The 144,179-nt window shown below is 35.6% G+C and overlaps 1 protein-coding gene across 4 annotated transcripts; it reads right to left on the reverse strand.

The window, feature by feature from the left end:
- Window positions 1-10,735: 10,735 nt before the first annotated feature.
- On the reverse strand, window positions 10,736-112,365 carry LOC131035498 (MADS-box transcription factor 23). 4 transcript variants are annotated; one of them, XM_057967205.2, is made up of 8 exons: window positions 111,731-112,365; window positions 109,712-109,790; window positions 91,951-92,012; window positions 91,765-91,864; window positions 91,605-91,646; window positions 11,503-11,544; window positions 11,221-11,405; window positions 10,736-11,104 (listed from the first exon to the last, which is right to left on the reverse strand). In XM_057967205.2, exons 1-8 carry the CDS (start codon window positions 111,910-111,912, stop codon window positions 11,092-11,094), a joined length of 705 nt encoding a protein of 234 aa, XP_057823188.2. In that variant the 5' UTR covers window positions 111,913-112,365; the 3' UTR covers window positions 10,736-11,091. The 4 variants fall into 4 exon arrangements, with proteins under 4 accessions (XP_057823188.2, XP_057823189.2, XP_057823187.2 ...); XM_057967206.2 differs by having other exon boundaries at window positions 11,221-11,390; window positions 91,951-92,021; window positions 111,731-112,352; XM_057967204.2 differs by having other exon boundaries at window positions 91,951-92,021; window positions 111,731-112,349.
- Between the last annotated feature and the right edge of the window lie 31,814 nt (window positions 112,366-144,179).

The following is a 144,179-nucleotide window of genomic DNA, read 5'->3' on the forward strand; positions in this document are numbered from 1 at the left end:
GGTATATCTCTAACTATCTTAGTAGAACTGATCTTTACAATGCAATCAGAATTCACATGACACAACCTCTTATGCCATAGAAAACTCTCATCAATTTGCGCAATCAAACATGTCTTCTCACCGAAGTTCAAATGAAAGATGTTACCTTTAGTCTAAGTACCGGTTGCAATCTCCAATCCAGATCTGTTGATAATCTTGCATTTTTCATCCTTGAACTATAACTGAAATCCCTTATCCACCAACTGTCCTACACTCAAAAGATTATGCCTTAAACCTTCAACATAATAAACATTATTAGTCCTTGTGAACATCCACTATCTATCACCCATTCATCCTTTTTTCCAACTTTCGCAGCAAGGGCCTTTTCTTCAGGTATCATATCATCTTCCTTGATAGCCAAGAATACCCATTCATTTCCATTGTCGGATCCACTAGTTGAATCTTGTGTCAGTTCATCATCAGAATCAGTCACACCTTCCTCATCTGCATAGTAGCATGATTTGTCTGTGTTCCTCCTGTACTTATGCATGTTCTGATAATCATGGTTAGGCCTAAAATATCTTCTAGCTCTTTCCTCAAATCTTGAATTCCTTTCAGGACATCTAGAAGCAAAATGACCTTTCTTATTACATGCGAAACATTTAAAAGGTGTTTTTCCTTCATACTTACTTCTTGTCGGACCTTTAGGTACTCTTCTATCAAATAAGGCTTCAATTTTATCAAACTCCTCATCTTCTTTATTCATTTCCTCCAGTTCCTTAGCATATAAGGCTTTCAAATCACTCTTTCCAGTAGATGATGTAGATGCATGAAAAGCAGGTTCAGATTTTACAACTCCAGAAGAACCAAATTCCTCAAGCTCAAAAGCAGATAACTTCCCAACCAAGGTATCCCTATTAACAGAGGTGTTTGCCATTGATCTCAACTCATTAATTGCAGTAGCATTCATCTTATAAGTTGGTGGTAAAGCTCTTAAAACTTTAGAAACTATTTCATCTTCACTCAAAGATCCACCACAACACTGAATTCCCAAAACAATTTCATTAACTCTCTCCATAAAAGTAGTAATCCTTTCATCTTCTTCCATCGTCAGGCTCTCATATCTCGCCCGTAACCATCAAGTTTAGCAATTTTAACAGTAGGGTCACCTTCATTCAAATTCTCCAATTTATCCCATATAGCCTTTGCAGTTCATTTGTCGATTAGTCTCATAACTTGTTGATCAGAAAGTGCACACAAAAGGGCTTCTCTAGCTCTACAATCATTTTTAATGCCCTTATCCAAGCCTGCCAGAGGAGGATTTCCAGATGTTGGATTATGAGGTATATATCCTTTCTCAGTGATCTCCCAAATATCCTTACCAAGATATCTCGAATGAGTCTCCATCCAAATCTTCCATACTCTGTAATTTGTTCCATCAAGCCTACGAATTTCTCTTCAGAAAATAGTTGCAGATGAACTTGATGAACTTGAACTATTAGATGACATAGGATCTTCCTCAAGCAATTAAGCTTCTACATAGAGGACTAGGCTCTTATACCAATTGCTAGACAGCTCAGATAACCGGTGAACAACTGAGAGGGAGGGGGGGGGATGAATCAGTTGTTAATGGATTATAGAACTTTAAGCATTAAAAAATTATTACCGGAATACATAAACCAAATACCGGAATAGCAGATATAAGAGTTAATCACAAATATAATACACAGAACATATACCAACCATCCACAAAAGATACACCAATATTTGTATGTGGAAAACCCAGTAAAGGGAAAAACCATGGTGGCAAGTCTACCCACAGTCAAATAATACTTTTGTAGTAAGTATGTGATTACAATAAGAGGGGCATGCACATGCAGGAAGGCCAACAGCCTAGAGTGCACTGCTCATCACAAAAGAAGCTTCACTAACTACAAAATTAATCCAAACTACAATCCGGAAAGAAGAGTGAACTATAAGAATAACATCTCCTATGCTTGAATACAGTTACAGTTCAGCTCAGTACCAGAGGTCTTAAACCTCTTTCACCAACCCAATTCGATCAGTATGATCAACCAAAACCTCTGCATATGATTACAACCTTATTCGCACATAGATAATCAATGATTACAACCAAAACAGTCGGTGTTCCATCAATGACAAAACATCAATACAACACATAATCAATTCCTCCAATTTGCCAATAGGACCAAGGCACCACGCCCTCATCCCCTCTCAGCACCATGGTGTCAGGCCCTAGTCCTCCCAATTAGGGCCCAAAATTGGGCCCCTTAACAGTCTTAAAATAAGAGCGGGAAACCCATCTTTGTGTGGGCTCATTTCAAAAAATTAGTTTGTTTTTCAACAGACAAGTACAAAAAGAGGTCTACCCCTCTCATTTCATCATCCACACACATGAAATTCAATTCAACATCAAGCATTCAATTTCAAGCAAGCAAGCAATCAATTTTCCTCCAAGCATTAGAGCAGTGATAGAAGCAAGATTCAAGCATTAGAGTTGACATTCATGTTCTATTCTATTGAAGACTTCATAAAACCCTAATTCCATGTGGAGACAAACAAAACTTCACAAGGAGGTATATCATTTATGTTTTCAGTCATCATTAGATATCTCCCTCAAAAGGAGAACATTTATATTACTAAAATTCAATTATCTTTCATTTCTACTTCATCGTTAATTCTAAAACCAAGGTTTAACCTAGGTAAACCCCTACTCCCAACCTATTTCTTTTTCTTCCTATGAGTAGGAAACAAGCACGAAGCTATGATCTTCAAAATAAGCATTATTTATAGTGACGAATTTATCCCCCATTGCAGTGCAAAAGGTTTGGAGGACCAGGGTGACGACCACCATGGTCTTGACATTTTAGGGGCTCTTTCGGGGGACATGTCCAAACCTGCTTACATTTCTCATATCTAGGTTCGTGGCTCAATCTTGCAACTGTAGCTTACGATTTATGCATTTCCACTTCAATTTCTAGCACTTTTACCCTAATTTAAGCAATTCAATTTACAAAAGAGGTTTCATTAATTCATATCATCAAAACCTCAATCCAATTACAATTCTTAGTACTAATCCTTGTCGGTTTGTGACTAGATCTATTGGATTACAACCCTCTTTTGAATGTAATGGTCCCTAAGTCATAAAATTAGTGGTTTCCATCCTTCTTCTTCACTATTACATTTTGGTGAACTTGACTCCTTACACTTGCAATTTTGATTTTTATTTTCAAATCTAAGTGTTTCTACAATTTCAAATTCAAATTTACATTTGCAAGTTTAAATTTTCATGGAATTTTCAAAATTTAGAAATTAAATTCACGCAAATTCTAATTTTTAATTCTAAAATTGAGCTTGTGGGTTGTCTAATTTGGATTTATCATTTTAATTATGATTATTCATTTGATTCAAAATTTAAATTTTCCCTCCTAGATCTCATTTTCAAATTGAATTTTATAAATTTAGTGGTTGAATTTACAAAAACCCTAATTTATAATTCTAAAATTTTCCATGTGGGATGCATAAATTTTCAATTTAATTTTCAGATTTGATGTTTATATGTTACACTATGATCTAGATTCATTTCTCTTTCAAATTCACAAATCAAATTTCTTAATTAATAGGTTAATCAATCATTTTCACAAAACTTTGGTATTGTTTAATCATGATTTTCAAATTCAAATTCAAATTTATTTCCTTTGTACATGAGTTTTACTACTATTAGTCCTACCTATAATATTCTCGTGAGAATAAGTTGGAGAATTAAGGCTTCTCAAGGTTTAATTACTAAGGATATGGAACCTAATTTGGATAACTTGTTTCATGAGAATGTGGGTGGTTCTTCTATTCCAACAATTGATGTCATTTATCCTCATTCTTTGCATAATGCTCATGATGCTCAGGTGAATCACTAAATAGGGTGTCCATTGACCAAATGGAGAATATTGGCAATGAATTTGAAAATCTTCAACAATGGATGAGTCAACAATACCCGAAAATTAAAGTTATCGCATTGATTGAAGGATTAAAATGAATGGTTCAAAGTAATAAAATTGGCGTTGATTTGTTGCATGACCTTTCTCATATTGTTGATACTAAAAACATGCCTTTAAATTTTTTGTTGAAGTCCTTGGTTATACTCAACCTCCTAGTCAAGTTAATCATCCTATTCCTATGACTACTTTTATCATTAATGTCCCTAATTTCACATCCAACATCATGTCTACTTCCACACAAAATATTATTCCTACGCATGTTAGTCAAGGGGGTAACATTGCTAATCAAAATACTTTCATCCCTCATTTTGTGGGTCTTCTATTTGTTACCCAATCACCTCCCATACCTACCTATCATACTGTCCCACCTCCTTATTCTCAACCCCCTCCTTCATTTAACAATGTTACTCCATCCCAATCAAACATGTCCAATTTCAACCCATCTACCGAACCAACCATTACTAGCCTAGCTCAAACTGTGTCATCCTTACAACAACAAATAGATTAAATGAACCAATCAACTTATAATGTACCCACATTTGATGTAGAAATCCCATTATCTAATGATATTGTTTGCCCTGTCCCCTGTAAACATGTGGAAGTCCCTCAATTGGAGCTTTATAATGGAAAAGGTGATCTTACGACAAGTGAAAACATTTCAAACTTTGTGTAGTGATTTTGCCTATGATCAAAGACTTATGGCTAAATTGTTTACTAGAACTTTTAGAGATAAATCTTTGCAATGGTATTATTCTTTACCTCCTTATTATATTACATCATTTCAACAATTAGCTAATGCTTTCATTCAACAATTTCACAATAATATTGGTCCTAAGATTACTTTGACTGATTTAATGCATTATAACTAAGATGTTAAAGACAAAGTGATTGATTTTATTGGTAGATACAAGCATTTGAATACAAATTTTTTATTCTATGTTAGATCAAGATGTTCAAAGAATTTGTATTTCTAATTTGCAAAAAAATATTAAGAATAAGCTTCTATTTTCTAAGTTTACTTCCTTTATGCAGTTGTGTGCAGTACTTCATAATTATCAGCTTCAAGTGACTCAATTTGAATCATCTCCTTCAATGGCTCCAATTGACAAGAATGAAATTTCTCAACATCCTTTTGTGAAGTTTAAACCAAGCAAAGGATACATCAAGTTCAATGACAACAATACCCAAGCAGCAACCGCAACAACAAGTGCGCCTCTTTTATCCAAGTATTTTAGAAAAGAATTTACTCCTCTTAAAGAATATTTGCAAAGCATTATGACACAATTGTTGAAAAAAAATGTGTTGAAACTTCCTCCCATTAAGCCAATTGACGCAACCAAATCTCTACCACCTCATTATAATGTCAAAGCCTTTTGCCAATATCATCGTCAACCCAATTATGATACTGAAAAAGTGTTATTCCCTAAAAAGTAAGATCCAAGACCTTATTGATAACAATAAAATATCTGTAGTTGATGTGAATTACAAAGGAAATAAATCTATAGATCCTCCTAATCAAAATCTCCAAATCTTTACCAATCCTTTGTCTTCTAATTCTACTAATGTTATTGAGTCTGAGCATCTTGACTTTTCTCCTAATGATCTTGGTCTTGAGTCTAATAATGTGGTGAATCTTATTGATAAACCTACACCTCCTAAGGACCTATGCATTACCTTTGATCCTAGTGAGACTATTGAAGCACCTGATGGCCCATTATACATCACCATGAGGATCAAAAACATGCTCTCATGAGGTGTGCTCATTCATCCTGTGTGCATGGTGAATGTACTAACTAAAGAATATATTTATACCTTACAATTGCATCAAGTGACATATGATAAATTTGATGTGATAATTAAGATATTTGATGGTTTCTATTGTCCTACTATTGGCTCTATCACCCTTCCCATTGACGTGGGTACTATATCTTTAGATGTTAATTTTTCTATTATTTCTACATCGAAACAATTTCGTATAAAGTTGGGACACCCTTGGCTCTCTTCCTTGAAAACGATCCCTTCTACTATTCATAAGTGCTTTAAATTCACTCTTGATCTTAAAATTGTAACAATAAATCATAGTATGTACCAACCCACAATAAGACAAGGAGATGTTCATCTTGATTACTTTTGGTCTAAACAATTTGAACCTCTTAAGCCTCGAAATGATGTTCTTTTTCAATCTTACCAAATGTGGAAGAATGAGATGATCCTATCCTTCAGAAAGCCTAGAGATCCTAATCCCAATCCTCTTCTTCATAATAGACCTATTCCTGCTCCTCATGATGGACTCGTTATTTTTCCTACACCTTCTGCTCCTCCTTTATATGTTATGGTTCTGCCTCCTACATCTTACAAAGGAAAGCGCCCGAAATATCCCATCTTTCAGCCTAAAAAACCTTCTCCTTGGCATCCTTCTTTTAAGGAAGATAAGCATATACCTGTTGATCCCAAACTTTCACGACCTTAAGCTAAAACTAAAAGAAACCATTGTGAGAAAGAATATTGACGAAGACGTCGTGCTAGAGCTCGTGAACATTCTTCTCAACCTGTTTCCTCCCTGAAGACTCCAAATGTTGATATGATCCCATTTGTCCAGCCTTCGCCAACCCTAGGGAGGAAGTTAAACTTGAATCTCCAAGCCATAAAATGCTCATAAAAATGATGGTTCATGTTTTATTCCAATTAAAGATCCTACTTTTATTAATCTTGATGAAGAGATGAATAAAAATTATGTTCGTGCTCAACGTTTCTCTCTTTTTCACATCTTGATACTCAAGTTACTTAGTGGAGTCTGTCTTTTGCTTTGTAATTTTCGTATTTTTCTTTTCATGACTCATAGTAAGTGAACCTTGTTGTGCTTGCAGTCGTGGTCCTCTTTCTATTTCTTATTATGTCCCTTTTATCTTGATCTTGAAGTCGTAAGATACCTAAAGTCCACTGGGGGCTTGGCGTGTCTTGCCTCCATAGAATCTTGATGGAAGCCTTTCAATGAGAATCTGTGTACTTTACCAAGAGTGTGCTTAGTCTCATACTCCCGCTAAAGTGGGGGCTAAATGTAGCATCCTTAATTGTACCCCCTTACAATTTTGACCTCATTTGAGCCCTCATCTTGGCATCCACACTCTGAGGCCTAAATATGACCTAAGTATGCTTCTGCTTTGCATATTTATCATCGTTTTCATTAAATACATCATCTCGCCATTAAAATTTGGAGCCTGATTAGGCAGGACAAAGGCGCGATGCCCTAGTCCCCTCTCAAGACCATGGCACCCTGCCCTACTCCTCCCAATTAAAGCCCAAAATTGTACCCCTTAACGGTCTTAAATAAGAGCAGGAAACCCATCTTTGTGTTGGCTCATGTTGAAAAATTAGTTTGTTTTTTTACGGATAAGTATAAAATGTGGTCTACCCCTCTCATTTGATCATTCACACACATGAAATTCAATTCGACATCAAGCAATCAAGCAATCAAGCATTCAAGTTAAAACAAGCAAGCAATCAGTCTTCCTTCAAGGATTAGGGCAACAATAGTCAAGATTCAAGCATTGGAGTTGACATTCATATTCTATGTTATTGGAGACTTCATAAAACCCTAATTCTATGTAGAGACAAAGAAAACTTCACAAAAAGGGATATCATTTATGTTTTCAGTCATCATTCGGCATCTCCCTCAAAAGGAGAATATTTATATTACTGTAATTCAATTATCTTCAATTATCCCTCATTTTTATTTCATGGTTAATTCCAAAATTAAGGTTTGACCTAGGCGAACCCCTATTCCGAACCTATTTCTTTTTCATTATGTGTGCAGGAAATAGGTACAGAGCTACAATCTTCAAAATAAGCATTATTTACAGTGACGAATTGATCCCCCGTTGGAGTGTGAAAAATTTGGAGGACTAGGGCGACCACCACCACGATCCTGACATTTTAGGGGCTCTTTCGGGGAATGGGGCCAAATCTGCTTGCATTGCCCAGATCCAGGTTCATGGCTCAATCTTGCAACTATAGCTTACCATTTATGCCTTTCTACTTCAATTTTCAACACTTTTACCCTAATTTCAGCAATTCAATTTACAAAAGAGGTTTTATTAATTCACATCATCAAAACCCCAGTCGAATCAAAATTCTTAGTCCTAATCCTTCCTGGTTTGTGACTAGATCTATTGGATTACAACCCTCTTTTGAATTCATAAAATTAGTGGTTTTCATCCTTCTTATGGTAGAAACCCTAATTGTTCACCATTACACTTCAATATTATGCAATGAATTCTAAGGAGGAGGATCTTTTCGGGCAGAGTATGGATCTCATCTTAAAAAGAAAAGTTCAGAGGACCAGGGCAACCACCACCACGATTATGACAATTTACGGGCTCTTTCGGGGAATAGGGTCAAATCTGCTTACATTGCCCAGATCCAGGTTTGTGGCTCAATCCTGCAACTGTAGCTTACTGTTTATGCCTTTCTACTTCAATTGCTAGCACTTTTACCCCAATTTCAGTAATTCAATTTACAAAAGAGGTTTTATTAATTCTCATTATCAAAACTCCAATCAAATCATAATTCTTAGTCCTAATCCTTGTTGGTTTGTGACTAGATATATTGGATTACAACCCTCTTTTGAATGTTATGGTCCCTAAGTCATAAAATTAGCATTTTGTGTCATCGTGGAAACCCTAATTGTTCACCATTACACTTCCAATATCATGCAATGAGTTCTAAGAAGGATCTTTTTGGGTCAAGTATGGATCTCATCTTTAAAATCATGGCGTGGTTAGAAAAATGCCCAACTTTATGACAAAGAGACCAAAACAATGAAGAAGACTCAAAGAGGATGATTTCTCCCAAACACCCAGCTTGGAGTAGAGCTTGATAGAATTTGGAAGAGTGTTTCCAATCTCAACAGAAGCACATCTTTGTCATAAACCAACAATTTAATGTTCTCAATGACCCTATATAATCAATTTCTTAACTATGATATTCTATAGTTTTTTATTTATTTTTTTGTGTTACTTATTTCTTTTCGAGAGTTAAATGAATGTTGTTGCATGTTTTCCAATTCTTGAAATTTTTGCTCTGTAAAACTTATATCTTCACTATTTAGAAGGCATCATTGTAGATCTTTTCACTAATTGTATAGGATAGAGGGCCCTTTCAAAATCCTCTCATTTATCAGTATCAAAAATAACAATAATCTAATATAAACAAAGTATTGCCATTAAAATTTAAATCAAAACAAGTAGCATATGCTAAACCAATACATTAACTTTTTAATAGATGGTGATATGCACAAACGTTCTATTAGATGTCCTATAAACCAATAAGAAATCAAAAGTGCCTAAACAAAGCTGCACAATTGAATCCTAAAATTTTGAAAGGAAAAGGATTGGACTTGGCTCGTTTGTGCAAAACCTGCCCTCATATATTCATAAACATAAATATTCACTTAATATATAGAGGTTGTGAACAATGAGAATAGTGAAAACTAAAATATATGCTCCTAACAATTCAAATTCAAATAGTTGTACAAGTATGAAACTCAATATAATTTCATCTGATATAAATAGTTTTATGTACATTCATAATTAAATGAATGTAATGGTCCCTAAGTCATAAAATTAGCAATTTTCATCCTTCTTGTGGTTGAAACCCTAATTGTTCACCATTACACTTCGAATATCATGCAATGAGTTCTAAGAAGGATCTTTTTTCGCCACGTATGGATCTCATCTTTAAAATCATGGCATGGATAGAAAAATGCCCAACTTTATGACAAAGAGACCAAAGCAATGAGGAAGACTCAAAGAGGATAATTTTCTCCCAAACACCCAGCTTGGAGTAGAGCTTGATAGAATTTGGAAGAGTGTTTCCCATCTCAAGAAAAGCACATCTTTGTCATAAACCAACAATTTAGTGTTCTCGATGACCCTATATGATCAATTTTCTTAACTATGATATTCTATAATTTTTTATTTTATTTTTTTGTGTTACTTATTTCTTTTCTAGAGTTATATGAATGTTTCTGCATGTTTTTCAATTCTTGAAATTTTTGCTCAATAAAACTTATTTCTTCACTATTTAGTAGGCATCATTATAGATCTTTTATCTCATTGTATAGGATAGAGGCCCTTTCAAAATCCTCTCATTTATCATTATCAAAAATAACAATAATCTAATATAAACAAAGCTTTTCCATTAAAATTTAAATCATAACGAGTAGTTTTAAAAGGAAAAGGATTGGACTTGGCTAGTTTGTTCAAAACCAGCCCTCATATATTCATGAACATAAATATTCACTTAATATATAGAGGTTGTGAACAATGAGAACAATGAAAAACTAAAATATATGCTAGACTAACAATTCAAATTCAAATAGTTGTACGAGTGTAAAATTCAATGTAATTTTATCTAATATAAATAGTTTTATGTTCATTTATAATTTAATATAAATTAAAAATTAGAATTTTAACTGTGATACATAAAAAGATTAAAATTATGCAATATTATTAATAAAGTGATACATAATTACACATGTTTCTTCTTCTCTAACATTTCTTTCTTAAATTTATACAAAACTATTTCATAAAATTATCTTATAAAAATCAAGTAGAAGTTAAACAAAACATATAATTATAAAATAAAAAAGTACTAATATAAATGAAAAAAAAATAACAATTCTAATTATTTAGAAATAACAAATTATGTGCACAAAATTTCAAAATATGAAACATAGGACCTCATATGAAAGATGGCTAATAGTATTTCTCTACATCCAAGTTAAGGGTTACATATAAATCCTTGAAGGAACTGGCCACTTTGTGTACTTATTCCAATCATTGCTTGAGAGTGCATAAAATTATTACAATGACTTCAAAGAAAACCCAGACACTTCGCACCACGGTCTTAAATATTCAGTTGGAAATTAGAGAGAATGAACTTAGCAGCGGCATTAAAGGGAAACCTAGCAGTGAGTTTTCTTTCAGTGCATCTGATAAATACACATATATTGAGTTCAAGAAAAAGGAATAGAAAATCTGACCAAGAATAAAGTTTACACTTCAATTGCTTAGATTATTAAGTAGCTCACAAAACATCAAATAGACAACCTGAAGATAAACAAACAGAAGGTTAATATATCATTTCATTCATCAATCAACCATTCCCAATAAGTTCAAACAAGCATAACAGAAAGTTCAATATGAAAGATGAATGGCTATCTTACCCTAGTTGCAGGGATGTATCTGAAGCCTCATTGTCTATAATGCTTGCTTTGTGTAGCCTGCTATTGTAAGGATTGCCTATAGTAGATTCAGATGATTGAGGATGATCATGAGTTTCCAAATGCTCAATGAACAAGAGTTCCTCTGCGTTATTATCCTCCACATGACAGGACTGCATTTCATTTAACTGGTCAACATTAAGTATGCTTTAACATTAACGCTTTATATGAAGTGGAGTTCAATAAAGAAAACTGAAATGCCCATTGAAAAATGGCGCTACCTACCTGTAGGTGGAGTCTAGCATTTTCCTCCAAATATTGGATTCCCTGCTTACAAAATGTGTTGGAGAAATTAAGATTTATATATATTAATTTAATTTTTTTTTTAAATTTAATAGATTATTGATTGGAACTCATGTTTTAATTATAGTTTTAGAAGGTTTGGGAATGCAGTGTTTTATAAACATTTTTCTAATATATTGTAAAATCGAAAAAAAATTTAATATTCAATTTATGTTTAGTGTTCACTGTACAAAACATCAACTTTTTTTTATTTCATGAAAACATGCAAAACACCAACATTTTAAATTCATGAGAACACCGACTTTGAGTTACTCCTAAGACTATCAACTGTAACATAAGACTCAACCTAAAAACACTATTTCATTTTGAAATTTGAAAGCGTTATAAACACATGCTTGCTCTACAACAAAGCACAACTACCGTTGTGATTGTGAATTTAGATGTCTATTGAAAATGTGGAAGCAATGCATGTCTACAGCGAGAATGGTGTGAACACTCTTTGAACTAGTGAAGAACTTCAAAATATTGCCCGACCATGCAAGTTTTCTTTGTACTTTTTCAAAAAAAATGAGGAGACTATTCAAGTAAATACTTGAATGGCATAAGGCATTCGTATTGTGGAAAATGCCTGTAACTAATCATTACATGTGCATCCTGCTGAGTACCTTGGAGAACCTCCTAAGTCTTTTTAACCATAGCAGAGCTGCATCCCATGGCATAAGAAATTGTTCTCACAAAATCGATTGTTGTTGTATGGCTAATACACACCGCCTCTAATTTGAGATTCATATAAGCGAGTGTAAAGAGCCGTCGCAACACCCACATGTGACCATTTCTGGTCTTCCAGAATGATTACATGGACTAAGAGAGGTGTGTAAGGCATACTCCTAAGTTATGGATGAAAATTTTATTCTATTTTTAATTTCTTAAAAGTCATACTTAAATAGAATGAATAAATTAAAATCTAAAATATTATATATAGTCATTAACTCGACCTTATAAATTAGATGATAAAAACATAATTCACACCATTCATCTTCTCACAATTGAAAAAAAACTAACAAATCAAAATAGCATGTTCTCTTCTTTCAATCAAACCAAACAAAAAAAAAAAAGATTTTCAAAACTTAATAAAATATATTGATAGTTCTTAAAAACAGGGCATCTGGATTCTCATTCAAACTAGAACATGAGCAGCAGACATCCTTATCTATCAGAACCTGCCAACAGTAGTAATTTTTTTTTTAACTAAAAGAAGGATAAAAATTTATTCAATCACAAAAGAGATACAAACAGAAAGACGAAAAGAAAGAACTAGAGAGCCCTATCATTGTCCACTAGCTGATCTAACCTAAGAACCATATCAGAAAGCAATTGCCCCCTATCCACTATATTCATCTGATCCAAGGCCCATTTGACCAAACCAAAGAAACAAAGATCGCGAAAAAATCGCGATTATTGAGGAATAATCGCCGATCGGGATGTTTGACGATATTTTTCCCTGTTAAAATCGCGATTTTTTAAAATAAATGCTTGACTCACGATTTTGACTGGTTTTTTACTCGATTTGCTTACGATTAAACACGATTTCAACTTGTTTCTTCTTAAGGTTAAAATCTACCCATGATTTTAATGTTTTTAACAGATTTCATTGGCATATTTTATGAATTTGGAGGGTTCTTTTTAGCGCCGCGAAGTAAGGTTTACGCCTCTGTATAAAAACACGACTTCAACCCATAAGAAAAGTCAATAGAATAGTGATATACGTCATGAAGTAGGCTTTTGACAGGGCAAATGTAATTAACAGAATGGTCCAAGATTGATTTTCACGAAAAAACCTATTTTCTAAAGTTAAATGGTATATTAGGGGAAAATTTATAAATTGGTTCTTAAAGTATTTTTGATTTGTTTTAAAAGCTATTATTAATATTTATTTACTGGTAATAGTAATTGATGTTTGTTTTATATATAAAATATATATTAATAAATTTTAAATAAGATAAAAAAAATTAATTGATATTAATTATTGATTTAAAAAATTATTTTATTTTATTTTGTTAGGAGTTATTTATCAAGAGTTATTTTATTTTTATTGTAGAATTGTTTTATTATTTCTAGATGTTTTTTTAATTAACCTATTCAGACAATTACACTTCAAGCTTGTCATTAAAGAAAACATCTAGAAATAATAAAACAATTCTACAACAAAAATAAAATAACTCTTGATAAATAACTCCTAACTAAATAAAATCATAAAATTAACATTTTATAATAAATAAAAATATATTAATTTGAAATTTTTATTTTTTTTGGTTCTATAAAAAGAATATAGAGTATGTAAAGAGTAAATAACTCCTAACTAAATAAAATCATAAAATTAACATTTTATAATAAATAAAAATATATTAATTTGAAATTTTTATTTTTTTCGGTTCTATAAAAAGAATATAGAGTATGTAAAAATATTTTGTTTTGTTTATCATAATGATTTTACAAGTGTAGTTTTATGAAATAAATTAGTTCTAAAATAAAATAAAATAGCTTTGTATTTTTCTAAACTATTTAATTACCTATTTATTTTTATAGATATGATATAAGCTTTGTATCTTTTTAAAATGACTCCAAAAAAACTAAAATTTAAAATATTTATTAATATTTACAAAATTAAGATACATTATATTTTTAGTTAAAATTAATTTTTCATATTTTTTAAAAATTCAAAATATTACAACATTATAAATAAATAAATAATATACATAAAATAAAATAAGAATCAAATATTTCTAAGTAAAATAAAAAATTTAGAAACTTACATACATCTATGTAAAATATGAATTGTTTTATTTTATTTTAAAATTATTTAAATAGTTAATTATATTATTTATTTTAGTTTTATTCAAAACTATTTTATGAGAATTTAATTTATTTCAAAATTAATTATATACATACATGTTCACAAATAAATAAAATAAATAATATACATAAAATAAAATAAGATTAAAATATTTCTAAGTAAAATAAAACTTTTAGAAACTTATATACATCTATGCAAAATATGAATTGTTTTATTTTACTATAAAAAAAATTTTATTGGTAATGGGCCGAAACGGATAAGATGTACATACCCTACCCCCTTGTTGGATTTGAACTTGTGACCTCTATTTCAAGAGCATAAGTTTTCCACCACTAGGACAACTCAAGCTATAATTTATTCTATTCAAAACTATTTTATGGGAATTTAATTTATTTCAAAAGTATATATATATATATATATATATATATACACACACACACACACACACACATATATGTATATACATACCTATAGAGACACACACTTATATACCAGTCTTATCCATATTAGAGAGTCTTGAAACGGATACTCTTGTACACATATTCTTGACCATGTAATTTTGCAATCCATGTGTTGAAGTCTATTTTTTGTTTGCTTACAATATCTCTATGCTATGGAAATGTCCTTAAATATTACAAAAAATACTTTTCAATTATTTTCCTCTAATTCTTAACGGCTTTTTGTAAATCCAATTTTTTCCCCATTTTTTCACGACTTTTTCCTGAATTTTTCAAAAAATCTTATACTTTTGATTTGCCGATTAATTCCCCAAATGATTAATGCTACTATGGGCCAAACAGTCAACAATTTTGATCTTGAAATATTTTGAGAGATTTTAACAAAGTTTAGGGTCCAAATATTTGGATAGAATAGCTCTAGCTTCTCCCAAATTTGTGAGCCCCTGACAACTTCAACGCTTCCATTTTTATTTCTTCCATACCTCAACATGGTTCATGCAAGTTTAGATCAGTAATTCCAGTCGAGTTCGTCCTTCCTTTCATCATTGGGGAGTTCTATAAATTGAAGCAAGCATAGTTGGCAGATTGGAGCTCAGTAAAAACTCAAACAAAAATTAAGCAGATTCAAAATTTGTGACTCGTCAAAAATTTGACAAAAACTCAACAAAATTCAATGACAAAATGTATTCAATGAGTATAAAAAATGTTTCTATTAGATTTGAATCATTTGAATACAAATTGAGTACAAAATCATATCATCATGTGGAATCCTGATACAATAGTTTGGTAGATGCTTTATGAATTGACAATGATTGCCTCTAAAAATTATCATCATAATTCATAAATTGCATATCACAACATTTTACATCTTTCTTTTCCCTAGTCTAGTGAAAACTCAAGGAGAGGTTCTAATCCTTGCACTCTCATTGCAACACCTCACTTGGCATTTAAGGTTGTGTTTGTGGCTCCAACTTGACCTCCATCCCGCTACTAGAAAGCAATGGCTCCACTGCCTTTGCATTTTGGTCTCCACTCCCAAACCCTCTCATTTTAATCAAATTTATTATAATGATGAGGGATCCCAATAACATGTTCCAGTTTAGTAGTGAAGACTCAAATGGGTCTGAGCAATAGTGCCACCCATGGAGGTCTAGGAGAAGCACCCTAACAAGGTTGAGGGGTAATGCCCCTCATGGGGGTCTAGGGGCAACACCCTTATAGCATTATAAAGTGTTACCACTTAGAATTTCACACTTGGTTTAGCATTAGTAAACTTGGTCACATCCTCTTGTACTTGGCCCTTTGAACCACCAAAAAGGACAGGACTCTAGTGCCCGACACTAGTGTCCCACTAATTTGGATGCAAATTCCAAGGTTCAAATGTCGACTTCAAGCCCTTGACAAATATGACCTTGTTGTTAGCCTAAACTCAAAAGATTATTTTTGGAAAGGTGTTGGTTGTATATAAATGTGAGTGCCTTCCCCATTACAAAGCCTAACTATCTAGAAGAACATTAGCATGATCATTCATCATATCAAGCTATCAAGAGAGTCATTGTTAAGCATATTGCGATCTACAATCTCATTTCAGCTAACTAATTATTTCTTATCTATTTTTATTATCATGCTCAATACTAACGACTGGAGGACTTAATCACCACCTTGGGATCCAAGCAAAGGCTTCACAACTAAGGTGTAACTATCATATCAATATTCATATTACTGCATGCGATTGTTATCATCATCATTGTTGTTGTTGAGGTGGGAACACCAACATGTGGTTTGACTAAGGAAAGCCCCAACCTTTTCCCCTCTTTTGTGTGTGCAAATGCAGATCCAAAGGATTCTAATCACGACAATGACATAGACGAACAGAGCAGCTTACGATAGACAATTCTGAACTTTGAACAGTGCAAAACCTTAGGACTATAGTGCCCAGTGCTAATATTCTCTTTTTTACTTTATATATTAAGGAAAGTTGCTTACATCTCTTATTAGACTGCTCCAACTCAACTCCCATTTATACAACTTGAAGACACTAGCACCGACCGGTAGAGTAATCCCCAATCAGCATCTGCTTTTAGCACCAAGTTCCTCTCTACATCTCATTTCTAGATATGTCTTCTAATATTGTACTTTTGTTTTGTATCTTTTGTATTAAGTCAAACTTATTCAATTTAGCCTTCTTTATCCTAGTTCATTGCACAAACTCAACCAACCCCTATCACATACAATAGCAACAGGGGTGGGATTCATGACAACTTGGCTCTTCCTTGTGGACAGCAAGCCAAGTCCACTCACATCTCCAATGTTGTATGGGGGAAGGATTGACCTAGGTTAATACAAATCTTAGTCTAGAATCTCTTTTCTCATACATCAACCCTCGACAAGGTCAACGGGCAACACCCCTACCACCAAGCCTAAATTAAGGCCTTTGAAACCACATAAAAACTTCCATGTCACACACCATTTTCCCAAATTTATCACTTAGTAGAGATATTAGGCCTTTGACACATTTTTGTGAAGAATATTTACTCTTCAAGTGCTATGTGAAGTGTGAGCGGCATTCATGCATTTATAAAGCAAAAATTTAACTTTTTTTACTTATTTTTACTTATTTTTCACTTTTTTTGTTGGGTTGTTGGGGAGGAGGTTGTTGTACATGTAGGCTTGGTAAAGGATTTTGAGGTGGATCCCTTTCTTGAAAATGGTGATTTTGAAGCTTCAAGTTCTCTAGACCCGCTTTATGGTATGAATTTATATATTCTTGATGTATACCTACAATTCGATCATTCTAATTTGGTTGTTGAGGAGAATGTTGGGAGGTTTGTTGCTCCTAATGTTGTTTCATGTAGGGTTTCTTTCACTGTGTAGTTGGAGGGTGGGTCCTCTCTTAAGTTTACAAGTTTCTAACCTAGTCCTAGATATAGATTCTATCACCTTGGTCAATCCTAGCTCTCTTCTAATGATTTAGGATGTTGTTGACAAAGTTGTTCCTAGCATGGAGTTTACCATTATTAGAAGATTCTCATTATCTCATCCAAAAATTGATGTTGTTCAAAATTAAGCTCTAAAAGAATGGTGTGAAACTATTCAGGTGGTTGTCAAGGCCAATGGTTTTCTCTTATTAACTTTCTACTCCCTTGAGGATAACACTAGAATTCTTCAAGGAGGTCCCCGATTCCTTTGTAAAATTATTTTTTCCTTGAAAAAATGAACTACTGATTTTGATGGAGCCATGGAAAGATTTAATTGTGTCTCAATTTGGGTTAGGCTTCAAGAACCTCCTCTGGAATATTGAGCCAAAGAGATCATACAAGGAATTCCCAATCTCTTGGTCAACTTTTATTAATTGATAAAGTCACCAAACCTAACAAACATTTTGTTTTTGCTATATTTCATGAGTGTTATATTAACACTACACAACTAAATGTCATAAAAAATAGGACACACTCCATTAATGCATGCATGCAACCTCTAACAAAATGATGCTTTTAGATGCTCTAAGATACGAAACATTCTAAAGATATCTTATAAGAGAACCTTCTGACTATAGTTGGTGCTCTCACATATGCACAAGAAACTTGATATATACATTTAAGCCCTCCTTAAGAGGTCCAAAATGTTTATAAGGAGGTTGCCATCAAAAAGAACCTCGACCTTATAATAAGAAGGATATGTTATTATATGCCTATTGGTGGCTAGTTGGACTTCAAATTTAAAGAAGCAACAGACTTCCTTAATATGTATAACTTCATAGTCAACTCCACAAATCATCTTGTTCCTATCTTGATACCTATGCCCCACTCATTCTTAATATGGTTCCGCCATTGCTCTTCTATTCTCATGGTTTTATTTGGTTGTACAACTACACTTCACAACTTTCATACCCTAGTGGTTTTGTTCCACTCACATTGCTAGATTTAGCTCCAAACATACTCTGTTTTTCCTTATGGTCTCTTTTGGCTCTATACCCACACATAACCATGTTACTACTTTGATTACTTTGCTCCATTCATTGTCATAGTTATGTCTCCTAACATACCCCTTTCCACCTCTGGTTTCCTATTTTGATCAATACCCACATTTATCAATGAGTTTTTATGTCCTCAAAAAACTTATAGTTATTCTTTAATGATTATAATTTAGAACTAGATATATAGAATAAAATACTTCCTAAATTTGAGACAAACTTCTCAATCACATACTTACAAAGAATATCCCACACTCTCAATTTATTTGAACATCAATACTGCAATAATCACTTCTATGATATTCTTTCATGTATTATCAAAAATAGAGTTTAAATGGTCAAATATTTGAAAACCTAACCTTCAACATCTTTTTACAAAATTAATATTAAAAAAATGAAATTATCACAATTTAAGATTAAAATGCATTACAAACTAACAACTTCATAATAAATAGTTTAAATTATATAAAAGGATCAAAACATTATCTAACACTCGCCTTTAAAATGTCATAAAGCCAAAATAAACCAAAAAAAATACAAAAGAAATTTTCATTTAAACAAATATTGAAACCTATGGAAATCAAATATCTCTTGACTAAAATGCACACTCCTAATGATTCTTGAGATCAACTATACCTAAACATGTAGAAGGGCCATGTGAAAAAATTGTCACCAAAACCCCCAAATATGAATGTCATGCTTATGCTTACAACTCCGAGCCTTTCACCTTAGAGCATATTAACTTGGCTACTTTTTATCTCTTAAAATTTAACATCAAAATAGATACAATTGCCTTCCACTTTAGGGTCACCAACCAATGATGGTACTTAACTAAATTTATAATTTATTTTTTTAATTGATCTAGTTAGATTCAACACTTGTAGGTATAAGTTATCTTTGAGCAATAAGTTTCATAGACAAAGCAAATGCTCAAAAAAGAAATATTTTATACCCCTTTAAAAATCACTTCTATGTGGCCATGCTCCTCAACTTCTATTATGGTCATTTTTTCAACCATGGATTCTATTCCATCATAAATTTCATGTAAAGATAGACGATTTGTATCAACATACATAATTATGCTAATAATGGGTTAAGTAAAACTCAAAACATATTCAACACAAGCCCATCACTTGTCATCTATAATCAATACTTTTCTTTTTGAAGTTCTCTATGTAATTGACTACCTCCATACATTCCAAAGAGTATTATGGCCATAGCACTCAATGCATCTCACAACTTCACAAGTTACCTTAAGATGATTGTGTGATGCAAATCAAGTCTTGATAACCTAAATTGACATTAAAAAATAAATTAATTAATTAATTATTAAAAGGTATATGTTAAAGAATAACACTTGATATTTTAAAAAAATAACTAAAAAATAAATTTTAAATTATCTTCAAGATGTCTTATAACATATGATGATTAGTCACCACCTCCCCCCCTGACATTGGTAGGTTGACATTGAATTTCGACGACTCTTCTATAGGTAACCTGGGTTAGGCAGGTGGAGGTGGGGTCATACTTGACCCAAGGGGCAACATGGTCCTAGCCTATGTGGCTACACTTGGGATGCAAACCCCAAGCATTGTGAATGTGGCAATTGTTTATTATGGCATAGTTGCAAGAGATAGAGGGTATGAATGAATCATTATTGAAGGTGATTCAAAGAACACTATTTTAATTCTCAAAAGTGACGCCAAACCTGATTGGAAATGTGAACACCTCATCGCCAAGTGTCTTGACCTCCTCCCTAGGCTTGGCCATGTAAGACTCACTCATACATGAAGAGAGGGAAATAAAGTAGTGGCCAGGATGGCTTTTGTGGGCCCGTTTTCCAATCATATGAAAATATGGATGGATTTGCACTAACTTTCTAATGTGGTTCATACCACTATCCATGCTGACATAAGGCCTAATGATGTAGATTAATCCTAAGATTGCCCTTTATTTCTTGCCATAGCCACCCTTTCCGCCAATCATTTAATATTTAGGTGGAAAACATTTAATTTTGGCTTTAGTTGCACCTTCCCCAATTTCAACCCATGTTGTCCCTTTTATACTACTGGTATTCGAATTCCCTCTCTAGTTTTCATGTTTGGTCTCACTATGTTAGCTATAGGGGTTTACCTCATTCAAAATAAGCAAAATAATTGCAATGATTTCAAAAATAATACTAAGTTGTGGCCAAAAGTGTTAAAGGGCAACCTTGCGAACTATGTGGAAGGGATGTAGGGTTTTTACCCAACCCTCTCTAAAAAATTGCCAAAATGTGGGAGAAGCGTGAGGTGAAAATTGGGGGAGTGGCCTTTACGGTCTTTGTAAAAACTATTGTTGTTATTCCTGGGTTACCTCTAGAGGGAGTGACTTTTCCAAAAAACGGAAGGGGTCCTACAAAGAAGAATTCAAGAGATTCTTTAAGCCAGGAGAAGGGTCTCAAGACTACAAGGTGGGTTACCTCTAGAGGGAGTGACTTTTCCAAAAAACGGAAGGGGTCCTACAAAGATGAATTCAAGAGATTCTTTAAGCTAGGAGAAGGGTATCAAGACTACAAGGTGGGTATAACAAAGAAGACCTTCATGGGGTTTGGAAGGATGTGGTATTCATTCTTATAAGTACTTCATGATGGATGGTAGATTCAAAAGATTCCACACGCAACTCTTTCCCATTCTGAATCATTTAAGGTATGGTATCGAAATGAATTTCCCATTCTAGGTTTTTTCCTCTTTATCACAATCGGTTACTAGGGTTGAACTTAAGAATTCCCTCCCCCTCCACCAAGACGTAATCCTGACGCTCTAAAATTTTCACTTTGCTTTGACCTCGTCTAGTGGGACCCCTTTGATTTCCCCCGGTCCCCAACCGGATTCTAAATTGGTTGTGGAGCTTTTTGGTGCTCCTATTTTGAAACTAGACCCCTATTTGACTTCCTCATCCAAGACCAAACTTGTCCAGGTACCTAATTCAACCCTATTCGTGGTGCTAAACAGAAAAATACTCATGCCCCCCTTCTAAGGATGTTGAGTTGGTGGATTCTGAAGAGGATGTGGATTCAGAGGATTTTGATTCCTCCTCGACCATGTGTTCTAACTGGTCTCCTGTTGGTTTTGAGGAGAAATCCCCATTTACCCCCCCCCCCCCCCCCCGTTGAGTCCTCTTCATCGATCCATGGTGTTTCTACCCCCAATCCCACCTCCTCTGCTTTGGCTAAGAAAGTGTCTAGGTTGGCTGAAGCGGTTGAACAATATGATGTGATCACATGTTGACTCCTCTCACAGTTGAGTGTGACCAAAAAGAAGATAAACAGGTTTGAAGCAGTGGTTGAAGTTGAGACTCGTGGAAACAGTTGGGCATCGGATGATAAGGACGAGAGGGTTTGAAAGGTCGCCAATGATATGGCTAGGAAATTGGAAAAATAGGAGATTGTTGAGGAAAAGCTCAAGCACCTTAATGAAAAAAATTTCACTGAGGGATGAGAGGAGAGATGTGGTTGAGCTAAAGGAAAATCATGAGACTATGAAAAGAAAGGTCAAGGAAATGACTGCTCTAAGTCAAGAAATGGCAATGAAGAATACAACCTCTCTACATGCTATACAGGAGGAGATAGAATGAAGAAAGGTGAAAAGGAAGAGACACTGGAGTCTCCTTATGCGGCAAGGGATCCCCTCACCTCTATTGTCAAGGCTACTCCTGATTCAGTCACTTTGGCCTTTGGGAAAGATTCTAACAAAAAACTATCTTTTTCTAATAAAGTCAAAGTTATGTGTCATGAATGGCAAGATGATAATGACCCTGCTTAGTAGACCATTCCTTTGTGTCTTTGGTGAGTGGTTGGATGTTGTTTACTTTTTATTTCTATGTTTAGTGGTTCTATCTTGGTGATCTGTTGGGTTTTAGCATGTTTTATTCTTTAATGTTTTTGGTTTGGCGTGCACTCCTCATGCACCCCAGGTAGTTGCGCTTTAGCTGATATGCAAAGGTTTGGGCCTATCCTACTTGAATTAATTAGAACATATGATGATTAGTCACAAACATATAAATATTCTTAGCTTTCTTGTATAAGTCTTTGATCCACTTGATAATTATGTCAATCTTTACAATATCAAGTTGAGTGAGTCGACATCACATGGTATCCACAATTATGTTCATACGCACCCTACACTATAGAGCTATCTACCCTACAATTTTAGTGTTTTCCATTATGACTTGGACACTATTTATATATAAGGCCTACCATTTCAATAGATTGTATTAAAATATTGGCAATAGAAGTTGCATTATCTATTGCCTTCAAAATTATCAACCCTTTAGGGTACACTAATGGCATTGATCAGTTGTCTGTTTTTATAATCATTCCATCCTTAAAAAAAGGATACACATGTTTTCCGTCATGTATCCTTGATTTTTCTCAATGATGCCTCTATGAAAGCTTTCTCCTAAGCTGACAAGGTGTTGCAAACCTTTTCATACCTAAAACTAATATAATATGAGCATCACTATATTTTACCATTATGGGGATCTAACAACGTTAAAAGAAAAACCATTGTCATAAATGCAACAATAAATACTCATCTAAACACTCCCTTTCTTCATTCTTGAATGCCTTTTCTAAAGATCCACTTTTACATGAAAGAAAGAAGATGTTCTTTTCTCAAAAAAATGCTAGCAATACCATGAAAGGATGTGGATTAGCCGGTTGTGATAAGCCACTATTAGGTTTTTACAATCCTATCTTTGTAAAAGGGTGTGCCCTTTCCTTTGATCTATTACTTACCATGTTAGCATCCTATTGTTCTATAATTTGTTGCTTTGGAAACCCTTTCTTATTCAGTTCATGAAAATTTATATTCTAGAGCCAAAAATAACACACAAATGAGCTTTCCCTCGACTATATGAGCTCTTATACTCATTCCGACATTGGCTACGAAACCATCGATGACTCCCACCACCAAGAAGTTGTTCAATCATTGTCATGTATTAAATAGAGGTGACATGCATCAAATTTAAATGACCTCTACAATATGGTCAACTAAACTAGAACTATTAGTCATTCTTAGAATAGTAGGGGCTCTCCCAACTGGGGGGCTAGTCTCTCTTTCTCGTTGCAGCCCCACCCAATTGTATGAACATAACAAACAAACGAACAAAAAAATTAATAAACAAGTGTTTTTTAAAAAATCAGAACTCTAAAAAAAACTTGTTAAAAACTGAAAAAAAAATTCCTCGATACTTGAAAAAAGATTAAAAGATGCAGTCATCTTTGATAGATAAATCTTTCCCTTGTACTTCTTTCTCGCTCTTGGTGTAAATTTCTCTCTTGTAGCCCTAACCATTGAAGGAAAATGCAACAACTTTGAAAAACCAACAATGGCAACTTGGAGCAAGAGATATTTTTTTGGTCCATTATGTTTGTGAAATGAAATAAAATAACCCATATACCCCCACTTTAAGAAAAAAATTAGGTTTTTGAGGCTCTTTGATCTTAAAAATTATCAAAAAGTGTTCTTTTTGTTTTTGGGGCCATCAGGTTATGGGCCCCCTTTTGTTCACTTGGTTTCGGCCCAAGATTGCCCAAGGTGCCTATGACAAACCTTGGGCAAGCCGAGAGTTGTTCCAACCCTGAGAAGACCAATACAAGTACCAGGGAGTTTTGAGAGATCCTTCCAACATAGGAGTTAGATTATTATTATCTAGTATTAAGGTGACATTTTTCACACCTCCATGGTAGTTTATATTAAAGTAAACTAAAATCAAAATATTCTCTGTATTTTATTTTTAAATACAAGGGAGGTATCATTCTAGGGTTTTGTTAATTATATATTTATATTTTTTCAATATCTACTCCTTAAGTAGTTATATTTTACTTTGTAAATATATTTATTTGAGAAAAAGCCTTATAAATTGATTTTAGAGTTAGGATAATAGGTTTCGTATCTCCTTTTAACATGCTAAAACTATTGGAGAGTCTGATTTGGATAATAAGGACAACTCTCTTCTTTACGACTACTAGCAACAATATTCTAAAACATCATTCATTGTTTGTACCTATAAGGATTTATCAATCCTTGTGTTTGTGTGAAAGGTGTTATAACTTAAACTCTTCTTAATTCTAACAGCAATCAAACTTTAATAATTATCACCAGGAAAATTATATGCATGTTCAAATATTTAGTTTTCTTTCTAACTCAAAAAATGTGTTGATCTTATATATGAGGTTTAAATATTAGAAGTAACATCATACTTCCTACTATCCAATTCAATCCCCTTAACTCCAGCTGCCCTTTTAAAAAGTTTATTGTATGTGTTAGCCTTTTGACATAATTGTCAATGAAGCTCAATATCTTTTGAGTGACAATAATGGTCTTCATCCATAGCACTTGTTCCTTTATCATCTTCTTCAACTCCTTATTTTTCACTTCAATTTGTTGTGGCCTGTACAAGAAACCCAATTTCTTCATGAACTAGAGAAACCCCATTTTCATGTTCAAACATTTGCTTTATTTTTTATTCTAATTCTACCCTATTGCCTTTGTAAATACCCAAGTCTATGTCAATAACAAATCTAAGGGTACTTATGTTAACTTTAAACCTTTTCCTACAACTTTCTAGATGAATCAATTGTTTGTGTTTATTCCCTAGTAGCTTCTTTGTGCTTGAATTGTGTCCCTCATGTTTTATTTACCGAGGATCTTTTCCTTAGGCCATGCACTTTTCATTCTAATCATGTGTTGACTTGTAATGACCAATTGTAAAATGCTTAACTCATACCCTCACAAGATAATTAGCTCATGGAATATCTTCCACATAAAAGATGTTGAAGGTTTGTGTGTTCAATCTATGCATGGAATATGGTACTTTTCAACACTCATCTTCATAAATGATTTCTCCTTCGAAGGTTGCACGATATTGTGTTCCTAGTTGTGCGAAAGACTCAAGGTTTGATTTTAAATTGGATCCATCTACTTTAAAAATCAAATTTATTGATAAAGTAATAGCATTCTTAAACTTTCTATTTTTACTTGTTCTTTTGCATTTTTTTTAAAATATGTTAGAATTTGGATTAGAATTTCAATTCATTCAAGCTTGTGCGCAAACATGATGAATAAGATCATGGGTTAGACTATTTAAACTTGTGAATATCATTTACTAATTACAAAATATTAGCTAGCCTAAATTTATGTTCTCAATATTTTCTTTAGTTCTAACAAATCCCCTTGAACAAAACAATTATTATCAATCTCTAAGTTACCAAAGCATGTCGAGACCTAGTGATATAACCTTAAAAGAAGTAAATTCTCTTTTAAATTGAGTTATTAGTTCAACTACTATTGGTGTGTTAAAACATGCACTAATATGGTCTAACCAAAATGTGACCTCTTAAATTTATATATTCTTGAATATCTATTTTTCTTGAGTTTTCCAAAAATCCTTTGAACTCTTCCTAATTCTAACATTCCAACATTTTGAATAGTCACCACAAAAATCTTATATAATTTAAAATATTGATTTTATTTCTAATTCAAGAAATTCATTGACCTCATATATTGAGATTAAATCTTTGATGGTAATATCACACTTCCCACTACCTAACCCAAGACACTATTCTATAAAGTTTCTCATTTATTGCTCACTCATCAAAGTAATTTACAATGAAGCTCATCATTCTAAGTGAAAATAATGTTGCTTGTGCATAGTACTTGTTCCTTGCTGTCCTCTTCAACTTATCTCTCTGAAGATTTGCCCACAATGTAACAACTCTTTCATTTGTAAATAACTAATTCAAATTAGATAACCCAAGGCACTCTTCTATAAAATTCAACCCCCTTAACCCAAGGCACTCTTGTATAAGATTTAATCCCCTTAACCCAAGGCACTCTTCTACAATGTTTTCCATTTATTGAATTAACCCTTCGAAGTAATTTACAACGAAGCTCATTGTTCCAAGAAATGATAATATTCTTCATGCATAATACTTTGTTCCTTGCTGTCTTCTTCAACTCCTTATTTTTCTCTCAAGGATTTGCCCACAATCTCACAACTCTTTCCGTTGTACATAAAAACATGAGTAGGTTATAATTGCATTAAATTTTAAATTAATAAATGTGAAACAAAAGTGAATTGTAAGACATTACATGCTTGAAAAGCTTCATAGTGGGGGAAAATGCCAAAGACCTTCCTTATTTTCTAAACGTAGAAACAAATTTAAGTGATTATTTGATTTTCTTTAAATTAGAAATTAGATTTTAGAACACCCAATCAAGAATGTTCAGTTGTGATTTTGCACCCTTCTATAACAATGCCTGTATGCAAGCAGTCCAAAAAGATTTGGTAAACACTTTGTTTTTATTCTCAAATTTTCTTCCTCTATGTTCTTATGACCTGTTGTTCTGTTTTTCAATATCATCTGTGAATAGCCATGTATTTTATTATTTTGAACGGTGAAATGTATTCCAGACAACTAATCTTGCTCTGCCCATACAGCTCAGAACCGGTAGCTTGCATATTGGAGGAACAAATAGTAATGGAGGCAAGGTGCTTGGTTATCTCTTCCGATTGGGCAATTTGTTCTTGAATATTGTTTGAGATGTTTAGTTAGCTGGTTTGATTTCAACGCGTCTTCTTTGAGATTGGAAAGCAAGGCAAATGATGTTAGTGTTAACCACTTAAATAACAATTTGTAGAGGAAAGCATAACTTACTAAAACTGCGCAGAATTTTTCTTTCCATAAATGATTTATAATAACGTACCTAATAGATTGTATTTTACTTTCAATATATAATTTATAATACGTCTATTAGATTCTAAAATAACACTATCAAAAGTGCCAGTGTGCTTCAATTAAGTGGTTGATCAAACACAACCAAATATTTCTTAAGATTTATTTTCGTGTATTTCTGAAGATACATTTTAATGAAGGCACGAAAATAAGACAACATTTATCCAACACTCTGAATGCACATTTAATCATATTCAGAATAAATAAGATCAAATGTGCATCCAGGGTGCTGGATGGATGATACAAGAAAATTGGTCATTCATGTCTTCTTTTCCTTATGCTGGATGGAGCTTAACAAACTTATCACATAATTCTTATAATTTTAGTGGTACGGTACATCATTTTGAGCCACCTCTGGGATTCCAACTAATCGAGAGCTGACCTTGTACATTGACCCAAAAGGCATATGCTACATATGCAGATGGATCGCTCATACAATTAGAGGTGATGAACCCTGGAAGGTAAATAATCGGTACAACATCTCCAATGCGTTAGTGAAAGAAAAATGGTGCAGTCTCCATTTCTTGTAGACTATCACTCCCAACCCTCTACATCGAAATTGAAGACTATGGAAACAGGTTGCCAAATTTCTGAACTTGAAAGATACTTAACTTCAATATAGCCTAAGATTTCCAACCTCCTCCATTTGGTGGAATAGATTAATCTAGATGGACAACAAACCATAAGCTCATACTTTCAGAAGCAAGCTTACCAACCTTTTAATTGCTAATTATAAAATATAAAAAGTGTGCAAGATTTTACTTTGCTGTGTAAATCTGTCATCATCATTATCTTGGTTTGTTTAAAAATCTTCATTAATAAAGTAACATGCCTTTGTGATTACTCAAATTTAAACCGGTATCCTTGGAATATACTTCTGCTCACTCCAATTTTGTTATCAGGGATAAACACTTGGTCGACTGACCATCTCTCATAGTTCCTTCCAAATTATCCATCAAGCTCTCTAGCTTCACTAGATGCGACTTTCTTATGGACTATCTTCCCTCCAATTTCTTCCCGCTGCAGATCTATCTCCATCCGCTTCCCACCACCTCTCTTGTTGTGCCATGTCCTAACATTAAGGGTCACTGTAATCTCAGTCAGATGGAAGGACATGGCGATACAGGTAAATCGGAGCAGAAATAACAAGGTTTTTCGGTCAGCTTCAAAATACTTTCAAGGCTTCTTTGGGAACAGACAAAGTGTGGCATAGAGGCAAAATAACAATGGAAGGAGATTCACTCAAGGGCGTTTTAATAATGGTGCGAATCAAGAGAATTCTGAGAAGCAATTCAAAGGCTTTTCAAGGAAATGGTCTTTGGATCTAGGCAATCAGCAAATTTTTGCTAGGGTTGTTGGCTTGGCAAATAAGGAGACTACGGCTAGGGTTTCTGTTTCTTCACAGCAGGTGGGAAATAAGGTAAATTTGAACCTCAAGGAAGCTAGTCAGGAAAAGGTAAGTAAGATACCTTCTAATCCTATTCTGCCGGAGGTTTCTTCATCACAGGTTTGGGCTCCTATCCCTTGTATTGATCTTTTGGGTTCCTGTTTCGATAAGAAAGCGAATTGTTTGCATACGAATGATATTTCTGGGGAAATTTGGGGTGATCAAATTAGTTTGTTAAAGTTTTATCATAAATTGCAGAAAAGATGGGGGGATATGCATTATTTTCAATTATTGTCTGTGAATGCTTTTATTATTGTCTTTGGTTCTCCTTCTTTCAGAGATGAGGTATTAAGAACTTCGCATCATTGGTTTGGAAAAACATTTAATTTCAATTGCAGCTTGGAAACCTTTTTTTGTTCCTTCTTGGTCTAGTTCGAAACTTATTCCTTTCTAGTTTGGTTTACCTAAAATTCCTTTTGAATTTATGGATCCAGATGTTCTTGAGAAAATTGGAAATACTATTGGAACTTTTTTAACATCTAAAATGGACTTTGTGGATGGGGAGGTTCTGGTAAAAATTTGTGTTCTTATTAACCCTAACAATGTTTGCCCCCGTACTTGTAATATCAAGTCTCATGATGGTATTTGGCACCAGTCAATTGAGAAATTAGATACGGAGCTTCTTAAGTCTCCTTTACTTTTGGATGCTCCGTTACTTATGGATTTTAAGAAAAAACAGCAGGTTGTTGGCTCTGTCCCTAAATCCCTAATAAAGATAGTTTGTCGGCGGGACCTTCGGTTGAAGGATGTGGAAATGTCTCTTCGCATATATTGGTAGAAACAAGTCACATTAATCTTGAAAATAATTCATTGTGTTGTAGTTCCAGGAAACCCAATGTTCACACTTCGGGTTCGGTCTCACTTTCATATTTACTGAAGACATTTTCTAATAACGGGGGTATAGTGGATGGTAATCCCCCGGTGAATGGAGTGGATCATCCATTGATGATAGATTGCCCTAAGATGCCAAATAATCACACAAAGGGTAAGGGCGACAATTTGTCTTCATGCACTCAAAAGGAGGTTTTCGATTCTTCAAAGAATGTGAATTTAGATAAAAATGCAGTGGTTGATAGGAAAACTATTAAACAGGTACCTGCCACAAGTTTTCCTAATGATGCTTCTTTAGTTCAGGAAATTAAGAATTTGGTGTCTAATAATTCCCCTCAGAATGTTGAAATTAATATGGCTAATGAATCTTCCTTAGGGAATAGTAATCCATCAGAGGTTGTCCCTGTTATTATGCCAGATGAGAATCTGGTTCAGCAAGTAAATGATATTTTTAACAATCATGCACATCAAATGGATGAGGGTATTACTGATAGAGTTGTTTGTTCAATTGAGAATGATTTGGGGGGTATAAGCTCGACCCTTCCAATTTCTGCATCTACTAATCCTTTTGCAGTTTTGGCTACAACAGAGTTGGGTTTTGAAGATAATCCATTTATCCTGGCTTCTCCAAAGTCATGCAAGAGTTTACCAATTGTCCAAACAACTCCGGTTTTTTCACCATCGGTGGTTTCTCCTAGGAGAGGTAGGCCTCCAAATAATCTTAAGACTCAAATGGAAATTGATGATGGAATTCAAAAGACTTTGTCCCTTTCTCCTGCTGGTGGGCAAGGAAGGCATTCGGTCTCTCTTGGTAGGCCTAAGAAAACATGCCTAACTCCAGTAAGTGTAAAAAGAAAGAGGAGTAAAAGATTTGTGACTAGTCCTCCTGTGACAAGATCAGGGGCTGTGAAACGTAATTTGCAAAGTTGCTTTGGGGAAAGAAAAAATTCTCCAATTAATGGGAAGAGGGGAGCTTCGGCCTCCCCTTGAGGACAATGAGAATTATTTCTTGGAATGTTAGGGGCTTAAATGCCCCTAACAAGAGACGCTTAATTAATTCTCAGATGGACTTAATTAAGTGTGATATTTTTATGTTGCAAGAAACAAAGTTGTCAAAAGAGTCTGCTGATTTGGTTTTTTCATCTTGGAGAAGGTGGAATTTTCTTTCTTCTCCAGCTCGTAGTGCTTCAGGAGGTTTGGCACTGCTTTGGAATAATTATAATATTGAGGCACAGTTAGTGGCATCTACAACAAATTGGATGTTGGCTTTAGTTATAAGCAAGATTTCGAAGGTTAAATTCTGGCTTTTTAACATTTATGCTTCGTCAAAGTATTCAAGGGAAGAGTAAGTTATGTGGTGAATTAAAGAGGATTTCTTCTCCCTTAAAACATGGTTCCTTTATTATCTTCGAGGGCGATTTTAATGCTATCATTGATTTAGATGAGAAAAGAGGAGATGTTTTCCCTTAAAAAAGGATTATGGATGACTTTTGGGATTTCATTTCTGATATGAGCCTTTTTTATTGTAAGTCTTAGAATGGAGTTTTCACATGGACAAACATGAGAAGGGATTTTTCTCAGATTGCTGAAAGACTAGATCGGTTTTTGTTATCTGAGAATTGGATTGATTCAGATTTTGAATTCTTTTCCTCTATTCTACCGGTCTCGGGTTTTGATCATTTTCTAATTTCCCTTTCAGTTATTGAGGATAAGACTTCTTGTAAGTCTCCATTTAAATTTGAGCCCATGTGGTTTAGGGATTCTTCCTTTTTACCTCTGCTTATGAAATGGTGGAATTCTGCTCCTTTTTGTTCTGGGTCTCATATGTTTCAGATTGCTAAGAAGTTAATTTATTTGAAATTGAATATTAGGGAATGGAATATCTCGCATTTTAAGAACATTTTTCAAGAGAAACAAAGGATTCAAGATATGATTGAGTGTCTTAATACTCATGTGCTTCAACATGGTATGGTGCCACAAGTTTTTGATGAATTGAAGTCACTAAAATTACAGCTTGAGGAGGTGTTAGCTAGAGAGGAAATCTATTGGAGACAAAATCTAGAGAGTTATGGCTTTCAGATGGTGACAGGAACACAAAATTTTTTCATTCTTCAACTAAGATTAAAAGATGTAAGAATAGAATATCTTGTATTCAGTGTCAGAATGGGAATTTATTGACAAAGTCAAAGGACATTGCTTTAGAGGCAGTTAGGTTTTTTAAGTCATTATTATCTTCGGAAAATGGAAATCTCAGCAACGATATTATATCTAATATTCCTCCTTTAGTATCTTTGGAAGACAATAAGATGTTGATGTCTCCCTTTTCCTTAGAAGAAGTTAAGAGTGATGTCTTTGTCATGAATCCGGATAAAGCTCCAGGACCAGATGGTTTTACTCCTTTATTTTTTCAGAAATGTTGGGATTTTGTGGGAAATGATGTTTTATTGGTTCTCGAGGAAGCTAGGAGAAATAGGTCTATTTTAAAACAACTTAATACTACAATGATTGCAATTATTCATAAAAAAGAGGATACTAAGACTTTTGCTGACTTCCACCCCATTGCTTTATGTAACACTTTGTATAAGATATTTACGGAGGCAATTTCCCTTAGGTTGGCAAAAATTCTACCTAGGATCATTTCATTGGAGCAAGGTGGTTTTGTTCCCGGAAGGGAGACGACAGAGGGTGCAATTGTAGCACATGAGGTGCTGCATTCTATTTCCACCCAAAGAACCCCGGCCATGATACTTAAACTAGACATGATGAAGGCTTATGATAGAGTAGAGTGGGGGGCTTTATGTGCTGTTCTTAAGAAGTTAGGTTTTTCCAAGGCCTGGGTCAAATGGATTCGTGCATGTATTTCTTCTGCAAGATTCTCGGTTTTAATTAATAGTTGTCCTTGTGGTTTTTTCACTTCCTCTAGGGGTTTGAGACAGGGAGATCCCCTTTCTCCCTTTTTGTTTATTCTCCTAGCTGAAACCTTTAGTTGGGCTATTAGGGCTGCTAAAGTTAGGGGGCTTTGGAAAGGTATAAGGATTCAGAATATTCCCCAAAGTATTTCTCATTGTCTCTTTGCAAATGATACTCTGTTGTTTGGACATGCTTCGTTAGTAGAGGCAAAAGTGATTAAAGGAATAATACAAAATTATGCATCATTTTCTGGTCAGAAAGTGAATGGTGATAAATCAAAGATTTTTTTCCTTAATACATCACAACTAGTTCAGCATAGGTTGCAATCCTTTTGGGGATTTGAGACTGGAAATCTTCCATGTACTTACCTTGGGATTCCTTTCTTTGTTAAACAGGATAAGATTGGTTTTTGGGATAAGATTATTTCGGTCATTTCTAAAAGAATTCTCTCATGGAATCATAGATGGTTAACTTTGGCGGGTAAAATTGTTCTCATCAAGCCTATTTTGAATGTTGTTCCCATATATCTCATGACTGTTTTGAAGTCTCCAAAAGCAGCTATTGTTAGTTTACAGGATACTCTTAGAGATTTTCTTTGGAACAATAATAAAGATGGCAAGAAGAAACTCCCTTTAGTTGCATGGGATAAGGTATGTTTGCCAAAGGAACTTGGGGGAATAGGAATTCGGAGTCTGGAAAATCAAAATTTAGCCCTAGGTGCTAAGTTGGTTTGGAAATTATATGAGAAGCCTAGCTCCTTATGGGCACAGATTATGTTTGCCAAATATTTAAATAATGGACCAAGAGAGTACATTTTTAAAGTCTCAAATTTGCCTTCGGGTTCTGCTATTTGGAATTTCCTTTGTAAATGTAGATCAGTTATTTTGCCTCATCTCTTATGGATTGTTCATAATGGTAGAAAGGTCAGATTCTAAGGATGAAGTATGGAATGGACACACACCTTTGGTGAATATTAGGGATTGGTCTCCTCTGATCAGTGTTCTTTCCTCCCTTTGGGGTGTTTTTGTAGCAGATTATTTTGAAATTGTGACTAGCGGACCCCTTAAGCTAGCTAGATGGAAGTCGATTGATTTCTTAGATGTTGATCAAAGCATAAAATAAGATTTTGAGAAGATTTTGGGGGATAGAATTGTATTTCTTTCTGATTCTGAAGATGAACTTATTTGGACAAAGAATATTTATGGTAAGTATTCTGTTAAAGATGGTTACAACTCTCTTATGGTTGCTAAAGATTTATCACCTTGGCCTTATAAGTTGTTTTGGCATTCGGCTTGTCTTCCTAAAGCTGGAGCCTTTGCTTGGTTGGTAGTTCAGGACAGAGTCCTTACAGGTATGAGACTAGACAGGCTTGGTATTACTGTTGTTTTCCCTTGTGTCCTTTGTAACAAAAATTTAGAATCTTCTTCACACCTGTTCCTACATTGTGATTATGCTTATGAATGTTGGCAGTGGTTGTTTGAGAAGTTAAATATATCCTTTGTTATTTGGTAAGGATCTCATTTCCCATTTCAAATCTTGGCCCTTTATGTTTGCCTCATCTTTTTATGCATGCCTTTGGATCATATCTCCATCTATTATAATTTGGAATGTTTGGCTAGAGAGAAACAACAGGATATTTAAAAAAACAAGGTCTCTTGTGTTTGAGGTTCTATTAAAAATTGAGTCTTCAATCTCTGAGGTTGCTTTGTCATTTATTTATAAGAATTTGGAAAATCTTACTTCTTTTTCGCACTGGGATAGTAGAGTTACTAGAGTTTGGAAGCTGCTGTCAGTTTTACCCTCTCATGGTTCAATTTTAAAAAAGAATGATGCAATAGGTAAGAGATGCTCTGCTAAATGGAAACCTCCTCCGCAGGGGCACTTTAAACTGAATTTTGATGGGGCCTCTCGTGGTAACCCTGGGTCGGCTGGGGTAGGCATGGTAATTTATGATCACAATGCAAATTTTATTCGAGCTAAGTGTCATGCTATTGGTTTTAAAACTAACAATTACGCGGAATTTCATGCTTTGTCTTTTGGATTGGATATGGCAATCTCTTTGGGAATTAAGGACTTAATAATTGAAGGAGATTCTATGGTGATTATTCAATGTGTTATGAAAAAGAAATCGAATTGTTGGAATTTGTAGTATATACTTGATCCCATTTTACAAAAATTAGAATTGTTTGAATCTTTCTTGGTATCCCATTGTTACAGAGAAGTTAATAAGATTGCAGATTATTTGACAAATTTAGCCATTGATAGCAATGCTAATCAGTGAGAGGTGGGTTTTGAGGAAATTCCTTCTAGGGTATGGGAAGGTTTGCAGCAATAGTTATATGATTTTCTTGAGTAATGTTGATGTAAAATTTTATGATGATAATTATTCCCGCTTTCCCCTTTCATTTCAAGTATTCATGTTCGTTGTCTAGAGGAGAGTTCGAGTTCATGGTATTTGATACAATAGTGTTTTTCCAAAGATTTTTTGATACTTCCTTTTTTGGCAAGAAGGTTTTTGGCTCATGGGATTTGGTAGAGGGCTTTGGAAAATTTTGTCTTCTTCCATTGGTAGCAGCTGTGGAGTCTACATTTGAAAATTATCCGATGGGTTTTTTTGGCAAATTGTCATATAGGCTCTATGCAAAACTGATATTATATGTGTTGTGACCGCATTTTGTATGTGGTTTTGGGCGGGGTGCATAAACTGATCTGTCAGATACTATAGGTTTATTTTATGAGCTGTGACCAGAGGTTTTCTTTCCAAGGTTCCTTTCTCCGATATGCTCTTTGAATCTTGTGTAAAAAATAAAAAATAAAAAATATTAATAAAAAAATTTAGTGGAATAATCCACTTTTATTAAAAAAAAAAAAAAAAAATTAGTTATAGGCTAAACTCAGTTTTTGGTTATGGAATTCCAAGGCTATGCCAAATTTCAAATATTGTCCTTAAAATTCCTACACCCCAATAAATAAATAAATGGTTCAAAAGGAAACACTCAATACATGTTATTTTATTTTACATTTCACGCGACATTTTTATATTGAAGATTATTAGGCAAGTGGAAATTTGGCTTTAGATGGTAAATTCACTGTTGACAGGTGATGCTCGAGTCTCACCGTTCAGCTCAACTTCACTGCCATGCTGTGTGCCTTGTCTGCCATGCACAGTTACTAAATTTTTGGACAGTTAATGTTAGAGATAGTTTGCCTGAGTATAACTGGTAATTGTCTTTGGTTTTCAAGTTTAATCGTCAGTTAAAAGGAGCTAACGTATGCATGTAACATACGACGAACTGAGGCTGCAACCTCTATGTTTTATTCTGCTTTTGAAAATATATTCTGAGAAATGTATTTTAAGTTGAAAAAACAAAATCTGTGTTTTTGTGTGGAAACAAATTTTGTGTATGGTGTAGTAATTTTTAAAGAATTAACGAACTAAGATGCAACCTTTAAAGAATTAACCACCCAAATTTACATATAAGAAATCACCATATATATACACAAATTTAGAAGATTAAAACTCACACAACAAATAACCATTGATGAACTACATTGAATTTTAAAAAAGAAAATTAAGGTTTTAAAATACTTAATTTTGAAATCATGAAAAATTACCAAAATTAAGTTTTCACAATCAATATGATAGGAATCAACTGTTTGTGGATTAGATTGTGTGAAGATTTTTGTCATCAACATTTCGAATCACACGCCTATTCTGTTTGCTCTCTAACATCCTAATGATGGATCGCGGAGTGTGATTCAAAACGTTGATGACAAAACTCTTCACACAATCCAAATCCAAAAACAGCTGATTCCAACCATGAAAATTAACAAAATACAAGCAAATTGTATTAATAGCTTCTGATTTGACCAAACCCTTCAAGAATGCCTTCAGGTTGTTAGTTGTCGACTTTCTTCCTCATAGAAAGCCATTTGTGATCAATTTCTCTCCACTGTTGATTTCAAGGAGATTATTCACACAATGACTGAAGAAGAGGGCCCTAGGGGTGATGGCTTTCCTTGTGAATTAAACAAGGTGCTTTGGGATTGTGTTGGGGAGATCTTGCATAAAGTTTATTTGAAAGATTTCCTATCCAAATCCCCAAGTAAAGTTATTAATAAAAGAAATATCAAATCATACCTAAGGCTGGTGGTCCTAAAGAAATTTGCAATTTAAGGCCTATCATTCTATTTAATGTGTCCTACAAAATCATCTCCAAAGCTCTAGATTTGAAAGTGTGTTGTCTCCTCCGGCAAATAATTTGTCTTGAACAAAACTAGCTTCATAAAATCAAGATATCTTATATATTATCATTATCATTTGGGAAGGTATCGAATGGGCTTGACATTCCCAACAGATGCATCTCTTCTTAAATATTGGTTTTATGAAATTTTATGATCGTATTGAACAACTATTTATTCTTGCAATGCTTCAAGCTCTAGGATTCAAACCCCACTCCATTCAATCTATTAACATGTTATTTGTTGATGCCTCTTCTTGCTTAACCATTACTGGTCGTTAATCGAATATTTTTGGAATCTTCCACTCTATTCGCAAGGGTCATCCTTTGGCCCTCGTGCTATATGTGCTTATTGCAGAAGGGTTTGGCTACCTTTTAGTCCATTTGATTTTCCAAGGATTGTTCATTCATTACCTTGCCTTATTCATCAACTCAACTTGTTAATGGCCATTTTGCAAATGACCCATTTCTCACTGTCATTGAAGAGGAACAAAATATCAAGAATGCCCACGAATGCTTAGAGATATCTTGTCTAGCCTTTGACTTAGTCATTTAATGGCACAAGACTCAATGTTACAAAAATCCTTTCTTCTTTCACCTCCTTGGCTTCATGCCTTCGGATGGAAATGGATTGGTCATGAAGAAATATTCCAATTTATGGGCATTGGGCATTCCTTTTGCATTATAGGCTTCTCAAATCATTTTATGGCAAGTCACCCTTTTAAGAATTGAGAAGAAGCTTGGCTATTAGATTACGGAGCCCCTTTACTTGTCAAGGAAATTTCAAGTTTGCTAAAAAATCCTTGCAGCTACTTGAATGTGTATCATTCTTCATGTTGAACCCCTTCTAAGGCCTCTCACATGAAAAATAAAAAGCTTCTCTGAGATTTCCTTTGGGCCTCTTCTAAAAGCCACAAGTTTTTTCATCGAGTTGCCTAGGAATTTTGTTGTCTCCCTAATGAGTTTGAAGGTCTTGGGTTGATGTCCACTTGGAAACAAATGCTATCTCTTTGTGTTAAATCGATCATTCATGCCCTCATAAAAAATGAAGCCTTAAAATCCTCCTTTGACATCACATTTCCTCTAGTTGTCTAATCAATCAGCCAATCTAGAAGGAGATTGGTTTTCAAACCCTTCTCACCATTAAGGATGTTGTTCACATTAAGGCAAGTTTTGTGGTTAAAAGCGTATGGAAATCTTGGGAGGCCATCAAAATCTGGCATTTTTTAAATGGTTTTGGTTTTTGTGATGGCATTTCTATTAAGCAATAGAATATTTGGTGGCCTCCTCTTTTGCACAACCAAAGTCATCCTTTAGCTCATTCACCTTGGGTGTAGGCCCTACAATTTAAACAAGCATTCAATGTCCATGAGATTTATTCTCCAAAACTTTTGAGTCTCATGTCATGGAATGATGCTAAAGCTAAGTCTTGCCTCACCCACAAAGATCAAAAGACTTTTGACATTGCTATAAGGACAATTACAACTAATATGGCTCACAAAGTTAGTATTTAGTCTATAATGATTGGAAGAGTCTGGTTCAAACACCACCTTATATACCTATAAGCCTCGTCCTGGATATTGTTGGCTTTCTCCCCATTTTTTCATGGTCCAATTTTAAATGAGAGATGGCATTTACAATTTCTAGTTCTAATTTTGCAATGCAAATTTCTCACCATCTAATTTGTTGTACCAGAATCTAAGTTGACCCACTTCACTTGGTGTATTCTTTTCCAAGGCTTGTTGGTGGACTCGTGGTTAAGTCATATGGCCATTTGAGACCTTTGTTGATCCTTTTGTGGACAGTTAGAATCTTTTAGGCAGCATTTTTAGCTTTGTCCTAGAGCTAAAAAATATTAGAACTAGATTCATGACTTATTTCATTCTTTCAGGTCAAAGTATGTTTTTATTTTTTTTGGGCACGTGGCTCTTTTGAGGGATTGGCCTCGTATCCCTCATAATTCAACCAAATATGACATGCTTTTAGGGTGGAGATTTTGTTCAGCATATGTTAAAATAGAAATTATGCAATTATTGCTCATTACTCTATTGATCAGCATGTTTCACTTTTTTCCAAAGCACTTATTTATTCTAATGTGTTATTACAAATCCAAAAGTGAGCTAATAAAGTTTCTCTAGAAGTGTCTCACCTTCAAGTGTTGCTCTACCATTGGGGGAATGCCCCATGTCCCATGACCAAAGTACCTTTGTCTCCCTCCTCTCAAGAAAGCTCGCCTCCTCATGGATGTTGGTGAGGACAATCTTTTTGCTCATGGTAATCGTGTTGCTCATTTGTAGATTTCTCCCTCGATTATTAGAGTAGATTATGGACTTTGAAGTGTGTAGCGACCAATTTTATGACTCTCCTCTCCATCTTCCACAAGTGGAATTCCTAGGTAACCCTCTGATGGAGCTTCAAGCTACTTTAACTCAAACAAATTTGCCTAGCTAGCTCTAACTACTTTTTTGGTCCAAGATGATAAAAATAAAGATAAAGATGATGAGGGTTGGGACACTCCAAACCCCACTAATGTATGGGGAAAACTAGATGATTGAGACCATCCTCTTCTCTCCTCCGCTACTGTTGTTGCCACCTAAGAGCTAATTTTTATTTTTATTTTTATTCAAGTTTCTACCCATGTAATTTTTTAGAGATGTGATTTTATATCCATCCACTTTATTTTTTAAATATATACAGTATTATTTTTATATAAATGACAATATTGACATTTATTTATCAAAAAAATATTAACATAACCCAAAAAATATCCAAAATGTTACAAATTCAAATGCAAGGCTTTCAACAAATGCGATAAAGAAGAAATTATTAAAAAAAAAAAGGGGCAATTAAGTCCGATCTGGACAAAATTCATTAAAGTTCCACAACCAAAATAAAAAAAACGTTCCCCCCGCAACAAGTCAATAAACAAATGTACGAGTCATCTCCACTAGTGCTATGGTATCTAGTCTTTTAGCTATCATTTGCCTTGAGATTTAAGAAGCCAAATGTATCATGCCCACCTAAAAATCCACGTCGATGTAGTCCTCATTGATTATCCTGAACATAACTACTACTTTGACTATTTCCTTGATATTTGTAGGTGTTCATCTAAGACCATAATGACACCTTCCATTTTCTCGAATCTAGCACAAATCTTCATGGTGACTTCAATTATGAAGTTGTGATCTTCTTTATCCATAAATTCCATTTTCTCATTGAAAGCCCTTTTGAAGTCTTCGACCTTGGTCTGAAATGTCTCTTTATTTTCTTTCCTCGATCATCTATCTCCTTGTTATATCCAATATCAATGATTTGAGAACTCAATCTGGATATTTCTCTAATTATCATCTCCTGATTTGTCTCGATTCCTTTTGTTGCCTAATAATTTCAACTTGACCACGCTCAACAAAACCTTTGACAAACCAGAACTCTCTCAAGTAGTCATTACAGTTATGTTTCTTGGACATCTGGATTTCCTAATCTTTTCTATCGTGGCTATCTTCTGTATCAACTACTCAATTAGGTTTCGTTTTTTTCTGACTTTCTTCATTGCCTTGACAAGATATCCCTACAGCTGTGCATTGCATATTCTAACAATCTATACAACTTGCGCAATTGTTTCACTACCTCTTCTTTCAAAGTGCTAGACAATTCAATCGCCAACCTCTGTTTCAAATCCTTATTCTCCTTGATTAGAAATTGCATTTGATCTACGACCATCTCTAACATTGCGTTGACCAAAGAAGGAGCTCTTCGAGTCCCTTTTGATTGTTCATACTGTGATTAACTCCTATTCAGATTCAACTAACACATGACCACTTAAGGGTTTGCCTTTTCTCTTAAGTACTCTCTTCATCCTTCCAGCCTTTTTCTCATAGCAACCACAGTAGAAATTTCCTCGATCTATATACCTACAGTTGATGGGAGGAATGCCTGCTCACTCATTTTCCTCACCCCAATCGATATCTAAGGCTCCCGTTGTGATCATCTACATCACGTCATCTATGGTTGATAATTAAGCAACTCAAGTCATAACAGTTGGGATTAATGATATAACTTGACGCTGGGGAAATTGATACCACTGTTACCTCTAGGGATGCGCAGAAGTAATTAGAGTAGAATCTAAAATAGGACTGTCTTGTAGGAAATTGGGAGTAATTAATATAACAAAGGCCAAGTTCTTTAACAAATGATGGATATAGATGGAGTTGACATTAATGCTACAGAAATATCAATTGTGGGCAAGACTGAATCATGGCTGCCTAAACCAAATTGTATTGGCAAGACTGAATCATGGCTGCCTAAACCAAATGGTATTGGCAAAGCAATGGATGGCAATATCATTCTAAAAGGTTTAGAGGCCATTGGATCACTTCCCATCCATGTTGATGCGAATGACATACTGGTGGGAATTTTAAACATAGAAACGAGTAAAAACAAAACTTCAAGACTAGATACACTAACAAAAACAAAACTTGCTATAGGACTAACTTCAAGACTAGACACACTAACAAAGAAGTCTATAACTTTAGAAATTGAACCGAAACTCGTAGAAACTTGTGAGACAGGTGAACTAGGCAAGCTTAATTGTACAGATAACCGAGCAAGTGATACAGTCAAAAACATACAGGCACTAAGCAACACGATACCTACATGTGAAATGCTTGATGGAATAGCCATGGAAGCTACTGTTATTGGCGTTTTGGATAATTCCCTCTGCTTGAGTCGAGCCTTCTGCACTTTCCACTCTCTTCATATCCATTTGACTATGCGAAATTTCTACGCAGTCACCTTATATACTTACTCCCGCTTCAATAACTTTCGTCGAACTCCGTGACTGTTGAAATATAACGCATGATGCTTCGCTGGCCTGCTGCACGTTGCTGTCCTTTTTTTAGATTGCCTTTTAATATTTTATAGGTGCAAGTTTGCATGTAGTTTCTTCGATATGCATTAATTTGAACCGTTTCTTATCAGTTGCATGCTAAGTCACCAGGTTCGAATTCGAATTCGAAGTTCGACAGCTTTGAAATTCGATGAAGTTCGATGCGGAAAAAATTCGAAATGTATAAAATTCGAATTAAATTCGCCATATGTAATTTTTAAATTTTTTTTTAATAAATATATGTAATATATCTATAAATTTGCGTAAATAGTTTAACATTGATAAATAGATTTGAAATCATTACAAAAAGATGACACATTTATAAAATATAAACCGTAGGAAACATATGCTTTCACTATCGCAAAGATGTTCTTTTGTCAAAAAGGTACAATAACAGTCAAAAACTTTAGAACTTTAAAATAACTCTAAGTCATCAAGAGCACTTGGCTGGGATGCCGAATCATCATCATCTGTATCACTACTCAGTTCATCATCTGCAAAGTCAGGCTCATCTGCATCTGGCATTGCCATGCCTTCAAGAGTTTGTTGTAAAGAAGTGTTCTTTGCTGATTTGTTCATCAGCAATTTCAAATTGCTGCGAACATAGACAAGATCTCCCAACTTTCCAGTCAGCAATTTGTTCCTCTTTTTGGAATGGATGTGGTCAAAGCAACTCCAGTTCCTCTCACAAGCTGATGAACTTGCTCCCTGACTCAAAATTCGAATAGCAAACTCTTGCAGTTCAGGAGCTGATGATCCATAAGCGATCCACCATCTATATCCAGACATACGTGGCGAGTCATATTTGGCTTCTGCCCCTCCAAACATCCCTTCTCCTCTCTTGTATTGCCAACTTTGATCTCTGATTAGTGCTGCAATTTCTGGATTTGGTACATACCTGCTAATGGCTTGGTAAAGCCCTGCCATGATTTCATTATCACCCCTTCTATCAATAGAAAACAACTTAGGCTCCAAAAAGCAAGCTGCTGCATGTAAAGGTGTGTGCATCATTTTCCATCTGCAATCAACTGCCTCCCATATCTGCATATATTCTGCTTCTTCATTGTTTAGTGCTTTTTGAATAGATTCCTTACACCGGTCCATGCTTTCATAAAGCATGCCAAGGCAAGGAGTGTCACCATCAACCATACGAAGCACGTCAACAATTGGTTCACATACAAGCAAGACTTTTGCTGCACTTTCCCAGAAATTGCTGTTTAGGATGATTTGCTCTATGTTCTTCCCCTTGGGGCTTTTAGAAAGCACTGAACTTTCCCACTGATTGGAACATATAATAGACCTCAAAGCTGCTTTTTCTTCAACCACTCTTTTCAAAGTGATATAATATGAAGCAAATCTTGTTTCACAAGGCCTCAACAATTCCTTTGATGCATGCTGCCTATAAATACTCAATGTGAGACGATGATTCCGTATGAAATTTGCAATTGCTCTCCCTCTATGAATAGCTTCATTTATCCATGGGAATTTAGCCAAGTCATGAAGCAACAAATCGAGACAATACGCTGCACATGGGCTCCAATATATCTGTGGGTACTTCTCTACAATCAGCCTCCCAGCTCCCACACAATTTGCTGCACTATCAGTTACCACTTGAACCACATTTTCCATCCCTACTTCAAGAATGGCTTCCTCTAATATTTGAAAAATATACTCTGAAGTTTTTTTGTGGTTCATGGTGTCAATGACTTTCAAAAACACAACACCTTCAGGACAAGACACCAAAACATTAATCAATGGCCTTTGACACATATCTGACCATCCATCACTCAATATAGTGCAACCTGTTTCCTTCCAAGTGGCTTTGACATCAGCTAATTTTTCAGTCACTCTATCTTTTGACCTCTGCAAAAGAGTTGTCCTGATAGCCTCTGAACCTGGGGGTGTGTACCCTTTGCCAAACTCTGCAATTTTCTGAACTGCATTGCAGAAATGAGGATTTCTCGCAACATTGAATGGAATAGCACTTGTGTAAAACAAATCAGCAACTGCATCATCCACCTGTTGTTTCTCTACTGGTTTCCAAAAGTTGTTCAGTGTTCCACTCTGTTTTGGTACACTCGCCGCTTCGGATTGCACAGAAGAGGAAGACATGGCAGATGTGAATCTAGATATATCTCCTTCAATTCTCTGTTTCTTTTGTGCCTTCTTCATTTTGCCTACCGTTGAAGCAGCCAACTCTTTCTCTAGAATAGCTTTAAGTTCTGGAGTCGCACCTGTGCATGCTTGAACACCTCCACCTGGACCCCCTTTATTAGCAAGGAAGTGGTCCCTAAGCCTTGTTAAAGTTCCAATGATATTTGCCTGACACATGTTACATTTGAGTTCCATTTCGGGTCACATGCTTCCATGCCTCAGAAGTTGATTTGGGAGGAGCCATTAAATGAAAATCTGCATGTTTGGAAAGAAAAATTAAAAAACACACTATTTTTATTTCAACCTTTTAAAAATATATAATATTAAACAATATAATAAAAAACCATTAATATAAAATTATAAATTATATAATAATAATATTAAACAATATTATAAATTTATAAACATAAAAAAAATTGACACCATATTAATATCATATAAAAAAATGAAACAGAGATATATAATAATAAATTAATAATATCATATTAATATCATAAAAAATAAAAAAAATTAACACCATATTAATATTAAATTATTAATTATTAAACATAAAAAATATTAAACCTAAAAAAAATTAATAAAATATTAAAATATATAATATTATATTATAAAATATAAATATAAAGCATAAAATATATAATATTATTATTATATAAAATTACATTTTTAAACATTAAGTTATTAACTATTTAACATTATAAACAAAAAAAAAAAATAATAAAATAAAAAAAAATGCCTGTGCGGCGGACGTGTGCAGCTGTGCAGGCGGCGTCGCGGAGTGCAGGCGGCGTCGACACTGGTGGCGGCGTCGTCGCGGAGTGCAGGCGGCGTCGGCACTGGTGGCGGCGTCGGCACTCGGCATTGGTGGCGGCGGCGTCGCGGAGTGCAGGCGGCGTCGACACTGGTGGTGGCGTCGCAGACGGGTGGCGGCCGAGCACCGGTGGTGGCGTCGCAGAGCGGGCGGTGGTCGCAGAGCGGGCGGCGTTAGCAGCTCGCGTGGGTGTGGTTGCAACGTCTGCGGCCGCCTATTTATAAAATCCGCCAAAACAAACCCTAAAACGCAAACCCGAAAAATTAAAAAAACACTTTAACAAACCCTAAAATCGAATTTAATCGAATTTAATCGATTTTTTTAATGGTTTTTCAAGTTCGCCGAATTTCGAACTTCAAGGTTCAAATTCGGTCGAACCTGGTGACTTAGGTTGCATGTATGGAGAATAAGGTATTCTGTACTGTTTTTAGATTCCACAAACCTTTTAATCAGAGGCTGCAGACTATGTATTTTTAGCCTTAGCGTTGTCTTTAAAAAGGGCCTCAATGAACTGTTGTGATTTGATATACAGCCAAGAAAGCGTTATTTTTAAAAAGGTCCTCAATAAACTGTTGTGTAATTTGATACACAGCCACAGAAATTTTGAAGGTGTCTGCTGTACGATTTGATATGGCTCTATTTTCATGATTGTTTGGTGGCTTTTGTAAGTCATTTTTATCACTGCTGATTTTTAGGCTGTTATTTATTTTATTTTTACTTTTTATTTTTTTGGATGGAGGGTTTTATATCAAATTCAGAGATTCATGTAGCTAACTGATACAAGAGCACAAGTCAGAGGATGAACTTCTTTGACTAAGAGTCAAGCTGAGGGGTATCCATTCTACCAAATTCAATTAGGGAATAATACTGGCCTCATCCCTTACGATTTCAATGCTTTGCACTCAGCAAGATTTGATCCGTGGTGGCCTCATTTAGAACGATTTAACTTCACGAACAAACCAAGGGGCCCATTGACTTTGCTGTTATTTTGATTAATCAACAGGTTAAGGAATTAGGTGTGTATAGTCTTCATTTAGTATCAGAGAATATGTTTTAGGGTAATCATATCAAAATTTAAATCTCTGCCCATTCCAGAGTTGGATGGAAGTGATTATGATTATCGGTGCATCAAGGTGATGACTTCTTTGACGAGGAAATATTTTAGGGAGATTTTAGAAACAGGTTATGAAGAGTCAACTAATTGGACCGCTCTTATAGCTAATGATAGAACAGCTAAGGAGGCTAAAAAGAAGAATGTTCAAGCTTTATTTCATTTTCAAATAGGTTTAGATAAGAATCTATTTTCAAGAATTGTAGGTCCAAAAACAGCAAGAGGATACCTGAAAGACTCTATAGGAAACGAATCATAGGTGCAAAAACAGCTGAAGATGCATAGAAAACTCTATAAGAAACTTACCAAGGTAGTGACCAAGTCAAAATTCTTAAGCTAAAAACACTGAAGAGAATTCGAGAACTTGAAGATGCAAGAAGGTGAATGTATGAGTGATTATTATGTGAGTAAAAGATCTGGTCAATAAGATGGTTAATCTTGGATAAATTGTGAATAAAGAAATTGTGACTAAAAAGGGGTTAAAATCTCTAACAGGGAAGTGGAACCATGTTGCTATAATCATTGAAGAGAGCAAGGATTAGACAACCCTTCAATTTGATCAGCTAGTTGGATCTCTTATGTCTCATGAAGAAAGATTAAGAGATTCATTTGGACAAAGTGACAAAAAAGGCTTTTCCTCCAAATTACAAAGAATCTAAATGTCATTAGTAGGACCAAAAGCAACCACGATCAATCAAGATAGAGGTCAAAATCAAAATTATTCAAGAGAGGATTCAAGAGGAAGAGGTAGAGGCAGATTTGATAAAAGAAAGTATGCAACATTATCATTATAACATGTATGGTCACTTTGAAAGTGAGTGTAAATTGAAAGCAAATAATAACAACAAAAATGTTAATTATGCTAAAAAAGGCGATGAGGTTTCTCTAAATAATTTATGTTTATCTTTTGGCAAAGCTAAAAATGGTAACTGGTAAGTATAAGTCACTAAAGATGCTTCGTATTTAATTTCAAGGTGTTCTAACCACATGTCAAGAAATAAGGAGATTTTTCCTACAATGGATAAAAATTTTAAATCAAAAATCAAGCTTGGTGATAACAAAATATTAGAGGTCGGTTCAAAAGGAGTTATGGATGTCCACACAAAAAAGGTGTGAAAAGTGTTAAAAGCCATTTAGTACACTCCATAATTAAAGCATAATTTACCTAAGATATTGGATTCTCCTTGTAGCCCCCAGAATCAAAACCGAGCGCGATTATGGGCCCAGCACGAGCCGGGTTCGTCCCAAATGCGCCCTCAATGGTTGGGTTTCCTAAGGGTACAGCTAAGCCTTACCCAAAGGAAACCTGGCCATCTGGGGCACACCCGAGCCAAACCTAGGGGTGAACCCGAACATACTTGGGGGAATCCAGACTTGTGGGTGCCCAAAAACAAGGCCCACGGGTTGAAAAGTGCATTTTTTAAACTTAAAAATATTTTTTTTAATCTTTTATTTTTTCTAAAACCCTAAGCTTCCATTATTTGCTCTATACACTCATTCTTCTCATTCTATTTGCATCTTTCAAGTTTTTTTCTCTCCAAGCAAGTTTTGAAGGTGATTGCATTTCTCTTCGAAGGTGAAGGCTATGGAGGCGTGAGACACTCATCAAAGACATGAATCGTTGGAGAAGAAAGAAGCCATCAAAGGTGAGTGAATCTTTAATTTTTTTCAAGTTTTCAAGAATTTAAGTTTTTTAAAAAAATTTCAAGTTTTTTAAATTTTTTAAACAAGTTCTGAATTTTTTTACACTTTGTATACATAATATGGGGTTATAATGCTAAATTTTTTTCATAATGTTTATTTTTCTATTTTTTATTTTAGGTTCATTATTTATACATAATGGCTCAAGCTAGAAGTGCAAGTGCAAGTTCTAGTTCAGTTGCACAGGCCCTAACTCAACAGAACCCTTTTAAAATTGATGTTAATTCACCACTTTGGCATTATACAACAATGATCAAGAAAATGTCCGGTGGTGGGAGTTCTCTTTGGTGATGTAACCATCAAGTGAAAGGTCACCTTTGCTTCGTCCATGGACATATAAGAAAATATTGTAAGGGGTCAGATGGCAAAGGGCTCTCAAAAGCTCTAGTTATGAAATATATTAGAGAACAAGCGGAAGCCGACAAGAGAAGCAGCAAACCAAAGCATGATCATCCTCTTGCCAAGGCAACCTTGAAAAGGCCTTTCTAGAAGTAGTGGCTCCACAAGACCGACTAGCCCACATTCTTTCATGCCAATGCCACCACCTTCTAAACCAGAGAATGTTGTGGTTACATGAAAAAGAAGCCCATTGGATATTGCCTTCAAAATGAAATTAGAGAGGTTGCAAATTAGAGCATTGCTCGTTGCATTTATGGCAATGGACTTCCATTCAACATTGTTTGATCGCCTCATTTTCGAGACATAGTGCATAACCTTTGTAATGCACATTCTGATTATGTTTGTCTCGAGTATGAAAGGGCGAGAACCACCTTATTGCAAATGGAGAAAGCTTTCGTAGAGACACAATTGAAAGTCATCAAAGATACATGACTAGAAACAAGTGTGTCCATCGTTTTTGATGGATGGAAAGATTGTAAAAATAGGCCATTAATAAATGTTATAACAGTGTGCCCTAAAGAAGTGATGTTTTTGAAAGTTGTGTATTGTGAGAAGAAAGTGAAAGATGCATGTTTCGTTGTCAATATCCTCATAGAATCCATTGGCATGGTGGGGCCTGAAAATGTTGTCCAAGTCATAACACAATGCTAAAAACTGTAAGATAGTTGGGACTATAGTGGAGCCTACATATGGTCACATTTTTGGACATCATGTGTAGTCCACTCACTCAATTTAATCATGCAAAAGATTGGCACACAAATTGATTGGCGAGGAGGGCGAGGAGATTCTTGAATGTTTGTGACAAATCATCATGTCACAATCCATATTTGGGACCTTCTCCAAGTTGGAGTTGTTGAAGGTGATTTAAAATTTATTTTAACTTTTTAGTTTTTATTATTTATAGTTGATATATGGTGTACTTTTTATGCCATGTTAGGTTGCCGTCGTCTTAAGACGACTTGTGAAGGTGTGAGAGGCCTTGAGTGCTATGGTCATCAAAACCTTGTGGATTGTATGAAAGAAATCAAATACAAAACGAGCTCAAAAAGTAAGAGCATTGATCCTTGATGATGAATGGTGAGATCCTGTGGAATATATTTTGAGTTTCACAGAGTCCATCATGAGCATGATTAGGTATGCTGATCATGATCGCCCATGTTTGGGTGAAATTTATGATGGCATAGATTATATAGTGAAGAAAATGAGAGAAATAATACAAAAAAAGGAAAATGAACTGATGAAAACATTTTCAAAGTTGTGCAACAAATTGTTGTTGATCGTTGGAACAAGATAATCACCCTCTTACATCTCTTAATTGCTTCGACACCAAAGTTTTATAGCGCAAAGATGCTTGCATCATCGAGGAGGGTGCCACCATATAGAGTTGCGAAAGTTTCTACTGGCTATAGGGCTGCATTTAATAAGATATATTCAGATGAGGGAACTAGAAATATTGTCTTAAGGAAGTTTGACCAATTCGTATCTACAAAATATCATGATGTTGTAGCTCTTCAAGCAAAATATGAGATGGATGTTGATGAGTGGTGGTATGTACATGGTCAAGGCTCCATTTTCTTGCAGCCTCCTACTATTAAAATTCTCTCCAAAGTATGTATCTTTTTTATTTTTTATTTTTATCGTTTTCCAAATACATTCAATGCTATCATATTAAACTATTTTTATAATTTTTTATATTTATAATTATTTTTTAACAAGTTGCAAGTTCTTCAGCTGAGCAGAATTGGAGTACATACTCCTTCATCCATTCAGTCAAGCGTACTCATTTGGGTGCAAAAAAAGCAGAGGATTGGATCTACATACACTCCAACCTTCACCTATTGTCACATAAGAAACCTGAATATAATGTGGGTGTGACAAGGAACTGGGATCTAGCCCTTGAGTGTCCTGATTTAAATGCTACAATTGCACATCTTTCCCAAGTCTCTATAGATGAGGCAGTTGTGGAACTTGAAAGAAACATAGCTAGTGGGAGTGGCATTCCAATGTATTGTGGTTCAAATGATGCTGAATTCGAACCAAATGATGACCTTGGGCTCGGGCTTGATGATTCAGATGAAGATAAATATGGAGATTAAATCCCATATGGCTTGTAATTTGAGTTTTCATTGTGTCATGACATTTGAGGTTTAAAAGTTGAATATTATCATTTTTGCAAATTATGAATATGATATTATATTTACAATATTATGAATATTTATTAGCAATTATGGATTTTTGTATCGGAAAGTTACATTGTATGGATTGTATCATTGTAATAATGGGAGTGACAGTTTGTATTTTATAATTTTGATGTTTGTACATACATACATACATATATATATATAATTTGTTGTACCCACGATTCCATTCCCGATTATGTATCCATACCCGTACCCGAATCAGTAACTTAGTAATTTATTAAGCATTGGGTGATTGGCTAGAAGAATTATAAGGTGGTGTTTGAAAATCAACAATGTGCAATTTATGCTAACAACTAAGGCAATAGAGTGGTTACAATTGTGCCCATGCCAAAGAGTAGGATATTCCCCTTGAAGTTTGGAGAACATAACAACAGTCTTGCCAATATGTTATTAGAGGAAAAATGTTAGTTGCGGCATCTTAGAATGAATATTTGAATCTTAATAGTTTGAAGCTTCTAACATCAAAAATTTCAGTTTATGGTTTTCGTAATGTTCACGAACACAAAGAGGTTTGTGAAGAATGTGCTAAAGGACGGCATGCAACAGAGACATTTTCGAAAGGCAATGAATAGAGGGTGTATCATCCATTTCAATTAGTTCACTCCGACATTTGTGATCCTATGCATACAAAGAGTTTGGGTTAGTCACCATATTTTATTACTTTTATTGATGATTGCTCAAATACATGTTGGGTTAATTGTCTGAAAACACAAAGATGAAGTCTTTGATACATTCAAGAGGTTTAAAGCCAATGTGGAAAATGAAAAAGGTTGCAAAATCAAATGCTTAATGGTTGATTGTGGAGAAAAAATTGTTCAAGAGTTTTTCAAACATATTGTGATATTGACATCAAAAGACAACTCACTATTGCTTACAAACCTCAACAAATGAGGTAGTTGAAATGAAAAATCATACAATGGTGGAAATGACAAGGAATATGTTACACACCAAGGGATTAAGTAATTTTTTGTTGGGGTGATGCAGTTGCTACATTAGTGTACATTCTCAATCACAATTCCACTAGTACACTTGATATGATGTCTCCTTATGAAACATAGTATGAGACATGTTCAAATGTTAATCATTTTAGAATTTTTTGTTGTTTAGTCTATGCTCCTATAGCTAATAAAAAAAAATAGACTTGTTAATCCAAAAAGTCAACCATATATTTTTGTTGGATATATTGAGCAAAGCAAGGCTTACAAGTTGTATAATCCACTTACCAATAGTATTATTGTGTCAAGAGATGTGATTTTTTATGAAGGGGAATTTTATGGTCATCAAAAAGGTCATGCTGATAAGTCAAAATATGTTTTTGATTAAAGGAAAAACAGGTTTTGAAGGGACCCAAAACCCTTAACTAGATTTTGAAAGGATGTGGAACCCACTACAAGAAAGTTGTCTAAACAAAATGAACATGAAGGCATAAACAATCCAGGACAAAAGACTGCAAAAAGAACAGCATGCAGTCAACCACATAGCTGCAAAAAGGACAGCTTGCAACCAGCGCCTGGACAAGAACCATCAAGATTTACTTCAGAACAACTCTTGTGGGAGCGGAGAGTCATATCAAAAGGAGGCTTGGAGAACTTTTCTTTCTTGCCCTTAATAGAAATCCAACTCTCTTCCACTTGCACTGCCATGTCTTGCCAGTCCAGCCCACCATTATTTTGTAAATGAAAGCCAACAGCCACAGTACCAAAATAATCCTTTGTATTCTTCCCTGCCAGCATGGCCATGTCAGAAAGGCCACCAGAATTAAGAGTCGGAGTGCAATCACCAGAATTAGCCTCCTTAGGCCCATTCAATCTCACATTAGGGGTTTCAGCAAAAGACTCAAGCACAGTGACATCCAGAGAAGAAGTCCCAAGATCCTGTGGTTCCCTAGCAACCACCTCTCAAAAGCTCCTAGGTTGATCAAATTTCTTCTCAATCGTATAATGCTGATGAGAAGCGCCTTTCCGCCAAGTGGTCGTCATAGCATTTTTTCTCATAGCCACATTGAGCAGCCGCATGACCAATTTTGAAACACCTTCTGCATCGAAAGGGCTAAGTCAAAATATGTTTCAAATACTGGTATTATTGATTATATTGATCATGAGCATCCCACTAATATTTTAGTTTCATGTACTACAAATCCATCAAGTAGCCCTTCATCTAGTTTTTCAATTTCAACTCCAAGTCCAAGTCCTACAAGGAAGGTAAGAAGATTAAGTGACATTTGTCAAAGGAGTACAGGCCAGGCACATTACAACAATCCAAGATGTGAGCCAATATATTTTTTCCTAATGTTTAATTTGAATTATTTTGTTTTGAAGATGCATGTAGTAATGAGATTTGGGTGCAAGCAATGCAAAAAGAGAGAGATTCTATTCACAAGAATGATACTTGAGAGCTTACAGATCTTCCACATTACAAAAAAACAACTAGCACTAAATGTGTGTACAAGACCAAGTACAACAATGGTGGGAGTATTGAAAGGCACAAGGCAAGTTTAGTTGCCAAGGAATTTACACAAAGGTATGGGATAAATTATTTAGAGAGAATTACACCAATAATGAGACAAGAGACTATTCAAATGTTGATTTCACTAGAAGCTCACAAGAAATGGACCATCCATCACATGAATTAAAAAATTTCCTTTTTGAATGGGTACTTAGAAGAGGAAGCTTATGTGGAATAGCCATAAGGTTTTGAAGTGCGAGGAAAAGGACATCAAGTCTACAAACTGACAAAGGCTTCGTATGGCCTCAAGCAAGTATGAAGAGTATGGTATGCTAGGATTGATTGATACTTTCAACAAAATGGCTTCAAGATAAGTATGAGTGAACCTACCTTTTACTACAAATAAAAAGGTAATCATATTCTTATTGTAAGCTTGCATATTGATTATTTCTTGTACATGAATAGTAGATCTAAAATGAAGGATGAATTCAAAATTGTTATGATGAATGATTTCGGTGTCATGCAATATTTTTTAATTTTGGAGGTTTATCAAAGTAAGGATAAAATTTTCATTTCTCAACAAAGTATGCAAAGAATATATTAAAGAAATTTGATATGGTTGATTGTAAACCAACCTCCACTACAACTACTCATGGAATTTTGTTGCGTAGAGATGATGTTGTTGAAACAGTTGATGAGACAACTTAGAGAAGTATTTTAGAAGTTTGACATTTCTAACTCACACAAGGCTTAATATTGCTTATGCAGTTTTTCTTGTTTCAATGTACATGACAAAGACATCTGAATTACATATGAAGGAAATCAAGAGAATTTTGAGATATGTGAAAGGTACTCTAAATTTTGACATTCAATATTGTTATCACAAAAGCTTGCACCCTTGCTAAGCTATCAACTCAGCAACCTTGTGAAACATGGAAATAATCCCGAAGTGTGGGACCTTGCGCATGGGGTTGAATCTCCGGAGAAGCCCGGCTTCCTTCTTCAAATAGGTGCAGGTGTTGAACCAACTCAACACTTCAAAACTAACTCCTAAGCCTATCCTAACAAATTGCAGAGGAAAAGGGAAGAGAGAATGCTTGAAACAAAAGGGAGGTGATGCACCGAGAAGAGATTGTTTCTCTCCCTACCGAATTGGCACAAGGAATCAACTAAAATACCCCAGAGATGCACAACTTCAATTGTATAAGTGACCCAAACGCATGTATGAAAGTTGGAATTTTGCTAAGTGTCAAGAGGGGAGAAGGATTCCCACCAGTCACGCTCAGAAAATAAGTCAACACAACATATATGGAGAGAGGAGCCACAACATACACTTATGATGAAGGTAAGGAAACATACACAGCATGCACAAGTTGAAAGAAGGCAAGAATGTAATTTCAATTCATTTGAAGGCCAAAGGCCAATCTTACAGTTGCAGAAGTGCAAAAATGCTTACAAGTCTTCAAGAGAAGAGAAGAGCATAAGAAAGCTCAAGGCAGTAGGGAGAGAACCCTTTACAATGAGGCTTAACAGCCTTATATAGAAAAATTGGTTACAATGGTGATCATGACCCCTGCATGTCAGTCTGGAAGTGCAGGGAAGTGCATGCACTTGGCTTGTACATGCAAGCAACCTAGCCATACCACCAAAGGTAATCCTGAGAAGGATAGATTGATTAACCTTCCAAAGTCAGACATGACATAAGTCACCCAGCATGGCCCCATACCTTCCTGATGTAAACCCTGCCAAAACATTTAATGCACCCTTGTGGCTCCACAAAAGAAAGTATACAAGTCACCAAGCTATCGGAACATTAAAAGCCTTGAGTGTCGATCATGCCATCCAGAAGTTTTGCCAGTCGGAAGGAAACCCGGAGACTTCAGAAGTTTGGATTCTTCAAGTGAGGAAGACAAGGGAAGAACTTCGGAACCTCGGGGTTCCGGAGTTCCGAGATAGAGAGAAGAAGAGAAGGAAAAAGGCTTTCAGAACCTCGGGGTTCCAGAGTTCCAGAGGAACTAGAGAGAGAAGGCAAAAGGGGAAGGAACTTCAGAACCTCGGGGTTCTGAAGTTTCGAGGAGAATAAGGAAGAAGGGGGAGGAGGGAACCTCGGAACCTCGGGGTTCTGGGATTCCGCGAAAGGCAAGGAAGGGAACTTCGGAAACTCGAGGTTCTGGAGTTCCGGGGAACTTTGAAAAGGAAGGGTTCCAAAGTTTCGAAGAAGAAAGGGAAAGGCTAAAGAGGAGGGGAACTTCGGAACCTGGGGATTCCGGAGTTCCAGGCAAAGGAGAAACTTAAGAGAAGAGGCGAAGGAGAGGAAGGCTAGGAACTTCGGAACCTCGAGGTTCCGAAGTTCTGAAAAGGGAAGGAGAAAAGGGACAAGGAACCTCGGAAGCTCGGGGTTCCGGAGTTCCGGGGGGAAAAGAGAGAAAAGCTAAGGAGAGGAGGGGCTAAGCTAGGAAAGAACTTCGGAACCTCGGGGTTCCGAAGTTCTGGAGTTCTGGAGAACTGGAGAAAAGCTAAGGGAAGGAAGGGAACTTCGAAACCTCGAGGTTCCAGAGTTACGGAGAAGGAAAAAATGCGGCTAAGGCAAAGAACTTCGGAACCTCGGGGTTCCGAAGTTCCGGAAAAGGAAGAAGGAAAGAGACAAGGGCAAAGAGAAAAGAACCTCGGAACGTGGGGAGTCCGGGGTTCCAGGGAAAAAGAAAAGGCCAAGGGAAGAAATTCCTCTGGACAAGGCAACACTTCACACTTCATGATTCTTCTCTCCTTGATCAGCTGGGGCAGCGCTGGTCCATGGAACATATCTCTGATCGGTTCTCACTGATGGACCAAGGGTGTCATAAAATGACAACAATTACTACACTTTTAAAAAAATTAATCTTGTTGGCTTTAGTGATTCTAATTGAGTTAGATTGGATGATCGAAAGCCTACATTTGGTAATTGTTTTTCTTTTGGTTTAGGTTTGATTACATGGAGTTCAAAGAAACAAAGAATAGTTTTATTTTCATCCGCAGAAGTAGAGTATGTTGCAATCACCTCAGCAGTTACACAAGAATAATAGATTAGAAAAGTTCTCAAAAAAATTGGAGAGAAGAAAATTCAATCTACAATGATATTTTGTGATAATATGAGTGCAAGAAAATTCGCTAAAAATTCAATCCATCATAGTAGGACAAAAAAATTTGATTTAAAGTATCATTTCATTCAAGATTTGGACCTAAAAAAGGAAGTAGAACTATAGTATAGAAAGACTCAAGAAGAACTTGCAGGCATTTCCACTAAGATACTTTGCAAAGATTCAATTTTTGACACTTTGAAATCACATTGTAAGTTCATTCAATGACACAAATAAGATTAGGGATAATCCCTTGATCTTCCAATTAACCATTCACAAGAGAAACAAAATAACTCAAATCATGCAATTTTACATTACATGATAACTCTTCCAAGTTACAATGAATTAAAATCTACATCTTATTGAATAAAAGAAAATTCACGCTCAGCTAATTCGTGACTACACTCTTGCCCAATTAAATTCTTCTCTAGTAGTTATTCTCACACCCTCTAGCATGTTACACTCTTTATTTCAAATCTACAAATTTTCGTAAACATTCTTTACTCTATCACTCGACTTTTTTTTCTTGTCATGCACTCTATTCCTTTTCCCATACTCTTCATTAATCTCGTGTTATTTATGCAGCCCCTCTACTTTTGGAAGTCGACACCTCCACCTCTGTTACTCTTTATTTCAAATCTACAAATTTTCGTAAACATTCTTTACTCTATCACTCATGACTTCTTTTCCTGTCATGCACTCTATTCCTTTTCCCATACTCTTCATTAATCTCTTATATTATTTATACAGCCCCTCTACTTCTTATGTTCTCCTCTATCCACTGGAAGTTGGCACCTCCACCTCTGTTAGCTATAACACCTTGTTTTTACACATATCTAAGTCTATGGATTGAGGCATACTCAACTATCCATAGTTACAAGTCACAATTTTTGTGGATCAAGACATACTCTACTAAATTTCATTCTAATATTTGTAAATTAAAATACATTAGTAAATGCTTTGTTTTTAATTTTAAAATTCACAATATGTGCCACGTCGTTTTTCCTTCCCACTACACACCTACTCGAATCTTCTTCTCTTCCCTTGCCACTACCTTTACATTCCTCTTTTCTCACCTAAATTATCTACCTTTTCCCCTAAGATGTCCCTTGCATGCACTCTTCAATTTGTTGCATGTTCTCAAATTCTGCAATCTCCCTCCCTATGCATTGAGGACCAACTCCCTATTTATTTGCATCTTTCTAATTCCTCTCATGGCCTTCTTTTCTTCCCATGAGCTCGCCCTTTGTTTTCTCTACATACCTTTTTCTGCTCTCTCCCCTCATTGATGCATTTTCCATTCTTTCTCCAATGTAATGCTTTGTCTCCCTCATGCCATTTAGTGCTATCATTTTGCCATTTTCTACCAAACTCTTCTATTTTCTTTGTTTCAACTTTCCCTGCACAATCCCAACTCAATCTTCTCTCTTGCATAGCCTCTTTATCTTCTATCCCTTCTTCTTCACTCTGCATGCATCAATCAAATCTATATTTCAATGTATAGGTACCAACAAACTGGCATTGTATTTTATTTATTTTTAAATCTGCATTTTATCTTTCCTACTCACTTTTCTATATGCCCCTCACTCCCACCTTTTTATCTTCAACTGAAAAATAGTTTTTAGCCTTCTTGATTTCTCTCTCTTTTGATCTTTTTGTCATGTTCTCATTTCCTCCAAAATGCTCCTACATCAAACACGCTGGGTAGAAAAATGGAGTTGAGTGGATGAATTACTCTTCCAGGTAATAAATTATTTGTAGCATACTCCAATGCTAAGATTGGTACCATGTCTTTTCTTACTTTCTCTTCTTTTAACATCTTTTTGATACTCTACTTGTTTTCCTCTACCAATTTTGATCATCATTCTCTCTTTTACTTATAATTTTATGTTTACAATTACCAAACCTCCAAAATATTCTCCATTTTCCTTTCCTTCTTATGAATTTCAATCCACCATAAATCATCTTTCCTCCAACCAATACTTTTTTCCTTCTCTTTTCTTGTGGAATTCAACCCACCATAGTCCGATCTCCTCTATCAATATGCAATTGCACCTACATTCACCTCTTCATCCTCTCTTTCCACTTCATCTGCACACATCTTATCATCATCTTCATAATTAAAATAAAAAAAGTTATTCATTACCTCTTTCTTTGCTACATCTGCAATATCTCCTTCATCTTTACTCTCACTACACTTCGATTTTCCAACACCTTCAGTCCTTAAAAGAACACTCATCTACCGCTGCAACGTCATTTTCCTCTTCAGTCGCTGCACCTTTTGTTTGGCCTCTCAACCTCTATTGCAATCTCTTCTTTTTCCTTTTGATCCTTTTCACAATGATTTCCACATCTTCTATTTCATCCTTCTTTCCTACACACATAATATGACTTGCAAACATATCATTACCAAAAGAAAAATAGTGCCCAAGCTCACCCATTTTCTTTGCCTCTTTATCCTTCTTATGGGTTGCAACCCATTTTTATTTTTTTATTTTTTTCACTTCTACATAATTATCCTGCAATGGATGCAAAACATACTCTTCCCCATCTTTCATTATGCTATATATGTTTTCTCTACCATTATAAATAGCTTCTCTATCGTAGAACCATGGTCGACCTAATAAAACATGACACGTATCCGTATAGGTACTACATCACATATAGTCTCTTGATTCATCCTTGTATCTATGAATCTGAAAATCAACAACATATTGCTCACTTACCCAAATATGATGATTTCCTCACTACAAAAATGTAGTATGGGCTAGAATACTTGTTTTCTTTGTCTTCAATTTCAACTTCTCCACCATTTCCAATGACACCAAGTTATTTGTGATACGACTGTCCATAACCACTCTCCAACACTTTCCACCTAACTTGCATATAGTTTGAAACACATTGCTCCTCTGAATGGGCTCTTGCTTCTCTTTAAGTGGCTTCAGAATCACTTTCTTCATCTTCAAACATCATCCTTGCTTCTATGACAATTTTTTCAAACACTTCACACACTCTGAATCTACAAAATGTACAAAACACATCATCAATACTGTGTGGTTTCCCAACTCTGAATTGCTTAGGACTCGTTGCACACCTACAACAACTTGCTCAAGCCCTTAAATAAAATTGCACTCTCTACCTACAAGTCCTAGTGTAAACTCTACACCCTTAGAATCTTTTGGCTTTGATACCAAATGATGGGATTGGGGATAAGCCAAACCTCCCAACCAACCATTCGCAAGAGAAACAAAACAATTCAACTCATTCAATTTTACATTACATGATAACTATTCCAAGAAACAATAAATTCAAATCTACATCTTATTGAGTACAATAAAATTCATGCTCAATCTGATGTCCCCATCCAAATTCAAATACAAAACAAGACTTTGTTAAGTATGCTGTCGATAACATGAGAAAGCTCCTTGTATTATCTTTATAAACAACAATAACATTCAAAGCCAATACAAGAGTAAGATATGATTAAAGGAAACAAGACTGATCATATAAATATATCATACGATTAATTGGATGCCTTGTGGTTGACAATGTGTCGCTCGATCAAGATAATATAGTCAGCAGTTTCTATGTGAAGGAGACGGTGAGTAGAGTGGTTAATATTATACAGCAAATAAGTATTGTTCGTTATGTTTGCCCATTAAAGAGAAATGGTGAAAACAGAAGACCAACATAGAGATACTCATATAATGTGAAAGATGACAATGAACAGATTATCGAAGACTTTGATGATCAACACGAGACATTGCACTAGCGATTTGATAGTGCAACATATCCGAACAAAGCTTGGGGAACATGATTTGTATAGGCTGATATGCCTGCAAAACCAATTTTACAAGAATCTGAAACTTACTGTTCTTGAAAGACTGCATTATAGAGTATTCTTGTCCAGACTATTTGTTGAAGGTTGAGGAATGTTTGCAGCTTGAGAAGAATAGAATTTCCAATTATTTGCATGCCAGCAGTGAGCAGAAGTTATCACATAAAGTAGACTTTTACAGGAAAAGACTTGCTCGTAGTAGTGCAGATATTTGTAATAAACAAAGCATGTTGACGAAATTGAAAGAGCGAAATGGGGAACAATGTACAAAGATGGAGCGCATGGTTTCGGACTTATCTCTAGCAAAGGATATCCATGATAAATTTGTGGCAGCGGCAAAAATAGTTAATAGGTTGATCATACTATTAGCGCAAAGTCAAAGCACAAAAAAATGAGGTATAATCACCCAAGTTCATATACAATAAAAATAAGATTTGTTTAATCAAACAAACAAAAGTTAAATGAGTCTGATTAGAAGCGACTTCAATAACTAAATGCAAACAATAATGAAAATAGTGATTACATTATAGAAGTTAATAAGAGATCAAAGGGTGCGATCCATTTAATACAACTGGTCAATTCATAAAAGGAAGCAATAACTAATTCAAAGAAGGTGTGATTATTAGAAGTGCGATTTCCTTTAATGAAGGGTGATAGAAATAATAAACACTAACTAAATCGGTTGGAACATGAAGAAGAAGGACGTGTTCTTTTCCAAGAAGAGATGCCAGCCCAAGATGGTACATATAAATCAGAATTGAGGAACGAGATCAGAATGGGGTGGTAACAGACAGCGATTGAGATTAATATAATGAGCAGCGATTTGTATTAATAAACAAATACAAATGAAGACAACGTTTAAAATAAATATAATAGCAATGATGGCCCAGCATCGAAGAACAAACATTTATCAAGGAATACGACCATACATATATTATTTCTCTTGGCCAATCACAGTTTGATATCTATTCATTATAATCACCTAAGATGCATTTGATATGAGATTATTATTAAAGATGCCTACCATAGAATATTATAAGATATGATATCTATTAAGGAGGCTGAGTATGAGATAATTAATCTGAATGGAGTGCTGGCTGATCCTATCTTGAGCAGCGCTTCTTTGAAAGAATTAAAAATAAGTAAAACGTGCTTTAATTCAGACCGACCCTTCTTGAAGAGTCGCCTGACTTGGTGAAAAGGTATGATTGGGTATAAATTAAAGAAAAAGTGGGAGTTATACCAAAAAAAAAATAAAGAATTAAGGAATATCTTTCATATGTAAGACAGTTTGAAAACCAGAAAATATGAAAGGTGTTGACGAATTATTTTGAAGAAGATAAAGTGCAGATTGCAAGCGGATAAAGAGCGGATAAAAAGAAGATAAAGATTAGATTAAGTGAAGACAAAGTGCAGATTTAAGAGCTGATAAAGAACATTTTAAAGAGAAAATAAACAATGTATTTATTGCACATTTATAGCAGATATTATGCCTAATTTGGAGCAGGTTTGGGTCAGAATTTTGAGCAGATTTTGGTGAAATTAATACATCATTTTGGACCAGACTTTATTGCGAACCTATACCAGATTTGTAGTCTCATTGGAAGAAGAAGAAAAACTGATAGCATTGTTTGTGAAGATAAGTTCTATCTTTCGAACTAATCTTTGAATTTTAAGTTAAATATTGTAATAAAAATATCTTCAATTTTGATAACATTATATTTACTAATATATTACAACTCTCACTGTAAACTAAAATGTTGTCTCAGGACTAAATATTAGTAAATCCCAAAGGAGGGTCATTACACTCAGTTAATTCAAGATTATACTCTTGCCCAATTAAAGTTCTTTTCCAGTAGCTATGCCCACACCCTTTATTTAAATCCGTAAATTTTTATAAACATTCTTTACTCTATCACTCATGACTTCTTTTCTTGCCACGCTTTCTATTCCTCTTCTAATACTCTTCATAAATCTCTTGTGTTATTTATGCAGCCCCCTCTACTTCTTATGTTCTCCTGTGTCCTCTGGAAGATAACACCCCCTCTGTTAGCTGTCAAGCCCTGCTTTATTTCATTCTTATTTCATTCTACATTTGCAAATTAAAATACTTTAGTAAATACTTGTGCCAAAGTCATTTTTCTTCTCAGTGCACACCTACTTAATCTTCTTTTCTTCTCATGCACCTTTTACATTCCTCTTTTCTCACCTTTTATCTGACTTTTCCGCTAAGCTGTCCCCTACATGCACTCTTCAATTTGTTGTGCTTTTTCTAGTTCTATAGTCTCGCTGCGCATTGAGGACCAACTCTATTTATTTGCAGCTTTCTACTTCCTCTCGTGGCCTCCTCCTTTTCTTCCACACGGCCTCACCTTTTGTTTTCTGTACGTACCTTTTTCTACTCTCTCCTCTAATGCATTTCCCATTCTTTCCCCAATGTGGCGCTTTATCTCCCTCATGCCACTCAATGTTATCTTTTTGTATTTTTCTACACTTCTCAATTTTCTTTCTTTGAACTTCCCTTGCGCAATTCCCACTCAATGCAGCCTCTTTATCTTCCTATCTCTTTTCTTCACTCTGCCATGCATCCATCAAATTAGTATTTCAATGTTTAGGTGGTGTTTCAATGTTTAGGTGCCACCAAACTGGCATTGCATTTTATTTATTTTTAAATCTGCATTTTATTTTTCTTGCTCACTTTTCTATACGCCCCCAATTCCCACCTTTTTGTCTTCAGCTGAAAATGATGTCTAGTCTTTTTTATTTATCTATCTTTTGATCTTTCTTCCGTACTCTAGTCTCCTCTTAAATGATTTTGCATTATTCAGCATCAAGGAAGAGTACGTTAAAATGTAAGGCATGATGCTTCATTGGCATGCTACCTGTGGCTGTCCCTTTTTTAAGGTGTATATATGAATATAATTTTTTATGTTTAAAATTGAACCCTTTCTTATCTGCTGCATGTATAGAAAATAAGATATTTTGTACTATTTTTAGATTCTACAAACCTTTTTCTAATGCAGATTCTATATATTTTGCTTAGGCTGGGTTCTATGGAAGGACTTGAGCTTTATTTTTCAGGAACAGGAGGTCCCATGAAGAAAAAAGAATCTGCTGTCTGGAATCTTTTCCTAGAAAATAGCTCCTATTTTTTAGACTTGCATATTTAAACAGATGAAAATGAGGTGGGGCTAGAAATTGTCCAACCAGTTTAAAATGTTATCTGCCACTTGTCAATCATCTAAGTTTAGATTTCTATTTAAAAAAAATTTGGAGGTAAAATAATTTTTTTTTACTTGTTTTTATCTTTATATACAGTTCACAGAGTATAGAAGAGTAGCAACTAACAAATGTACTATGTTCATGAGACCATCAACTTACTTAAATTTTGGAGCTTAAACTTTATAACTGCACTGTACTACAAAATTCATGGGACCAGTAGCTTTAAAAGATTGTGTGAACACAACATAATAAACAGAGTCAAGGCGGGTGTAATGGCTGGGAATGCAATGTGTCCAGATGCCTTTCAACGTTCAAACCAGTGGATCCAAAGTAATCAGAGTTCTCAAAGAAACTCTAGAAGTTATCAGAGATTTCTGAAAACTCAGAGAAACCAGTGTTTTTAGAGAAAAGTATGCTTCTAGAGGCTGCAGATAGTCCAGGGGCTACAAAGAAATCAGAGTTGTTTCTGGGTAGGCTTGCCTTCGCATCCATCACGACCAAGCTCATTCTCTCATCGTTGCTTTGATGACTCTCGGCGAGCCGGTAATCATAATCACCTGAACAATGCGTTTTCCAAGTTCCCTAGCTTAGATTCTTGGGCTAGGAAAGTAGCAATAGGTCCTAATAGCATCCCTCTTCAGTCAAGGAAACCAAGTTTTGCTCCATCTAATCAAGCTTCTTTATTTCAAAAACAGAGTCACCCTCAGATCTTGCAAACCCACTTTTCGGCCTCAAGAGCTTTGTCTAGCTATAGAGATCAAAGGGCTTTGGGCATCAAAAAACCCTTTTCCCCCTTGGCAAACCCCTCCCTTTGATCGTAAACCCCAAAAATAGAATAGAAAAGGCATGGGGAGTAAGCTTTGTGTGCTACCTTTGGATTCTCTAAATCCTACAATTGCTCACTTTAAGGAAAATGCCATTTTTGCACAATGGTGCGGCTGCAGAGGGAATAGCAAAGAGATCATGTCCTGGTGGACTTCTTCTTTTCCAGGAATGATCTTAGTCAGACCATTGCAGAATGGCTTTTTCTTTTTAGAGTGTGCGGACTCTACGTTGAAAAATGCAATCATCAATGGTAGCCCACTATCCTTTATGGCTTTCTCTAGTTAGTCTTCTCTCGGAGTTTTGGTGTTCGGAGGCTCTTTTGAAGATAAGCTTTCTCTAGTTGGTCTTCTATCGGAGTTTTGGTGTTCGGAGGCTCTTTTGAAGATAGGTGATGCATTAGGATCTTTAGTGGGAATCGAGGAGGAATTCTTGAATGGTCTCAAAGGGGATGTGGCCAACATCTATGTTGAGATCGACCTAAAACAAAGTTTTTATAGTGAATTAGAGATAATATAAAAAATGGGTAGATGGAAGCAGAAAGTGTTGAAATTGGGGAAGGAGATTCCTGGTAAATGCATTCTTCGAAACCAAATCGTTAAAAACTGTTCGTTGGCAGCAGCTAGAGGTGCATTAAATCCACTCCAAGCAACAACACTTTCAAGTAATGATGGCCTCAATCCACATAGGGAGGTCAAGGGTTTGGTGAACCTAATAGATCCACCTGTTTTAGATGATGTTCTTACAACTAAGGATATTACTCTGCAGATGGAAAACAAGGGTTTGGCTTCTCCAACTGTTTCTCCTGTTCTTGTAGTCTCCTGCCTTCTTCATACTCCAAGTTCCTCTCGGTATTCAGATGACAAGTTAGGAAATCTGATTCAATCTCTTTTAGGTGCGGGATCTTTGTCTCCCCCCCTCCTTCCTTCAAGTTGTCCCCCTCTCATCTTGTCTCCGATTGTTAAGATCCAACCTAATAAAACTGCAAGGAGCCTGTTTGGTCAAAAGAAAACCCCTTCTCTGAGTAGAGGTGCCTTCAATATTTTCTCCCAAAATCCCATTAAGGCCTTAAAAAGAAAGAATAAACTCAAGCGTAAACAATTTAGGGGTGCTCCAGCACTTATAGAGTCAAGCAAAGGTAAACCTATGCATCTAGCTAATATCTTACAGAAGGAGGATGTTATAGCAAATGATATTAAAGCTGACATGGAGGTGGAAGATGACCCTCACCTCTCTAAAGGAGAGTTACCCCCTCCTACAGAGCCTTTATCAACAAAGCATTGATTCAATCTTTTGGCGGAGATCCCTTATCCGCTCTTGTTATCGCCTTCATTGATTCCACAAGGTTTGGATATGACTATGGATCAAAATACCTAGAAACTCTTTCAGGAATACATGAATGAAGATGAAGATTTAGATTCAGCTCTAGATACCCCCCTAGCGGTAATTTATTCACAGATCAAGGAAAAAAGGAAACTGGGTCTGCATCAAAATCAAGAGGTAAAGGAGAAACCTGATTTTGGATCCTCCCCTCCTAAGAAAGGCTGCAAATCTTTGATTGAAGCTAGATCTCAAGATGGGACAGCGGAGAACCAATCCAAAATTACAGACCTTTGGAAAGTAGGGAAGGGAAACCCCCTTCCTGAACAACAATGAAAATCCTATCCTGGAATGTTAGGGGTTTCAATGCCCCTAACAAATAGAGGGTGATCAAGAGAAAGATTCTTTTGGTCAGTGCAGATGTCACCCTCCTTCAAGAAACCAAATTAGATTGTCAGCAAGCTGTTTCCTTTGGTATGGGAATTAGCTCTTTGTTTCATTCATCTCTTCAAACGACAATTGCCTCAGAAGGGGCCTTTGGGGGTCTAATGATAATCTAGAAGCCTTCTCAAGTTCATGTGGAGGGTGTTGCTTCTAACAGAAATTGGTTGCTAGTCAAAATCACTCACCTTCAATCAAACTCTTCATTTTTTGTCATTAATACTTATGGACCAACGTCTCCTCATAAAAGGCGACTTCTCTAGCTATCCCTAGATGGGGTCATATCGCAATTGGCTAATAAACAGCTCATTATAAGAGGCGACTTCAATGCTATCAGGTATGCTTCATTCAAAAGAGGAGGCATCATCCGGTTAGGCAGATCTCAACAAGATTTCAATGATTGGATAGATAGGAATGGATTATTAGAAATTGACTCAGGGGATTCCTTCACATGGACAAATAGGAGAAAAGGCTTTAGCAATATTTCAGAAAAAATTGATAGATTTTTTTGGCAGAGCGATCTCAGATCCTTTCCTTTTGTCTTCGACTATTCAGTTCTAGCCTGCTCAGGTTCAGACCACTTCCCCATTATGCTATCGCTCTAAGGTACCCTTGATGCCCCTAGACCTCCCTTTAGATTTGAGAATATATGAATGAAAGACCCAAATTTTCTAACTATGGTAGAAGACTGGTGGAAGGAAGAACCATTTGAAGGATCAAAACTCTATTGCTTCATTTCAAAATTAAAACTAGTAAAACGGAAGCTACTACAATGGAATGCTCAACATTTTAAAAACATTTTTTCATCCAAAAAATCTTTAGAAGAGCAGCTGGCAGTTTTAAATGATAAGATCATCTATGAGAGAATGGATCAAGAATCTTTTGAACAAGAAAAGAACCTGCTCATGGAATATGAGGATATCTTTTCCGAAGAAGAAATTTTCTGGAAGCAGAAGTCCAGAGAGAATTGGCTCAGAATGGGAGACAAAAATACGAAGTTCTTCCATAATGTGACAAAGATTCACAGGTGTAAGAGCTGGATTTCTAAATTGGAGTCGAATCAGAATCAAACTATAGAGGATCCTGAAGAGACTAAGAGAGAAATCATTGCATACTACTCTAATCTTCTAAGAAATGTTGAAGGCTCTCACCTGACAGAGCAGGAAACATTCTTGGCTTTGATCCCAAAGATCATAACAGACGAACAAAATCAGAAATTAAATGAGAAATTCTCTTTGGAAGAAGTAATTCAAGCTCTCAACCAGCTTCCCTCTGGAAAGGATCCTGGTCCGGATGGCTTTCCTTCTGACTTTTTCAAGAAATGTTGGCATATATTGGGTCAAGAACATACTGAAGCCTTTGAACGTGCAAGAAGATCAAGTAAATTGCTCAGAGAAATCAACATGTTTATTGCTCTCGTTCCAAAAAAGGAGAAAGCATCTAACCTAGGGGATTTCAACCCTATCTCTCTATGCACTACAGTTTATAAAATCCTTTCAAAAGCCATGACAAACAAAATGAGCCTCTTATGGACTACATTATATCAGATGAGCAGACTGGATTTGTTTCTGGTCTTTCAATTCTTGATGGGGTCATTGTGGCTCAAGAAGCCATCCACACTCTTCAAAGCACGAATAGACCAGGTATGATAATTAAGTTAGATATTTCAAAAGCTTATGATAATGTAGATTGGCGAATCCTTTGCAAAATTATGCAAGCTTTTGGTTTTGCCAAACAATGGATCAACTGGGTCTACGAATGCATTTCTACACCCAAATTTTCTATCTTGATAAATGGAAAGCCAACAGGTTTCTTCTCTTCTTCAAGGGGCATCCAGCAAGGAGATCCCATATCTCCATTTCTCTACATTATAATGGGGAAGCTTTAGGGAGGTCAATTAAATCAAGACAATCTAACAACCTTCTAGAGGGAGAAAGTAACCACGAATTTTGTTGTCACACACCAGCAGTTTGCTGATGATAATCTTTCGTTGGGCGCAACAAAAGTCAAGGAAGCAACCCAATTAAAATTGCTTCTAGAATCCTTTGGAAAAGCCTCAAGACTAATAATTAATAAAGAAAAATCAAAAGTTTTCTTTTTTTCCACTCCTAGTCTCATACAGGCTAAGATCCTAAGAATTCTCAACTGCAGAGCAGAAACACTTTCATGTATACATCTAGGCATTCCAATTGATAAAGGACTAAGGAACAATAAACTTGGGATCCTCTAAAGCTAAAGATGGATCAGAGCACAAACTCCTGGAACGGGAAGTGGCTTTCATGGGCAGGTAGACTAGTTATGCTTCAAGCGGTGATTTCGGCCCTTCCTATTTACCTATTATCCATTTTGTCTTTAACAGCTAGTGCAAATTCTTACATCATCAAGAAGATGAGAAATTTTTTTGGCAAAACACTGAAGAAAAACATAAAATTGCCTTAATTGTATGGGATAAAATTATTAAACCTAAATCAATGGGGGGTTTAGTGTTCTTTTTTGATGATATTTGATCAGTGATGGCTGATTGTTGGTGGGCAGCATCTAATAATTGCTCACCCATCCATGATGATTTTCAGCCACAAGAAATCTATGTGGCCTAATAAATTCTATCAAGATGTTCACCTTGGGATAATTTTTGTGAAGAACATAGGTTAAAGATTGGGTGACCAACTTGATTGCTATGAGCTAAATAGGCTTGATGAGTTACTTATCCAATAACTTGTCTAGTACTAGAACTTAGATGGTAGGATCAAAGACTAATTTGCCCATTAAAATGCTCAAACTTAATCACTTTCAACATTGTCTGAATCTAGAAGAAAGAGAGGCAGACCCAACTAAGTGGTTGCTTTTGATGCTAGCAATCTCACCAATAAGGAAGATTGGCCTAAATTTTTTGATGGGTTCAAGCCATCCATGGACACCTCTGAATAAATCATTTCATGATTTTGAATACAATAACTTGGAACATAAGGGGTTTGGAATCCCCGGAGAGGAAATATATTGTAAAGAGGTTCTTGAATATGCATAGAAACATTGACTGCCTTATGCTCCAAGAATTGAAATCTGTTGGATTCTCCTTGGAAATTGGTTTGAAATGCATATGGAGAGATGCTACTTATTTCTATACTAATCACTCTAAGGGAAAAGGGGGAACTGCTATCTTACTTAGTCACAAATGGTCCAATTGTGTGATTAAATGGGGGCAGTCCCCCTGTGCTAGGGCTATCTGGGTAATGCTCAAAGTTGAGGATAATATATTTGGAATTTGTTCAATTTATGCTCCTAATGACTAAATAGAGAGGGTGGATTTATGGAACTGGATTTCTCATTTGGAAGATGTCCCGTGGTTCATTGGGGGGGATTTTAATATGGTTGAGAGTGCTCAAGATAAAAGAGGTGGTTCTAGGTTTGAATGGAAAGGACTTGAAAGAATGCATTGGGATATAATGATTAATAAATTGTTTCTTATTGATCCAATTGCTGGTGCGAAGGATGAAATAGGCTCCATCTGGTTCACATGGTGTAATTACCAACAGCACATCAAGAGAGTATATTGCAGGCTGGACAAATTTTATTATAATAAGGAATTTTTTTGAGATACTTAGTAATTACATTGTTTGCATATCCCTTCATGGATGTCACATGCAAGTGTAATGGTAATTATGTGTATACAATACATGGAAATATTCATGATCATTTTGTGTCTACTATGGGGCCATCTAGCTCTTTAACTAGAGATGATGATTACACTTGTCAAAGACTCACCATGATTGTTTTTCCTTTGATTCTGAGTGCAAGTCTGAATTTTTTTTTTAGAAAAGAGGTGTCACTATTTATTATTTCTCTACCAACCTAGCTCTGATACCATGTTGAGACATGGACCAGCTAGGACTCGAACCTAGGGCTTTACCCTTGTACTTATGCGAAGCTAAGGCTGTGAAAGCCTGTTCAGTGGATGAACTAGCGTTGCTCCCATCGGTCTTGTTGTAGCAGCTTGTTGCAATGATCAGGAAACTTCAAATCAACACTAGTAGAGGAGATATTGAGCGTATCAATGAAATGCTCGTCTTAGTGTGAATTAGGTCAATGAAATGCTCGTCTTAGTGTGAATCTAATGGTCATATGAGCAAACCATAGAGAAGGTTCAAGGAAGGTTTGAAGGTGTTTATCAGAGCTTAACCGGTACTGAATCCGGCATTGGAGATGTTATTTTGAGTAGTACATATTCTAGGATTTAACCATCCTACTGTAGTCATTGCGACTCCCATTTGAGCAATGTGCTCTAGGCAGTTGGCCTTTCTGCATGTGCAGACCCCATTTGTATACACATACTATCATCTGATTGTGGGTAAGGTTTCCCACCGTGGTTTTTCCTCTTTCAGGGTTTCCACGTCAGAATCTCTGTGTTATGTGTTGTGGATGTTGTTTCTCTTTCTGTTTCATGCATTAAGTTTCACCGGTATTGACATTAACTGCTAATTTGTTTACCGGCAATAAGTTTGGTTTACCGGTATTAAGTATCAAGTTTGTCTCATGGATTTGAGCAAGGACAGAGTTCTGGTACTGATAATGAAGATCAAAACCATAAGGCACCAAGTGTTAGGATGCTAGTCTTAGTGTGAATTAGGTGTTTTACCTAGCTAGTTCACTAGGTGCTATTCACATGTTAAGTTTACTTAGGTCCTAGGAATCTTCCTAGAAGTCTTAGTTGTCGATTAGATTAAATCAATCACCCTCTTCAGATTAAATGACCTAGGATTCAAGAAGTAAATGTCAAGATAATACAAGATAAGATCTAATCGATAACTAAGACTTCTAGAAAGATTCCTAGGACCTAAGTAACCTTCCTCCAACTTGATATGGTGAATTTCTCTGTATTTGTAATCAATGTACCTTATCTTCAAATTGGGAAGCTTGAATCTAACCTTGATATTGGTACTTAATCATGATAGGAACCTTCTCCAGCCTTATCTCACTCTTTGCCTTCTCCCTTGAGCTTCTAGGAGCATCTATTTCTTTCATATGAACTCCTTAACCTACAAGAAAACCCATTCCTAGTCTAATTACACCCTCTTGTAATTAAAACATTATATGAGGGGCCTGCACTTGCAGGAAGGCTTATAGCTTAGAGCACACTGACAATTCCAGTTTAAGCTCTATCTGTTCCGGTCTGAAACCCTAAACCCTTTACCAGAATAACCCTTACATGAATATTCTCATATACATGATCTCTCCGATGCAATTTTCATCATATTACATTCGCATATCCATAATCCTAGTTAAGCTCAATACCGGAGGCCTTTGACCTCTTCCTTAATCCCAATTCGATCACCTATTGAGTGTGTAGTTGCCCAACCGGTGAATGAATCTGCACTTTGAGTAAAGGCAGATTGAAGCTTAAAAGGATTTGATCAAGCAAATGTAGTGCTATTCAGACAGATCAAGAAAACCTATTGTTTTCTAACAATTACAGCAGAAGTGAAATCCCTTAATTGGGTAAGCTCTAACAAGCTTGGTTACTTATCAAATCCTCTAACAAGGTGGTCCATTAGCTTGGATTCTTAAATCCTCCAGCGAGGTTACTCCTAACAGGGTATCGTGCATTGAGGTAACAGGAGAAGAAACATACTTGATGAGATTGTTTCTGCAAAGCTTAGGCCAACAAGCAATGGAATGGTTCTCCCAAATTCCACCTGGAATTAAGTAATGGGGTTATTTAGCAAAGGCTTTCATACAACACTTCTCATATAACATTGAAAAACATGTGTCGGTTCACAATGTTGTGTTGGCATTTTGAGTTTGTTGGTATTTTGCATCAAGATTGAATTAATGATATGTTGTCATTGATGTCAACTGAACCGATAAATGGTATTCATGTTATTGCTAATATTGTTGTTTTTGATATTAGCTAGTAACCGGTAAGAAGAGATTTGTAGAAGATGTTGTAAACCTGTGCGTTAAGTTTGTGAGTTGAACTGGTTTAAAAGGTTAAACCTTTCTATGTAATGTAATTGGTAAACCCTATCAGCTGTTAAACCCTAACCAACCAAGTTTGATGGTTTATTATCTAATAAGCGGTAATGACGGAGACACGTGTGTGTCATGCTCTGTGAAGTGTACTTGTACTTGCAACCACAATGCACTCAATAAATCATTACAAGCAATGGTTATTGAATTAAAACATTGAAAGACAAAACCATAGCTAATCGACTTATTGAGTGCACCTTTCTAATGCACCTAGTCTGACCTCTTGAAGTGGAATTTGGAGGAAGTTATAAGCAGTTTACTCCCTGCAGGTTTGAAACCCTCCATTTTCAAGGGTTACAATGCAAATGGAGCCCTAACTTGCAATCTACCCATTGGTAGAATGCAATTTAGAGGCATGTATTCTGAGATTCCAAAGGGGTAAGTTCAAAGGAGTTGGTTTGGTAATTTTACCACCAAGCCCTAGTCTAAACTGGTTGAGGGTTTAGATTAGCCTCGAATGGAATTCATTATGCACACAATGAAGAATGATTAATTAAAGAGTTAATTTCTGGATTGGGATCTCTGGGATATAGAAGAAGCCTCCTAAAGAGTTAGAATCTTCTTGTGACCCCATTCTATCTTAAATTGCAAAACAAAGCCCTTGGGGCTATAAACTAGCTTGAAAGTTTTAAAAAAATCCTAACGCAACATGGGTTAGAATGTTGGCAACAAAACATCTTTCAGATTAGGACCCCCAAAATCTTCGTAGAGCAAACATTCATTTGAAGGGATCTAGAACTTGGAACTTCATTGTCTCTTGTAGAAATCTAATTTCAGATTCCTTGTCTTGGGATATTCATGATGGAACCTCTAGCCTTTTTGGGGATTATTCATGGGGAGGATATCCTAGCATTGCAAACTCTCTCAACATCCCAACAGCAGAGCACTGGCTTAAGCAACATTGGGGATCCCGAGTCAGTGACTATATAGCGTTGGAAAGGACCTCTAATATGCAAGGATGGAGTTGGAAGTCTATGGATGGATTGCCTATTCCAGTGGCTGAAGTAGAACAACTTTTAGATCTGATAAAAGTAAGAAACATCAACCCTAGAAGAGGGAAAGATACTCTAATTTGGGCCTCCTCCAAAACAGGTCAATATAATACTAAAGATGGCTATAGAGTTTTAGTTAGCTCCTCAAATCAAGATGAACTGGACATTCCAGTTAGGCTTTTTGGAGCAGATTCCAAAAGCAAGGATTTTTGCATGGCTAACGGCAGAAAAGTTTACTAAAATGGGCTATGAAGGGCCTTCTAGATGCATCATGTGTAAAGCCCATGCAGAGAGAGTCGATCACCTTCTTTTGAATTGCTCCTTTGCTTCAAAATGCTAGAGATGGCATTGTGCAAAATTGGGGTGGATATCAGCTCTGCCTAATGACATAATTTCCCTTTTCCAATGCTGGCCTCTTCCTTTGAAGGAAAGCACTTTGAGCCAGATTATGGAGGTTTCCCCATCTTGCCTTGTCTGGGAAATTTGGAAAGAAATGAATCGAAGGCTCTTTGATAATAAAGCCAGAAGGTTTGAATCAGTCCTAAATTCAATTGAAATGTCCATTGTTGAGACAGTAAACTGCAAATTAGCTTTCTCAACAGATTTGTCTAAAATTTTCTCTTCTTGGGATGAAAGTATAAGGAAAAATTGGCAGGGAATTAAGATTCCTTCCTCCTTTGGGCAAAAATCTAAGTCTAGAAAGGAAGCTATTTGGACCCCTCCTAAGCACGGAAGGTTAAAATTGAATTTTGATGGAGCTTCCAAAGGTAACACGGGCCCTTCAAGCATAGGATATGTGATTAGAGACCACTTAGGGTCAATCATTGGAAAAATGGCTAAGCCAATGCCACCGGATACCAATAATATAGCAGAATTTAAAGCTTTACTATTAGGATTATTGGATTGCATCAATCATGGATTAAGAAACATCATAGTGGAGGTAGATTCAGAGATAGCAACCAATGCAATCAAAATGCAGAAAACCCCAAACTGGCGGCTACAAGCAATTCTAGATAGCATATAAAAAAACCTGGCGAAGCTAGAGCAATATGAGGCTAAGCATATTTTCAGAGAAGCGAACACAGAGGCAGATGCCCTCTCAAAAGCTGCAGTAGCAGGCATTTCTATTCATTGGTGGAAACAGGGAGGTAACCAACAAGGCTAACTTTTACAGGTTTTAATTATGCAGCAATGATACCTTCTGGTTTGATGCGTGCATGTTAGGGTCTCAAAGCAATCGAAAAGGTCCAGCAGAGCCTTTTCTTTCCATAATTCCAAACTTTATCCATGGCGCTAAAGTTTGGGGAACGGTTATTTTTTGAATTCAAACTTTTCGCCATCTTCGAGAGATGAATGGACACGCCAGTGGTGATGTCATTTAACTTGCTCTATTTTATTAGCCTCCCGAAAAGCCAACTGGCGGTAGCTGTCGTTCCTAGCACGAGGCATGCGTTGTCCACAAGATAGACATCATATCAGCTACAAGGAGATTTGGCACGATTAGGGACAAATATCCTTCGCCACCTTTGTAGGTGAATTTAATGCAAGGCATTTCCCATCAATGTGCATTAAAGAAAGTGTCGCCTAGCCTTTGCTATGCTTTCTATGCAAGCTATTAACTTTTCTTTATCTACAAGTGCTCTCAATAAAGATTAATCTGCTTCAGACCCTCGACAACCACCAAGGCGTCAAAGAATCTGATAGCCATGTCTGGTGAGGAGCCGTTTGGGTTCATAATGAGTGTTTATCCAAGGCCAATTTCATGCTTTGGTGCAGACACTTCCATCTCCCTTTCGGCTTCCACCCAACAAGTTTCATTTAGAAAAATTACAGATTTAAGATTGAAGCGGCTAGTGCTTTATCCAGAACCAACAGTCATCCTGGCGGTAAAGTTCATCCTGGGCAGTGGGCATATCAGCAGGGAGGAATACCCCCGTGACAATACAAGCATTTCATCTAGATTTGTTGCTTCCCTTTTGGACTTGAAGTTAGCTAAGCAAGTTGTTTGGATCCTCACCAAGAGGCTTTTCCCAAACGAAATCTTGTTGGAATTGCACGAGATCCTTAACAAGGCGTGTCATGATTCAGGAGCTCCCCGACCGAGTGAAAGAATACTGTTCAATGTTCCCGGGGAACTTATCAAATACTATGCCTTTCTGCTTGACCTTAAAGGCAAGGACCTAGACAAGCACAGATCATTTGCAGGTATGGGGCTCAGATTTCTCAAATGGTGCTTCCTTGGAGAGAATCCAAAAGATTTGGGTAGGGAGGAAGAACTCCTTGAATTTGCTAGGTTGAATGGAGTCTTGCCCCCAAAAGCAAAAGAAGAAGAACCTCATGCTGAACAGAGCAGGAGAGGTGGTGGCAGAGGTTTGGGTCACGGTTCTGGTCGGGGTCGAGGACGGCCTCTGAGCAAAGGCCATGGAAGAGGCAGAGCCCCAATTCTCCCTGCTAAGCCCGAAGAAGATCTTTAAACAGATAGGTTCTTTATGCTGGTGGTTTTCTTTGAAGATGTTGCTAAGCCTTTAGTTGGCTGCTGGTTTTTAAGTTTTTTCTTTAAAAAAATAGTTTAGATAATCTCTGTTAAAGCTAAACTCAAAAATATTATGTTAAGTTTTTTATTATCGTTGCTATAAACTCTGAAGGTTTTTTGAATTGATGAAGAAACTGTATAGGGTTTAATGCTTTTCAAGATAAACTTGTTTTCATCCTCAGCCTAGAATATGTGGGCATTGAAGCTAGATTCCCTCACTATATATTCAAGGATTGGTTTCAAATATCTATCTTAGGCTCTTGGGTTTTTTGGAATTATGGATCTTTATGCTGTAATCCTTTCCAAAAATGAATATATAAATCTGGCTCTGCCTTTACTGATCAAAAAAAAAAAAAAAATCTTAAAAATCTCAACAGCTCCAGCTCTATGTTTTAGAAAACTCCTTCATGGTTCCCCACCCTTATAATTTCTTTAAAAATAACCTCAATAAACTATTGTGTAATTTGTTATACAGACACAAAAATAATACACTATTTTTTTTGGAAGTGTTTGCTGTACAATTTATGTATAACCCTATTTTCATGATTGTTTGGTGGCTTTTGTAAGTGATTTTATCACTAATGTTATTTTCTTTGTTTTGTTTTTTCAACTTTGATTAATCAGCAAGTTAAGGAATTGGGCCCGTGTAGAATTGGGGGTAATTTGGAACCAATTTTTTCTGCTAGGCATTTTATTTTGTCGGTAGGAGTGTCCAAATTCAGTATATCCTAATCCCTTATTAGTCCATCGACTTTCAGCTTGCTCACAACGTATTTATCTTAATCTTGCATTTCATCGTTTCAGTATGTTATATTTTACACACTTTTTTGTGCTAGGAAGTTTTACCTATGAGACCACTAAAGGAATTCTTGTTGCACTGTTGGGCAGTCTTGTATGAGTTAAAAAAAGGTTTCCGAAAAAAATAGAATTTGTATGATTATTTTCAGAGTTTGTAATCTGTATGTCTAAGATTTATATAATAAGTTTCTTATCAGTCTTTCAATGTCTAAGATTCCTATGTAATGAAGCTATTGTAATGTATTGTTTGTTTCGATCATTTGATAAGTTAATCTGATTCTTGATATTTTTTTTTAAGAAATTAAATAAACAATTATTTTGTGTATTTAATGTTATTTTGTAGCCATTTATGTGTTTTTATATTTCTTTCATTTATTATCAGAGCAGGTTCAAGAAGTATCTGGATTCTAGAATTTGCAGAAGCAAGAGATTGCGGGAGGTTGAAAGCCAATCAGAGCACTGGAGAAATTGTTAGTTCCAACTTTAACTGGTTCAAGAAGTATCTGGATTCTAGAATTTGCAGAAGCAAGAGATTGCGGGAGGTTGAAAGCCAATCAGAGCACTGGAGAAATTGTTAGTTCCAACTTTAACTGAAGACAGAGGTTGTTGGATTTGCAGATCAAAGGATTTTCAAGATACAGTGGATTTGCAGATCAAAGGATTTTCAAGATACAGTGGATTTGCAGATCAAAGGATTTTGAAGATAGAGAGGCAGAGAAAAGGGAGAAGTTCACTGCCATAAAGAAAAGGTTGTTCAAGTTGCAATAGACCGTAGGAGAAATAAGAAACACTTTGCTGCAGCCAAAATAAAGATGCGGCTGTTTAAACCAGATGCAAAAGGGCTCCATATAAACTAGTTAGATCACAGCTTTTATGAAGTCGCTGTCAAAGGGATAAATTACAAGAATAGAAGGCACAAAACGATCGCAATATTTGTATTCTATGCAAGCCGCAGCAGAAGTGAAAAACAAGGTCGCCTGTATCACATCGTGGGTTTACATAGCCGTTGAAGTGTGTTAAAAAAAAGATCGTGGGTTTCAGACAAAGCCAAGAAAATTAAGTAATCCGCAGGAATCTGCTAGAGGAGACCTGCGAAGGTCATCAAAACATCCAAGAAAAGTTGTTCTGGAAATCACTCAAATCCGCTGGCTGAAGGCAGAGCAAGGGTAAAGAAGGCCGCCAATTCTCTCAAGCCGCCATGCATAAAGAAATCGAGGAAGAGGAAAGTATTGCAGGTTTGAATGTTGGTGGGCCTCCAAAGTACAGATCTAAGCCAAGGAAGTGAAGAATCAGTGTCAAGAAGAGTCTGCGAAAGGTTATGCCACCAGACCGAAGATAAAGCAGATCGATGGATTCTCAATAGATGTAGCAAGTTGAAATAGTGAAAAAAAAAAGACGAAGAGATCGTCTTGTCTTTTCTTTTTTCTTTTTAGTTGGTGGCCCTAATTAAAAAGAAAAGGTGAAGCCGATCTTTAAAGAAGGTGATAGAAATCAAAGTGAAATTCACATCTAATAAGAGAAAAAATCAAGGTTTTAAATAACGTCATGTTTAAAAAAAGTTATGTCATTAACATTTGTTTAAAAATTGTGTAAACAAAGAGGAGATCTGATCAATAAGAAGGGAGGTCAATGAGATCAGATTATTGTTTTCTAGATCATATATTAGAAAAAGATTGATTTGCATAAAGAAGATCACGGATCTTATAGAAGCTGCAAAAATTAGTCTAAGCCACCTATGCGAGGTTGTTGAGGATAGTTAAATCCCAGTCTTAAAAAAGGTCATAGCGTTTTTTGTTAAAAAGAATTGAAGCCCTCCACAAGACGAGAGAAAGCATAGACCCCTAAAGGAGTCGCAGTAGGAGCTAAGCTCGCAGAAGTTGAAAGGAAGAGTAGGAGAAAAGCCCACTGAAGTTAGAAGTTTGTAATATGCATGTAGAGTCGGTGATAAATTTATAAGCAGTCTTTCAATCTGTCCAAGATCTCTATATAATGAGGCTATTGTAATGCATTCTGTCTCTGTTCATTTGATCAAATACTTGATCATTTAATCAAGAAGTTCATGTAATCCCTTGAATCAATAGAAAAATATTTGTATAAAATTAATTTCAGTGTTTCAATTTTGTATTTTCTTCAACCCAAAGGACTTAACTCACCAATTATTGGTATGCCTGCAAAGAAATATAACTACTGTGCATTTTATTCTTAATTAAAATAGATGCCACTAAATTTTCTAGTCGGTGGCAGATTTCATACATGGCAATAGTAGGCAAAGTGTGACTATAAAATTTATGTGTACCTATCAAAAGATACCTTCATTGCAATAATCATATGCTTGAAATAAATCCACCATGCTGTAATTTTATTTTCCCTCAATTCTTGTGCCAAAAAAGGATTCAAGCCAAGCATAGGCTTCTTGTGAATTTTTTAATAAATTAGATAAAAAATTATCACTGATTGTAACAATCTCATCCTTGTATCATGTGCATAGGGGCCTTTGAGCCTAGTTGCCAATTGGTTGATGGAGGATCAAATTTCATTGTAGCATAAATGAAGTCTCTCAAGTTTTGAGATTTTTATGGATCAGCTAGAATTCAAACCTAAGACCTTCCATTTGCTGTTGGAATACTCTACCACTGAGCTAATGGCCCTTATAAGACTGACCCACCTTTAATTGGGATGTGACTTATTGCCAACATCTAATAAAAGGGCAATTTAGAATTTTCTCCAACTTGAACTTGTAGAAACCACTTACTCAAACTTATGTAATCAATTCACCATAATTAAAATCGACAGGCTTCTCCAATATCGTTTACAAGGGCAGCTAGGTGGCATCCAGATGCAATGAAACTTTGTTCCAGGAAGCTTAAGATGGTGTAATATGAAATGTTCTTCAATCTTGGCATATCTACCTTATCACTAATTTATCTTCCAGAACCTCTAATACATCATTTTCCTAAGATCATTCACATTATTTGGCCACAATTACATTGTACTTTAGGTTGGGCAAGTGGCAGATTTAACAACTCTAAAACGATGTAGAGGGAGACTCTCCCTAGAAGCAATGTAGAGGGAGACTCTCCCTAGAAGCAATCTGATTTCACACTTCAATAAACTTAATTAAATCTGATTTAAAACAGATTTAATTAGAATGAATTCAACACCAATATTATGTAAACAAAATTGTGAATTTATTATTGAAATTTAAAACAACTTTTCATTGCACGATTCAATAACCCTATTGGCTTCACTTTCCAATGCTCCAATCTAATATTTGACTGATAATAGACCTATAAAAAGATTTACGACAATAGCAATGACCTCCAATCTGATTTTCTACCTTCTCCTTTGATCTCCCAAAGAAACATGTTAATTTCTATTGAAAATTTTAAAATAGACTCATTACAAAGTATCAAACCTTTTGGCTTCCATAGTCAAATGCTATAATCTGATATAAATATGATGTAAGACCTGCAACATGATACTAGAGCAGTAATATGGCTTTTAAAAGCCTTCTTTCCAAGCTCTCCAACCCTTCACTTGCAAACTATGTCTTCAACAATTGAAAATCAACATGTAAAATGCCCCCATTTCATCATGAAATTACGTTTCATTTCATTTGAGGACCCAGAAATGGCACGCCCTACTTAGATTCTCTCCTAATTTTTAATTTGAATTTGCCTTGGAATCTTGATTTAGTGTTCTTACAACACTCTTACATTCTGCTACAGATAGGAATCCACCTCATGCCACCAACTCACCATTTGACTCCAAACATGGAACAACCAGACATGTGGTATGCCAAACTTAGAGAATCCCCAAAAATTTAAATTTGAACTTTATTTGGCTCTCATTTAGGTGTATGTGGGGTCCACTAATTCCCAATGTCTATATTGGCAATTTTAGAATTTTAACAATTTAAATTGCCACCAAATTATGATAAAAATATTTTCTGAAGTAAATAAAAAGTCATGTCAAAATATTTACAAAAATATTTGGCTTTATTCATCACAAAAATCAATCTAAAGCCAAAATTCCAACTATGCAAAAAAAAGAATTTTTTGATGCAAGAGCACCGGAGTAGTTCATCCGATTGATGCAGGAGCACCGGAGTAGTTCAACCAGTTGGAGTAGTTAACAGTGGAGTTGCTTGGAGATCATTGCATTTCTTCATGTTTTTGGATTCTAAGTTGTGGATTTGGATTTATCACCTTGAGATCGTTGTCTTAAACATATTCGAAATTCATGGCATTTGGATTTGATTCTGGTGAGATATTGATTCCGATATTGGTGTGTTCTTACCGGTTGGTCTTGCAGTAAGTAAAGCGAAGCTGAATTGGGTTGCGGATGATTTCCGTAACTTGCCGATCATTAAGAGATGTTGTTTTGGGTCTGCCCGATGTTCTTGTGAAGTTCTAAGCATTATTGGAGGTGTTCTTGGTGATTTGGGCCGACTTATTATTGTTTGCACGTTTCATCATGAACCGGTTGATCTTTGGCCGACTTGCTCTAGTTGATGTTGCTTGTGGATGGTATAAAAAGGAAGTTTGGAGATTCATTTTGAAGAGCAGAGGTCCGAGGAAGAAGAGATCTAGAGCAGATGTAGTTTTCGGAGAGATTCTGGTCCGGGGGGACTGAAGTCCGGATCAGTGCAGAACAGTGCAGACTGTTACCAGAGGCTGAATTGCTGAGCAGATGATCTACGGATCATAGATTTGAGTTGTAAGAATTGTTTTGTAATCATTGTTTTGTAATCCTAGGCTGTGGTCCAACGTGTGTAAATCCTAAGGGCATATGTAATTCATTAAACTGTTATAAGGATTTCTCTTTTCTGTTTTCCTGGTTATATCTTGTGTTGTGTGAACTGGTTACCGATATCTTTCATGCTAATTGTGTTATAGGCTGCAAGGTGGGGCTGTCCTTCATTGGATCTCCCTACCTTGTCTGTATCATTTTGTTTGGGTGATGAGGATTGCCAATTCACCAAGCATACTCCTACATTAGACACCCAAGATAGATAAAAGAAAACATTCATAAGTGAGACTCATAAACATTTATAAGTTTTATGCTTATTCTGAATCCACTTCTTTTCCTTATCTTCTTGAATATGCTTTACCAATTTTCTCTATAATTTAATGTCTCTTCCACCTTTCATTATTCCTCGCTTTCTCCCTCTTGTCACATAATTCATCTCCCACCAACATGCACTAGGATACTCTAGAAAATCATAAACTTCAATGTCATCCTCTTCTATAAAACTACCTCTCTCCTTGAAATTGCTGCAAAAATTTATACATCTCTCTCCACTATAACATTGTGTTCCTCTTTGTTAATGTCTTCTATAAGTCATTATTTTGCTGCAAACTTTTATTCCTCTACATTCACATCAATGTTAGAAAAACAACCACAGGTTTTTTCTTTCCCATTCCACAACAAACTATCAGTTACAAAACATTCATCTTCAACAATCTCTTTATTAATCAAGAGATCATCTATCAACTCAACCTTCACTTGTTCATCTTCTTCCTCAATAAAACCTTTGTCTTCCAATGGATTGGTTGCTGCAATATCCTATCCTATACCAATGTTATCTTCCTTACATAAATCAGGTTTCATTCTGCAATTCTAGAATGCAATCAACACTGCTGCAACTTGCATGAGAAAATCATTATCTTCATCTTCATCCTCTTTGACAAATTCTTTAACTCCGTTAATCAAACAATTACCAACGTTCCAAGGGTTTCAATTTGTGGCGAACTTCATCCTTAATCAATATATATGTGCTTGCATACCCATCATGTATCGCACACTTGCCAAATTGTCATGGTATTCCCGACAAACAATCATTGCAATAATATCACATAAGACCTCATCATGGTAATCTCCTCTATTAAATTTAACTAAACATTATTCACTCACCAAAACCTTTTGATCATCTTGCAACCAAGCAATCTAATATGGATGTGAATGCCTTCTTTCTAACTGCAATTTACTTTATCATTTCTTTTAAAACAAGACTCTCTGTATTTCCAACATCAATAATTACATCACATACCTTACCCTCGCACTTACATCTTGACTAAAATAAACTTTTCCTTTGAATTGATTCTTGTCCTACATTCATCAAGACTCTTCTTGCAACAAGTGCTTCTCCATTTTCTGCATCTTTTGAATGTGATGACTTAGCATCCCTCATTTACATTTGCTGCTCTTGGCTGATTTTCAGATCTTTTTCTTGTTCTTTCTTAATCATGATGGTAGTCATAAGCTATATAACACTATTTTCCATATTTAAAACAGGTTCCACGAAAGCTACCTCTTCTTAATCCTCTACTCGATCTTCCTCTTCCTCTGAAATTTTGTTATCTGGGGTTATAAGAATCATCAAATTTCTGATTCTTTCTGCTGCTATGGTCTTCATCATTCTGATTTTTTTTATTATTACCTTCATGCTTCTCTCCATACGATCTACCCTTTCCTCTTTGCTTGTTTTCAAACCTTTTGTTTAATCTTTCTTCCACTTTGAATGCACACTGATATGCATCCTCAGTGGTGTACATCCTCACCAATGTTAACTACTCTTGAATGGATGACTTCAAACCATTAATGTATCAAGCTACTTTCTCCTTGTTTGCTTCTGCATGACCGATTCTTATCAAGATCTTTTGTGTACTCTTTCATGGTTCTGGTTCCTTGCTTCAAACTCTACATCTTTTTCAACTTTTCAAGATCATAATCAATTGGAATAAAATTATTTTTCAATTTTTCTACCATCTTACCCCATCTTGGGATCTTATCCCTTTCTCTTCTTCCTCTGTCCATTTGGACTTCCTTCACTTTTTCTAGCTCTACTATCTCTTCAAATTCAAAGAACTCTTCCATGTCATTAATCTAATCTATCAACTCCTCTGGATTTAGGCAACCAGTTAATGTTGAAACTTCTATTCTGGGCTTCTTTCCAATCTTTTCTTATGTTCTAATCAATGGATCATTGGCTCCAATATTATTTGCTTCATTAGAAGTTGTAGAAAAATCATCATCACTGTCATTTTATACTCTCACCTGTGCAACTCCTCTCTGCATCTCTTCATGCATTGTTGAACAAGCCGTCTTCTCAAGGCTCTAAAATCATCTTCACAAACAAAATCATGAGGGTTTCCACCTCCACCTCTTCCTCTACCTCTTCTTAGAGGGATTTTTCACAACACCCACACTCACAATTCTGGTGCAAATTTCCTCTTTTCGATCGCTGTTCACACACTCAAGATCAACCTATCTGATACCATTGATATAAAAGGGAGACTCTCCCTACAAGCAATCTGATTTCACAATTCAATAAACTTAACCAAATCTGATTTAGAACAGCAAATCAAAATGAATTGAACACCAACATTATGCAAATAAACTTGTGAGTTTCTTACTGAAACTACTTTTCATTACACAATGCTAAGCCTATTGGCTTCAGTTTCCAATGCACCAATCTTATATATGATTGATAATAGACCTGCAAAAAGGTAGCAATGACCTCCAATCTGATTTTCTACCTTCTCCTTTGATCTCTCAAACAAACATGGAAAAGGATTTACAACAGCAGCAATGACCTCCAATCTGATTTTCTACCTTCTCCTTTGATCTCCCAAACAAACATGGAAATTTCTACTGAAAATTTTAACATAGATTCGTTACAAAGTATCAAGCCTCTTGGATTCCATTTCAAATGCTATGATCTAATATAAATCTGATTTAAAACCTGCAACATGATACTATAGCAGTAATATGAATTCCAAAACCCTTCTTTCTAAACTCTCCAACCTTTCACCTGCAAACAATATCTTCAAGAATTGAAAACCAACATGTAAAATGCCCCCACTTCTTCATGAAATTACATTTCATTTGGGGCCCTGTTGTGACGTATTCACACATCGCCCCATTGCAAATGGGGACCCCTACTTTTTTGCTTTCTAGGGTTTGTTTTCTAGGTCTTTTAGGGTTTTGTCTGTTAGCCTTTGCCTGATGAGTGCTGTCAGGGGGATCGCTGGATAGCAGGCTCTACTTGAGCTAGGTTGAGTCAATAGATGCTCCAAGTTAGGGTTTCTTTGAAAGTCTTCCTTAGGGCCTGGTTTTGCTCTTGTTGCTAATTGTGTCTTGCTTGGTGAGTGAGTATCATCCTTGAAGGTCCGAGCTAGGTCAAGTTGGTGAGTGATGAAGTCTGGAATGTCATCTTGATCTTCAAATGCCCTGAAATTTGGCTGTCTGGAATGTCCTGATCCTGAAATTTGACTAAGTCTGGAAAACTGAAGAATCCTCCAAAAACTAGAATTTGCATTATAACTCCTCGAGGTCCGAAACCACTCTCAAACATCCTGACAGTATATATGGAATATAACTTAAAGTATAACTTATACTTAAATGTTATATTCCATAAAATGATCCTGACGGAGAGGCTAAAATGTCAAATTTCGCTCATGACCCTTCCAAAGGGTCTAGAGCGAAAATTCACCAAGGACTCAGGATCTCACCTAAGTCAAAGAGTGGTTGAGCGAACGGGCAAGGATATAGAAGGAAATGGATCTAGGATCAAGTCTAAGACAAAGTCAAGTCAATTTGAAGGTGAATGAGCCATAGGAATTTCGCTCCTGACCCTTCCAAAGGGTCCAAAGCGAATTCCTCTACAAGACACTCCACCTTGACCCAAACTATAAGCTAACCCTTTCCTGGGTTTGAATGAAGGTAAAAACACTTGTGTAAATGAAGAAAGGTGAAAATGAAGCCAGGACTTGAGCTCAAACTTGAAATTCGCTCCTGACCCTTCCAAAGGGTCCAGAGCGAAATTCATGTAAAACCCTATTTTTCACCAAATTTTTGGGCTAAATGTCGACCTAAAGGGTAGATTTGCATGATCAGGATCAAAGGAAGCCTAGCAAAGTGCGTCCAAGGCATGAAAAGGAGGAAGCAAGTGAAGGAATTGAGCTAAAATTAGAATTTCACTCCTGACCCTTTCAAAGGGTCCAGAGCGAAATTCATCTTTTCTTCTATTTTGCTCTTTCATATGGCCAAGTTTTGGATTTTTGAGGCATAGTTGAGAAGGTTTGGATGCATGTTTGCCTTGGAGAGGAGGTTTAAGACTACAAAATGATGGAAATTAGCCTGAAGTAGGGATTTTGCTCCTGACCCTTCCAAAGGCTCTAGAGCGAAATTCTTGAAAACACTCCTTTTCCCCTTTGCCAAAGTCAGGACCAAGATGTAGATGCAAGAAGAGCGACCTATGTTTGCCTCCCAAAGAAGATTAAAGCTAGAAAAATCAAGAATCAAGGTCAAAAACATGATTTTCGCTCCCGACCCTTCCAAAGGGTCCAGAGCGAAAATCCTTATAGCTCTTGTTTTCTTCCTTGTTTTGGCTAGGTGTCGACATGATGGAGGATGAATGGGTATGTTCTTGCCTCGAGAGGGAGTTGGATGCTTTGGATGATCAAGATTTTGCCTAAGAGATGAATTTCGCTCCTGACCCTTCCAAAGGTTCCAAAGCGAAATTCACTATAAACCTCATTTACTACCTTGAATGGGCTTAAAACCTGGTTCCTCAAGTGGAAAATGATCTATGTTTGCCTCCCAAACAAGATTGAAGTTTGAAAAACGAACAATCTAGCCCAAATCATGATTTTCACTCCTGACCCTTCCAAAGGGTCCAGAGCGAAAATCCTCCTAGACCTCACTCCCTTCCTTGTTTGACCAAATTTTGACATCTAAGGCATGATGAAAGGAAGATTGGACATGCTTTTTTGCCTTTTATAATGTTTGAAGCGTTGAAGAGTGAGGATTTTGTCCAGGAAGGTGAATTTCGCTCCTGACCCTTCCAGAGGGTCCAGAGTGAAATTCCTTGCAAACCTATATTTTTAACCTTGCTTGGGCTTAAAACCTTGTTACTTGGGCGAAAAGAGATGAAATTTTACCTTGCAATGAAGATTGGGATTGAAAGGATGAAGAATCAAGTCTAGAAATGGAAATTCGCTCCTGACCCTTCCAAAGGGTCCAGGGCGAAATTGTGCAAAACCTATCTTTTCCCTCAATTTTATGCCAAGTCTAGTGTGGATCAAGATTAAAGGTGTCCTTAGGCATGTCCTTGAATTGCCAAGAGTCATCAAATATGAAGAAATGAGCTCAAAACAAGAAATTCGCTCCTGACCCTTCCAAAGGGTCCAGAGCGAAAAACACTAAAACCATCCTTTTCTCCAAATTTTGAGTAAAGTCAGGCCTAGACTAGGGTGAGAGAAGCTATTTGGAATGCCTTGAAAAGATTTTTGACCATTAAAAATGCAAATTTTGAGCTAAAAGGTGAATTTCGCTCTTGACCCTTCCAAAGGGTCCAGAGCGAAATTCTTCAATCTACCTATTTCCTCCTTGTGTCAAGTCAAGGCTTTGAGTCCTAAGGCGTGGTTGAGTTTGAAATGATGTTGCTTTGCTCTGCAAGATAAATTGAAGTGAAGGAGATGAGGAATTGAGACCTAAAACTTGAATTTCGCTCCTGACCCTTCCAAAGGGTCCAGAGCGAAATTCTAAATTTCACCTAAATTGCTCATGATGAAGATCAAGAGGTGGATTCCCAGGCCTTAGTGGAGAGAAGGCTAGTGTATGCTTGCCTTGGAAGGCATTCTGGAGTAGAGGCATGATAGATTTTGTCCTAAAATGTAAATTTCGCTCCTGACCCTTCCAAAGGGTCCAGAGCGAAATCCTTAAAACCTCTCTTTTGCCCCAAATTTACATCAAACTTGGTATTGGTTGAGAATATAGGGATCCTTAGGCATGCATCTAAGCAAGCGTAGTCGCAAAGTGAGGTCTAAATGAGCCAGGAATGCAAAATTCGCTCCTGACCCTTCCAAAGGGTCCAAGGCAAAATTCTTATGGAGCTTGTCCCTGGAAAGAATCTTGAGCCAACTTCATTTTGATGTCTTCTTGTGGATGATTTAAGGTAGAAAATGCTATGTTAGAATAAATATATTATGTGTCCTTAATCATCTTATGGTTTGTTTTGCAGATGAAAGAAGACCAGGCCAGGGCAAGGACGACCTCTTCCAGTCCAGCATTTCAAGGAAAGGTACACCATCCACCCTGCACATCAAAGACAAAGGAGGTTAAAGCAAGGGTCCGTTGAGGAAGCAGATAGTTTCAGAAGAGTTAATTAAAATTATCTTCTCAGCATCATCAAATTGAATATCTACCAAGTTACAAGTGTCAGACAAGGTGGCATCCCAGTCATCACTCCTCCAGTCGGATTGGTCCACCTCAGCATGTCCAGATTCAATGTACCTGACTCATCAAAGATGACACAAACTTCGATGCACCTACCCCAGTTATCCATTGGTCGAATATTCCAGAGAAGACATGTGTCCAAATAATGCAATTATTTCATTGGCTAGAATTGAGTTTGTTGTAACAAACCCTAATTAGGGTTTTCATTTTAAAATCTCGGCCATTGATCTCAAATTGATCTGAGCCATTGAATTGTATTGAGAGCACTATATAAGCCCTGGCTCCTCATTTGTAAAGGCTAATAGCTAGAGGGTTAAGAGTTAGTTCATAGAGGTTAGAATAACTAATGATCGATAGTGAATAGAATAGAAATTAGAGTAAAGTAGGAAGAGGAGGCAAGAAATTGTTGCCTTGATTGTAAATGAACCCTTTTTTCATTGAAGATATGGTGAAATGTGTCATTTCTTTACAATACGCATGGTCTGTTGTTGAACCTTCATTGCAAATGGTAATAATTAAATTGAATGAAAGCAATTGTTGAATGCACCTGTGTGGAATCCGTCTAATCCATACCACTAGCCTCTTACTCATTGTAAGTGTGCCCTGCGTGGTCAACTGGCATAAAATGAGCTTAATCTTAAGTCGTTACACATCTATTGTTCATGCATTATCTTGAATGGTGATCAGTGTCTGATGACGTACAATTTGAACATATTGGAAGCATCCCTTAGAAGATCGCACTGAGTTGGTGTCGGATTGTTCAAGCCTGATGGTGAGACCCAGCCCAGTAGGACTCCACCTAGTCATTCATCCATCTTCTCGCATTCTAGGTAGTAGAGTAGATTTCCTGAACCCTGCATCTTTTACCATTTGTTTGTCTTCCAGTTAGCAAGTAGGACTTGTGATTCCAGCAAATCAGACGTTCAGGTCATTGAGTGTAAGTCCCCTTGTGATTCCAGCAAAATCACATCGTAACACAAAGAGCTTATCCACGAGTAGAGATCCTACATAACAGAACCTTGAAGCTTCTCCAATTGATCCTTTAGCGATATCTTCAGCATTCGGGAGCTTTATTCAAGAGAGGATAAGGTACCTTTCGGTATTTTATTCTGTGTTTGGTCGTTTACAAAAGACACATCAACAGGACCCAGAAATGGCACGCCAAATTTAGATTCCCTCCTAGTTTTTAATTTGAATTTTACCTTGGAATCTTCATTTAATGTTCTTACAACACTCGTACAGTTTGCTAAATATAGGAGTTCACCTCATGCCACCAACTTACCCATTTGACTCCAAATTTGGCAAAACCCAAAAATCCTCATGTGTCACGCCTAAATTAGATAATATTTTTTGTCATAAACATTTATTCCACAGAAATTTGAAGTTGAACTTAATTTTGCTCTCATTTGGGTGTATGTGGGGTCCATCAATTCCAAATGCCTATATTGGCAACTTTTGAATTTTAACAAATTAAATTGCTACTAAATTACAATAAAATATATTTGCTAAGTCTCTTACAAGCCATGCCAAAATATTTTTAGAAATATTTGATTTTATTAATCAGAAAAATCAATCTAAAACAGAAAAAGCCAGAATTTCCAACATGCAGAAAATGAAATTTTTTTTTCCTAACATACATCGGTCATCTCAACATTTTGTAGGTACCAAGGAGATTAGAAAATTAGCTCACACTAGAAATTTTTAAGACTTGTAAGACCAACAAACATGAGCACCTTTGGGGAACACTATTGTTCAAGTACAAACATGCTCATCTAGATGCAGACATGAGCACTAGATTTTTCAAGTTCTCAAAATCAGCTGAGACTAACGCAGATGCTTTGATCCTCCAACCACTCAAATCCTATTTCTAACTTCAAAATCTAAATTTGAATATGTTTTCTTTTTTTCTTTATGTTTATCAATAACATTATTATTTTGTGATCTGATCTGAATGATCAGGCTGTTCTTTGTTCTATTTTGATAGATAGACTTTGTTGTTCTTTGTAGAAGGCTGAAGCTCTTGTCTTATGATGCAAAGGAAGATTATTCAATGTCACGTGGATATCAATTTTTACAACACAAAAGAGATAGGTATGAGATCTTTTTATAGTGACAAAAAAATGTGTCATTTGGGACAACATAAGAAAAAAGATTTCTAAGGTCCTTCAAAATGTGTTTTTTGTGGGCTTAGTGAGTAGTGTGTCTCATCTTTTCTTCTAATGTTAATTTTCTTAAGATCTTTGGTGATAATGGTGACATATTTGGAAGCCACCTTTAGTTCATGCTACTTTTATAACTGAATTTTGTGCTCGTTTCGGGTGGACTTCCTACTTCAGTATCTATTTTGTTAGTTGCCTTCAATATAGGTCTTATTTTCATTCTTTGACAAATTTAGCTAGAAAAAATTTGTCAGATCTTCAAGGTTATCACAATCTTTTTAGGTATATTTGGCAAAAGGTTTTAGATTAAGTCAATGAAAATTTACTGCCAAAATATCCTAATTGTGTTTTTTTGTGGGCTTAGCAATGTTCAATTTATAAAGGCCTTTGGCAAAAATGGTAGCACATTTGGAATCGATCTTTAGTTCATGCTGCTTTTGTAATTGAATTTTGGGCTACTTGGGGTGGCCTCCTACTTCAGCCTCTATTTTGTTAGTTGCTTAGGATATAGGTCCTATTTTCATTCTTTGACAATTTTGGTTAGAAAAAAATCGTGGAGTCTTTTAAGGTTATAGTCTTATTGGTATATTTGGAAAAGATTTTAAGTTCAATTAAAGAAACTTTAACGATCAAGTGCTCTATAGATGTGTTACTCCATCCTAATAGTCTAATTTTAAAGAAGTTATATTTATGGTATTTAACTATTCCAATAATATTAGTTCTAAAATTAAATCTTTCAATAAGGTGAATAGAGCTGGTAAATAGTCTCCTCCATTGGGATTTCTTAAAATTAATACCAATGACTCTTCACGAAGCAGTCCAGGCTGAGTCAATTCACTTCTTTCCTTCTTGGGGATTGGTACCAATAATCAAATGGATGTTCGAGCTGTTCTATTGGTGGTTGAGAAAGCCTGTCAAATATGTTAGAAAAATATTATATGTGAGATAGATTTCAATTGTTTTGGTTTTCTTTTGAACAATGAGAAAGTTTCAAATTCTTCCTAGAAGTTGGCTTTGTATGTGCAGAAAATTTCATGAATCAAGAATTTTGATTCCATCTCTTTTATTCATGTTTCTAGAAAGTGGAATGACTGGAATTTTATGGATTTGGGATATCTATCTTCAACTTTTTTTTACAATTTCTTAGGCTTCTTCAAAATGATTTAGGTTGACAATTTGTTTTTGTGTTTTAGTTGTTTGAATGATTTTGATTTCTTTGAATCCTAAAGATGGTGGATTTGTAATAAACCTCTTTAGATTTTTATTTTATAGACTTTAACTACATATAAATTTTTTTAATTCAAAATTAAATATACTTATTTTTTATACCAAAAATTATTATTTTTTACTTTTTATTAGAATTCAATATTTAATTAGATTAAAATTATTTTTATTTTTAATACTTAAAAAATTCTGATTTATTTAATATGATATATATATATAATAATTCTATAAACTGATCTTTCAGCTTTAAAAATGTCTTTTAACATTATTATTTTTCATTTTTATTCAATTCAATATTAAAAAATATTCAATAATTTTAATTTTTTAATATTAATAAAATCTTATTTATATATATAATAATTTTATATTCATAAAATAATCTAAAAACTGACATTTCAAACTTTTAAAATATTAGAAAGATATATATCTAAGAGCTACTAAAACATGTCAAATGCACTAACCATGTCAACATTTTGCTTAAGAGGAGATTGATAAACCCGCAAGCAAAACGACCCAACGTATATATATATATAAATTAAATTTATGTTATTTTATTAAGATGGTTAAATTTTAAAAATTGACCTTTTGATTTTAAAAATATTAGAAAGAAATTAAGATTATATAAATCAATGTATCAGTTATGTCTTTAAGATGGTCTAAAGACTGATCTTTCAACTCTAAAAATATTAGAATGATATCAAAGATTCTAAAAATCAATTATATAAGAATTTAATTAATTTGGATATTTTCTTTCACTTTATTAGCATTATAGAATATTAATTTAGATTGTTTTGATTAATAAAAATTAAATTTTATTTATTTATATGATTTATATATAAATAATATATATCTATTTTATTTTATAAAATTTAAATAATATAGATTAAAATATTATATTTATGAATTTCTGAAAAATATTGAAGAGTAAATAGTATTATTAAAAAAATGAAAAATACTTATGTAAATTATACAATTAAATTATTTATATAATATACTTCAGGATTTCTTAATTTAAAATGATTTAAAAAAAATTTATAAACAAATCATCTTTGATATAATTAGAATGTGTATAAAACACATATTTACTAATTATTTACAAATTAATAAAAAATAGTGAAAAAAATATAAATAATTTAGAACATTCATCTTACCTGTTTTTGAAGCTCATATATCTCTTTAAATAGACATTCATCCTAAAACAAAAAATCAATAAAAAGATATATCAAATTTAAATTATTTTTTAAATTAATAATTCTAAATACATTTTGAAATATACAAATATATAAACTATGTAGAACATTTATGTTATACCTTTTTAGAACAAACTTGACGTAATCCCATTTCCAACTTGTTTTCTAATTGTTGCAACTCTGCCATAGTTAGCCCTTCAAGATCCTTTCCATGCATGCGTCTACCAAAAATATAACTAAATCTTCATATAAACTATTTCTACACTAACATATTTAATATATCAAATAACTTTAATTTCCAAAGTACCTCAAAGCACGGTTAAGATCTTCAATCTCTTGTCTGATCCTTATCACTTCTTGATTCTCAAACTGAATTTCCTTCAAGAAGTTTATTAAAAATTAATACATTTTAAACATTACGATCATGATTCTCAAGCTGAATTGTCTTGAAAAACATTTATTAAAAATTAATACATCTTAAACATTAAAGTTATGATTCTCAAACTGAATTGCCTTGGAAAACATTTGGTGCATGTTAGTACTTCTGAAACATAAAATTCAAATATTAAAATAATAAATTTTATGTAAACATATCTAAAATTATTCAATCATGATTGATTATTTGTTCATTTCAATAAAAACGAAATATCATATCCATATTTTTTCAAAATCCAGTTGAAAAAAGTTAACATTATCCTGTTGCAACAATATGAGCGGGAGCGGAGGAGGAAAGAGCGCCAGGGTTTCAGCTTGTGCTGGAGAGGCCGCAAGGGAATCGGCTGATGATGACGGGGATCCTAATGAGGATGGAGATCGCCAGTTCATGCTTGGTTTGATTGTGGTCTTTGATGGGTCTTCTGTTTTGCCCCCTGTTTTTTGGATTTGGCGTGTGGCGACAGTGAGGGGCATTTTGGGAATGCTAGAGATCTGGCCCTAGCTATAGCTGTGAGCTTGAAGGTTGCTGCCAAGTCCTCTTGGGCTACAGTAGTTGTTGGGGATGCCTCTCTTTCCTTTAATGCTGTTATTTTTGGTATGTCCTTTACGCTGGATCCTGTGGTGGGTGGCCGATGTGAGGAGGTTTCTAGCAGCGGTAGTTAGTATGGTCTGTTGCTCGGTGAGTGATCAGGATTAAATTGGGAAAATATTGAAATCTAATTTTCAAAATTTTCTATGTTTTAGTAAATTGCAATTTTGAGGGTCTTCGGTGCATTTTTGGACAAATGTTGGGCGCGGAAACATGATGAGACATCTTCGATGTTTCCGAAATTTGGTTCTAGATTATTTGAATACCTTTCCAACGCATCAAATGGTTTGTAATTCGGAGCTAGGATGAGAAAGTTATGCCTTCTCAAAGTGGACTAAAATTTTATATTTAGTTTTTTGATAATTTTGATAGTTTTAGTAGTTTAATTGTAATAAACATTATGGTGACTCTTCGTTTCAATTCCAAGGGATTTGTGTGACCCTTGGGATACATTCGACTTGTATAAACTCCAATTTTGAATAGAATGGAGACAGTTTTTGGTTTGCAATCTTCTTGTTGTCAATTTCTGTGTTGAAATCTACAATACCGCAGGTATCACACCAGGTATTGTAATCTGGTTTTCATAAATCAGATCAGTGAGCCTGGTGCTGATGGTGACTTTGTTAGTCAAGGTTTGTTGTTGCGTTACTCTTAATGTGTGATATAAATACTAGAGATAAATAAATCATGAGAGATAGTTAAGCTATGTCATAGATCTTTAAGGGTGGCGCTGAACAATCAAGGGGATAAAGGATGCACATCTTTCAATAATTTTCCAGTGCAATTGTGGAATTTGAACCCGTGACCTAAGTTCTGATACCATTTGTTAGCCAAGGTTTGTCGTTGCGCCAAAAGATCATCTTAATGCCCGATACAAACACCAAAGATAAACAAACCACGGAAAGCAGCTAAGCCATGTTGTAAATCCTCAAGAGTAATGTTAAACCGCCAAGGGGACGAAGGGCACACACCTCCCAATAGACTTCTGGTGGGGGGTCTTTCGTGGTTCTTATTTTCTGCACTCCTTTCCACTCTATGGCCTCGATGGATGGGTCACCCTCTTGGACGGTTGTTGTTGTCTCTGCTACCATTGTTATGGCTGGGTTTTATTCTTGATCACCTGGTCGTCGATCCTTCCTTGGAGGTGCTTGGTGGTTTGTGAGTAGATATTTTTGTTCATGGCTTTTGGATCTGTTGGGTATGCATTTATGCATTCTATTATTTGTTTTACCCATTTTAAACTTGGTATCTTTTCGTGGTGATGTTTGGATGAATGTGTCCCCCTAGTCGTGGTAGGGTTTTGGTGATCATCCCCCTTTTTGTGTTTGTGGACCTAGAGTTTTTTAGGGCAGTTTTTGTTGCTCCTTTTTGGTTACAAGTTGTTTTTTCCTCTTTCTTGGTCTTTCATTCTCCTTTGTGTTGGAGCTGCTTTAAGGGGGTTTAGGTTGCCTTTATCTTTGAAGCTGCCATTTTTTTTCTATTGAGGTGGAGGGTATGATGGTATGGATAGTATTTGGAGCTGCTTTAAGGGGGTTTATGTTGCCTTTATTTTTGAAGCTGCCATTTTTTTTCTATTGAGGTGGAGGGTATGATGGTATGGATAGTATTATTTCTCAGCATCATTTTGTGGGTCCTTTGATTGTCCTATTGAGGTGGAGCCAGCTCCTATTAAGGTGGTGACTGGTGTTGCAGATGATATGAGAGACGTTTGGGGTTGAATACTACCCTAGGTATTTTTATCACTCCTGTTCCTATTAAGGTGGTGACTGGTGTTGCAGATGCGATGAGAGACCTTTGGGGTTGAATATTACCCTAGGTAATTTTATCACTCCTTTTATCCTATTGAGGTAGATTTTAAGAGTGGTTCCTAGTTCAGCTCATGTTGCTCTTATTGAGGTGGAGCTTGGAGTGGTCGTTTGGGTTTTGTATTTGTTTCGGAGGAGAGTGAATGTTGAGAGCCTTGGTTCTATTGCTCTCCTTTATGCTTCTATGGTTAAGGATGGTTATTTTTTTGAACTAGGTTGTATGTTGATTGCAGCCTTGATGATATATCATTTGAAGGTTATGTGAGCCTTTTCATAACCCATTATAAAGGTTTTGAGAGCCTGTCAAAAACCCTATGCTATAGTGATGTTGTTTGTTGGCTTAGGCCTTTTATTGTAACAGCAAGGTCTCTCACAATTTATTGTAGATATTGTGTTGTTGGTTGGCTACTAATGGTCTATGGGTTATCTTTAGCAGCGTTTTGAAATCCGTTTGTATAGGGTTTCAGGTGTTTTCAAAACCTGTTTTACCCCTAATCAACAACATTAGATCCTATTGCATTCATTATTTTTAGGTCTATCAAAAACCCATCTTATCTTAAACAAAAACATTATCCAATTGTATTATTATTTTTTTATAATCTTAAGGTTAAAGATAAACAAATACTTTCAGTTATGCTTTCCACCTTTCCTTCTAAGCATGACCTATTATTATAATTAATAAAATATAAAAAAAAAGGTTTAAAGTTGATATATTGTGTTGTTTTTTTATATTTAGTTTTTGTTTTATTATAAATATGTTATTTTGATGTTTAATTTATTTTATTTTGTACATAAGAAAATTTTAATATTAAATCTTATAGTTCATAAATCTATCTAAAATTTTTACAATTTGGATCAATTTTTACTACAACCATTCAAGCATTCTAGAGTGGACCATAGGTGTGGATCTATCCCCTAGTTAATATCGTGTTCGTTATTTCATCCTCCCAATTGAAATACATTTCCCCATCCCAATTGAAATACATTTCCCCATCACCATGAGCTTAATCCTTTCAAATATTCTAACTATTACTTGTAAGATTATGTGCCAGATATTTCAAAGTGGGCACCTAGAATCTTATATTGAAAGACAAGCTCTAGAACATTACTCATCAAGGAAAAAACAAGACTCAATCTAAACACATTTATCAATTGGATGCATTAAGCATGTATCAAAGTAGACATATACCACATCATCATACACATTTTGCATATTTCTCTTAAATTGCATCTTCAATCTTTCTCATTGACAACAAGCACTTGATTATTATCAAATAAATTGATAGCAATGGTACACAAGGACATGTTCCCTAGGGAAATCCTATTGTTCTCACCCTTAAAACATTTTGTTGATGCAAGGAACACCAAGGAACGTCCCCAAAGTCACCCACCTAGAAAAAAATGAAGCTTTTCAAGGATGATAAGAATGATAAGGGGGAAACAAGAGACAATCAATCATCCAAATAGAAAACCTTTGAATGCTCTCCTACTCTCCTAAAAACATACAAAAAGGTCCATTCAATATAAATAAAAAACTTTAGTAATTTGCAACTCCTATAGACAAAGACAAAAGAAGAACTTAAGAGGGAAGTAAGCATTGGTTATGTCATGTTCTCAACATGCATTACAAGAACAACAACACAAGGGTTTAGACCCTTTGTGGATACATAAACATGAGGAAAGAGGTTGTGAAAAATAGTCGTACATAGAAGAACAGAGTGTGTATGTTTCACGTGGAGGGTTAGGTTAGAAATAAAGATGTTCCAATAGAGACTATGCAACGTACTTGTCTACCCATACTATGGTTGTCGAGACTCAAAGGGTAGAGGATTCTATCAAAGCAAAGAGAAGGATGCTAGTGTTGTAGGGATGAACATGCAATCATGGGAAGTGATAGGTTATTCAATTGCCAAATATTTCTTTTCCCATTCCATGTTGCACATTCTCCCTATCTCAAAGGAATATAGAAAGATACAAAAGTCATTGGTTGCTCATATGTTTCCTAGACAATATAAACTACACACTAACCTCCTTGATAGAGGGAATTCTAAGGTGATTTTGTTGATTAAGGATATGAAATAAACTTGGCTATGGATGAGCGAACAGATTTTAGATCCACCACTCACCAATATTATAGTTATAGATCTATATCTAAATTTTTCTCTTTTGGAGTCCTTGATTGTACAAGAAAGCTTAGGATGCAAACTTATAATATTAGATTTTGTGAGGGACAATAGAGGAGTTCAAGATCTCAAACATCATACAAGTTGTCACTGACTCAACACATATTTGTGGACAAACTAATTGTCATGATGGCAAAGTTTCCTTACAGCACATTTATTGAACCTCGTCTATTCAAGCATTGAACAATGCTTTGGAAGACATGGGAAGATAGATTACATGAAGGAAATGACGGTAGATGCTAGAGACATACAAATGTTTTATTTCCAATCAGCACACCTCACTAGCTCCTTTCAAGTTGGGTTAGGAATTCCTTAAACCTAGACATAGGAGTTGACCATTATTAATAAAATTATACAAGCTAGATATAGGAGTTGAGTATTACTAATGAAATTATACAAGTTGCATATGAGTAAAACAAAGACCAGAATGCAAGAAATAAATATTACACCATGCTTCTCCATCATAACTCCATTTGAGCTAGAAGAGGATCAATGTGCACCTAGTTAAGCTTTAGAAACCTCCAATGGCCTCCAAGAATCCTCTTGATGTGCTCTTTGTTTTGATATGTCAATGATAGAATGTGGATGCTTCTCAAACCTATAAAAACATAACTTTTCAATAGAAGTATTCTTTGAGTGGACAATATGTGCATAGGATTTGAAGTGATTACATAATTGGCTTGGAGGGCCTTTGATTTTTATATGTGAGGGAAGATTAAGCAAGGGATAGGATTTGATTTGAAAATCAAATGGTGAAGGATTCATGAAATGACATGGTTGGGGAGTTTCCAAGAGACATCACAAGATTGACAAATTTGGGAGAGGAGAGGATTAAGCAAAGATCAAGAGAGGATTTGTTTGACCAAATTTAATGGTGGGGGATGAATCCTCTCACAAGTGTGAAAAAAACACATGGAAAAGAGAGTAATTATACATATGTAAGGAAACATATGGAAGAGTGGATTAGGACGAGTGTCTCTCACACATGTGCAAGCACACCTTGGGAAGAAAGGAAAGGAAACATGTGCCCTCTCAAAAATGTGAGGACACATTGGGAAGAGAAAAAAAGACAAGTGTCTTATCAAGAACACATGGAGAAGAGTGGAGAGAGACATGACTTCCCACACGTGTGAGAGTCACATGGGCTAAATGGAGGTTGGGATTTTCTTGATCAAATGGAAGATCATGTTTCTGTTGTAGCTTTTTAGGATAAGTAAAATTAGGATGTGATTAATTAAATTAATCATAATTAGGCAATTGCAAAAGATTAAATAGTTAATTAATTTTAGTTAACTAGCAAGATTTGAGATGGAAAAGGACAAGCTAAATAATTATATTTACATTTATTTAATTTACAAAGGATATAGGATAAATGGTCAAATTAATTAATTAAATATAAATTTATTTAAGGATGAGGAATAAGGATAAAGGATGAATTAACTAAAAAGTTAAATAGTCTTTATTTAATTAATGGCTAGGATAGAGACAAATCTAATGTGATCAAGTGTGGACAAATTTAGGTGCCTATATCAACTAATAGAGTTGTAATAAGACATGAGTTCGAATGAAAATAAATTCGATGAGGGCTAAGTACCTTAAAGCTAACAAAAAGTGAACTTTACTTGATATCACACTATACTAGAGAATTGTACTTGAGAAATTGATATTTTATTTTGGATCAAAATTAAAAGATAATCAAAATTAGAGAAATAAAACTCTAGGATGCATATTATCCTGATTTTATCATAAAAAAATTTATCTTCAACATCTATAAAACAAGTTTGGCTGATGATATTTGAGGTGAGGAAAATGATGGTGGTGATAAGGTGCATGACAAGCCTTGATACGCAAGAGTTGAAATTTAGGACTTCCTTATCCCTTGGTCAAGCCCTAAAATGAAGTCAATAATAAAAGTAAAAACAACTACGTGACAATAAATGCCAATACAACATTGTAGTGAATGTCAATGAAATCTTGATTCTTTCTTGTTGAAACCCAATATAAGTTGATGAGTGAGTGTGTTGGAGAATATCCTCAAGATGTTCTTTGATAATAAATTTCACTTATTGATTGTTGAGGGATTGATTGACATTGATGTTATTGGTGTTTAATATTTTAATACAACTATTTTATTAATTTTTTGTAGGTAATTCTATTTTATTCTTAAGAAGCCAATAAACATGTATTCTTCAAAGTCAACTAAGTGGTTAGAAGTTGCAACTTCCAACTTCCAACTTTGGAGTAATTCAATTTAAATGGATTAATTCAACCTCTAGTTATCAATTTTAAATTAGTAATTTTCATCTCTTTTTTATTATAAATATGACAATAATGAATAGAATAGCCATCATATTGTTCATTGTGATTTGAATTTATCTTTTTTACGTAAATAAGTTAAATAAATAATTATTAAATGTATAACCAAATTTTATATTGTATCAAAACATATTTACTTAAACTAATTGAATAACTTTTTAGCTAATTTAATATCAAAACATTAAAAATAAATAAATAAATAACTACACGATTGCATTTGATATTGTTCAATTGAACTCCAAAATTTAGAGAGACAGTCCATTCAAAAAGATTTAAAAGTTACCAACATAATCTAACAATAAAAGCACAACTCTTGATAGATCACAATACATATTCACTCTTGAGAATATCCTGAGTTTCTTATTTCAATTACACTTTTGTTTAACATGTATTAAGATCAATTCAACTATAATTACTTAAAATCGTAGTAAAATATTATCAATCTTTTATCTTCTTACATATTTTTAATTGGATAAGAAGACTTTTGGAAGGACTATGAATCCTTTTACAAAAGGAATATAACGCTATTCACAGCAAAACAGCACCAAGAAATAGCCACGAAACAGCACAACACCAAACAACTAAACAGTGATTACTGTTTATCTTTTATCTCCTTACATGTTAGCATAGATTCTGTTATTACATTGTTTAGTAAACAGTGATCATGTAGTTAACAGAGCGGTTATGCAGTTACAATTGAGATAAATGATTCTCCACTGTACAAAATCTTTATTTTTTTGGTTCGTTGTTCATCAAATCAATAATGAAATATATTTTCTTTGTTAATTTGGTGACAGTGCGATGTAAACTCCTGTGCCTGTGCGCCTAGAGTAGTTTCCAGCACTTGGAAGTGTAGAAAAAGAAATTGTGGTAAAAGAATTCAGACTAAGAGTTGGTAAAGCATAAGAAGCTGGATGACTATGCAGATGTGAGTCTGCGGTGCATGGAAGGAAATAGAACTGTGATCTTATGCTTGTGACAGAGGTGATAATGAAAGTCCATTTGAAGCAAAATGGCGTCGAATTCTGTTCATTTCCAAATGTTAATTAAGTTTGTATAATGGTGTGAGAAAAATGAAAGAGTTCTATATATGGAGAGTTTTGTCTAGACGAGAGATGGACATTTCAGTGCAGGTAGAAGGGCACTGTGCTTTAGCAGATTCAATGCTTACTGGCTTATGTATGTAGTGCTGAGCCATATGAGAGGCACGAGGTTTCACAAGTATTGCATCAAGCTGCAGAGCATGGTCTCACTGTCGCTCGAACCCGGGCTTTCAACGATGGAAGATACAAAGCCAAGTTACAAATTCCCCTAGCATCTATAAAGAGCAAGTTTTTGAGGCTTTAATGGATCTTATTATGAATTAGACGAGATCTCATGGTATTAAATTTCTACGGAGTCTGGTTAATAATTACAAGGCTTAAAGCACAATATGTTGAGTAGAGAACTAAATCGGGGGGCCAAGAGGATGAAGATCCACCAGATGATAAAATCAAGAGTTGGATAGTCATTCAACATAAGAGCACTCATAAATGGCTACCTAGTCATTTGCATGCATTTTTTATTAGTGGTAATTTGGAGGTAAGTTGTTTTGCAAGAGGAGACGCAATTCGAATTAGTTTTATGAGTATTGTAAACAGTCAACCAATTGATATATCTTTTTTGAGATGTGCCAATCAAGTAATCTAGTTTCTTACTATTGGTACCTGAAAAGGTGCATTCCAAACATTAAAGCAATTGATGAGTATCTTGTAGATGAGCAATAAATCTTCAAACAATTATGCAATAACGAAGAAAGATGAAAATTGAGGATGTTGCTCAAAGCATATTGTTGAGTAGTTTCTTATACGTTATTGGCTAAGTTATCTGTTCTGGTTGGGGAGCGGGTTTGGAGATGTGAACCCGGTTCGTGGGTTCAGGAAAAAAAAAAAATTGTCTTTGGATTCATGGGTTGGGTTCATTCGTGTGTGTATATATATATATATATATAATATGTAAAAATTTAAAGAAACATACAAAATTATAAATCTAAATATATTTAATAATATGCTACTTCATCATTGATCAATGTCAAATATCAATTGAAAATTCAGAATTTCAAACAAAAAATTAGTTTTTTAATATTAAAAAGTCACTTTTTGGTGACTTTGACTGGCCCAGCCCGTAGTTTCGCCTACGTCCGTGCTCGGTTTCAGCCAGGGTTCACCATTTTGGTTGTGGGTTCGTCATGGGTTTGCCTTGACGAACCCACAGGCAAAATGAAGAACCCTGGCCAGACCCAGGGCAAACCCAACGCGGATCCGGTTCGCGTTTGGGGCCCAAAATCCGTGAACCCAGTAACTTAGGTTATTGGAGACCGGCGACATCTAAGGTTGGAGATTTTTCCATCATCCCACGTCAGCTTCTCAATTAGAAATGGTGCTTTGTATGAAAAGCATATATTGATGGTGCTTTCTTTTTTTATGCTCACAAAATTGAAGAATGCGTATATTTTGAAGTTTGTTTTATGAAGACAAGGAATTTGGTGAACTTAATATGAAGGTGGTAATATGAGAACTTGGAAATTTAGCTCACTACACCCGTTAAAGGGTTACTAGGCAACCTGATGGAATTCCACCTAATTCAAGATTTGTTTCTTCAAAGAAAAATCTTCTAAAAAATGTGTATTTATTTTGCGTAATTGACATGTATTTTTGTTTGTGTTATGTTAACCTTAAGGGAGGTCTCTTGGCAAGATAAAATTTGAGGTTTCAAGGGTATATTTACAATGACAATTTAATAAGGAGAAGAATGTTAGCATAGATTTTATTATTACACTGTTTAAAATACAGCAGTTATGTTACAGTTATAGTTGAGATCTTGTTCATTTTCATCAAATCAATAATAAAATATATTCTCCTTATCATTACACACATAAATAATTTTGAAGAGAGTTGACCACATAAAGTTCATTTGAATCCTCCTTAAAAAAAATTGTTTATAATTTTTTCATATCATAAACAAAATTTTCCCAGATTTACATCAGGTATTATTTTCTGTAGTATTGTCAATTTTCTTCAAATCTACAACAATTTAATGCCTTTGATAAATAATTTCTTAATCTGCTTGAGTCAAGTTTTCATCCACAAACTTGGCAAGGAAATAAAAGGTTTGTCATCCTTTAATTTCTTCCTTGAGAGATTTCATCCTCAAGTTAAAAAAATTGTTGTTTCATGCTCTAAAGGAGCAATTATCAAATAATAAATGGTATGTTCTTCCTATTCATTTTTCCTTCTCTTAATTTGGTGTCTCTTATATATCTTTTTTCCTTCAATAGTCACGATTATTCACATACCCCTTGAACTGCAAGCAATCACAAACTAGGACACTCTTAGAATTTATTCTTGACTTCACTAAATATTTTTGAAGATACCAAGATCTCAAATCAATCTTGCAAATATTATGAATCTCTCTAATGATGCAACGTATTTCGATAATTTCATATTTGTTGCTAAGTCTTAATTAAACAACTGTCTTTCTTGCCTTCAAATAATTTTGCTTGATGATTCATATTGTCTTGCAAAGATTCTTTAATTTTTGTAATAGAACTCTTGTATCTATGAGCTCTTTCTTTGTGTTTCTAAACACATCTAGAACTCCCTATTTTTTGAGATGTTTTTGCATAGTTTTAGACTTGTCATTTATTTCATTCTATTGAATTCAAACATTGCCAACTTTCTTGATCTGATTTAGAAAGGTTTTAGTTAACCTTTTTCTTTGTATATTCAAGGCCTTTATCCAATTTTATCCTCTAGAGATCACTAGAATTCCTTGTACAAAAAACGTTTGGAACTTGAAACAAAGAATCCACATGCCCTGCATGGCAAGTTGTATCCCTTACTCTATCGCCTCTCTTTACATGTTTTCCATCATGACAAGAGTTTGTTGAGATATCCTTAACACTCATTTGTGTGACCAAAAACTTTCAAAGTTGGCCTAATTGAATTGTCCTTCTTAAATTCACATTCATCCTCAATGCTATTCTAAAAATCAATTAATAACTCACCGTGTGGAAGTTCGAAAGATAGTGCATGATTTGGTGCATCTTCCTTCAACTTGAACTCTTCCCATCTAACAAGTGGGACCCCTTTTGTCTTCTCTTCGTGGATGTTTTGGTGACACACCATTATTAAAAACCAATACAACATTGTGTCCTACGCAAGACTCTTTATCTTCAACCCAATATTTTGGTTCTCTTGTTCTTGCTCATTGATCTATTCATTTTATAGTGGCTCTAGTTCTAGCCCTTCTTCCTTGAGTTTACTAGCTTCTTGTGATTGACTTTGATTTAGACTTCATTGCTTCTATAAAAATTGATTCTTCTGGGTCTTTTCCTTGATCTCCTCCTTCACCATTTTTCTTATGTACTCATATAGTCCGCTTTTGTTGGGATAATGGTTCTTGAATGCCTCCAAGTACTCATCAAAAGGAACACTAGCTTTGAAATCATTTGGCAACTTTTGATATTGGTCAAAGATTTGGAGGCCTCAAGTTTGTACCTTTCTTTGTTCTTAAGTATTTTCATCAATAGTTCTTGAATAAAATTCATTTCCTCTTCTTTTTGAAAGAACCTTGGTTGAAAAATATTGTATTGGGCCTCTATAGAACCTTTCATATCTATCTTCCTTGTAGACTTTCAAGTCTCTATGACTAGAATGCATCCAACATGCTAGCTTTACTCTCCAAGATGGCAAGATCACTACTCTGACACCAATTGTAATCTCTCTTTTTTAATTCCTTTAGTTTCAAGCCTTAGCACACAGAATATAAACTTGCACAATTGATTATTAATAAGATTCTTGATTTTTAACACATTGATTTAATAACTAATGTCAAAATTAAATTTCTAAAATTGCTTTGGACACTAAAAAATCTGGCCACACTTACATCAAGTATTATTATCTATGGTAAGGCTAATTTTCTTCAAGTATACAACTGTTTAATACTTTGCTAAATAATTTCTTAATCTGCTTGAATCAAGGGTTTTTCGTCCACAAACTTAACAAGGACAATAAAAGAGTTTTACTTTTATTCCTAACATGAGGGGTTTCATCCTCAACTAAATGAATTCCTGTATTGTCAAGTTAAATGAATAGTTATGCCATGAATTGTTTGGTGCCTCTTATATATCTTTTTTCCTTCAATAGTCATGATTCTCCACATGCCCCTTGACCTATGATAAAATTAAAATTTAATTTATATTTTATAATTATATTATAGTTAATTTATTATTATTTATTATTGCAATCTCATTTAAAACGGGGGTCATAAAAATTTATTCAATAATCTGATAAATAAATGCAACACTCCTAACCATAATACATATGTTTTCCATCAAAAGAGAATTCTTAAAATGTTATATGTTGCACAAACAATTAAGGAGATAAAATTACTCAAAACAAGTTTCTCAAATCCAATTCCAGCAGTATAAAAATAAAAATAAGTTTTCCAAAAATAACAATTGGTTCCACCAAGATACTTGGATCGTTTGTTCTTACAAAGGCCTATAATAGTTGTACTATTGTAATTGAGAGGCTTTGATGATAAAAATTCATATATGTATTTAAAAAATTTAAAACTTCCACAACTACAAAATAAATTGAAAGTAAGAAAAAAATTGTATTATATATATATATATATATATATATATATATATATATATATATAGAGTATGTATCTAAGTTACATTTTCAAGATTCAAAATTTTTGAAGGAAATTTTTTAAAGACTTCAAAATATTCTTTAATCAAGATATAAAATGATAAAAAAATAATATTTAAAATAATAATATTTTTATAAAAACTTCTAAAATTTTAATATATTATATTTACTTTTAAAATTTTAATTAATTTTTAATTGTTTAAACTTTTTAATAACTATTCTTATTATTTTTTAAAAAATTATTGTCTTACGACCACGTCTTTACGTCCTCGACTCTTAAAAGTACCCTATCGTGAACCTAAAAAATTCAATGTGAAAAAGTGTTATTATAAAATTTAAAAAATATCTACCTAATGCAAACCTAAGATTACATATACAAAGAAACTAGTAGATGGGACCTCTTAAAGAGGTTTAAAATGAAAAGATTGTAAGACGTATATATGCATCTTTATGCTTCTTTTTTCATATTGTGGATACCCAATATATCTGGGCTTAATAAAGAATTTGAGTAATAAATAATTTATAAATGACTAATGAAAAGAATATTATGTATCTATTTTTTTTTATAAATGAAAAAGGGAAAGGATCTTAATTTCATATATAAAGCAACAGCTTAAAGCATCAATCAATAGAAATAGCAAACAGACCAAAAATATTCAACATAGTCTAACTTTTTCAACCAATAATTACCTACAGTATACCATCTAGCCATAATCAAAATTTGACTCTAAGGCCTGAAAAAAGCAAAAGGACTAAGAAATAAAGTCTTAGTATCTAGACCGACCATAATCAAACTACTAACATCATTTAAACAAATACTACTAAAAAGGTCTAGAAGCCACCACCAATCGATGATCAAAAAGGGAAACAACATAAAGACTTAATTCTTGGGGCCAGAGATGAACCCCCAATTCTTCGACAGCTTCTACAAGTTATTTTTCCAATTTCCTTGTGGAGAGATGTAGTTGTAGGTGCCATCATCTTTGACCTTTCGATTCTCTGCATCATTCTTAAGTTTTTTCTTTAATTTGGACTGTCCTGAAACCATGTCCGTCACTGCCTTTCTCATGATACCATCAGTGATAACGATGAAAGAGTTTATAGCTTTTTCAAGTTGAAGTTTGGACACTCTAAACTCCTATGCCCTAGTTTCCACATCCTTCAATCTCACTTGCAGGTCCGCCACCTGAACTTTCAAGATTGCAACCAAGTTACCATTCCTATTTCCCTCATTTTTTGCGTCCTGAAATTCCTCTTTAAATTGTGATAAATTATTTCAAATGTTAAAGTATCATGTATTTAGTTATTTCAAATGTTAATATTAATTTTTTCAAGTAATAAATTGTGATTAATGTGATAGGATTCAAATTAGAGATTAAAATTATGTTCAAATAATAGCTATAGATTGATATTCAGTTTTGTCATTTGGTACAAATTTTCGATCACATTTATCCATGTTGACTTCAAGAATATCTATATATGCTTGTAGCTATGTCTAAAAGCTTGGTGATGTTGAAAAGCACCTAGGAGGAACTACTACTGTGCAAAAGGGAAGACTTGTCTTCCTTAATAACTAGTCAGCCCTCTTTTCCCAAACAAAGTTTGAGATACATGTCAATCAAAGATGTAAGTGCCTAGTATGATGAAACAATATAGTATTTGTTGATGCAATGGTAATACAAAACATGGTGTTTATGAGATTCAAATGCTAAATTTTTTTTATGATAATTAATGACCTAGGATCATCCTTGGATATAAAATCTTAGATGCTCAATTCAAACTATTTTGGTATGAAAGATAATGGATGATGATCAAATTTTCTAGAAGTGTCAACTTGGGAAAGAAAAAAAACAATTTGAAATGGGATGCCTAATTGTAGGTGGGCCATTAATGAGGGATATGTTTTTGCCCACAATCTAGTCCAAAATTGATCAATTTAGACCTCTAGGATTCTCTAAAAGCAATTTAGTGGTAAGATCCCAATTGGGAACAAATTACATACAAAATAAAATAATTGGAGTTTTAGGATACTATTTTTTTTTCCACTACCAAACTTAGGTGTAAACTAAGGTCAAAAGAACTGACTAGACAATTTTATGACTTGCTATGTATTTAAGAATTCCTATGCAAAATTTATTACTTTTTTTTTGGCTTATACCCAAAAGACCAAGTTGAGGTTATAATTTGCATGGAACATATTTTCTTTCGTCATATCAACATACAACTATAGAACATACTTTCTTCTCTCATTCTTTATAGTATCAAGTGTATTTGGTGATGGATTAAAAAATGCACCCACTTCATTTACTCTATGACAATAATCATGTCGATGTGAATAGAGCAAGTGATGTATGGAAGAAAAAGAAAAGGAGTTTCAAGCATCTATGCAATTAAGTAAGTTTCAATAGTGGGCAATCACACTATTTAACTCAAAAGATACAATATCATAACTACTATTGGTATTTTCACAAACAACAAGATCATTTTGAAACCTCTAACCTATTGCATGCAATGCTTTTCTTTTGCCTAGAAAAGGCAAGTATCATTCTAAAGTCTCCAAATTAACTGCCTAAATTCTTCTCATTTTTTGTTTGGCCTTGTAGGAGCATAAATAGAAATTTAAGTGAGACCTAATTAGGCTAGAAGCATCCAAAGAGATGTTGCCTTTTTATCATAAAAGAGAAATTGTGACTATAAGTAGATTGCAATAGAACAATGAGGGAATTGCAAGATTTTGTGATTGATCTTAGGCCTCGCTCTTCAAAAGTTTTCTCTCAAATTTGGTTTCTTTGGGGTAAATTCTTGCATCTTTTACTAATATTGGCTTGCTCTTATTCCTTCCACTCAATTGATAATTAAATGCTATAGTACTTCAACTCCATTTATTAAACCTATAAGTAACATACATGGTATGAAATATCTATATTAGTTTACAAATCAAATGGTATCAAAGTGATAACATCAATTGGCAAAAAGTAGTTGTGATTGATTTGCATGTTGATGGGTACAACAAGATCAAGTGGGAAAGTGTTGCATCTTTCCACAGAGATATTAAATCATGTAGTTGGAGGAGAGAACTAAGAAGCATGGTAAGATATGTAGGACCTCTAGGTCTTGATTGGAAGTAAAGTTCCTCAAGTTAGAATTGTTGCAACAAACATATCTACATTAATGTCGGTGTTGAAGAGAACCATGAAAGATTTCATGGAGAACTTGTACTCGTTGGAAGACATTAAAAACATGAGAAAAGAACACACAAAATAGAAAACAAATGAAAAGCCCTCACAAAACAAGTCCAGTAAAGGCACCTTCAAATAAAGGTGAAGCAAATAATGAAATTTTGCAATTTGTAAGTGAGGTAATTGCAAAAAACGCTTGATCATCGATTGGCACAAGTGGAAAAATATTTGAATATACATAATCTTAAGAGCATAGACAAAAGTTTTTATTTTTCTAAATTAAGAATAGAAAAAGCTTCTTGGTTCAAAATTTTCTGAAATTGGTTGGTTTTGAGAAATAATATCTCTAATTGATTCATTGGAAAAATTAATAAATTGATTAAAATATAATTTCATTTGATATATGTAATACTAGTAAAACCTATGGAGTAACAATTTTTGGAACTAAATGAAGAGGAATGTGTGTATGAATACACTAGTGAGTTTCAAATGAGCAAGAACAACAAGATGAGTGTGTTTTGATTAAGTTTCTCTGAAGCCTTGATAGGCATCTTCAAGGACTCATATGCTTACTACCTTGAGGCAAATGGCCCACAATGAAAAAGTAAATACCACTCAATCAAGGACAATTAAAACTTCATTTTGCATGTCCACTTGGCAAAGTCCAAGCAAACCCAAATCAATGTTCGTCAAGCAAGGAGAAAGTTCAATATAGTCACAAAGACCAATCCTCTTAAATGAAGGAAAGAGAGTATAGTTACAACTCCATCTAGTTCAATCACTTTGACAATTCAAACCTCAAATCATAATACTAATTTGATTTTTAATAACTCAATAAAATAAAAAGTTATGAAACAAAGTTAAATAAAATAATATTTTTGAAATATTTAATTGATATCAATTTATAATTATATATCTTTATGTTTTATAACATCGTCAATATTATATATCTGTTTGAACAACATAGGAGTTTTTTTGAGATGGTTGCGATGGAATCACAAGATCTAGGGGCATCCTCTTCGGATGTCACAAATGGTGGGGTTGCTGAAACTATACAAGAGTCTCCTATTGAAACCCCTAAAGTGAGAGAGAATGGGCCTCAAGCTGCTAATTTTGGTGATAGGGCTCCGGTTATCAATTATGGTGATAGCGCTCCGGCTATCAATTCTGATGGCTTTTCTACTAAGGCTATGCCTGCAAGGAGGAATACAGATGAAATCTCTGAGACAGTGGTTGCAGGCTTTCATTCTGAGGATAATGGTGCGTTGGTTTGGCATGACAAGGCAACGCAAGTGGAAGAAGGTTGGATTTCTATTAAGGGCAAGAAAGCAAAGTTCTCTAAGCCTTCTTTTGACATGACTCTCCACTCCCACAAAAGTAGCTCTAAATGTAAATCTTGATGGTTCTTGGTTAGGGGGTTGGTTTTAGGTTGGCTGCAAACTGTTCTTTCTGCAGCTTTGTTTTAGGGTTGGTTGGCTGCAAGCTGTCCTTTTTGCAGATTTTTTTTCCATGGTTGTCTGTGCTTTCATGTTCCTTATGTTTGGACAACTTTTTGGTTGAAGGTTCTAGATCCATTCAAAATCTGATTGTAAAGGGTTTCGGGTCCCCTCAAAACCTGTTTTTGCTTTAATCAAAAACATCATCAAAATTTGAAATGAATCATTTGTATTAAAATGTCATACATAGTTGAAAATCAAACTCAATCAATTACATTTAAAACTCATTTTGTAATTAATTGATATAATTAACTTTATAACTCAACAAGTTCTAGTAAGAATACATTTAAAAATAGATACTACACAATCACTCATATATTGTATACTTGTTTTTAAGTAGAAAGAAGTTTGAGAGTTGAATTGTACCTCCTCAATAAATTGTTCATTATTTATAGTGGTATTGGTATTTGAGTATTTCTGGTACTTCTCCAAAATCATCTTCATGCTTCAAATCATAAAATATTCAAATTAAATATTAAATAAATATATATTTTTAAAATAATATCATTGAAAAAAAAAATTAAAAGCAATATAAATTTATATAAAATTTAATTAAAATATAGATAAAAACATCCTATTAATTTAAATTTAACAATATAATTCCTCTCAAATAAAAATGCATTGACAATTTACAAAACAATTATATTATAAAATTTGAATAATAAATTTTTTATCAATGTTTTTATATATTTTATATAACATTATAAAATTATTAAAAAAATCTGATGTTTAAATTTTACAAACTTCTTTTGTATCACATGGCAATCCTCCTAATTTTGGCAGGATGAAGAGAAGACGTGCAGGATTAATTTGAAAGCGGTGTATTATTTGGAAATTCGTCTGATCTTCTCTTCTTTATACACAATTTCTTTGAAAGCAGTTGATTTAAACTGTTCATCTCTTCTCTTTCCATGATTCCTTTGAAAGCAGTTGATTTAAACTGTTCATCTCTTCTCTTTCCATGATTCCTTTGAAAGCAGTTGATTTAAACTGTTCATCTCTTCTCTTTCCATGATTCCTTTGAAAGCAGTTGATTTAAACTGTTCATCTCTTCTCTTTCCATGATTCCTTTGAAAGCAGATTATAAAAAATTGATATTTGGCAATTTGTTGATCTTCTTTTCTAAATATTTTTTCGAAAACAGTCAGTTTGTTTAATGTGATATTTGTAAAAACAAAAATTGAAAGCAGTTTGGAAACTTGTGTGATCTCTTTTATCTGTAAGATTTCTGTAAGAACAGTTTATATAAGATCTTTCTTATTTGTGAGATTTCTTTGACAGCAGTTTCTATTTTAAATCGGTATGTAGAAATTTTGCTGATCCTAAGATTTCCCTGAAAACAATTTATATACGGACATTTGGAAATTTGTGTGATCTTCCCTTCTATATGTTGGATTTCTTTGAAATCAACTGTTACCGAAAGTCTGCGTGATCCTCTCCTTTATTTGGAAGATCTCTTTGAAAGCAGTTTCTTTGAAATAGACTACCATTTAAAAATTTGTACGATCCTTTCCTCTATTTGGAGGATTTGCTTGCAAGCAGTTGTTTTAAATTAACTAGTATTTGAAAATTTATGTAAGATTACTTTACAGGCCGTTTTTTTTTAAATAAACTGGTATTTGAAAATTTACGTGATCCTCTCTTCTATTTACAAGATTTCTTTGAAAGCAGTTTATATAAACTGTGAGTCGAAAATTTGTGTGGTTTTCCTTTCTATTTATAAAATTTGTAAAAAACTGTGTGATCCTTTCTTCTATTTGTAAGATTTCTTTCAAATAAACTAATAAAAAATTGTGTGATCCTATCCTTTCTATTTGTAATTTTCAAAAGCAATTTACATAAGCTGCTAGATGAAAAATAGTGAAAATTATGCATTCCTCTCCTCAATTTTCAAGATTTCTTTGAAACCAGTTTATGTAAACTGTCATTTGGAAAATTGTGATCTTCTCTTCTATTTGTGAGATTTCTTCGAAATAAACCGACGCTTAAATACCGGTATAAATTTGTGTGATCCTCCTTCGAAATAAACTGAAATTCGAAAATGAATGAAAATTTGTGTGATCATATCTTCTATTTGTAAGATTCGAAAGCAATTTACATAAACTGCTATATCTTCTATCTATAAGATTTATATGTAGATTACATAAACTGCTAGATGAAAATTAGTGGAAATTTGCGTTATCCTCTCTTCTATTTGAAAGATCTCTTCGAAAGCAATTTATTTAAACTGCTATTTGGAAATTAGCGTCCTGCTACCCTCTAAATTACCAGATACGAGTACTTTAGAAAGATCCTTTTCCTATACCACATTAAATAATCACTGTAAGCTGTGCCTGAATTTCAACATTTGCCACACTCAATAGAAGCGACGAAGAAATAAAATACCTGGTACTGCAGTACTGGAAAAGCTTCCCGGTTGAAGAAAATATGAGGAGGCCTACATCCGCTTCACACAGAATAGACAGCTCCTGCGCTTTCTTGACCAAACCCCGCCTCCGCTTAGAGAAGGTCACATGCCTCGCAGACCTCTTTTCTATTTTCTTTATCTCTATTTTCTCCCGAGCCATCTCAGATCTATTGCTCGCCAAAGCAAAACCACACAAAAGATCCTGCAAAAGCAGTTACGACTGCAACTCGCAGAAAATATTGTCCTTTTCCAGCGAGACAATCTGATCCGAAATCCCTCCGCTCTTTCTGGTAAGCATTTATTTAGGCCTATTTATTTATTTCTCATATTTATGGAAGAGTAAGAATATGAACTGTGCAGAACCTGCATGACATTAAATTTAATGACTTTCGTACATGTCCAAGGGCCGCCTCTTCAGCTGCAGATAATGGCAAGGACAAATTGGGCAAAGATGGGGGACCTTCATTAAAGATATGATTTGATCATACGGTATGGAGTGGGAAAGAAGTCGCTGTCTTACCTGGAAGAAAGGGAAAGGATATTGAAGGCAAGAAATGATTGATTGATCAAAGCATGCCAAGTTTTTGTTAGTAAATTGAATTAAATTCAGAAAACTGTCTAATCACAGGCCCCAAAGACAATTCTCGACCGAATTAGGGTTCTCCAAACTAGGAAATAAGCTAAATTTGGCCTTCTCTAAACAAGGAAATACCACAATTATTCTTCTCTGGCCCGCCATGAATTTTGGGGAGAGAGTTTCTGGAAAGAGGTTGCTTCTTCAAATGTAGAAATGGTAGAGCCCGCCTGTACAACGGCGTTTGTGAAAGCTGCAAACATTTATTAACACCTGTTCCTATCAGGACTCGACAAAAAAGATAGTGTAGTCAAAGTAATTATTAGATTGCCAACAACAATTATTCTTGCCTGTGTCCTTTTATCATTTTTATTGGTTGTTCTTACTACTTTAAGGGAGACTCGTGGTAGAAGTTCAGATGATTCTACATGTTGAATAATTGTTTTTGGTTTTTAGTGGGTTACATTTTATGTTTGGATAATGTTTTTTTTTAAGTATTAGGAAAACTTTCAATTTTGGGGTGTTCGATAGCAATTTTCTTTATGTGTATTATTTGAAAAGATTTGTTTTTCAGGATATTATTTGAAAAGATATATTGTCTTTTCAATTTTCAGCATAATAAGATCAGGTGGACACATGTTAAGATATATTGTCTTTTCAATTTTCAGCATAATAAGATCAGGTGGGCACATGTTAAGATATATTGTCTTTTCAATTTTCAGCATAATAAAAGATCAGGTGGACACATGTTAAATGCTCGTGAAGAATCATCACACTCAAAATAAAGGTGGGGGAAAACAACCTAAGTAGAAGTGCTTGACTTTCTTTTTTTTCATTTTACCTTGGGCACTTTAGTCTTAATCTTTAAATTGAAACTCATGCTCATCTAAGGGTTTCCAATAAGGGAGCAAGATCTATCAATTAGGGATCAAATGAACAAGGTAAGTCACCTAATGTTTAATAATACCATTTCTACATTTGCTCCAAGTGTAAAAATGGTAGAGCCCACCTTTACAATGGGTTTGTCAAAGTTGCAAACATTCATCAATGTTTATTCCTATCAAGACTCAATAAATAAGATGTTGTAGTCAATGTGAATCCTAGATTGCCAACATCAATTATTCTTGCTATGTATTCTTTTTCATCTTTATCGGTTGTTCTTTTTTCTTAAATCAGACTCATGGTAGAAATTCAAGTTTTAAATGATTCTACATAGTGAATAATTGTTTTTTTAGTGGGTATTACATTATGTTTGGATAATGTTTTTTTAATATTTGGAAAACTTTCAACTTTGGATTCTCGGACATCAATTTTCTTTTGTCTATTATCAAAGATGATAAGTTTTTTTGGCAACATACTATTTGAAATGAACACAATTATCAAAGAGGGTAAAATTTTATGTTTGGACAATATGTTTTTTTAATATTTGGAAAGCTTTCAATTTTGAGTTATTCGTATCAATTTTTATTTGTGTATTATCAAATATGATAAGATTTTTTTTTGCAACATACTATTTAAAAAGATATGTTGTTTCAATAAGATTTTTTTGCAACATGCTATTTGAAAAGATATGTCGTCTTGTCAATTTTCAACATAGTGGGATCAAGTGGCACACACGTGTTAAATGTTCATAAAGATTAATGGTCTAAAATCATCACACACAAGATCAAGGGTGGGAGGAAAGCAAGCTAAGTCAAAGTGCTTGACATTTATTTTTTCATTTTACCATGGGAACTTAAGTCTTTTCATTGATACTCATGCCCATTAAACAACTTGAAGAAGGAAGCAAGATCTAACGGTTGGGGACCAAATGAACAAGGTAAGTCACTTAGTGTTTAATTATACCATTTGAAACTTGAAGGAACATGTGACCTTAGGTGAGACCTCCTTTAATTAACACCCAAGGCATGCATAAACACAATAAAAAAATCTAATCACTGTTGATATTTGGAAGCATGTGTGACACCATTTCATTAGACCTCTTATTGGTGTAGTTCCACGTCATGTTTGAACACTTACCCTTATGACCAATTAAGGCAAAACACACAAGGTTCTCACTTTGTTTTATAAAGACTAAAGAGGGCACAAAATATTAAATTGAGGGTCCACATGCACTTAACCCTTAAATAGGCTCAACTTTATGTTGCAACTCAATGGTCCAAAAGAAACTTGTTGAGATCAATGGCATGGTCTCCAATAGCTAAAGAAAGTTGTGCATAATTTAATAAAAAAAAAATATTTTCCTTGATAGATAACATGTGGTTAATACTTAGGTCATGAATATTATAATCTTTGGTGCTTAATTGAAATGAACCCACCATAATTTGCTATGTGTTATTGAATCATAAATAAATATAATGTTGTGGTTTCACCATGCTTCACATCAATGGACATGGAGCATTAGGGACACCAAATGTGCATAGTAATAGCTTGTTGATAGGCTAAGGCCAATAATAAGTAGCCATGTCATCTCACTCTTAAAAGAATTGTAAAATCATGGGGAGGAAACAAAAAAAAAAGATTACACAAAGAATTTAACCAAGTGCTTGATACCATTTTCCAATCATACTAGTGTTTTTAATCAATAGATTAAATTCTTATCAACTAAGATGATAATTCAATGTTCAATTAAAAGTTAAAGTACAAGGGAAATCAAAACGAAGTTTTTTTAACATAAAGTCAACGAAATTAGGAACTCGTGAATTTAATTGTTACACAAGGGACCCACTAAAATTGCATCACTAATTTACATGTGACACAATATAATATGTTAATCTAGGACGATAGTCCACATAAGCACCTACATATATCTAGCCAATATATTGTGACAAATAAATATTTGTACTAAAAATATAGATTGCATTTACCTTCTACTATAGATTTTGATTAAAATACAACACGTTTGAACAACTCAACACAAGTTAACAAGGCCCAATGGTTAGGAGCTCATTCGTGGAGAGAATATTTTAATCTTTTTACCTTAGTTATTTTTTATAGTCACTGATAGCATGAAATATAGGTTAGGGTTAGAATGAGCACAATGCATTGGGTTCTTATTCAATAAACATAGTGATCCCACATTGGACTACAATGGATGATTGAGCTCATACGCCTCAACTAGCTAGGCCAACCACTATAAGGTCATGGGAAAATTAACAATTACCTAAGAATTATGAAGAAACAAAAAATCACACTTACAAGGCTACTCTTGCCTCATGGATGAGCTTGGTCATAACACTTTTCTTTCCCATACAAACCACTCAAGACTCTATTCAATAAATCATGGAACATAATGACATGTCCATATTCAAAAAAGTTATATTACACATAATAAAATAATATCATGAGGCCTAACTTAACATCCATTACAATGGAGGTTTTAAGTATGAGCTTTCTCCACTCTCATTCCTCTAAGCCAAGCAGGAGTCTCCTAATTTAGAATATTGAGAAAGAGTGGACAAAGATTAGATAAAAACTAGCAAGTAAGCAACTCCTCCTTTTTTGTTAGGAGATTAACAGAGATTCAAGTTTGAATATCTTCAATGAGGGGGTGACACATTTATCTCCATTTTTCAACCTTCCTACCCATCTCCCCACATGATCTCACACATATGTGAGACCTTTTTGGGGAGTGGGAAGAGTGTACTTGTACATTCATCCACGTACTCTTCCAAGGGTGGCTTACACATGTGAGACCCATTTTTCTCTACCCAAGTTCATTAATGAGCTTGGGAGAGTGGGGTTGGAGATTGACAAATGTCCCTCCTAAGCCCCCAAAGCCTTTATTTTTTTATTACTACAAATGACTACTTTTGATGGGTCATATCTTGACCAACGTTTATAGTAGTACCTAAAAAGGACTTTGAACCTTAGGTGTACATCCTAGGACTCCTTAAATTAAGGAAAAATAAAAAATAAACATTTCTAACCCTTCATTTTTTTCCCTAAAGAGTAAATCTAACCATAAGATATTTTCTAACCCTTCAAATATATTTAACGTTATCACCATAAGATATTTAATTGAAATCACATCATAGCCATATTATAATTTTCCATTTAAAGAACAAATATGTTAGAGAAAATCTAACCATTCTAAGCATGCAATTAATCAAATTAGCGTTTGGAAATGCACCATATATCAAAATCATCTAATGATGCAAAGCATCATATTACATAAAGTCAAATGAGGATCAAAATAATGTCTATGTTAGGTCAATCATAAGTTGGGCCTTGCATACTCTCTCTCTAAGAATGACCTTCCTCCTAGAAGTCATCAAAGATATGAGTATAAAATGTCCTCAATCATTTAGCATCATCACATGTATCTGTGACTTCATTATAATGGACCCACTAGACCCTAACCTAATCCAACTCTTGACCTTGAAGGGCCAACATATAGCAAGCCAAAATACTAATGGGATCCAATGCTAGCTACCTTTTTGCCTCCACCTACAAGATATCCCAATGAATACATGAGAACTATCGTGCATATAGTGTCTCAATAATGATACATGAAATAAATTTTAGATACATGGAAGACTAAGTGGCAAGGATAGATGATAAGATATGGGCTCTGTTAGTCCCAATCGGTGCTGAGAGGGGAGGGGTGAATCAACACTATACCAGTTTTTGCCAGATTTAACCTTAATCAAAGTTTTTATTAATATGAAACATGCACACATAAAATAAAACACACATGACTACCAAGATTTATCACGTGGAAACCCAAATGGGAGAAAACCACGGTGTGAGTAGAAACTCATAAAATCTGCACTCTTCTGGAGTACGCCCGGTGAGGAGCCATCCCTGTTAGGAGATATAAAGACATTGTTAGGTGCCACCCGGTTAATGGATTTTATTTAAGGCTTGTTAGAACCTTTACCCTATTAGAGGTAACCTTGTTAAAGGACTTAGGATCATCAATTAAGATATCACTCGATTAAGGGATTTTACAAAGGGACCTGTTAAAGTCCACGCAGTTAAGGGATTTTACTGTTGTAGTTATTAGAAAACAACAAAGATAATGATCTGCTATAATAGCTACTCTTAGCTTAATCAGATCCAATTGAAGCTCTTTGATTTGACCACCGATTACACTTTCTTTGCACTCTATTGGTGCTCTGCATTACACTTGCTTTGCACTCTACTAGTGCTCTGCATTCTTTCTCTACTCTTCATACTATCCGAGCTCTCCACACTCTCTTCACCACTCTGCTATTCACTTAGCAGTTATGCACTCTTCTCACCTTGCTGGATTGCCTCTCATCAAAATTGCACTTAGCAATTTTACGATCAAACGTTTTGGTTTTCGCCAAAAACCTTTATACCATGTTTTTGCCAACACATACCTGCTAATTCCTAAATGAGTTTATACCTAACACTCAGTAGATTAGAAATTCAAATCTTCCCAAATCTTCCCGCACTTTCTCTACGTGCTCTCCATCAATCTTGCTAGCAACTCATCCTTATCTGCCACTGCAACTCATAATTTCACCAACCTCTGGGTTGTGTTCTATCTTTTTAATGAGAACAGGAAAATCCGCACAAATCTCACCTTAACTGGTTGTTAATTGTTGTAGACTTCACTAGTAGTTTGTTTGATGATATCTCATCTTGACTGACTCACCTTTGGTCATCGTATCCAGCTTATCGGTCACTGCTCTGAGATTCTTGGTGGATATCATCCTTCAACCTGTATCACCGATTCACCGATGTAACTCTTCACCTTTTTCCATCAGTCATTGATCATAAATCAAACTGATCACATGTCTATCTAGAGTGTTTTGGTCGTGCGTAAGACTACTAAATTGTAATCTCAGTCACCTCTTGTGACCGTGTCATCATTTCAACTACATGTTTAAGAAACTGATCTCAACACCTATCGAATTCTTGACTGATCGATCGACTACTCTGTTTATCCTTCAACTAACTAGTCTTTGACCAACACACTGCTTAAGTGTGTCAATAATGCATATTAGGGAAGCATTGGATCCTCCATACTGATTACAACCATGAGTAAACAATTGAGGTTTATCACACCTCCTTGCCTATGAGCCTGGCCTTATTCACCGGTAAGTGCTAGTCGTCAATGACAATATTAACTAATGAACCGGTTGTGCCAACACCATCAGTTATGCCAACAATATCCCCCTTTGGCATTGATGGCAACACTTCAAACTTCTCTTTTAGCAACCAGCCTCTTATGTTTCTGATGTACCGATCAGCTACTCTGTTTGATCTTGAGTAAAGATCTTACTCCCCCTTTCACCGGCTTCCATTCATAGTCTTCTCTGACTTCATCTCCCTTCATGTTCCATTTGACTTCACTCCCCCTTTGACAACAATGCCAAAGGTGTAGTCTAGACGTCCTATTTCACATACTGCAATGACTGCTCCCCCTAACAGGAGTAGTCCATAATCATCAATCCAAATACATAGAATTTTTAGGAAAAATCATACCAGATTGATGTTGTTCTGATCTTCACTCACCTTAGAGCATGTAGGGGGATTACCCCTAGCTTACCTCTGAGATACTCAAAAGTATCCTTAGGTAGCGGCTTGGTGAATATGTTTGCAACCTGTTCCTTGGTTGGCATATATTCTAGTCTAACTTCTTTGTCCTGCACCTGTTCCCTAAGATAATGATATTTTATTGCAATATGCTTGGTCTTGGAGAGCATTGCCAGCCTTTTTGATATGTTGATGGCACTTGTATTGTCACAATGTATCACCATAGGTTCAGTCACCTTTTCTTGGATACCTTCTAAGATCTGCTTAATCCATACTACCTGTGTACAATTGATTGCAACAACCACATACTTCACCTCAGCTGTGGATTGAGAGATACAATTTTGTTTCTTGCTTGTCCATGACATGATCTTATCTCCAAGAAAGAATGCACCTCCACTAGTGCTCTTTCTGTCATCAATGTTCCCTACCCAATTTGGATCGGTGAAGACACTTAAGTTGAAATTTCCCTTATGTGGATACCAGAGACCATAATCATCAGTCCCCTTAAGGTATCTAAATATCCTCTTAACCACCACCATACGAGTCTCTTTTGGATTTGCAGCAAATCTAGCAACCAAGCCAACTGCTTGTGTTGTATCTGGTCTACTGTGCATTGCATACTGCAACTTACCGATCATGGATCGGTATAGTGTCTCATTCACCTAATTAGCCTCATCGTCTTTGGAAAGCTTGCAACCTATAACTATCAGAGTTCCAACAGGTTAGGAATCTTCCATTCCAAAGGTCTTCAATATTTCCCTTATATATTTGGTCTAGCTAATGAATATACCATTATTTAGCTAAGATACTTGCAAACCAATGAAGAATTTTATTTCACCGATCATGGACATTTCAAATTATTTCTTCATTTCTTCTACAAAACATTTGCTCATTTCATCATCTCCTCCAAAGATGATGTCATCTACAAAAATTTCTGCAATCAGATGTTTTCCTTGTTTTCCAATCTTCAAATACAAGTTATTGTTGTCATTGGTTCTCATGAACCCTATACTTATCAGGTATGAGTGCAGCCTCTCGTACCAAGCTATTGGTGCTTATTTTAGCCCATACAAATCCTTCTTCAGCTTACATAGCATATCTCTTCCATCTTCTGAAGCAAACCCTTCTGGTTGCTCAATGTACACTTCTTCCTCTAGAACACCATTCAAGAATGTCGATTTGAAATCCATTTGGTAGACCTTAAACTTCCTGTAAGAAGCAAAAGCAAGCAAGATTCTGACCCCTTCCAGTCTGGCCACTAGTGCAAAGGTCTCTCCATAATCCAAACCTTCTTCCTGTGCATACCCTTTGCAAACTAACCTTGCTTTGTTTCTTACTACTTGACTGGTTTCATCCATTTTGTTTATAAACACCCACTTGGTGCCTATCACATTTTTGTTCTCTGGTCTAGGCACAAGTGTCCAAGTTTCATTCTTCTTAGTCTACTCCAGTTCTTCATCCATAGATTTGATCTAGTTTTCATCTTTCAGAGCCTCCTTTTCTGTTTTGGGCTCAATTTTAAAGAGAAAACAGGTACTCTCCCTTGCTTTTCTTCTTGTCAATACTCCTGCATTCTTGTCACCAATAATATTATCAACTAAATGATTGTTTCTGACATACCTTGGTGGTATCGGTTCATTTCTTGGAGCCTCTTCTACTGGTTGTGTAGGTTCTACTTCACATGCTTCCTCATTTGTAGCTACACTAGGATTCTCTGCAGCAGGTTCGACCGGTACAATGTAATCGAATCCTTGATAGTCCTCTGGTTCACTCTTGTTATCCTGTTCATTTTTCTCAAAGAACTCATCTACTCTAACATTTGCACTTTCCACAATCTTACCGGTCCTTTTGTTTAAACACTGGTATGCTTTACTCTTTGTGGAGTAACCTAAGAAGATTCCTTCATCACTCTTAGGATCAAAATTTCCAGAGTACTCATCCCTCTTGATGTAGCACCTACTTCTAAATACCTTGAAGTAACTCACATTGGGTGAGTATCCATACCATAATTCATAGGGAGTCTTATTTGTCCCCTTCTTCACCTGTATATGGCTCAAGGTATACACAACAATATGCACTTCTTCTCTCCAGAAGACATGTAGAACATCCTTCTGAATCATTAGATTCCTCACACAATCAATTTGAGTTATGTTTATTCTTTCAGCAACCCCATTCCGCTGAGGTGTTCTGGGTGCAGACATCTGCCTCATAATCCCCTATTCTTCACAATAATTTATGAACTCTTTAGAGGTGAACTCTCCTCCTCTATCCAATCTCAAACATTTTAGACTCTTACTGGTTCCTCTCTCCACTCGAGCCTTGAAGACCTTAAACATGTGAAAAGATTCAGATTTTTCTTTCAAGAATACAGCCCACATCATTCTTGAGAAATCATCGACAAACAACATGAAGTACCGCTCCCAATAGAAACTCTTAGTCCTCATAGGACCACACAAATCTATATGCACTAATTCCAACACATTCTCAGATGAATAAGATTTGTTGTTGAAACTAGATCTGGTCAACTTTCCTAGCTGACAATCTTTACACATAGCATTCTCAAGTTTCGTAATGTCAGGCATACCTCTAGCGGACTTCATTTTTCTAACCTTTGCTATGCTATCAAAATTAACATGACACAATATTTTGTGCCACAACCAACTGTCTTCTACCTTTGCCATTAGGAAACTTCCTACAATGGTATCTAGGTAGAACATATTACCTCTAGTTTGTTTACCAGTAGCAATCAGACCTCCTGATTTATCACTTATTTTGCATATTCCTTCATTAAACTCTAACAGGGGTGTGGGTCGCGACCGGTTAGACGATCTACAACCTCCATCAATTTTGTGGCAATGGACCTTGCATATTCACATGAACCTTCATAGATCTGCATAAAGAAAACAAAATCGACTATTTCTATTAATATATAGAACATATGAGAAATTCATACAAATTAATATCTTATTTGAATGATGAAACAAAAATCTGGTTTTTATAGTTTTCTCTGATATTTCCTAACTTGCACAACATTTATAGAAAATTGGTGGTCTATGAAGAATTCTAATCTACTAGTAATTTATGCAGGGTCATAGCCAAAGGAATTTCATACCAAAGAAGTGCATATCGATAGCCATGTGGATGAAGTTTAAAAAATAGTGAAGAGAAAGGCTTGTTACAAACCTAAAATATACCAGTCATAAAAAAAAATTATTGATAAATAAATATGACAAATCTCAGTCATAAATATTTTTTTATTGATAAATAAATTATTAAACAAAAAAATTATAGCAATGTGCGGGGGTGTAAGGGGGGAAATGGGGAAACCGAAGGCTCACCCCACCCCTGTGGTTGCGACCCACACAGTGGGTTGCGTGAGCCGCGACCCACTATGTGGGCCACGACCCCCAGGGAGCCGCAGACAAGCGACGCCTCAAGGAGTCGCGAACAAGCGGCGCCTCAAGGAACCACGACCCACACAGTGGGCCGCATGAACCGTGACCCACTGTGTGGGCCACGACCCCCAGGGAGCCGCAGACAACCGACGCCTTAGGGAGCCATAGACAAGCGGCGCCTCAAGGAACCACGACCCACACAGTGGGCCGCGTGAACCGTGACCCACTGTGTGGGCCATGACCCCCAGGGAGCCATAGACAAGCGGTGCCTTAGAGATCCGCAACCCATTGTGTGGGTCACGACCCCCAGGGAGACGTAAACAAGTGGCACGTTAGGGAGTCGCAACCCACACAGTGGGCCATGACCCCTAGGGAGCTGCGGACCACACGGGCTCGACCCCTTCCTTTCCGCCTGTCACCATGAGAACACACACAGTCGCCCGAGGGGGGGGGTGAAAGCTCGACCTTCCCTCCACCGCCTGGTTCTCCTCTCGCCGCCCTTCATATCTCCGCCCTGCAAACAAGAATAAGGGGTAAGGAGATACAAATTCCCTAACTTAGTATCAAGTTAGGGCATTGATAAAAAGGGTCTAGCAAGTGGTTTGAAATCTTTTGAGTGGAATTATATTTCTTTTAAGAATATATATATATATATATATATATATATATATATATATATATATATATATATATATATATATATATATGAACATTTAGATATACATATATACATTCATTAAACAATTGGTTATGATTATAATATATATCTTTACGTGAGTAAAGATATCTAAATGATTAAATTTTTGATTGGTAAACAATTACCTATGATTTTTTTAAAATAATATTAATGTAGGGAAATTACATGAATTCTAAAATAGTTAAAACTATAGAATTACAACTGAACGATTTAATTAACATTGAAGTTGTATTGGCATTAATGGATTGTTTCAGTCATTTTAAATTAGAAGGGGGTAGATTATTTATATACAATTATTTAAATCTTTTAAGGGGATTAGTTGTTGATAATGGAAGATTTATTTTCTAGACGACTTTATTAATGACTTAGTTAAATTAGTGTCGTATTGGAACTTTATTTTCAAATGTTCAATTAATTAATAATAATACAACGAATTTGTATTAGTATTAATTTAATGGATTTTCGGAACTATTTAATAATACAAGGAAATAATATTAACAGTAAATGTGGTTAAAATTGTGATTGCCAAATGGATAATTTAATTAATATTAAAGTTGGTTTACTTAATTGTCATATTTTTACAAAGGCGTGTTTAATTTTAATGTTGGTCAATAAATATTTAATATTTTGAATAGGAATCAAATTTAAATGTTACAAAGTAAGTATTCTATTTTTTAATTTGATTAATTTAGATAAATAAATAATTGAGTAAATCTAATATAAACAATATATATGATAGGTAAAGTATTAATGAAATGAGAATTAGATTAGGCTGCTTAGTTTGTATAAGAGGTGATTGTGATTTATTAATATAGTTATTATACTTTGTAGCTAGAATCTACTTGTAGTATTTAAATCTTATATGTGATTGATGTGTTTTTGATAAAGATAAACGGGTTTTACATGGACCCGAAACCAACAGGTTTACAAAAGTCGGCCATCAACCAAACATACATAGACCAATAGCAAAATAGGGGAGCACCCCAGAACAGTCATGAAAGCAAAAGAGACACAAACAACAAAACAAAACAAAACAAAAGCACTCAATTAAGAGAGTGCACCGACTCCTTGTTCTTCTGGATGGAAATCTTGTTGATTTCCTCCAGCTCCTCCATAATGAATCTGGAGGTGCCCTTATTGTTGCTCCTGCTTCTGGTCCTGGAACTAGGGCCTGTGGTTTTGTTGTCTCCAGCAGACATGTCTTCACCTCCAAGATTTTTCTTAGGTTCATTGTGAATGGATCTGTATTCCGCAACCATGGCATTGATCTTTTTGAGCCCCTTTATACTATTGATCATGGCTTCTTTGCTTATGTCGACCAGGTTCTTGAGGTTTTTCTTTATCTCCACCATAGACTGTTCCACCTTTTCAATTCTTTGTTCATGATTGCATTTCATCACCATCATGTCCTATTTTTATAATTTCACGATTAATGTGTTATTGAACTCTATAAATCTATTTAACAAAATTGGGATTTTGGTTGTCTTTAAAAATCATCATCATGTCCTATTTCTACAATTTGTTTATGTCAATATTTCACCTCAAATTTGAGTCCTATGTCCTAAAATTTTATCAAGATGGTATTAATTATGATCACCGTTAATGAACATGTTGTGCCATGTTATATTACTTTTATTCTTATTATATTTTTAATAGAAATACAAAAATATAATATAATACATCTGCTAATAAAATAATTTATTATTTATAAATAAAAATAATATTTAAATAATAAATAATTTACAAACAAAAATATTAGGATCAATTTTTATATCATTTCCACAAGTAACTAATTTCTTTAAGAGAAGAGCCAGACAATTATCTAGTCATTTATTTAGAATTTCTCTATCATCTATCAAATTAGTCATTTATTTAGTCATTTTTATTTGTGTGATCTCACCCAATGACCAAATTAGTCATTCATAGCTTTTTTGTAAAAAATTGCCAAAATTTGGTCTTGTGACTAAAATTTTTGGTCACGTAGTCATTTATTGGCCATATTTCTACTAGCGGTGTCATGGAAGATTTGAAGGCAACATCAATCTTTGGCATACTGTTATCATAGTTGCTCAGTTCAAAGGCAGTCAACTTACCGATCAGGGAGTCAAGTGTAACATTAACTATTCCCAAAGATTTGAGTTCCTGAATTGCAGATACCCTTATGTAATATTGTGGTAGCAAGGTTCTCAAGATTTTGCTAACCACATCATCTTCCTCAAGTTTTCCTCCAGCATTTCTGATGGAATTTACCACATCATTTATTCTTTTGTTGTATTGTTCTATATTCTCTCCTTCTTGCATCCTCATCTCATTAAATTTTCCTCTCCAACTATCCACCTTAGCCTTTTGTACATGAGGATCTCCTCCATAAATAGTCTTCAGCTTATTCCACATCTCATAGGTTGTTTTCAGATCTTGAATCTCTACATAATCGTTATCAGATAGAGTACTATCAATCACCTCCATAGTTGTGATATTATCTTGCTTCTCTTTGATTTGATCTATAGTGAGAACCCCTGTAGGTTCATTGTACTCTATGCTTACAGATTCCAATATTGATCTCTTAGAGTTCTTAGGTAGAGCTTCATTCTACCACACCATAATGAGTAATTCTTCTTAGAGAACTTGGGGCCTTCTTTTCGTATCATCTTGGATCTTTCCTTAAGCTTTTAAGCTCTTCTGAATCTAAGGACCCGGGCTCTGATACCAATTGTTAGTCCCAACCGGTGTTGAGAAGGGAGGGGTGAATCAACTGTATATCAGTTTTTGCCAGATTTAACCTTAATCAAAGTTTCTATTCAAACTTAACACTTATCAATATAAGCAATATTAATAAGAAACATGCATACATAACATAAAACACACATGACTACCAAGATTTATCACATGGAAACCCAAATGGGAGAAAACCACAGTGTGAGTAGAAACTCACAAAATATACACTCTTTTGGAGTATGCCCAATGAGAAGCCATCCCTGTTAGGAGATTACAAAGATGCTGTTAGGTGCCACTCGGTTAAGGGATTATCTTTAAGGCCTATTAGAACCTTTGCCCTATTAGAGGTAGCCTTGTTAAAGGACTTAGGATCATCAATTAAGATGTCACCCGATTAAGGGATTTTACAAAGGGACCTGTTAAAGTCCACTCGGTTAAGGGATTTTATTGTTGTATTTATTAGAAAATAACAGATAGAATGATCTTCTATAATATCTACTCTTAGCTTAATCAGATTCAATTGAAGCTCTTCGGTTTGACCACGATTACACTTGCTCTACACTCTACTGGTGCTCTACATTACACTTGCTATGCACTCTACTGGTGCTCTGCATTCTTTCTCTACTCTTTACACTATCCGAGCTCTGCACACTCTCTTCACCACTTTGATATTCACTTAGTAGTTTTACACTCTTCTCACCTTGCTGGATCGCCTCTCTTCAAAATTGCACTTAGCAATTTTACGATCAAACTTTTTGGTTTTCGCCAAAAACCTTTATACCATGTTTTTGCCAACACATACCTGCTAATTCCTAAATGAGTTTACACCTAACACTCGGTAGATTTGAAATTCAAATCTTCCCAAATCTTCCCGCACTTTCTTTGCATGCTCTTCGTCAATCTCGCTACCAACTCATCCTTATTTGCCACCACAACTCATAATTTCACCAACCTCTCGGTTGTGTTCTATCTTTTTAATGTGAATTGGAAAATCCACACAAATCTCTTCTTAAATAGTTGTTAACTATTGTAGACTTCACTAGCAGTTTGTTTTATGATATCTCATCCTGACTGACTCACCTTTGGTCATCGCATCCAACTTACCGGTCACTGCTCTAAGATTCTCGGTGGATATCATCCTTCAACCTGTATCATCGATGTAACTCTTCACCTTTTGCCACCGATCATTAATCATCAATCAGACTGATCACCTGTTTGTCTGGAGTGTTCCTGGTCGTGCATAAGACTACTAAACTGCAATCTGAGTCACCTCTTATGACCGCATCATAATTTCAACTGCCTGCTTAAGAAACTGATCTCAACACCTATCAGATCCTTTATTGACCAGTCAGCTACTCTGTTTATCCTTCAACCGAGTAGTGTTCGAACAACACACTACTTAAGTATGTCAATAATGCATATTAGGGAAGCATTGGATCCTCCATACTAATTGCAGCCATGAGTAAACCATTGAGGTTTACCACACCTCCTTACCTATGAGCTTGGCCTTATTCATCGGTAAGTGTTAGTCATCAATGACAATATTAACTGATGAACTGGTTGTGCCAACACCATCAATTATGCCAACAAGCTCTATTAGCTCCTAGATCTTAAAGGGACCCACAAACCATGGTGCAAGCTTAGAGCCCTTTCCATAATGAATTTGAGACTTAATAAATCACACTCTTAGTAATACATGGTCACCAATTGAGAACTTTCTATCAATCCTCTTAGCATCACATACTTATTCTGATAATCCTATACCTCTTAAAGACATTATCTAATCAAACACAGTTATTGCTCCATGTATTGCTCCAAATATGGTCTAGTGGATACTTTGTCCTCTATCAAAACCTAACTCAGAGGAATCCTGAAAGGCCTACCATAATGGTTAGAATGGTTTCATATCTAACAAACTATGATTTCCACTATCATAGATAAACTCAACCAAATAAAATGCTTACTCTTCCCATCTAGACTAGTGATCAATCACATAGATATGAAGCATGTCCTCTAATACCTGGTTCACCCTTTCTATCTGTCCATATTTCTAAGGATGGTATGTTAAATTGAAGTTTATTTGTGCCAAATATTTGTTGTAATGATGTCCAAAGTGTCAATGTAATGAGAGAGCCACTATTTGAAATAATCATACAAGGAACACCATGCAACCTAACAATATCATCAAGGAACACCCTCACTATTGCTCGAGCAGTATATGTCATATGTACTAATGAGAAATGGATGACTTTGTTCAACTTATTAATGGTCACCATGATAGCATCGTGTCATCGTGATGACAAGGGTAGACCAACAATGAAACCCCTCAACATAGTGTCCTATTTCAACTCTGGAATGGTGTGCGAGCAAAGAAGTATTATTGGATGTTGGTTCTCTTCCTTGAATCTCTAACACTTAAGGCATTCAGTCGTATACTTTTTGTAGTCACATAAATTTGTCCACTTAATTAAAATGAATATTTAGTATTTATTTGATTATTTAACCATCAATCAATAATTAATTAAATTAATATATTTAATTAATTCATCTTAGCCCTCTTCTCCTATTAATTAAATAAATTATTTGATTTATTTGATTTAATTCACTTAACCAAATTCAGACCATTAATTAAATAAATAAATCATATTTATTTAATTAAATATTCTCTCACATTTAAGTAAATTTATATTTATTTAAATCCCCCAAAATCCCACCTCTCACATTTAAATAAATTAACATTTATTTAAATCATCTTTATCTTCCACCCACTTGTATTTTCTTACAAATGCAAGTTGCACAACTATTTTAAATAAATCATTTATTTAAATCACCTTTATCCTCTACCCACTTGTATTTTCCTACAAATGCAAGTTGCACAACTATTTTAAATAAATCATTTATTTAAATCACCTTTATCCTCCACCCACTTGTATTTTCCTACAAATGCAAGTTGCACAACTATTTTAAATAAATTATTTATTTAAAATCCTATTTATCCTCACCCACTTGAAACCTTTAATGGTTTCCCTTAAAGTCTTCAAACTTAATAGCTTCCTTCTAGAGTCTTTTCAAACCTTTAATGGTTTCCCTTAAAGTCTTCAAACTTAATGGCTTTAAAGTCTTCAAACTTGATGGCTTCCTTCTATAGTCTTCTTAAGACTTTAATTGCTTCCCTTAAAGTTTTCAAGCCTTTAATGGTTTCCCTCAAAATCTTCAAGCATTTTAATGCTTTATCTTCCTTTTTCTCATTTAAATAAATTAATATTTATTTGAATATTTACCCAAATGCAAATTACACCATTTAATTGAAATAAATGATTTTATTTTAATTGAAAATACCAAAATTCCTCCCACTTGCATTTTCCTACAAAATCCACTTGCATGCCTAAACCCCTTCTAGATTTTTCTAAACCTTTCCTAATTAACCTAATCCATCCCCTAAATATTGTCACATTCCTAAGCAAACTGGAGTCACTTCTCAAAGACTCTAAAGCCTTTGAAAAACAATTAATGATTTGTGTGTTCAACAAATTAACCTCTAAAGTCTTCCAAACCACTTATGGCTCTTACATGACCATTAATGGTTAATTCCACTTGCACTCATGGTTAAGGACTTTGACCCCTAACTTAACCCTCATGTAACCCATGTGTCTCTTCAAAGCATTTATTTCTTTGACTAGGGTAACCATCATGTCCCCTCAAGCATTTAATGCTCCTTATCTCTCCTCTCAAGCCTCCTCATGGTGACACTTGTCAACATGGGATTGGGTTGAAAGTCTCACATGGATTGAATATCTTTCAATCCTAACCCTTGTTAAGATTGCTCAATCTTAACCCTTCATTTCCCCATTTCTTCTATAAAGAGAACCCTTCTCCTCAAGCAAAAAAAGAAGCATTAGAGTATTGTTGTTATACTGGTATTACCATAGAGCTTTTTCATAGCATCACTATCTACACTTGCATAGCATTTGCTTATCATAGTCAACCATCTTGAATCTCCATATGGCATCCATGGCTAGTGCTAAAAGCTGAGAGCTACACTCATTTGGGACTTGGAGAGGGGAGAAACAAGGGAGAAGCATCGAAAGGCATCATGGAAGCATCTTAGGGAGGCTCTTCTCCTTTCTTTTATTTTGTTAAACTTCTTTCATGCTTTTTGAAATCTCTTTTGATATGTTTGGAATGGTTTTTAGTTTTTTGTTTTGTTTTTATGGTTGAAACTAACTTATTAACATTGAACTTTGTTGTTGCCTTGTCCCCTTTTCCATGACATCACTTTTCAATATCTCATCACATACATTATCGATGATATAACTATTATATATTGATGTGCATCTTATTCACCCCTTGATGTGGTATAATCATGTGTAGGTCTCCCATAATAAGTACACGCATGTAGTCTCTATGGCATAACAAGTCATCTAAATCAGAGGTATATCCTATAAAATTTCCCTTTAGGTATTTTATAACTGGACCTTCTTTTATACCTCCGTGTACCACTCATCCTTTTGTAAATGTTATATATTACGACTCCTCAAATTTGTGTCCAAGGACATGGATGAAAACTCATGCCACCTCCACCTAAACACATCTACCACCAAATTCTCCTTCACTTTTATGTAACATACATCGAAGTCATACTAGCATAAGAACTTCATCTAATGCCTTTGATGAGTGTTAATATTTGGTTCTATGAACATAAATTGTAAGTTGTGATGGTACAAATGAAGCTCAAAATGGTTTCCTAGAAGGAAATGTCTCCATTGAACTAAGGCGTGAACTGCCACTACCAAATCCAAGTCACAAGTAGGGTAGTTCAACTTGTAGGTTTAAAGTTTTCACAACTCATACTCAATCACTCTACCCCCTCGTGTAAGCATTGCACTAGTCCATCCAAAAATGAATCAATGCAAACCATACAATATACTGAAGGATCTACCACTACTAAAATAGGAGCACTGGTGCAATGCTCCTTAAGGGTTTGGAAAACCCTCTCACATTTCTCTATCCACTCAAACTTCTTCCCTTTTCACCGAAGGAATGTAATAGGATGTGATATCCTAGTAAAACCCTCTACAAATTGATAGTAATAACCTACTAATCCCATAAAACTCCTAACCTAATTCAATGTAGTAGTTGTTGGCTAATCCACATTGGATCAAATTATTGATGAATCTATTAAAATACCATCTCCTGAGATTATGTAACCCAAATATCGAACCTCTAATTGGAAGAAGGAAATTTTTTCTAAGATACCAAACAACTGTTGCTCCCTAAGACACTACAATACCTAAAGTAGATGCTCCTCATGCTCCTCCACAATCCATGACTATATCAAAATGTATTTGAGTAAGACAATCACAAACTGATCAAAGAAGGTAACAAATACCTTGTTCATGAGACTCATGAATACTATTCGCTCATTTGGCCCAAATGGTATAACCGTAAATTCGTAGTGATCATATCTAGTATGAAATGTTGTCTTGTGTATGCTTACCTCCATAATCCTCAACTGGTGATATTAAAACTTAAGTTATATCTTTGAGAATACTTTGGAACCATACATCTAATCAAATAAGCCATCACTTATAGTAAGTGGGTAATGATTCTTGATCGTCACTGATGCCCTCCTAAATGGCACAAGGTTAGTGAATGATCAACAACACAAAAAGACACAAAAACGTTAGATTGTCAGTGTTAGTCAATCAAAAACTAATCCAAAAGGCATACCAAGAAAGACACTAAAAGCATGCTAATGTATTTAACAAACGAAGTAAATATGGTGAGGCATCTCCAACTGCCTCTTAGCATGGCTTTAGCTCCTTCTCCCTTGTTCCTCTCCTCTCCAAGTTCCAAAATAGTGTAGCTCTCAGCAGCTTTTTGCACTATGGATGCTTATGGAGGATTGAGATTGTAGTATTGAGCTTTGAATGTGAAATAAAAAGCTAATGTTATGCTATTGATGCTAAACTGATATATTTTAACCAAAATAACAAGATATTAGATGATTATGCTAAAATGCTCTCTAAAAATGACTATAGCTTAAATGCATGCAAGTTTTTCAGGATCTGGATTATGAAGAAATGGGCTCTATTTATAGGGAAAATGGAGCAATGGATGGTTGAGATTGAGCAATCTCAACAAGGGTCAGGATTGAATGATTTCAAATCCATGTGAGGGCTTTCAACCCAATCCCAGGATGACAAATGTCAATGTGAGATAGGTTGAGAGGAGAGGGAATAAGCATTAAATGCTTGACATGACTTTGAGAGTTAAAGTCAAGGTTTGTTGAATGAATAAACTCTTTATTCAAAGAATAAAGCTTTTATCCAATGGATAAACTCTTATGCAAATGTGAAATGGATGAATATGGTCAAAACAATAAATGTTTGGGGAGACAAGTTTGAAATAACCATAAATGGTTATGTAAGAGCCATAAATGGTCATGTAAGAGCCATTAGTGGTCTTGGAAGACTTTGGGGGTTAATTTGTTGAACACACAAAGCATTAAATGTTTTTCAAAGACTTTGGAGTCTTTGAGAAGTGACTCCATTTTGCTTAGGAATGTGACAATAATTAGGGGATGGATTAGGCTAATTAGGAAGGGTTTAGAAGAATCTAGAAGGGGATTAGATTTTGCAAGTGGATTTGGTGGGTGAGGGAAAATAGGATTTTATTAAAATAAAAATTCATTTATTTCAATAAATGTGTGCAAGTTGCATTTGTAGGAAAATGTAAGTGGGGTGGGGATAATGATTTAAATAAATGTTTTATTTAATTTATTTAAAAGAGGAAAAGGAGATTCTGATTAAATAAATAGATATTATTTATTTAATTGATTGTGAATTTGATTTAATGAATTAATTAAAATAAATTGAATAATTTATTTAATTAATAGAAGAATGTTTGGGGATGAATTAATTAAATATTAATTTAATTAATTGATGGCTAGTGGATTTTTAATCAAATAAATAGCGAATATTTATTTAATTAAGCTGGACAGATTTATGTGATTACATTTGCCCCTCTTTAAGACGGTGCGGTTTATCGCGTCGTTTCAAAGAAAGAAAAATAGGTGTGAAGAAATGCCCCATAAAATGTGAATTTTATGGGTGGTATGCCCCCTCGAGAGATGGGCCGAATTTTTTTGAAAAATCGGGTGATCTTTCGAAAAAGAATGAAAATTGGCAGGGTGGTAGAAGAGAAGGAGTTAGCCTTACGGGTGAAAAATAGAAGAAAACGGGGGAAACATAGAGAAATGGGGGGCTCGGGAAGTTCACGGGGACCACGACGATGAGCAGGGGAGAAGTTACGGGGACCACGAAGGGTATAAATGGGGTGAAAGGGGTGAAAACAGGATCATTTGTGATCGCGACCAGTTGAAAACGAGAGCTCTGATAGTGACATTTAGAGGAGCAAGCAGCAGCTACGATGCCGATTCCGATCACTGAGCACAGATTCGAGCGAGTCCGACGATTCCAGCGGCCAGATGACTATGGACCCGCGGTACGCAAATTCGAAAACTCAATTTTTGTGCATTTTTGCTAGGTTTTTAGCTGAGTCCAAGTCAAGTCGGAGCAAGAGCGCTGGAACTGTTGTTTTGGCGCTTTTGCTCCATAAAATAGCGCTATTGTGCCGCAATGGCGCTATTGTCCCTTTGTTTGAGCGCTTGTGATATGCATTAGCGCTATTGTATGGAAGTTTTAGCGCTATTGCTGGGTTAATTGAGCGCTTTTGTGGTTAAGTAGCGCTAATGGGTAGCTGATTTAGCGCTTTGGTAGTTGTAGCGCTATGGTATAGCTGTTTGAGCGCTTGTGATATAGTTGTAGCGCTATTGTTGAAAACTAGCGCTTTTGTTGGTAAAATAGCGCTTTTGCCTTAAGATAAAAAGATGCCCCAATTTGGATGCAGAAAATCTCCTGATGCCAATGATTGATGGATGGCGAAGTGAAGTGGGAGTTGCTTTGAACCATAGCAGCCCGATGAGACTTAGGTCATTTGTTTAGGATAAATGTCTGTTGAAGTCTAGGTGGCCATGATTGCTTACCTGTTGAGACCCGAAGATACTTGATCAAAGTATCTGATGATAGTCTAGGTTTAAACTTAAGAAAGTTTGAAAACAAAACAACTGATAGTGATTGATGAATGTCCATGTGCAGGAGGATCTGCGCGTGTTGCAGTTACGCGAACGCCATCCTGCGACACAGGGGTTGCGGGACCGATTATCATAGGTGGAGATTGATTGTATTGCAGTGACTGGGCTCTACGAGGTGATGCACATGCCCGTGATTCGTATGAATCACGGATTGATCACATCACTGGTGGAGCGGTGGCACAACGAGACGTGCACCTTTCATTTGGCACAGGGGGAGATGACTGTGACGTTGGAGGATGTGTGGCGCATCCTACGGATTCCAATTCGAGGAGAGTTGGTCACATATGATAGATCCTGGGGGGCTGTGGCAGTACAGAGGATTTTTGATGAGGATGTGTTCATTGATGATGGCTCGATCGCATGGGAGGATATAGCGGCATTGTATGAGCCACTTCCAGCAGTGTTGTCCGGGATTGTGGGAGGACTTCTGTGTCCAGACAGGCAGTCACATGGGTTGGTGGTGGGATGGGGACAGGTTATCGAGATGATGATGACCGAGGGGACCCGATTTGCATGGGGGTCGTGCATGCTGGCGCATATGTATCAGGAGCTCCATGAGGTAGTGTACCGAGGGAGGGGTTCTTTAGCAGTGGGCATGACGCTGCTACACATTTGGGCTTGGGAGCACCTACCAGTGACTCGACCGGTGAGTCTGAGATTCCGGGCAGTGGACCAGCCGTACATGTTTATGTACAGTGGTATGATGAGTCAGCCCCACTTGGGGAAGTTGGAGTGGTGGCGACGGGCATTGGATGACCTAGATGCAATGATATGGCGGCCATACTTGGAGTGTGAGCCATGGGATGATGACGCAGAGGCACTGCCGTATGTTTTTATGACTCGATTCCTCATTGGGAGGACGACATATCATGTGGAGAGACAGGTGCCCGGGAGAGTGATGAGACAGTTTGGACGGCAGCAGGGACTGCCTAGCGGATCAGGAGAGTATGCACGGGTGATTCGGGAGAGGTATGCATGGGGTCTTGTGCTACCTTATGATCAGGCACTAGCAGAGTTTCGGACACTGCAGGCGAGGCCATGGGACTTACGACCAAGGGTCATTGATGCAGGGGTTACAGATGAGTACATGCAGTATCGGGCGGCGCACCCGATCCTACGGATATCGGACCCAGCAAAGCCGATCCCAGCTTTTGAGGATGAGAGGGGACGGAGACGGGGGAGGGCAGGAGGTTGAGGAGATAGAGGAGGAGGAGGAGGTGGAGGTGGAGGTGGTGGTGGAGGAGATGGAGGTGGAGGTGGAGGTGGAGGAGGTGGTGGAGGAGATGGGTCCTTTGAGGAGGGAGAGATGAGGAGATGCAGGAGGGAGTGGGGGTTCGATGAGGCCTCCACGGAGAGATGGATCAGGTGGTGCAGGCACCAGTGGTGGAGCAGGGGGAGGTGTGAGGATAGCATCTGGCCAGAGCGGCATTTGAGAGAGCATTCATGCATATATGTATTTGTATCATTTATTTTGTGGACTGTATCTTGGATGGCTCTTGGTAGCCGATTTTTTTGTAGACTTCATTGTACTCTGATTTATGAGATGATATATATATGAGGAGATCCCATATTTTGATGATATGCATTTGATTATGTATGGATGATGAGTTTATTGCTTAGATGGATATGTGTATATGTATGCATTGATGAGATGTTTCCTATATGCATGTTTTTATGATGATTTATGATGTTGGATACTAACATATGAATGCAGGTTTATGTATGATTTTTGTTGATTTGTTGATGCAATGCTTTATGTATGTAATGCCATGATGATGATGTATGCTTATGATGATATATGAACAGGAGTTTGGTGTTTCCTATTTTGATATAATGATGAGATGATTTATGTGATGATGTTAATGCAATGGTCGAATGAATGATGTTTTATGGATGGATATGCATCTAGATGTTTGTTAAATGGATGTAAGATGGATAAACAAAATGTAAAGTACAAATGTTTATATGATAATGTTTTAAATGAATGCATATGTATAAGGGATATATATAATGGTATGAATCAATGTTTGGAAACAAATGGTGTTATGATTCTAAATGCTTTAAATATGATGTTAAGTAAAAATGATAATGTGAGGATATTATAACTTATGGTTTTAATAACTGCACTTTAATGCAATTTAAAAAGAGGATAATGAATGTAATGTGGAGGAATCTAAAATGAGCATAATAAGGTACTAAATAATGAATGAATGCACCTTTTAACTATAAATGAATGTATACAATAATAAATGATAAAGGATAATAAAATGATAATGGATAATTGATACTAAATGAATGTCTAGTAAATGATTTAAAAGCAATCAAAAGACAATTTGATCCCATGAATGAATCTAATTATTTATGATTGATGCAATGATGCAAATGATTTTAATGAAAACTAAATGTCAAGAAAATGAACTATATGCATAGTTTAAAAATGACATGAATGTTTAATGCCAGATGCAACTAAATGTTTAAATGCAAGGTGCAACTAAATGCGAGGATGATATGATCATGAGGAATGCAAGGTTTGTAAGACTTAGTATGGTGCATTGATGATGTATTAGAGTACTCGATCGTGATTGTATCCAAGACCAGCTTAGTTTTCATATTTTGCGTATAAAGCCTACATATGAATGAGCGAACGGATGGGTGATATGCAACGGAATGCAATATATAAACAAATGAGATGAAATGACGATCCATAGTGCTCTATTTTCATCATTGAGCTTTTAAAATGTTGGAAGAGAATACAAGCATCTTGACATAATGATTCAAGATGACCTGAGTATTCCTTTCATGGATTTTATATAGCAAGTTAATACAAGCGACTTGATATAAGGGTCAAGCCGACCAGAGTATTGTTTGCGGAATAGACAAGGATTATCTCCTTTCATGCATGACTTGGATCGTCCTCCTTGATCTTAGGCTGATCATATCCTGAGACAAGTGCATACCGTACTAAGAGATAAAAACATTTATCTAGTTTGGATGAGGTAGGAGGAACCAAAGGAAGAGCATTGTACCTACAAACAAACAATATATACATAAAGAATAAAGAATAAGGATCCTTGGTAATGGTTCATGCCCATATGGTCGAGGTATACGCTGTAGTCAGCAAGCCGTAGTGATCTATGACTGTATTTTTTTGCCTATGATCATGTAGCTTGGTGAACTTCCCACGTAGACACCATTAGTACATGCCCCAGAACTTCATCGGAAATAATGCGCAATCAAAACAAAACAATGCTGAAAGATCCTGATACAGATAAACGAATGATTGTACTCACAAATCAACCAAGTATTTGATGGCTTAACATAATTTTCTTGTTAAAGAAAACGTCACTTTTGTCTTTGTTTTGGTAAGGAAGGATGCATCCTTGTTGAAGACAGTTTTGATGTTGATTGTGTGGTTTGATTGGTAAATGGTCATTGCGTGAGTATTTTGTCAATGTTTGTTTTGGTATCTGCATGGATGAGTATGTACAAGGTGTTGCCATGTTTTTGTGTGATTTTTGATGTTTGTTGATGTTTTTGGATTTTGTGAGATATTTTTGAATGTTTTTGGTATTTTGTGTTGAGACATTTTTTTTGAATGTTTTTGGTATTTTGATGATTGCTTGAATGAAGAACTTAACGAATCATAAGACAATGTAGAATCCACTTCCATCAATAGGTTAAAGGCATTGCCCCCAGTTTTAGACATGACTATGAAAAAGTGGGATGCAAGACGCATGGAGTACTTTCTTAATTGCAGATGAATAACACGCCATGGTTTTCGATGGATGTATGTATGTATGAAGTAGATGTGATCGCAACAAGTCTGAAAGACAATGGAGCCATAGCCTTTACGAGTGGTGCCTGTTTGCCAGGTTTTCACCATCGTACTTACCCAAGGTGCCACCGGAGTGGTTGTTCACCGTTTGGATGCATGATTTTTCTTTACTTTTTTGAATGTTTTTGTATTTTCTTCAGGACATTTTTCTGAATGTTTTTGGTATTTTCTGGTATGTAGGGGAGCCTGATGCTCTGTACCGCTTAGGTATAAAACCGTTTTAGGTGCATGCTGTTAATTGGATCTGCGAGCGGTTCTCCTTCTGAAGTAGCCAACTGATATGCCCCGAACCCGAATACAGCAGTGACAACATATGGGCCCAGCCAGTTTGATTCAAACTTGCCCTGATGTTCTCTGTTTGGTTGGTTGCGAGGATTCTCTCGTAGAACAAGATCACCTACCTCAAATGTACGAGGTCTAACTCGATGATTGTAGCTTCTACTCATGCGCTGCTGATAGGCTTTGAGGTGATTGTATGCAGCTTGTCGCTTCTCATCGAGTAACTCTAAGTCCTGAAGACGGGATACTCTGTAGGCTTCGTCATCAATGAGATTATGCAAGGAAACCTGTAATGATGGTATCTCGACCTCAATAGGCAAGATAGCTTCTGCACCATAGACCAATGAATAAGGAGTTGCACCTGTAGGGGTTCAAATGCTAGTTCGATATGCCCACAACGCTGGATTTAATTGAACATGCCAATAACGACCGGCATCATTGGCTGTCTTCTTTAGGATCCTCAATATGTTTTTATTTGATGCTTCGGCCTGACCATTGCCTTGTGGGTAATAGTGAGTGGAAAAGCGGTGTTGGATATGAAATTTCTCACAAAGTTCACAGACATCCTGATTTTTGAAAGGAAGACCGTTATCTGTGATGATGGACATGGGCACACCATACTAACAGATGATGTAGTTGAGGATAAATGAGGCGATCTGCTTGCCGGTGACTTGGGTAAGTGGAACAGCTTCGATCCACTTTGTGAAATATTCGGTAGCGGTAATAATGAATTTATGGCCATTGGATGAAGATGGATGAATCTTACCCACAAGGTCAAGACCTCATTGACAGAAAGGCCATGGTGTTGTGATTGGTTGTAGTTCCTGTGCTGGTGCATGTATCAGGTCGCCATGAACTTGACATTTCTTGCATTTTCTGACAAAGTAGTAGGAATCCTTTTCCATAGATGGCCAATAGTATCCATTGCGCAGGAGTTTCTTGGCTAGTGACGGACCACTTGAGTGAGTCCCGCAAATTCCTTCATGTACCTCTGCCAAAGCCTTTGTTATCTCATCTTGTTCCAGACATCGAAGGAGAGTACCATCAAGACCGCGTCGGTATAGGGTTTTGGCAATAATGGTATATCAAGCAGTTTGGCGAATGAAGGTTTTACGTTGGTTATTTGATTGGTTGGGAGGAAGGGTGTGATCGCGGAGATAGGTGTAGAACTCACCATACCATGGGGATTCGGAACCGACAAGGTGACATATCATCTCGGATTTGGGGATATCATAAGCGGGAATCCAAAGCTATTCTACTAGGAACTCGTAGCGTGTCGAATTCTGTGGAAGATCTAGGAGAGATGCAATGGTAGCCATGGCGTCTGCAGCTCGATTCTGATCTCGTGGTATCTGCTCAAAAGTGATAGTAGTAAACGATGTCTTTAGAGTGTCCACCATTTGCTTATATGGCATGAGTTTATCATCTTTGGTCTGATATTCATCTGTTGCTTGTCGAATGACTAGTTGGGAGTCGCCATATACTTGGAGTTCTTGTAATTTCCATTGTACGGCTAGCCTGAGTCCCGTGATCAAGGCCTCATACTCTGCTATGTTGTTTGTGCATGGGAATGTGAGCCTATAAGACTTCGGGATGCTATCACCTTGAGGTGTGATAAACAGAATGGCTGCCCTCGAGCCGTGCCTAGTGTATGAACCATCAAAATATAGTTTCCATGGTTGTGCTGTTGTGATCATGAATATCTCTTTATTTGGAAAATTGGAAATAAGAGGATGATCGCCTATAAGTGGTGCATCAGCCAACTGATCTACAATAACCTTCCCTTTGATAGCTTTACGGTCCACGTACTCGATGTCAAATTCACTTAGAATCATCACCCATTTGGCCAAGCGACCTGTCAATGCTGCTTTGCTGAGTAAATACTTGAGTGGATCAATCTTTGCAATGAGTTGTACCTTGTGTGTCAACAGATAGTGCCTCAGTTTAGTAGCTGCTAAGATTACTGCTAAGCAAGCTCGCTCAATAGGTGTGTAATTGAGTTCGTAGCCAACCAGTGTGCGAGAGATGTAGTATACAACACACTCTTTGCCTTCTGCATTATGTTGTGCCAGTAATACACCTAATGCTGTACTTGTTGCCGAGATATAGAGTAACAATGGTCTACTTGGATCTGGTGGCATCAACAATGGTGGATTCATGAGATAGTCTTTAAGCGTCTGAAATGCTTGCTGGCATCGAGCATCCCACTGAAAGCGGATGTTCTTGTGTAGCAGATGTGTAAATGGGTGACACTTATTAGCCAATTGTGCAATGAATCTTCGAATGGATTGAATTCATCATTGTAATGTCCTTAGCTGACTGATATTCTTTGGAGGTGGCATGTCCATAATTGCTTTTACCTTTGCTGGGTCGACCTCAATGCCTTTGCTTGAGACGATGTATCCTAGAAGTTTCCCGGAGGTCACTCTAAAGACACATTTCTTGGGGTTGAGTCGAACATGGTATTGTTCCAGTCTATCAAAGATTTTATCTAAGACGTGGAGATGTCCTTCTCTGGTGAGTGATTTTGCTAGTAAGTCATCCACATAATCTTCCATCATAGTATGCATCATGTCATGGAAGATGGTGGTCATTGCTCTTTGATAGGTTGCTCCTGCATTCTTGAGACTGAAAGGTATCACATTCCAGCAATATGTGCCCCATGGACAGGTGAAAGCGGTCTTATGTTGATCTTCTGGTACGATCTTTATCTGATTGTATCCTGAAAAGCCATCCATGAGTGAAAGCATGGCATGTCCTGCTGTCAAATCCACTATGATATCGATATTTGGAAGGGGGAAGTCATCCTTAGGACATGCCTTATTCAGATCTCTGGAGTCAATACAAATGTGGATGCCCCCCTTTGGTTTGCCGACAGGCAAAATATTGGAGATCCACTCTGCATAATCAATTGGTCTAATGAACCCAACATCTAGGAGTTTCTTGAGTTCGGTTTTGACTAGTACTGCAATCTGAGGATGCATCTTACGAAGCTTCTGCTTGATAGGTTTGGCTCCTTGTGCTACGGTGAGGTGATGCATGACTAAATCAGGATCAAGCCTAGGCATGTCTGCATATGACCATGCAAAGTTGATCTGACGCTTCTGGAAAAACTCTATAAATTTAGGTTGTTCCTTTTGAGTGAGAAGAGATGCCAGATGTATGATATGTGGATTTTCAGGAGTCCCCACATTATACTCTTTGGTTTCCTCGATGAGAATTGTTGATCGTTCCTGTTGTGTACTATCAGGGAGAATGTCAAACCCTTCATCCTCAGGCGCCTCAGAGAGGTTTTCACCGTTGGATATGCTCTTTCTTTTTACTTTTGTCGATCAAATAGTGCCACAGTGTGGTTTTCACTAGAAGATCCATGTTTTATTGTTATATTTTTGCAGCTGAAAGGTTTGGCATCCGCCCCGAAGTATGCTACGCTATTAAGTTCAATGGCGAATCCAGCTTTGTGATCCCCGCTTGGTAGGTTATCCCTTAATTCCAAAAAGTCAATGATAGCCTCATCATTTTGGAAGAAGTCAAGACATGGGGGAGTTGGTTGGTTCCATTCGATGAGTTCAGGGTGGACAATGGGCATTACTTCATCGACCAGGTTAAGTTTGTTAGAGGTATTAGTGAGGGTTAAGATGTTATGGTGAAGGTCGTTGATGGTACTTTCCCTGTCAGAATCAGGCGTAGGATGAGACGTAGGGTCTGTGGAAGACGTTTCCAGTTCAGGAACCCAAGTTGTCTTTATCTATGCTTCTCCGTAAACAGGGATGTCTTTACGTGGTGGAGGTGGCGATGTGTCTTCCTCATCTGAAGTGTTAAGCTGTACAGAATCAAATTCCCATTCATGCGAGTCGGTCTCTGAATCACTTTCCAGCATCCGATTACTATACCATACTGGGATGTCCTTTGAGTTAAATACTGCAGGTGTGATTGGTTGATGTACCTTTGTAATGATCGGTGCTGTAGGGCGGTTGATGGAGATTAAAGAATCTGATACAGGAAGTATTGGTAGTATTGACTTAGTGGTTTTTGCTGGAACTGCGGGTGCCATAGATGCTGTTGCGGGTTCTGATACAGTTGCTGCTGTTAATGGTACTGCTAATGGGAGTATTGGTTTGATTGGTGGAATGGGTGGTATTGGAGATAGTTGTGTTGGGGTTGTGAGCCTCAGTGGGGCAGTTGGGATGGTGCTTGATGCCGCTTTGATAATGAAAGGCGTCCGCTTTACAGTAGGTGGACAAAATGGTTTGCTGGGTTTTCCTTTGAACTTGAGTTTAGGAAAGATCTCTTTCTCAAAGCCTAGGCCTGTGTTACCTTTGGGCTTGAATTCTGGTAGTAGAGGTTCATGCCGTCCTTGTTTGCAATATCCCAAGGCACTCGAACCATCATACCCCATTCTTTGCATAATGAGGAGACCTTTGCCATACTGATCCGTAGGAAGTGTAACTCGCGATATATCAGTGGTGATGGGATCCTTATAGATCCATTCCGCCAGGTCCTCATCTTGTGTTTCTTCCTCTTGACTCTTTCCAAGGATGAAAGGCATCAAAGCACATGCTGGCGTGACTATGGGTTGTTGGAGTAACTGTTGTGGTTTACCATGCGTTCTAGGAGAAGTGGGCATTTGTCCCACACAAAAGAGTTGACTCAAGTTGTATTCCCCAGGACCTTCCTCTGCTATCTTCATTTTAAGCTTTTCTTGCTTGGGTATAGTGGTGTTTGAACGGGCAAGAGAGTCGGGACTTATATAGGATGTGGAAGGAATGGCTTCTCTATTATTAGGAACGGTGATCTCTGGTTGATGGTTGATATTATGGCAATATGCAAAGGGGTTTGCATCACCCAGGATTGTGATCTCTACACCGTTATGTGGGAACTTGATACATTGATGGTAGGTAGATGGAACAACTTGCATGGCATGTATCCAAGGTCTTCCTAATAATAGATTGTATGGCAGAGGAAGGTCCAGAACCTGACAAATGATGTGCTTTACCACGGGGCCCACTCGGATTGGTGGTACCACAGCTCCTTTGGATGAACGCTCTGCATCGTCATAGGCTTTGATTGTGATCTTTTGACGAGGATCCACTGATTCTACCGCATAGCCCAATGCCGTGACCAACTGCAGTGTACAAATATTTAGGCCTGCTCCATTATCAATCAAGACTCGCTTGATCCTATGCTGGTTAATAAATCCTTCAATGTGGAGTGAGGCATTATGCGGTTGTTGGAAGGAAGAGTTGTCACTTTCAGAAAAAGTGAGACAAGGTGATGATTTGAGACTTCCAACCATGGCTTGAAATTGGTCCGTATTCAGATTTGCAGGGACTGACGCTTCTTGGAGTGCTTGATCCAAGATAGTTTTATGAGAGGGCAATAGGCGCAGAAGCTCAATAATGGATATAAGCGCAGGGGTTTTGTCTAATTGTTCCACAAGATTATACTGCTTTGGGATGGAGGTGGTGCCTTGTGGAGCTGCCTTGATGGTAACTTTGCCGCGACGCGTAACAACACTGCAATTCGAGTTGGGATTTTTGAAGGTTATGGTTGCAACTTGTTCATTGGCATCATACAGATGATTGACAGTGTAATTATACGCAGCTTGCGTATAATCAGTGGTATCAGGACCTCGTCTGGAAGTGGAAGGACCCCTTTGATCTTGCGATGGAAGTGGATTTTTGAACATCAGATGATCATTATTGGTTGTTTTTGGGTCATGTCCTTCAATTTCAATTTCTCCTCGGTCAATAAGATCCTAAATAAGATCTTTTAATCGGTGACAATTGCTTGTCTTGTGCCCTCTTCCTTGATGGAATTCACAGTGTTCAGTATCTCTCCACCATGCCGGTTTGACTTGAGGCTCATAGTTTGATAGCTTAGGTAGAGTGACCAAATTTTGAGAGAGGAGTTGTCGCAATACTGTTTCAATGGGTTCCCCTAAGGGAGTGTATGTGCGTTTCTGTTTTTGCTGACGAGGTCTAGGTTCATCGTGAGATGTGATGCGACCTTGATTGGAAGGAACATTTGTGTTGTTTTATGATGGAGGATTTTGTCCTGCAAACCGAACCACAGGTTGTGCATTTTGGATAGTTCGGGCATCCACAACCCCATCATTGACAATATTCTTGTTTTTATTCCAGAAGCTTGGTTTATCACTATTGAAGCATGGGCGAGGACCATCTTTTGGTTCATTAAAGATTTTGATGAGTCCTTTCTTAATGAGTGCCCTTTCACATTTCAAACCCTTGGTGATCATATCATTAA

Source organism: Cryptomeria japonica, chromosome 10 (assembly GCF_030272615.1).
Source record: "Cryptomeria japonica chromosome 10, Sugi_1.0, whole genome shotgun sequence".
NCBI classification, from domain to species: domain Eukaryota; kingdom Viridiplantae; phylum Streptophyta; class Pinopsida; order Cupressales; family Cupressaceae; genus Cryptomeria; species Cryptomeria japonica.

Coding starts and splice junctions, on each gene's coding strand:
- LOC131035498 (XM_057967204.2), bottom strand. CDS start 111,912: ATGGCTCGGGAGAAAATAGAGATAAAGAAAATAGAAAAGAGGTCTGCG. Junction 109,791..111,730: donor TTCCAGTACTGCAGTACCAG/GTATTTTATTTC, acceptor TATGATTTGAAG/CATGAAGATGATTTTGGAGA. Junction 91,865..91,950: donor GATCTTAACCGTGCTTTGAG/GTACTTTGGAAA, acceptor TATTTTTGGTAG/ACGCATGCATGGAAAGGATC.